Genomic DNA, 139378 nt, shown 5'->3' on the forward strand with positions numbered 1-139378 from the left:
AATGAATGTAATTTTAGTTCCAATTTGCAGTGAAAAATGGTACTGAGAATTATTCAGAACTCAAATGGATGGAAACCTATAACTCTTCACAATTTTTTGTGAAATCTTTCTTTGGCTGTTATTGGGGCTTAATTGTTGTCAGGAAATTTTTTTAAATATAATTGGAATTCAGATAGAGTTGGAAGCTACATGTATGCCAAAAAGCAGGAAATGAAATAGAGCAAGGATAAGTCAAAAGCTGTATATTTCATCAATTGAAGCTTGCAGAAAGTGATGGAAGAATGCATATTCTGATAAGCAGAAAAAAAATCATCATTTTTTTTCCATGTACAATGGATTCACAATGCTTCTAACAGAACATGACATCACGTCCTTGAGGCTTGTGAAAAGTACAAGAATTCCTTTTTTTAAAGTCCCATTTTGGAGCTAATTTTGAGCAAATTGCTGATCTGGTAATCTGTGAAAATGCATACAATTCATATAAAGCTTGCACTGCAGTGTTTAGAAGTTTAATTGGTATCTGATTTCAATTTTGGATTCGGTCAGGGCCTAAATACATGAGGGCTGTTGATGTGAAGGGGTGTCTCCACTTTAATATGGACAAAAGATGGATTTGAAGAGAGCCTGGACAAGTGTTGTGGTCATATTTGATCCACCAAACAAGCATAATGATCAGCAACCTGTGAATCTTTTGGATTTAGTTAATGGACATAAAAAAAATATGTGCTCTTCGAAAATTAATGCCTAAAAATGTATGAACATGTATCATCATGATATATCATAAAAAGTATCAACATGATCATTGATCCACTGGATGTTGATTTGGTACCAACTATGGTATTCTCTAAATTGAAAAGAAGACAATGTGCATTAGGATATTTGATTTTGAAAAGTACTGTGTTTAAAAGCAATCATATAGCTAGATTATTTTGTGTGTCTAGCATAGAAATCATGTTGCTACAACTTAAATCAAGTTGTAGCAACTTGATTGAAGTTGTAGAAACTTGATTGTGCAACTAATATTGTTTAATCATATAAAAAAATGTACAAATCATCAATACAATAGCACTTGTTCCCCCAAACAAGTAATAAGAAATTCTTACAAGGTACTTCCAATGTATTTTAATTGTGTCCGTCCGTGATGTCCGTCCGAGATGTCCGTCCATGATGGAAAATATTTGCAATTTTCTCAAATGTTTGATATTGGTTAAGAATTCAATATGCTGAACATAGAAGCTAACATACCTGAGTGTAAGTTGCATTAACAATTATTGGTCAAAGTTAAGCTATTTAGATAGAAACAATAAAAATGTTCAAAAATTCTGAAAATTTCTATCATGTCCGTCCGTGATATGGCACATTTAGTGGCTACCTATGTTTGTAGGTAACCATGGCAACAAACTTTTTTCATCATTCAGCATACTTTGTCCTACCCTTCACTAGAAAACAAAAAGGCACCATGTTCATCTTATTCCTAATTTGTTACAAGCCTTCAAAGTTTTCAAAATCTATCAAATGTCCGTCCGTGATGAACCGATCACGCTCATTTTCAGGCCTCATTTTACCCCGTAGTGTCCTGGCTGGACATGCATTCACAATTGCATGAACAAGATAAAGTACAATATGCAAATGTAAAATTTCTATAATTTTCATCAAACCTTGACAAAATAAGTTGAAGGTGATACAAATTCAATAGATTGATCTTTGAAAATACGATTTCAAATTTATAGTTCGTATTGAGAATCTGATGTACAGTACCATAGGCCTACGTGTACTGTATTATAGCATAAAACACGGTCACCCGCCGTGTGCAGTTGTAATGTCATGCATGAAAAACCATCATGGTATTTTTATTCTAGGGTTGGTGTGAATACATCCATTGAGACTTTGAAAGAGAATTGAGATTTGGATCCTCCACAACTCCCCTGTTGCACTTGTCCAGAATAATACAGCCTTCCGCTCTGGGATCGGGCGAGATTTCCTCTTCCTGCCAAAAGGCTTTTACAGCATTTTTGCCACAGTATGAAGAAAGTCATCCCATTTTTAGACACACCCACTTTTACATGAAATAGGCATACAGGGCCAATTGAGGTTTCTGCCTGCTATTTTAAAAGGTATATTGATCCCATGTGAATGTTAATAAGGAAAGAAGAATACTCTATGCACAGTACAATGTGTACATGTACATACGTGAATACCTGTAGTTTGCTGGGCAAAATTGAAATAAATTCCCCCCCCCCCCTCTCGTTGTGGCCCAGTAGATTAGTCTTCTGACTATGAAACAGAGGGTCGTGTGTTCGAATCCCAGCAATGGCGTAATTCCCTTCAGCAAGAAATTTATCCACACTGTGCTGCAGTCAACCCAGGTGAGGTGAATGGGGTACCCGGTAGGAAGAAATTCCTTGAATGCTTTGAGCGCGTAGGCAGCCCAGCTAAAGCCGGGGTAATAATAATAGCAGGGCCCGCTGGGAGAACAGTTTTCAGAACTGAAGTGGTTTCCCTGGGTAAATATTATTATTATTCTTATTACATTGCAAGATGTAGCTCACTCTCACTATACAAGAGGAGCGCATCTAGCAGTCTCACCTGCATTATGCGATTCAATAAGTACATCATGTACATGTAGCAGCAGTGCTGACTTTCAAAACTACTATAAAATAATTATTCACAAAAAAAAACATTCATATTTTAGAATGATACAATACTACGTTCATTGACGCTAAATGACATTTGACCTCGATCATGTGACCTAAGACTTGTCAGTGATACTTGATTACCCCTATGTCCACAATTCATAAACTAGATCCATAAACTTTGAAAGTTATGACAGCAATTTAATAATTACCTCCAACACAGCCAAAGTTCATTGACCTTAATGACCTTTGTCATGTGACCTGAAACTCAGGCAGGATATTCAGTAATACTTGATTAACCTTATGTCCAAGTTTCATGAACTAGGTCTATATAATTTCGAAGTTATGCTGTCATTTCAAAAACTTAACCTTCGGTTAAGATTTGATGTTGATGCCGCCGTCGGAAAAGCGGCACCTATAGTCTCACTCTGCTACGCAGGTGAGACAAAAAACTGCAAATCAGATGTAATCCAACAGAAGTGTTATGTATATCACATACAACTATCACATATCTAATCATACAAATTTAGTTTCACTATAAAAATGATGGAGACTATATTATTGCTTTTTCATAATTTTACTGTTTATATTTGAACATTGTTGTACTTGTATACATGTATACATGTACATGTATGTATATAAACAACACTACATGTACATTTATAATATGTTGCTGTGTAGCTTTCTTGTTACATTACATGTCCACAGACCTACTCTTTACACTGTAGTTCATGTTGTTATACACTGTGCATTGTATCGAACATGTAAAATTTGTAAAAGAATGTATGACCAGGGAAGTGTCTATAACACTTCCCTGGTATGACTATGAAATTCACATTGTGACTATTATTTTGACACAGAGTAATTTATGTAAATGGCTGTAACTTTGACTTGACTTTCCAAAATTTGCGCAGAAAGTTCATATTTGTTACATGTGTCTTAGAAATGTAAAAAAAAAATAAAGCCCTGAAAAAAACCCACCTCAAAACCATTGTTTAGTACTTAAAAGGTAACCAGAAACACCATCCCAATTCAGTCAGAATCCCTGGGAGGCGTTTCACAAAGTGTGACTTATACCGTCTTCACATTGGCCTCAAACACCGCTACAGTCCTGGGACTGTCCCCGAGACTGTAGCAGTGTTGCCTTCATCGTGAATTCTCGGACCCGCAATAAGCTTGCCCAGGATAATTTCGCCTCGCTGTAACTCCGCAACAAATTTTTGCTCTCAAACCATAGTAATAGCAGCGTGACAGCCCTGTGATTGTTGCGGTGTACATTCAGTGTGAAGACACACCACTACAACACAAGGATAAACCACTTGTGATTTGTTTATTTTATACTAATGCATTCTACATAATGTCTGCGGAGAAAACTTCCTCTTTACTGACACTTTCTTCTTTTCATTTTCTCACGAAACGAGTCCTGCTCTGTGACATAATAAAAGTAATAAATAACGATATGTTGTCTGCAACTGAAAGATATTGAAAGTAATAGCAAAACTGTAAAGAATAGATAGCTCCATAATTGCAGAAGTATAGATGCAGAGATGCCAACTTTTGGAAATCGGAATTAGGGAGGATTTGCAACCGACACCAAAGTATGTGCGCGTAGCGCGGCCGGGGTCCAGCTCTGGGTTTCTAGATGCTCTCTGATGCAATCTGACCCTTATTTTGGAGCATTTCACATGTTTTTAAAAAAACATTGTTCCCACTTTTTTAACATAAAAATAAAAAAATATCAAATATGCATTTTTACATGTAAAAAAAATGAGGGGACAATAGAAGAAAAGTACCTGTTCAACAATAATAATGAGGAATTATCCTCTTTATTATTATTAAAGCGCGAGTAACGTCTTCCTCCTCGCTGGTCCCTTGCTTGGTGACATAAGTCAACAGGGTACTAGTGGAGCTCGAAGATCTCATCTTCGCAATGTCCGTATGCCGTTTGCTCCCAACTTGCTTCCGAATATCATCACGACCTCCGCGCTCAACTGAAATGTCCACGCTGCAAATTGTGCAAAATGCATGGTAAATTCCTCTTTCCGACTTCCAAATACACGGATACTGGAGACTGTATTCAGTCTTATACTTCTGAGACCATTTCTTGGTCTTCTTTTGTTGATTTTCCGCCATTTCGTGTCAATATCAACCCATCAATACGCCGAAATCACACACCGATATTCCACCGCACGACTCGACAAATCCAGCGGCCGCGAGCGCACACGCCTCGCAAAGCTAGCCGGGCCTACCGGCCTGGTGCACAGTGGATTCCCGTTGGGCATATCACATGCACCAGCTTTTCGCTGCTCCTTATTTGTCTGCCTTTCACACAGAATTTAGTAGCAGCGAACGTAATGGAGTTACTACATGCTAAAGTTAGCAGACGATACATGTACTTCCAATCCAATTTGATCAATGTAAAAAAATCGTAATTTCGGGAGGATAAGGATATTAATCGTAAGGGCGGGAGTTGGGATGAATTTTCGGGAGCCTCCCGATGAAATCGGGAGGGTTGGCATCTCTGTAGATGGGTCATGTGAATAATCAAGAATGGGCAGAGGATTTTAAGCAACCATGCCCTCAAGTATTTCCGGTGTATTTGAGTTTTGTTACGTAGGTCATAAAAATCACCTGCTGCAGTGTGAACAGGTACATGAAATTTATCCCAGGAGGACTGGGACTGTGCCGGGATAACTTTTCTGATGTAATGTGAATGCATTTATAGCGGTGTCACCGTCCCGCGACAGCACCGGGATAAATTTGAAAACCAGCGTGAAGACGGTATTAGAGTCACACTTAAATTTCAAATTGCGTGCGGTATAAAAGGCATGATCACTTGGGTCAAAGATTACTGCGTATTAATCAATAAGATGGCCCGTTACTTATCATTTGGGGGTCAGCATTCAAGCATGGCTCTACAAAGTCATACTTCACTCTTAGTCATACGCCCTCCTGGCATCATAACTGAATAATTATTAAGAAGTACTTCAGTTATCTTGAAAATTATCTGCACAAATTGGACTTTTTTTCTTCAATGTTTTTTTATCCATATCAAATACTTGTACAACAATGCACATAAAAGTTCAGGATGTTTTAAAAAAGACCAAAAGTTAACAAATGTCTCCAATATTCAAAATTAAATAGTAAATTTGGGATACACACATGTATATGACCTCTTATTGACTATCCAAAAAGTGAATGCTGAACTTGAAATGTGAATAACATACTTCCTGCTAAGATTTCCCAACAATAATAATCATAGAAGAACAAGAGTTCAATATATTTCCTGAATTGTACTCTAGACTGGCTTTCTGCCAATCTTCACATTGAATTCTAAGGATCACCACTATTCCACACCAGTGATACATTTATATAATGAGAATTATTTTGTTAGTTCTTTACGGACAAATTAAGATTTACTCTCTTTGTTACTCACTGCTAAACTATCTTTAAATTTATCAAGTTACAAACATGTAGATAGTATGTATTAATTACTTACATTTTTAATCTTTCTATTTTCCTGGTGCTACATGTATCCTTTTGCGATCATCGCATTTCAAATTTTCTTTGTTTACATTTGGGAAGTACTCACATATTCGATGTTGCATATTTATATTGGTTGTTATATTTCCCTACATTAATGTAGCATGTATACCTGATCCAAACACCTGTATAATCTTTGGGATTTGCTTTCTTTTCAAATGACTCAAACCTGTTTAATTGCATTTAATAATTTATATTGTTACTAGCATTCAAATCCAGGTGTTTGGGAGTATGCCTTTTCAATCTTTCCTGTGCTGTTGTGTTTTTTTAACATTGTAAATGTCAATGTGTCTTTCTTTCATGCCTGTGTAAATTTTATTATAAATTAATATTGTCGTTTTTTAATTCATTAACATCTTCAGCTTTGAGCTCTATGTTCTTTTAATAGTCAATAAACCTAATGCATTTAATTGAAATAAATAGAATAGTGCACATGATCAAGGAAAAACAAGTGGGTGTGAGAAATATAAATCATGTGTAAAAGCAAACAACCTAGCAGGCTGAACTGCCGAGAAATAGTTACTTCACTTTCGCACATGCATGTTTTTTCTTGGTTTGACTTTCAATGATGGCCTGATATTACTGCTTTCCTATCCACACATTAAAAGTACTACATGTACTTCAGGGAGTTCTATTAAAGGACAAGTCCATCCAAACAAAAAGTTGATTTGCATAAAAAGAGAAAAATCCAACAAGCATTACACTGAAAATTTTATCAAAATCAGATGTAAAATAAGAAAGCTACTTTAAATTTTGCTTAATTTCACAAAACAGTCAGGCTAAATGCACATCCTGGTCGGTATGCAAATGAGGGGACTGATGACGTCATCCACTATTTCTTTTGTATTTCATTATATGAAATATTCTACATTTTTTAATGTAATTTTCTCCTCATTGTCGAGTGAAACAACAAATAATTCCTCCCTGAACATGTGGAATTTATAGCATTGTTATGTTCAGTCAAGTTGGTCCTTATTGTCATATATATGTAAAAAAAAAAAAAGAAACATTGTATAATTCCAACAATAAAAAACAAAATAGTGAGTGAAGGACATCATCTGCATGTCACTGAATTGTGCATATCACTGTTTTGTGAAAAATAAGTGAAACTTTATTAAAATGTCATATACTTTCTTATTTTATATCCGATTTTGATAACATTTTAAGCATTATGCTCGTTTGATTTTCCTCTATTTATTCAAATCAACATTTTACTGGGGTGGACTTAACCTTTAATATAAGAATCAAGAACTGATGTGAGTTCCTCCTATTTTTTGGACTAGGGTTAGGAATCCAGGCTAGCGCTAGCTACATGATGTATGTTGATACATTATCCAACAGCTCTGGGCCCTAGTCACATCTCTTGGATGGAGGAATTAGACCCAGGAATTACATGTATAGCCTCAGCCTAGAAGTCTGTCCAAGAGAACACATTGGCCCGAATTCACAAAGGTGGTTTTGAAAACCCACGGTTGAGTCCATGGTTTATGCAGATTTCCTATATAAATAACGCTTAATTTACCGCGTATCGGGCGCGTGTATAAAACATGTCCAATGCTGATGCGTGCTTTTGTCACAGTGCGCCAAATTGACGCCTGTTACCATGGTTAGATACGCTATTTTATTCATGAGTCCACTGTTTGAAGAGTGGACTCATGAATAACAAGTGGAATGCCTCTGGCCGTCTCACCTGCATCACGCGATTCAATATAGCAGCAGTGCTGATTTTGAAAACTACTATAACTCGCACAAGATGTTCAGTGATACTTGGTTACTCTTATTTCCACGTTTTATGAACTAGACCCATACACTTATAGAGATATGATGGTAATTCAACAAATACCCCCAACGTGGCCAAAGTTCATTGACCTTACATGACCTTTGACCTTGATCATGTGACCTGAAACTCGCACAGGATGTTCAGTGATACTTGATTACTCTTATGTCCAAGTTTCAAGAGAAAGATCCATCAACTTTCCAAGTTATGATGGTAATTCAACAGATACCCCCATTATGGCCAAAGTTCATTGACCTTTGACCTTGGTCATGTGACCTAAAATGCGCAAAGGATGTTCAGTGATACTTCATTACTCTTATGTCCAAGTTTTATGAACTAGACCAACACACTTTCAAAGTTATGGCGGTAATTCAACAAATACCCCAATTTGACCAAAGTTCATTGACCCTAAATGACCTTTGACCTTGATCATGTGACCTGAAACTTGCACAGGATGTTCAGTAATACTTGATTACTATTATGTCCAAGTTTCATGAATCAGATCCATAAACTTTTAAAGTTATGATGGTAAATCTACAGATACCCCCAATTCGGCCAAAGTTCATTGACTCTAAATGACCATTGACCTTGGTCATGTGACGTGAAACTCATGCAGGATGTTCAGTGATACTTGATTAACCTTATGTATAAGTTTCATGAACTAGGTCCATATATTTTCTAAGTTATGATGACATTTCAAAAACTTAACCTTAGGTTAAGATTTTGATGTTGATTCCCCCATGGACCTATTACGAATGGACATTCAACGAATCCCCTCCTTTGACACAGAGACCGTCGCCGCTAATCCTTTTATAAACAGAGCGCTGACAGCTGACACCCATCAAGCCGGTCGTAAAAAACGCTCTCACCATGCTTTCACTGATGGACAGCGGAAATCAATTGTACGCTGCTCCTACACATTGCGATGTTGTTCGTTCACTTTATCAACAGCAACGCACAGCAGCGAACGTTAGCGCTATGAAAATGATAGCAGAAACAAGAAAACAGGCGTGCATAAACGTATTTTTTACGTACATCGCTAACAACCGGAAATGAAATGCATTGACACCACCTTGCAGATCCGTATATCTATGGCAAAAAAGCACTTGAAATTCGACGAAAAAATCTGCGGAAAAACGTTAAAATTTCATCTTTTTCGGACAGTATTGATGTCGATAGTAGCGCTTACCTTCGGTCAGAAGTTGATTTTCATTTGGGCATAAAATTCCACAGGATTGATGAAATTTAACAGGATTTTTTTTGATGGACAGACGACAATCGCACATTATAGACAGCCTAAAATAATGTACTGAAAAACCGGATATGAATTGCGCATTGCATTCTAGGTAATGTAGGGACTTTCCCTTTTGGCAATCGGGGATAAAACATGACCGCCTTTGGTCGAAAGAGGGCCAGTGATCGATCGGTGACGATCAATGGGCGAAAGGAGCTTGTGTAAACAATCGCCCCGGGCGGTGGTCGTAAAAACCGCGTAAAGAGAAAGTTAAGGGTTAGACAGCGATTTTGACAGCTGGAAACAGGTGGTGGTCATAAAATACTCTCGTTGAATGTCCATTCGTAATAGGTCCATGATTCCCCCAACATGGTCTAAGTTCATTGACCCTAAATGACCATTGACCATGGTCATGTGACATGAAACTCAGGCAGGATGTTCAGTAATACTTGATTAACCTTATGGCCAAGTTTCATGAACTAGGTCCATATACTTTCTAAGTTATGCTGTCTTTCAAAAACTTAACCTCAGGTTAATATTTGGTGTTGACGCCGCCGCCGCCGGAAAAGCGGCGCCTATAGTCTCACTCTGCTATGCAGGTGAGACAAAAACAGTGGACTCGTGAATAAAATAGCGTTGATAACCACGGCAACAGGCGTCAATTTGGTGCACTGTGACAAAAGCGCGCATCAGGATTGGACATTTTTCATACACGCTAAATTATATAGGAAATCTGCATAAACCGTGGACTCAACTGTGGGTTTTCAAAACCACCTTTGTGAATTCGGGCCCTGGTGTCCCCCGTCATAAAAAAAAATTACACATCCATGTGATCCACTACATTAGTGATCAGTTCCAGTCATAAATGAGCTGTAAAAAGTTTGATCTAAATCCCACACACACACAGACATGGAGCAACATCATCACTCAGTGTGTTTTTACTTCTTGACAGACAGACATGTCAGGACATTGTCACGGTTTCTTTTTTTTTTTGGGGGGGGGGCCTTGCTACTTGGTTTAGATTAGAAATTAATTTTTTGCTCCAATTTTAATGCTTCTTTAGTTTTGGCAGTCTGGGATGAGTAGGAACAATAAGGTGCTAATGCAGTTTTGCACCAGCCGACTTCAAGAGCATTACATCACCAGTAATTGTTCGCAAATGTCACAGCATGTTTCTCAATCTCAATCACATTTCAAGGTCAATATCACCCATGGGTTCATTTCATCTCGCGTGCAAGGGAATATCATATGCACGCGAAACACATGACACATGCAAATATATATCATGGGCTTTTGCCCAAATAAAATATAATATCACACAAGTTTGGATTTCACATTCTGCTATGACACTTACCGAACCATTAAGATCCTTTGGTGACTTCTCTTTTAAGTTTCCTTTAAAAAAAAAAAAAATTTCTTGATCTTCAGTGAAGATTTCACGTTGATGCCCTTCGGTCAGCGACGAAATCAATTTTTGGCCTAAAGAGGGTGCGCGATTTATATCCATATCAAAGACACAAGGGAAAGACTAGGCACCTAAACTATTTTACACACAAATCGACGCAAGGCATTACGCGAAGTCCGTGAAGTGTCCAATCTTTTCATTGTATAGACTTTGGTATACCGTATTATTGACGTTAGTTAAAGCTTGTACTGCTGGTTTCGTTCCAGGTACGTATATTTTTTCAATTTTTTTTATTAGTCGTTTTAAATTATTTGCAAAAAAGTGTTATCATCGCCAATAATAATCTTGAATTATGATTTTGAAGGTATTTCATTTATTGGTGCCCATAATTAGTCAAGTAATCATAAGAATTGCGCATTCAAAGAATTTAGACAGTTATAAAATTACCGAGGAGCTGAATCAAGGTTGTGAAATTTATAAGCGCCACCAACGGGCTTCCTTGTATTTCCGTAGAAGAGACATGCGAAGTCACTTTCCAGGCCGAGGTAAGCGAATTTGCTCTTTTTTGTACGATTTTTATTTCCATATTAAATTTTAAATTATGAGTGTATTGCTACTTACCGGAAAGAGCCCCGGTGAGTAGTGAGAAGGAGTTTCGGCAAACATCGCTTCATTGCAGAAGTAATATTCGAAATCGAAATCCAGGGTCGAACGCGGTCCAGTGTACGAGGTTAGTATAGCCTACATACCAGTACTAACCTCGTACTAGTGGGAGTGGGTCAATATATGCCCACCACTTTTCTGAAAATATCTGGAACAGCTGTATTATGGTTGGATCTAGGTCGAATTCTCATTCAGACATCGCTTCCCTTCGCAATGGCCAATAGGCCGAGAGATCTACTTGGCTTTGGTGTTACTGTAGACCCTCTACTACTACTACTACTACTAGTAAGTAGTAGTACTAGTTTCGGAATTTTGATATATGGAATTGAAATGAAGTTACCCTAGACTAGTTTTATCCTGTTATTAGTAACACTAACACTTACATATATACAAATTAAGTCTCCAATATGGGAGAATCTCCCATATTGGCCGTGCGCCTATTACGTTACAATACTAGTGGGGATGTATGTGGTGGACCTTAAAGTTTTGCCAGGAAATTCTCTCAAACTCAAAGACAAAGTCGGCCGGCACCAGTGCGAAAGTCTACTGCAGCTGCAATTAAAGGGGAATCCAACCCAAATAAAAACTTGTTTTTATAATAAAAAGAAAAATCAGCCAAGTTGATAGGTGAAAGTTTGAACAGTATTGGACAAACAACAAGAAAGTTATGAATTTTTAAAAGTTGTAAATATTGGTAATCACTATGCTCATGAAGACTTCAAATTGGCCGCATATGGGATGTCATAGTGATGAAAGGCAAGGACTACTCTTCCATGTACTCCAATACATATTACGGCTAAAATGTCATTGCTGAAGTAATATTTGCCGAAACTCCTTCTCGCTACGCACCGGGGCTCTTTCCGGTAAGTAGCAATACATAAAAAATTATACATATGATTTTGAAATGATTTCATGATAAAAAGAGCAAATTTCGCTTAACTCGGCCTAGCAAGTGACTTCGTTTGTCTCTTCTACGGAAATACAAGGAAGCCCGTTGGTGGCGCTAATAAATTTCACAACCTTGATTCAGCTCCTCTGTAATTTTATACCTGTGTCTAAATTCTTTGAATGTGCAATTCTTATGATTAATTTACTAATTATGGGCACCAATAAATGAAATACCTTAAAAATATAATTCAAGATTACTATTGGCGATGATAACACTTTTTTGCAATTAATTAAAAACGATGACTAATAAAATAAAATTGAAAAAAATACACATGCCTGGAACGAAACCAGCAGTACAAGCTTTAACGAACGTCAATAATACGGTATACCAAAGTCTATACAATGAAAAGATTGGACACTTCACGGACTTCGCGTAATGCCTTGCGTGGATTTGCGTGTAAAATAGTGTAGGTGCCTAGTCTTTCCCTTGTCGTGTCTTTGATATGAATATAAATCGCGCGCCCTCTTTAGGAGAAAATTGATATCCATGCCAACCAATTTTTATCTCCGTGAAATCTTCACTAAAGATCAAGAAAATATACATATTTTTTTAAAGAAACTTCAAGGAGAAGTCACGGAAGGATCTAAATGATTCGGTAAGTGTCATAGCAGAATGTGAAATACCAGATTATGCGTGATATTTTATGTGGGCAAAAGCCCAATCTATTTTCAATGTGTCGTGTGAATATGACTGATATTCCTTCGCACGCGAGACGATATGAACCCATGGGTGGGTGTCTGGAGAAAAAAATTATTTTTCTTATTTCAATAAAATATCACATTTTCTTTGTGAATTTGAAGAGAAATGACCTTCAGACTGACAGAAATGTAACATTTTTGAAAAAAATCAAATTATTGGCTGCAAAAAAGAAGAATTAAATTAGGTCAATTTTCAGCATTTCTCTGCCATAGTCATAGACTGTGTAGTTAAGAAATGGACACACACAAATCCAAATTTTTAGCTTCCGAGAGCTGTTATAAATTTATTTATAATTATAGTATGCCAAAAACTTGTCCATAAAGAGTCCAATAGGATTTTTTATGCTCTATCTGATGGTATGATTTTTATAAAGATTTGGAAACCAGATCACAATGAAAAAATGGCGTCAACGTGAAAAAAATTGTGCAAAACAGAAATTTCATTTTTCCATAGAAAACGCATGGAGAAATGAATCTCAACACACACAAAAATAAGGGTTTGCAATAATGTTGTAACCCGCACCCGTTGCGGTACGGGTTAACCTGCCGGTATGCCCCCGATCGCGGGTTGCGGGCCGGGCCGAGTTTATTCTCAAACCCGCAGACCGTCATGCAAAAAAAAGGGGAGAAGTAACGACGCATAATATTAATAAAAACATTAACAATGAAAATTGAGTTAGGATCATGTGCTTCTTACGTGGCGGATTCTTTTAGAGACGTAGATATTTCCTTTAAAAAAAATGCTGGCGTATTTTTGTCTTGTGAACAGTGGACAGGACTGAGACAGTTCGACATAAATACATCGAGTTGCTCTTTCGAAGAAGGAGCGCGCGCCAGTGCAGCGCAGCACAGTCTAGTAAAAAGCAATCGCATAGGCCAATGAAACTCGATGTTGAGTTTCCCGTCCCATTTTTTCCAGCTCATAATGAGGATTTCATTATTCATTATTTTCCAGAAGATGAAAGTTTGACCTTTTGTAACCTTTGAACGCACTTTTATTCTGTGGAACTGTCTTGAAGCCAGGGAGCAAATCAATCATTTTTTTTCGGGGGTTCCATTTTCATTTTTTTTTAATATTTCAGGGTCTCCATTTCTACCGTTTTGGAGGCTACTTTTTTCATTTCGGGGGCTCTTTTCAAATGCTACGTTTAGGGACAGTGATTTTCCGCGATCGCGGAAAACGGACGGAATTCACGGAAAGGGTGTTTTGAAACGGAAAGTGTCATTTCAAACGGAAAATCACGGAAAACATATTTTCCCTCAAAATACACAGAATAGCAACAGAAATTACTCCAAAATCACAACAAAATGAGAATATTAAATGGCCACAAAACCCCAGAAAACACAATCTCACTTCGCTACTTTCATGACAATTCACACATCGTGACTGCACTCGACATCAGCACACTTGATTGTACCCCGCACCGTACCCGTACCCTGCCGCCGGCGCCGGGTTGGGCTTCACATGCACACACATATCGTTCACTGCACGGTCGTGTGTTGCTGCCCTCTACGTTTGAAGATGTAACAGCACAATATCGTGGTCTTAAAATCCAAGATGGCGGATTGGCAAAAGCCGTTGACTGATGATAACGATGTCCAAAAAACCCCAAAATTATCGATGAAATATCATTTCACCGTGAAATAATGCTAATAATGTGAAAGGTGAGGATGTATGCATGCTAAATAGGGTTGGAAAAATATTTTATGCACCCGCATAGATCCGATTAGAACGGATTCTATTGCGTTGTTGGTACAGTAGCAGATACAAATTTTGACCAGTGCGAGTGTACGGTATTCAATGTGTAAACGGAATTGTCACTTTTCCGTGTGTACAAAGTCTATGGGGGAAACGGAATTTCCGTTTTCTGACATGCTGAAACGGAATTTGAGATTTTCTGAAACGGAAAAGGCAACTTTTTGAAACGGAAAATCACTGTCCCTATACGTTTTTGTATTTTGAGGAATCCCTGTTCACTTATTAAATTAATTATTACTTATTGTTTAATATTGCATGATTTTAAAGTTATTTTTTTCATGCTTAGAATCTTGGATGTGGGTGTGTTTGTGTGGGTGTGACTATGAGTTGAAGTTGGATATAAATGAATTCAATATCTAATTTCTACTCCATCTAATTCCAGTACTTGGCCATGTAATAAAGGCCCACAAACCCTAACTTTTCCTGATGTTCTTTGAAAACGCAGATCTCCACGAAAATTGCATTTCTCTATGGGGGAGTCTAAATTTGGTGAGAATGAACTCATTAATAACTTAAATATACATGACAATGAAGAAATCATCTAACTTTATTGGCAGTTTTGAATAATATTCCCGAAATATAAACTCTGTCTGAAACATAAAATCACCATCATTGAGGCCTTTACAGAGCGAATTGTCCCCCAGAGCTCTGGCAGAGAGACAGAGCTCAGACTGGCTAGCTAGTACAAGCGCCAATGCGTACGTGCGTGAGCCTCCCGTCGGCCTTGTAAAACAGATTGAGTTTTGTTTGATGATTTTTTTGTCTGATATGCCGTATGACAACTCACCAATGCGAGGTTACTAGACTATGGGATTTATTGAGGTAGCTCGACCAAACCCCGAGCGATGTTCGTGCAGGCTCCACTCCACTTCACTACCGCTACATCGGGTAGGTAGAGCGTAGTGTAGCAGAAGTGAAGTTGAGTGGAGCCTGCACGAACATTGCTCGAGGTGTGGTTGAGCATGCAGTGTCATTCCATTCACAAAAAAAAAACAAGAAAAGAATTACAGGTATTTAAATGATATACAAGTAATTGTGACTGAAAAGCTTATATTAATGTTTTATATCAGTTCTGAATCTAGATCTATGTCAAAATAGTAAAGTAATGAATTATTTTCAGAATTTGATTTTTAAACGCGGTCCAAATTTCATAACGCGGGCGGGCGACGGGAAACTGAACATCGAATTTGCTGGGCAGCCTGGGCTACATGTAGCTAGCGCGCGCTGAGCTGCGGCTCCGATCCGAGGAGTTAATTGCGCAATGCTTTCGATTACGAGATCAGAGCCGACCCATTTCGGGTACAAAGTAACCCCAAAAAAATTTTCTCTCCGGAATAAAAGGCGAATTTGCAAATTGTAAGTAAATTCACTCTAGCCTAGGCTAGGTTAGTAGTTGGCATATATTTTCGTGATTTGAGCCTGTATAGTGTGGGGATTGCAGAAATAATTTTCATTTTTCAAAGATAAATTTACTTGCGGGTTAAAACCCGACGGGTCAGCGGGTCCCGCTTGCAAATTATTGGATTATACGGGACGGTACGGTTCGGGTTTTCACTTGCGGGTTACAACATTAGTTTGCAATTTATCTCTAAATCCTTATTTAAAATGATCATATATTATGATATAAACTTGTCCTTACTGTCAAAAGAAACCCCTGAAATTTCCCTTTCCATACATGCCAAACACAAGTTAATAATAAATTAGTAGCCTGAACTTCCCCGAAAAAATGTGCCAAATAACTGCCATATTTTCCCCTAAATCAGCCTGTTTTAATTTTTATGCTGACTTTTCAGTGTGGCTTCGCGCTTCAGACACCCTATTATTATTAAGAGTCGAGCACCGAACAAACTGAAAAATCAACAATAGTCGACTACATTTCATGTAAAAAAGATTAATGTTCGATTTAATAAGTTCAATTTTGGGTGCAAGACATTGCGTAGACAGCTGGCAGCCGTCTGTTTCGAGGAGTTTTTTAACATTTTTTTTTTTATATTCTCCTCGTACACAGACGGCTTGCTAGCGTGCAGCCACCATTAGGGGACTTGCAATGCGAAATCCCCCCGTCGGGGCTCTTCAATTTTTGTCTTTAATGAATAAAAATTTTGAAAATTAACGCGACCAAAATGCAAATTAATATTCCCTCTTGGCATTAATTGCCCAAATACGGAGAAAAATAAAGTTAAAAGGAACAAAAACAGTGACTTACCTCGGCTGTCGCGCAAATTCACTTCCCCGTTTTATCCGATCTTAAGTACATAAACATATGGCCATTGAGTCCCCTGTACAGATCGCGCTAGAACTTCGGTCTCTGTATTTGGTGAGTGAAGCCAACGGAGTTCAGCTGAACAACCAACATAACAGAGACTGAAGCTTTTGGTCTAGACATTGCGCTGCACTGGACCCCCTTCATTCAACACGGACTCGTGGTATTCCTATTGGATATATGCGTCGAAGAATTGCGTGTGCCGGTCATAACAATGGCTTCTTGGCCGAGTCTTTGTGGCGAGGACCTCTACTATCACATAAACACTCATCATGCTAGCTTACCTAATTCAGAATTTACGCCAACGTATGATCTAGGCAACCACAGAATAGCAGAAACAATCATCAAAACACATTTAAACTTGGGAACGGTGTATTTTCAGATCCATCTCGGCATCGTCAACGAAAATCACAAGTTGATGGTGTGATGCTGTGTTGGTCGAAATGATCGAATCCAGCTCTCAGTCTCTTAATTTCACGTACTATCAATATGAAATGTCACGTACTGACTCAATCAGTATACGAAAAATACAACATATGGCTAAAAAGTACGAATTCAATGGGATTTGGTGTGCCCTCTACGAGAAAAAAAAACAGCCCGAAAAAAGGGCGTGATCAATCGAGATTAGTCCAATATTTTGTATTAATTCATATATCTTTTTTTTTACCTTTTTGTTTTGAAATGAATAGACTTCTGACAAACCATTGATTTGAATCTAAATATGATCGCTTTAGTCTGATCAAATGTCAGGTCACCGTGGACACCCGGCAAAAAAGGGGGGGGGGGGTGATGGCCAGGGGTTTGGACTTATTTCGTGGGGCGCCGCGGGCGGAGGGAGGGGGAATCATTACTATAATTATTTCCCAGATATGGGGTGCAGACTGTGAACATTCTGACCCATATTTAGGGGAGTTTCAGTCTTGGAAAGCCATTTCTCGGAAAAGCGGAGATCCATTCACATGAGTCGAATCCCCCGGGGGGGGGGGGGGGCACTCAGTATATAATGCATAGTGGGTATGTGCCGCGGAGGGGACCCCCATTTTTACACTCAAATTTCCGTTCCAAGGCATAGCATTTTTGTCTTATTGAGAAAAAGAACAAAGAAAGCCGCTCCAAAGCATAGCATTTTCTTATCAAGAAAAAAGAAGAAAGAAATCAGCTCCAAAGCTTCGCATATTTTTCGCTACGCCGTTCCGATCGCATTGATCTCAGTGAATTTAGGCATATATTAAGGCCAATTGAAATAATAATCAAGGCACGTAATTCATTTTGGGGATATGCTTACTACCCAATTAAAGTATTCTTTTAATGGGCTCATGCATCCATTGCCATGTTTATAGATTTCTTTTTTATTTTTTATTTTTGCTTCTTTTTGTCAAAACCCTTTTTGGGTCACGGTGGTCGCATGTTACCCCCCCCCCCCCCACCGCCCCCCATTTCTGGGTTGCAGTTTCTTGGCGAATATGTGGGTTAGTGTTCGTGTTTGATTTGATATCAATTATTGGGTCCATTTTAAATGAAATGGTGTTTACATTGTTTAACAGCCCTCCTGGGTTGAAAAAAAGGCATAGATAAAAAGTGGAAGTACCAAAATACTGAATTACTCTTTTTGAAGGGTTTGCGCAAGAAAGAATGCAATTCTTTTCTTATTTACCAAAAAACGAGGGTGGGTCAAACAAAGGTGTACTACAGGATAGTAGTGTGTAACATCTATCCTAAAATTTGGGAACATACAATTATGCTGACCAATTATTTCCCTTAACCCCCCTCCCCCGCCCCTCCTGCCCCATCCCACCGGCTCTTAGCCTCTGGATTTGCACCGGCCCGGATGTTTGAATATTACAATTTTCCTATAAAGAAATATGAATGGATTTATTTACGACACAACCATTCAATTGTTTTAGAATCAGCCTTAGTCGTTTTCCTGATGTTTTAAAAAATCAATAGCTTGTAATATTCAAGAAATTACTGACTTTTACTTTTTTCCTTTCAAAAAAAGGAAAACAACAAACAGAAGAATTTGAAGAAAAATCCTACTTGTAAAATAGTCTCACTATTGCCTTTAATCATTTTTAAAGGCAATTAAAGACATTGTGAAAGTTTGAAAAATATACATAAACGTATCATTTTATTCATATATATCGTTATTATCATTATTATTATTGTTGTTGTTATTATTATTATTATCATTATTATTTTATTGTTATTATTATTATTATTATTATTATGTTATCATTACTATTATCATTATCACCATTATCATCATTATCATCATCATCATCATTATCATCAACATCATCCTCATCACCACCATCATTTAAATTCGAGTATTGTTTTAGAGAGTATTATAGCTTCAAGATTATGTTCCGACCTTTGAAGAGAGACAATGTATCAATTTGAAATTGAAATAAATAGTGTATAAATATCAGTTAGGGTCTAAAAATCCACCATCACATTGGGATATAATCTATCGCCCGTTCTACCAGCATATTCTACTCAGGAGAAGCGTGGAGAACTATACCACCAGCCTCATTTGGTAAATTGGATACTAAATGAGTGGTTGGCTATCGATCATTCCAATACTCACTCTCTTCTGTGGAATGTGGTGGACTTATTCGGAAGGATAATAATGAATGTGAACTTGCAAGGGAAAACCGCAGTCGTTGTGGGTAAGATATCTCTTTTCCTTTCACCCATGTATCCTTCGATTTAACTCGAGTTAAAAAACAAAACAACGACAACGTCAAAAAAGAAAACATATTTCGGTCGTGTTATTTCAATTCTTTATATTTGTATTATTTCACATATCAAAATAAGCAGGAATACCTTTTATCAGCCAAAAGGCTCAACAGGATTAAACTAAAGAGAGAATTATATACCTGAATATTTGAATATAGGGAAGGAATCCTTAAAATTCTAGTTATTCCACCCTTTGTAGTGAATAATGTTATATAATTACCTTTTATCAATGGACAATACATGCATTTGTTTCATAAAATTATGTTTTTGGAATACGGTGTGAATTTCTTAATAAAGTGACGATAACAATGTTTACTAGTTTTTGTTCTTTATGATGCCTTTTATTCTGTCTTCTTGTTATGATCAACATGATCAATCAAAGCCGAAATAAATGAAATGGTCTCAAAATAACTCGGCCTATTTAAAAAAAATAATAATGTCTGGCATAACCACTTCAGGAGATTTGCCCATACCGCCCACGAAACGCCACTCCAATCTAAAGAAAAATGACGTTATGCCTATACAAACAAACTACTCTTTGGAATGAAAGAAGAAAAAAAAGTTGGCAAGAGTAGAAAAATAAGTCAATCAGTGTTTTATGCCAAGTGCACTGTTTGGCAAAATCTTTGCGCGAAAAAAAAGTAAAGTCTAATCTTTAATGACAGGGAATTCGTTTGTATGATTTATGTTTTCTAAAGAATCTACCGTTAATCACACTAAATGTTTTCAATAACAAGGACGGTTTCCAAATAAATATGTCATTTATAATTTGTAATTTCTTTTAAATCACAACTTGACTCGATCAGAAATTTTAAATCATGCAAAGCCCATGTTTCACAATTTTTTTTTTATAATTAAACTACTATAATTATGATTATGCTACTGCTCTATACTACTACTACTACTACTACTACTACTACTACTACTACTACTACTACTACTACTACTACTACTACTACTACTACTACTACTACTACTACTACTACTACTACTACTACTACTACTACTACTACTACTACTACTACTACTACTACTACTACTACTACTACTACTACTACTATACTACTGCTACTACCACTACCACCACCACCACCACCACCACTACTACTACTACTACTACTATTACTACTACTACTACTACTACTACTACTATACTACTACTACTACTACCACTAATTACTACCACTTCTCCTATATACCATTACTCTACTACTTCAGTTTTGTATTTACTATCGTGTTAACTCATGTTAGTAAAAAGAAATGATGATACCAATGCACAACCAGCCACCTCCTCCTCTCTTTCCTTCTTTCTTCGTCGCCCCCTCTCTATCTCTAGCTCTTCAACGGTTTTTTTTGGGGGGTGGGGTGGGGGATGAGGGGCAATATAACTGAAAAATAAGGCATATTGGACGATGCCGCTTTCAAGATGAAAGGAGTACTCTCTTATGAAATTAATAGAGTAAAATTCACCGACCAAAATGCTGAAATTTTCACCAAAATCTGAAAACAAAAAACGAAGTTATTGAATTCTAAAGTTTAGCAATATTTTGTGATAAGCATGTCGTCATGGATATTCATCACGTGGACTCAGTAGTGTACGCAGGATTTTTTTAAAGGGGGGGGGGGTTCGAGTTGAATAAAAAATAAATAAAAAAGGTTTTAAAAATCTGAATGGGGGGGGGGGGGCTGAACCCGTGCAGCCCCCCCCCCCCCATGTACGCGAGTGCGTGGATGAATGATGTTACCTCTCCACTTTCCCTTTTTTATGTTTCTTACATGAAATCAGAATAATTTCATATTTTCATGCGTGACTATAAAAATTCTACCCCTCATCTGAGGATAAAATTATTTGCACAAATTAGTATGTAATGCATCAAATCAGTTTTCAATCCAATATTTTCAGTTCTTGGTCGACAAAAAGTCAATAAACTTAATTTCATATAATAAGATACAAAGTATTATTTATTACAAATTGGGGATTTGAACTGTCTCAACGAAATAATACAAATCTTTAATGTCATTACCCTGTTCGGATTTCTTTTCCAATTTTGATCAAATTTTCAGTGTTTTGTTTGCCTGATTTTACTTTATCTTTTCAAACCATACTATTTTCAGCATGGAGTACCCCTTTAAGAAATTAAGAAATTAAGAAATAGGCGATGAAAGGAAAGTTACGATGTTGCTTCCACGGAATACCCTTATCAATATCATTTTATTCATTCTTGACAAGTCAATCGTTCATGGAAATCAATTCTGGTCATTTCAGGCGTAGAGGGCGGCCTAGGTAAAGCGGTGGCCGTTCACTTTGCTTCACATGGATGCTCAGTGGCTGTTCTTGGGAAGAACCAGGAAAAGTTTGATGAAATTACCCGGGAATGTATCAGACATGGACTGGATTCGAAACAGGTTTGATGTACTCTCTTTGGCTATAGAGTCCTTAAAATTATAAATATACAGGCCTAACTTAAGAAAATAAAACAGAAATGAAAAAACCCATCAAATTAAGGCCTTTAGAGGAATTGGTGTAATTAGTCATAGAGTTGAGGGTGCTGAAGTATAACTGACAGAGAAATGGGCATGGTGATAGAAATAGGGTAAATTAAAAACTTGTTGCGAGCAAGGGTGGTTTTTTTTCTTTATAATTAAATCATAAAATATCACAATAAGATATCTTTAAATCAAATTTAGATAAAAAATAAATGGAAAATACCCCCCCCCCCCACCTTGCATGGCCATGTATCAAATGAAAATACGCCTATTATGTTGACATAGGTTTGCATACACTCTAAGACATAAAAGGGGTTAATCACCTTTTAATAAGGATGGAAAACGCCATTACTCCTTTTCCCACCACTTTTTACTTTTGTATTTTCAGAGTGTAGACTCAATTACCACGGTTTGATTAATTATTATACTTTTAGTTTTAATGTAAATACATGTATATATTTGTTAGTTTGTCCTACTGTGAAATAATTAGAAGTTTACATTATTATTTTGAAAGGTAGAGCAATCCTGAATCAATTTTGTTACAGGTCTTGGCAGTCGAGTGTAATCTACAAGTAGACTCCGATGTTGAGAATGCACTTTCTCAGGTTTCGGACAAATTGGGACCACTGCACATACTGGTAAGTTTACTTTTGTTTGGTAGAGAATTAACGTTTAAAGGCCTCATCAGACTTTGATTTTAAGTTTCGGAATGCCAGCTTACCTGTTTTATTACTGTCCAACACGAGTCATTCCATATTGCCCCAAATGGCCCAATCTGCCACAGAACTTCATAGATAGTTATTAATGTTGAAAAATAAATGACCTATAATAATAATAATGCTTCCCTTTTCAAGAACTCAAATAATTTCTCTCTAATCGTATTGCAGTGTAAAAATTTCGACTTCATAATTATGTGTTGCATATAATGTGTTCTTTTGATTGTGTTATGTATATATGTATTGTTCAGGGCCCTGGTTGACAACAGTGTCTTAACAACTGAACAGGCTACCCTGGGTAAAGAAGACAAATAAAATAAAATGAAATAAAATAAATGAATAAATAAATCATCATTTAATTGAAATTATTTATACATGATAGTATATGGTCAGTAAACCTTTTTCATCATAACCTCCTGATGCTGCAGAGTTAAAAAGAAATGGCAAATATAAAATTGTAAATAATTATGGTCAAATAAAAGTATTGCGATTTCTGGGATAAAGGGAAAAAATGGAGAAAAAAATACAGAAATAGCTGACATTTTCTTCGTTTGTACGACTCGACCCGTCCCAATCAATCCGAACTCCAGGTGAACTGTGCAGTTGAAATATCTTATGGACGATTATCTGAGTTGGCGCCCTCCGCGGTCATTGATGCGATGCAAGTCAATACCATGACCACTGCCATGGCAACGAAAGCAGCAGTATCATACTTGGAGAAAACGGAGGGTAAACAAATTATATTGCTGTATAATCTAAATAGATGTGCATTGCTCACGATTTTTTGTAGTCATTAAAATTACGATCACTGTAATTCGCCGTTCTCCTTGTTACCATCTAAAAAGAAAGAAAGAAAAAAAGAATCACGATCCCTCCAATCACTATAATCAGAGTATCACTATCAGCAACACATCATTGGAAAATCTTAATCATCGAAACCACCACCATCACCATCATCATTATCATTATCAGGCATCATCATCGATATCATAATCATAATCATCATCATCATAATCATCATCATCATCTCATCATCATCCTCATCATCATCATCACCACCACCACCACCACCACCACCACCACCACCACCATCATAATCATTATTACCATCACAATCATGATCATTACGACCACCCCCATCACCACCACCGCCGCCGCAGCCGCCACTATCACCATCGACGTCATCATAAATGAGAATTAATATTGGATATACTAAATAATCAATTATATTCATTCTAATCAGATAGATAATTGTGAATTCGTGGAGATTGAATATAGCACAAGTTTACAAACATGGATATAATTTGGAGACTTTCAACTTCAGAATCCGTAATCACCTGATATATAATGCACGGACTCCCTGCTTGAATATTCCACCTCTTTTGTCCAACCGAACCCAATATCATAATTGTTTCCAATACAGGAGTGGTCATCAATATTTCATGCAGTTGTGCACATCGCATGGTAAGTGAAACAGACAGTTTCTTGTACAGAGAGATAAGGCAGGGGTAGAAAAAGAGAAAGAGAGAGAGAGAGGGGGGGGGGGGGGAGTAAAAAGTGACAGAGCGTGAGAGGAACAAGTGGGAGAGTGAAATCAAGGGAGATGGGGGCGGGGGTTGGGTGAATACTTATTTTTGGATCGTTTGATTTTGATTTTTAGATATTTTCTTTTTTAAGTGGCACAATTTATTTTGAGAATAAGTCTGCAAAAAAGATATTTCCCCATGTCTATTTTTTAATAAAACATCAATTATTCACCTGACCACAACATTTCAAAACATAAGAGGGCTATACAGGCGGGGGTGAGTGGTTGACTTGCATACAAGTTGCATAGATTTACGTCATGATAATTAACACTCACTAATTGATTCCTATAAAACAGTCACCGAGTCTAATAGCCTTTGGTATGGCCGTGTCTTCTATTAACTACTTCACACAGTCAACAGCTCTAGGTAAGTATTCAAATTTAAAACAGGGCATGTAGTATTCTAAAGTTTGTATAGCAGTGTTTTAAAGTTTGCAGATCAAAATGTGGCATTCCACAGATGACCCGTTTTTTTGCTTTTACGGAGAGAAGCGGGAGGGGGGGGGGGAGGGTGGATTTGTAAGAACATTGTCATTTTATAAAAAAAAATGACAAATTTGATAAATCTTGATGCTGTGAAGAACCAGAAAATGGGAAAAACATATTTTTATATCAATCAATTAAATTTGTTCATAATCCATATAAAAATAACAAAGTTCGATTTCCTTTTTTCAGGACACTCAAGCTTCTATAAATTTATATATTGCTATTTTTAATCAAATTTTAACTGGTTTCAGCTATGAATTTGATATAAAATTACTTAGGTATAACTTTATTTAACAAATACACTTCTATAAAAATATTATTTTCATTTACAATGAAATATAGATCATAAAAATTTATGGAGTTCTATTGAATTTGTGATAGGTGTATATACTTTATTATGTATATGTGTATAAGAAATGCAGCAAGCGAAGGAAAAAAAAACTTTAAAAAATCAACACTTCTTGTTCCTTGATGGATTTCAACGAACCTTAATTCATTGGTAGTTCCGTGTTCTCTCATGTTCCGATTTCTTCAAAACCATCTTGACGTCAGAATGGACCCCCTTTATCACGTTTATGTACATCCTATTTTTCTTATTTTTATAGAACTTGCTCCGAAGGGAGTACGTGTCAATGCTGTAAGGTAAGTGATATTCTATTTAAAAAAATGTAGATGGAAATAGAATAATGAAGAAAGATAGTGGATTCATGATAAAGACTGCACAGAAAAGGGGGAGAGGGCAGAAAATTGAGAGAGAAAGAGAAGGGGGGGGGGGTGATGGATAGATTGATTGGTTGTAGCGGAAAACTAATATCAGATGAGAACTTTTCATAATCATGAATAAGATAGTATGTACGCAACGTTCTCTTATTAAGCTATAAAAACATTTTCTTTGGCTTGGCATGCATAAAATACATTCTTTGCTTTCTTTTCACGATGCATTGAACGTAATATTTAGTTGCAGTGCATTATTTTAACGTAAACGAAATATCTTTGTGACACATTTTTACTTTTACAGTCCGTCATTTAATGTTTTTGAGAGTCTTTTGGAGCCTCCGCCAAATGAGGTAAGAACTACCGTCTTGTCAATCTATTCTAATTACAAATACATAATATTATGTATAGGCTATAATATACATGGGCGGAAATCCCAGGGGGTCAGGGGGGACGTGTCCCCCCTACTCAAAATAGTAGGGGGGACACAATATCAAATGTCCCCCTACTGTTTTTGGTCTTTTATGATGGTAAGAAATACATCATTCAAAATCGAAATAAAACATGTATTTTTGGACGAGATGGCCTTACTTTTAGGATGATAACCTTTTTTTTTCTTTTTTTACTTGTCAAATTTTCCAGCCCCTTGTCCCCCTACCTTTTGGGAAAGATTTCAGCCCCTGCTAATATAGACAGAATGATAATCATTTTGAAAAAACAACAACGAATCTTGGTGATTTTGTAATTATTATATGTCCATGAAGAAAGTGACAAAAACACACATTAATGAATAAAACGACCACAATTGATTTATTTTTTTTTCTTTAAAAATTTAATAATTCATTTCATTTCTCAACTCTTCTATCTGTTCTATTTCAGTGGTTTTAAACACATCTATTTCTCAAGGAAACGGGGGTAGCATAAATACAAAAATATAACTTACACCCACTATTCAAATATTTGTCCCAAAGTGAAAAACATCATATTTTTCATAGTCCCAAAGTGAATACAGGAAATATTTAATCTGTCAACTGCCATGGCAAAAACGTAAACAATATACATTTTGCCTTACAAAACTGATAGTGCTCAATTTTGCAGAAATCTCTATAGACATAATCTGGAATCATGGGTTTATCATCTTCAACAATTGGAATTGCCATTTCATTGGCAATGAAGCACGAATTAAATAGTAAAAACGCCATTTGATTTTTATTTAAACACAACGTTGTTTACTATTACCTCGGTCACATTTGCTCTACGGCGGCCGTACGGCGAGTCGAAAACAGCCGTTTTATTTTTATTTTTTAATAATAGCTACATATAAGAGGTTCGAATAAAAATGAATAAAACGCCAGGTTTCTACTCGCCGTACGGCCGCTATAGAGCAAATGTGACTGAGGTATGTATGAACCTTTACAGTAGTTATTCAATCAGTTTAAACAAGGGTATGAATGTGTGAGTGTTTAAAATATTAAACAACAAAGTATAATTTTAAATATTCAATTCTCAATAATTCTAAGCACGGTTCTTAAACGGTTAAACAACTATTGTGAGATTCAACAGCATTGCAGAAGCGGGGGGGGGGGCATTTCCAGCCCGTGCGCCACTTTTGATATTCGAATATTCAAACGATTTGATTATAGTATCCGCAACTATTCGAATACATGTTATATGACTATTCGAGTATTATGCCTTATCGATTCTCTTTACTATTCATTTCAACAGATATACGAGGAACCGCGGCAGGCACCACTCAATCACCCTCCCCCTACTATTGATGACGTGCTGAAAACCATCAGCTTTCTCGTATCTGACGAGAGTCGATTCATAACAGGCGAGATTATCTGTGTGGATAATGGTCTTCATACCGCCAAGTTGCCGATCTAGAGATGAATTAAAATTCAGATATCAAGCTAAATTATATTATGAAGCATTAACACCATCAACAAAATATGTTAAAATGATATAGGCACGGTAGCACAAGTTCCATGTTTTGTTGGATCATTGCAGAAACAAATTAAATAGCATTTCCATGTTTAATAATTTGGAAAGTTGTCAATCAGATAAGGAGAAGAAATGAATACAAACTGATTTTTAATTGTTTTTTTTTGTCATGAATATTGGTCAGGTTCCATGAAATATGCTCCGATGGAAAATCTGCACAGAAAGCCAAACATAAAATCTAACATCCAAAATCAAATAAACCATAATCCTTATCTTTACATTATTCTGAACCAAAAAAAAAACTGTATTACAATCCTATCAAACTCTAACCCTGTGCCTTCTGAGATATAAAGACTGGAGCAAACGTTCCAGGAGCAAATATCGTATCACCATTTGACATGGCAACAGTCCATATAAATATAATCATATTATTGTACGACTGGACTTAAACCAGAGTTAACTTATGACAAGACCTACCGATGTGTAGTACAACAAAATGAAATATAAAAGGAAAATATCGTTGAATTTCTATTGTGGAAACCGCCTCTGTAAATTATTGATGGATAGAGAATTTTGAAATAACTTGAATAAAGCTATTGAAATTTGCCAGTTGGGGCACAACATCATCTTAAAATATTTCATTGCATTATTTCATAGATCAAAAGTTTATAAATATATTCTTCCTTCATTTGCACATACAAATATTGCACTCAGACAGAAGAGATCATTACCATATGCACTTTGAAGAATATAAGATATTAAACTAGTTTTCAAGATACGTCAACTATAAATTTCTGTAACTTGCAAATAATATATTTCAGATCAGAATTCGGGAAGAGAATATTCTCAAGAACATGATGAATCACTATATTTAGTTACATTTTATGTTAAATTTCAGAATAAAATCACATAAATAATACTATGTATGGCCTCTTTATTTTCATTTTTTTTAAAGAAAAAAAAAATCGTCTCTGAATACAAGGGTTTTTAACGTTTTAATCTTGTTTTAAATGTTGAGTCACCATGCACAACTCAAGCAGTAGTGCATGCATAAATCATTATCAATATCATTGTTATAATAATATAACTATCATGACTATCTATGAAGAAGCAATTTTAAAAGGATGGCGGAGGCGTACCTGTTTTATCATTAACTTTTATTACAAGGTATATTATTATCATGTTTCTAATCAACTTAGAGAAAATTTAGAATAATCAAATGGTGTTGAATTCAACTGAATAATTTTAGTTAAGTTTACAATTATAGAACCCACCTTTCATAGTTCATACTCACCATCGCTTTGATAAGAACGAAAACAAAATGCAATGATCCCATTACAAAAAGTGCAGCGATTGCTCTTATAGGCCTACAATGAAATTTTACGATGGATTGCATATTTGGCCAATGCAAGCAGTCCCATGATCAATCATTATTATCATTACTTTTATTTATTACTATCATTATGTGGAGCGTTGTGGCCCAGTGGATTAGTCTTCGGACTTTGAAACAGAGGGTCGTGGGTTCGAATCCCAGCCATGGCGTAATTTCCTTCGGCAAGAAATGTATCCACATTGTGCTGCACTCGACCCAGGTGAGGTGAATGGGTACCCGGTAGGATTTATTCCTTGAATGCTTTAGCGCCTATATGGCCGCTCAGCTACAGCCGGGGTAATAATAACATACCAAGTATATTTCAGCGCCTTGAGCACATAATCAATGTGGATTTGGCGCTTTATAAATACTCTATATTATTATTATTATTATTATTCATCTATTTTTATTTATTTATTTTTTTCATTATTATTATTATTATTATTATCATTTTTTTTTTTTTTTTGGGGGGGGGGGCATAGTTATTAGGCCTAGTTCTTCGCTTGATGCACCAATTTTTTTTTTTAGCTGTTAACCCCATAATTTTGGGTTGTATGGTGGAGGCATTTCCCAACGCTGGTTGGGATTCGAATCTAAGCAAGGAGCCATCTCCAGACTCATGGTACCCTTATTATCTGTTGAAGCTATACTAAGACATTTTCCATGAAGACCGTGGGATATTTGCTTCGTCTGTTGGTCAAAGAAAAATGAAGAGAGAAATAAATAAGCACCAACAATGAAGATGATCGAAATGATGGCGATGGTAATGATTATGGTTGTTGGTGATGATATTATGTTTGTTGGTGGTGATGATGATGATGATGATAGTGATAGTGAAGATGATGGTGATGATAATGATGATGACGGTTTGTGATGATGATGATGATGATAGTGAAGATGATGGTGATGATAATGATGATGATGATGGTTTGTGATGATGATGATGATAGTGAAGATGATGGTGATGATAATGATGATGACAATGATGATAATGGTTTGTGATGATGATGATGATGACAATGATGGTTTGTGATGATAATGATGATGACAATGATGATAATGGTTTGTGATGATGATGGTGATGATGATATTGATATGGTGATGGTGAATGATAGTGGTAATGTTAATGATGATGATATTAATGGAGATGATGATGGTGGTAATTATGGCGATGTTGGTGGAAGTGATGATGATGATGGTAGTGGTGGTGATGGCGGTATAATGATGATGTGGTGGTATTAGAATAATAATGATAACGATCAGAAAACAGCAATAATAATGATAATAACGAAATTGATCATATAATCACAATAAATATGATAAATGTGTATGTTGTTCACCTTTTCTATGAGTGTTTGAAAATAAATAAATCATATACAAATCTACTTCTGTAGATTTGTCTGTATATTCAAGTAATCCCATTTCCAATGTTCAACATGCAGGTCAATGATCAATTACAACATATACTTGGTAAGAGTGAAGTATCCCAAACCAACAAAATCAAATTAGAGGATCAACGTTTGGAGTAATAACACATTTTTGGTCTATGAAATGAAATTGAGAAATAAATAAAACAGAGACGTAAAATATGAGAGGATTGTTAAGCTCCATTATAAAGCGAGCATCTGGCTTGAATGGGACTACCTTGTTTGCTTTATAAAAAAAAACGTATGGATAAATATATTTATATATTAAATAAATGAAAAAAATACATAAATATATCTACATAGGCCAACATATTTTTGAATAAATAAAAAAAAAATGGATTGATAAATAAATGAATAAATAAATAAACAAATAAACAAAAACTCAATTAATTTATAAACAAATAAATAGATGAATATATATTCTAAATGAATCCGAAAATATATAAATGAATATGAAAATGAATTCATGAGGAAATAAAAAAATATATACATATATCAAATTAAAGAAATAAGAATGAATAAATAGCTAAAGAGATATATAGATAGATAGATAGGTAGGTAGATAGATAGATAGATAGAAAGAAATATATAGAGAGAAAATACATAATTAAACTAATTAATACAATGAAAAAAGGAAAATGAAAATCAATAACACATTAAATAGATAAAAAAGAAAAATGCAGACAACTTACCGAATTGTTCCAGTTCCATAATTGATTACCCAGTCCTCTGTGACAGCCATATAAAGATAATTCACCCTCTCCCGTAAGGTCGAGGCACTGTACATCTTGTCTTATCTCATTCAACGTTGTGTACTCCCATAGCTGTGACAGAAATGAACAAAATTTCTAAATCCAATTTCATATTTTGGAATGAATAACTCGCAAAATACACAGACTTATAGGCAATGAAATGAATTACAGATAGACATGCAGAAATAATGATTACATTGAAAATTAGAATGGTAGTAGTGATTATTGTAACTGCATTTATTACCATGCGTGCACCCCAATAAAACAACAACAACAACTACTACTACTACTACTACTACTACTACTACTACTACTACTACTATTACTACTACTACTACTACCACTACTACTATATGCCTTCCACAACAAATGCAAAAATAAACAACTACTTAATACTACTAATGATAATACGAGAATTGAAAACAATATTTTTTGAAGACGGACAGTCAACCTGCCCGAAACATCGAGTAACCTCTCTTCACTTCATCCTGCTACTACTCAAACCATCGCTACTCAAGCCATATTCAGCTCATCTCATCTGGCTTACAGTCCTTTTCAAGACTTCGCTCACTTTCAAGAAAAGAATACCTCTAATATCCTCTTTTCATCCTTTCTCGTCTTTCCATTTCAATTGTTCTGCCTGTATTTCCTTTCCCTTCGTCATATTAGACATGATGAACTGTAAACCTTCTCCACGATAATATTTTTTAGGTTAAAATGATCAGATGTCATGATGAAAATCACAGTGATCAATAAATACAAAATAATAAATTGATTCAAATGAGTAAAAAAAAAACGGTTACCGAGTTGACATTGCAGTATAAAAACAAAACACTTCTATACCCATTATGTAGATTTGAAAAGGGTGTTCTTTCAATGGTGATGACAATGGTTAGGATAGTGATGACGACGACGATTGTGATAATAATCATAATAATCGTGATTAGTAATAATAATGACACTAACAGTAATAAGAGTGATGAAAGAGATGGTGATAATAAAAATAACATTATCTATTTTCATGCTTCTGAACATTCCTTTTCAAACAAAAGAAAGTGGTAACGGAATTTTGCTACCTACCCGCATCTGATTAATTTGTCCACATGGTTTTCCTACCACTTTCTTATGTTGGCGTTTAAGACAAACTTTATGGTCAGGATTCCTTATCTGTAAATATAGAAACAATAACATAAGACTGGCGATAATATGCAATGTTTAATTGTTGGACTGACAAAGTTAAATAAGCCAATTATAAAATTTGCACAAAACCTTAAAAAAGAAGAAATTATCATGAATAACAATAACAACAGATTAATGATTTTTTTTCATTCCAAACTGAGAAAGAGAGAAAAAATTTAAATGAATTAAAATCATTTACGGTAGAAATACAAGAGAAACATCAAATTGAAGAATAGATAGGTGACAGCCAAGTTGTACTTTCGTATCTTTTGCCAATCAGACAAATTGTTTGTAAATTTTGTGATTTGATATTGATTTCATAATTATATAAAAAATATGATAAATTAACCGTTTTTTAATTTCATTTAAAAAAGGATGTTGCAAGGAATTATTGTAATTCCGTAATACATTACTAAAGAACCGTGACGTCGGACAATAATGTATCTTAAGTTCATCATAAAATACACCTTTGAAATCCGTTATTTTTTATATCCAATTTCAATAAAACCCTAATTTGCTTAATTTCCTCTTCTCTATATGCAATCCATATCAAACTAAATCAATTTGAAGTTAAACTACTGCTTTATGAAACAGTCACATCACCGAAACGGACTCAAGGCCGATCAAAGTTATTTCGAATGACAGATCATCTGTCGGTTTGGAGTCGGTTTTGTTGGTGTGACTGTGTTATAGCATGTACTTACAAAGCCAAATATACTGCCCTCTCTCGGCCACGGTGACTCAGGGAAGACATTGTCAAGGTACCACTGAAACGATTTGCATTCCAATTTCTTGCGGAGATCGATCTGCTCCCGAATGTCCCCAGCGTCCACGTTCGCCACGCCTGGATTCAATTTGTAAAAAAAGGGCCGTGCCCCGTCCAGCCAGACTTCAACGATGCGCTTGGTGTTGCGATTTAAATGACCCGAGGCGTGGGTGTAAGGGGCAAACTTCCGGAAGATATGACCCACGTGTGAACAGGTCATGGTGTATAAGGACCCACCACACATCCACGTCTGTGTTTATACAACAATATAATGATGAAATTAGTTCAGTGTATAAAGGCATTAAAATACGACACCAATATGCTTTATGAAAGACGAAATGAACTCTGATTTTCGCTAAAGATATAATATAATGAACCCGATCTAAAGTAGATGTCAAATGACTATAATACAGGCAGGCGTAAAGATGGGACGAATGTTTGATTTCAATCCTTTTTTATGCAAGAACTAGAATTTTCATGTAATGCCAACAATATGCATACTTTGACATTGTCCTGCCCAAAAGTTTTATTAAATGTTCATCTAAAAGGTACACTCTTCGAATTTGATTATGCCAACATTATTACACTGTAAATTTCCATAAGTGATTCTGCCCCTCCCAATGGCGTACCTGGCATATTTCGTCAGGGGGGCAAGCGACAAGAATGAGAAAGGGGGGGGGGGGGGGTAGTAGGCATGGAAGTATATAGACACAATTTTTTTCAAGGGGGGGTTGATAATAATTGCCCAAATATCAACTTCACAGTTTTTAATTTTTCGAGCGAGCGAAGCGAGCGAACATTTATTTCAATTATTATTTAGCCTTCTTACATTATGTGAAACGTGCCGAAATTATACATTCGGTCATAAAATTACCAATACACGATGATATTTGGGCACCTCGCAGTCCTCGTTGCCCTGCATTTTGCAGCCCACCCCCATACACGTTTGGATGTGTAGGTCTAGCAGTGGCACTGAAGGTGGGAAAGGTTACACAGGGGGTGCCCAATAAAACAGTTGGGATCTTGCTCCTATTAATATTTGCTATCGGGCGATTGCACTTTATTGTCGAAATTAATTCTTTTTTTTGTATATCATTCCAGAAATGAAATGTATTGGATCGTGATCGATATATTTCTAATCAAGTGGTAATTGCAATGTTTATATTAACATACTTCTTTTATTCCTCTTTGAAGGTGTTTACATTATGTTCCCCATTCTGCCGATTTGGAGACGTTATAAAAAAAGTATTTGACATTGAAATCAGTTAAAAATAATAATATAAAAACAATACTTGCGAGCGCGAAGGGCAAGCTGATTCTTTTCTAAAAATTTTGACCTAAAACGATACAATTTGCGCACTTAATTATGAATACGATGGGTATCTTCCTTAATAAATTATTGGAGCGCGAAGCGCGAGCTAAAAATTTTGATATTCCTAACTGGACACTTAACATTCTAAGCAGTTTTACAGGATGAGTATCTAAACAGTCGTGCGGGCGCGAAGCGCGAGCTAAAACTTTTGATATTCCAACTTAAGAACTTGATATTCTAAGCACTTTTAATAACCATGAACAAATTGGTTTCTAACTGAATAATTAATTGATGCGAGCGCGAAGAGCGAGCTGAAAATTTGAGATATTCCCCCCTGAATAATGGACATTCTAAGCACCTTTTTTTAAAACTATGAACAAGATGGTAGTAAAAAACAATCAATTGGTGTGAGCGCGAAGCGCGAGCTGAAAATTTTTGATATTTCGACCTGAAAACTTTACATTCTGAGCACTTCATTTAATTATGAACAGGATGGAATTTCATGCGTGTGCGAAGCTCGAGCTGAAAATGTTGATATTCCGACCTAAGAACTTGATATTCTAAGCAATTTTTGTAACCGTGAACAAATTGGTTTCTAATGATATATTTTTGATTTTTTATATTCCGACCTGAAAACCGGACATTCTAACACTTCATTTAACTATGAACAGGATGGATATACCTAAACAGTTATGTGAGCACGAAGTGCGAGCTGAAATTTTTGATATTCCGGCCTAAGAACTGGATATTATAAGCACTTTTTGTAACCGTGAACAAATTGGTTTCTAACTAATCAATTGACGCGAGCGCGAAGTGCGAGCTGAATTTTTTTGATATTTTAACCTAAAAACTAGACATTTATTTTAGGTATTTTTAGGGGGGGGGGGGTTGGGGGCGTCAGTCCCCATTTCATCAGTACAAGTGTACAAAACATAGCCAATACCAAGTTGTTTTTATATTTTGTATGGTCAGCTCTCCCGCTACACTTCCAAAACCGTTCTATAGTCACACAGTGATCGCAGTCTTTTCATATCTAACGTAGATTGGGCAAATTTTTGCATCTAGAGAAAAGAGGAAGTCCTCCCCCAAATATCATATCTTATGTCTTATTGTTTGAATCATCATCCTTACCATCTTCATCATCATCATCATCATCATCACCGTCGTCGTCATTATCATCATCATGATCATTATTATTACTAGTACCATTATTATTCCTCTGACCTGGATCAAATCCATATTATTTCCTTCAGTTACCTTGCTCGAACACAAAGCACCAAGTAAATTTCAAGTGCAACCAAAAACTTTATTTGACTTTCTTATTATTAATATCATCAACATTATTCGTATTATTACTATCATTATTTCATTCGGCAAATATTCTACAAACAAACAAACAAACGCTTCATATTTTATTATGTCGAGTTGCAATTAAGTAACACTAATTCTAAATGCTACTTGCATCGTCATTGATCAGTGGTTCTGAGATGTAAGAACGATAGCGATCGGAGAACAAGAACCTTAAAAGATCATTCTTGCCTTACCAACATTCATAAATTAAGTTCATCATCTAGAGTCTAGATGTTTTAAGAGAAAATAAAATTACCTTGAAAGAAAGTTCTATGTTCTCGGCTCCCCATGTCTGCAGCCCAGGATCATACATGCCTATATCCATGAAGTATCCCTTATCAATCGAAAACAGTCCTCCCGCCATTGTCGGCGTTCTGATGGGCAAAGTTGGGTCTTGCTTCGCTTGTTCTAAATCCATTTTTTGTATCGGAGTCCATCGAAAGTACATCGACCAATCGAAACTGCCGACCTTGATATAAAATGAAAGAGAGTATACAACGTTTTAATAGATACCTGACTTGTAAAGGAATGAAATCGTTTGAGAACTTGGCTGCAAACAGTGAAGAATATAAGAATGAGGAAACTGTAAAAAGAGGGAATATGGGGTAGAGGATAACAGATAGAGAGAGGGACTAAAAGAATTTGCAATGAAAAAAAAAACATTACAACACGAAAATAGTAAAGCAGGAGTCAGAGGGAAAGAAAAACAACAGATACGAGGAACTGGAGAGATAGAAAGAGAGAGAGGGGGGGGGGGAGAAAGTGAGATAAATAGAGGGGAAGAGAGGTAGATAGTGAAAAGGTGTGACATTACTGAGAGAGGGGGAGGAGATGGGGGTGGCTAGGAAGAGAGGTGGCCAGAGAGGGGGATAGAGAGAGAGAGAGAGAGGGGGGGGGAGGGGGGTGTAGATAAGGCAGACAGACCAAAAGAAGCCTGGTGTGGGTGTTTCATAAACCCTTTTTTGTAAAGTTACGCAGAAAGGCTATATGCTAGTTTACTTTATACATGAATCTAAGTGAAAAAAAGAATATCTTACATGAGGAAGATTGTCATTTCCTTGAAATGAAAAGTCCTTGTCGTCTATAACGTCTATTGTAGGGGTTACAACGTTTCTCCTAAGAACAACATGGATAATAAAAGATCTTTTTATTTTCAATGTACATGGTGGTCGTAAGTCGTGATCGGGAACATGAATATTGAAAACAGAACAAAGTATAGAAACAAATTCTTTTTGATGTTTCTGTTTGCTAAGTAGCTGTAACTACTATTATTACATATTCACGGAGATACACTCAATATGCAAATCTCTCGCATGTAAAGAAGACGAGTGATCAACATTCAAAGTAGTAAACTAATATTGAACATAGAAGACTTAATTGCCTTTAATGAAAAAACCTAGCATTAATTTGCTTCACTTAACCCGAAGGAAATCATCACAAAGATAACTGACTAGTGAATGATAAAGATTCATAGCACTTTGGAAACAACAATTTTCATTGCAATGTAATGTAAATGTTTGAATATTTGAATAATCCCTTTTGGGTCAGGCCTAAAACATATATCAAAATGCAGTTGAAAACAAAACAAACCTGTCTTTAGCAATTACAGCTAGAAGAGGTTCCAGCCATCCCTCCGTAGTTTCACAATGAGAGTCGAGAAAAGTCAACACATCACCAGTGGCAGCCAATGCACCGTGTATACGCGCCCTTATTAACCCCGAGCGTACCGGTAATCGTTCCAAACGTACCAGAGCAGACGATCGAAAATGGCGCGAAAGGTAATCATCAAGTTTCCTTTTTAAATGATCTGCAAATAAGGATGAATAAAGTATGCTCATTTTACTTTCAGACCCCATTTTTTCGTACATGTGTGCAAAAACTACTTAACATCTGATTGTGATTTCTGCAGCCCCTTTACTTTTGTATCAGCTTCCCCTTTTCAAAACGGTACAACGGCCCCTTAAAAAAATTATTCGTTACAATATAATTATAAAGCTCATCTCATGTATTGTTGTTGTTAGGAATAGGACTGATATAAAAAAATAACACTATGGAAACGTAATATTTTTTTGTACCAGAGTCAATGAAATGAAAGACTCTTACAATCTATAATTAAAAAAAGAATAAATATTTTAATATTTTTCGATCACCTGTGTACATTTTTCTCCAAAATATATTGCGCAGGGCCACGTGCACTTTTTTGTTTGTGTTCGCGAGATTTTTGTTTTTGCAGTTAAAAACAAATAAATGACAAAAGTTTGCGTTTGCTCATGAAAGGCACTGCACATTTGGCAATCGATGAAAAATCATTGAAAGGGACAGCGAACAGTTGCCGACCTACGATGTTACAGGACATTAGAGCTTCGAACACTTAGGATTCATGTGTTCTACTATTTGACCAGCTGGTTAACAGATGCAGGTTTATTTGAGCTCATAACTCAACCCCAGCTTCAAACATGAAGTCAATTATTGAATGTAGATTTGCTCACATTCTACGAAAATATTCTATGCACTTGCACTGCATCATCATGATCTGTCTACAGAACCAACAGGCATTATTTCCTTTGAAACAATGTTTTGAAAACAAAGAACAGGAGCGCGGTGGCGTTCTTCGACAGGATTGGTTAATATTTTCATTGCTCCCTTAACAGCTCTCAGTGAGATTTCACACTCTTAACTAAGAGATCCCAGCCACGTTTTGTTAACAGAAGCAACGTTATTATGTGTCCATCAATCCTACTATTACGATTACAACCCTTATATTCAGAGCGGGTCCTGATTTCTTATAACTTGTCACTAAATAAATGGTGGCGTTCTTCGACAGGATTGGTTAATATTTTCATTGCTCCCTTAATAGCTCTCGAGGAGATTGCATACTCTTAACTAAGAGATCCCAGCCACGTTTTGTTAACAGAAGCAACGTTATTATGTGTCCATCAATCCTACTATTACGATTACAACCCTTATATTCAGAGCGGGTCCTGATTTCTTATAACTTGTCACTGAATAAAAAATTGAAAACAGGTCAAAAATAGCCTTGGAGACTTTTTTTTCATAAGTTTTCATAACAAGGCGGCCCTGATGTCTACCGTTAGATAATTCTATCAAATAAGACAATGAAAATGTGCTGGTGTCATTTTTTAAGATATACATCTTGAAATATCTTTTGCGGATGAAAAAGGTCTGGACTTGGCCTTTTAATCCTTTCAAAACCTCGACGGAAGAAAAAGAGGACAGGAGGATAAGATAAAATCTCTGTGCGCATGCTTAACCCTATTAGATTTAGGTTCGGGCAAGCGCAGATCGACATTTATCTGAACCTTCCGTCCTCTCTGTCTCTCATCGTGTTTTTTAAGAACTTATTACCCTGAGTGCTGGCATCATCGACCAGAATGACCTCCTTGAGAAGATGCCTTGGTGACCTGTTGATAACGCTGTGAACTGTCCGGAGTAACGCACTGAATGCTTCGTTATGGAAGATGATGATTACACTGGTCGTCGGTAGCGCATCGGGGAACACAACAGATTTGCATCTGAAAAAAAATACATGGAAAAAAAAAAGAATACTCTAATGAGTATCTACCCTATTTTTAATACAAAAATATAAAGACCCATCTGGGCAACTCATAATAGGAAGTTTTCGCGTCCACGAGACACGACGGATTCAAGAACATAGAAAATGTATTGCAAAATGCCCCTCATGACAAAGCACAACCAAGAAGTCTTTGTCGAGAATTGGTGAATCAAAAACAGCAGTTTCGTCCAGGGGGGCGTTTCATCAATATTTTCGTCCGACAAGTTGTCAGATCTGACAACTTTCCTGGATTATGATTGGTTGAGAAGCACTGTTACTTTCATGAAACGCTTCCCAGGACTCCGGACAAGCGATTATAATTGCACTTTTTTCGTAAGATCAGAAACCTGGGACGTAACCGGTGTTCCGGTTCACCAACTTTCGACAAAGACCTCCCAGCTGTTTTTTGTCGTTTGGCGGGCATTTTCAATACATTTAGGCCCTACTGTTTTCTTGAATCCGCCCCCGTTGCAGTTTCGAAAACACCCTGATGCCCGCGGACATAATTCCAATGTTTCGCCCCTGTTATCACTCCATTCAACCATTATCGATGGCAAGGATCGGCGATATCATTAACATTTTCTGCTTTCTATATTTCGTGATTCATTTCATGTTTAGCTCAATTTACTTAAAAGTTGAATATATATTTTGAAATGAATGAATAGAAGAATACATGGGTGAATAAATTGTGAATATATTTTATTGGTGGTTGGGTTTTCACCTTTGAAAAATGTCGTTGGTGTCACATTGGAAAAGGTTCTTTTTATTTGCATTCGTCTGCAATCATCTTGTCATGTCACCTTCAGACAGAATCAATACAATAAACAGATGGTTTAAATATTTGATCTATAACAATTTACTCTAAATATTACAGGAAACTTGTTAATCGATTAAATACTCTTTTCTGGTCTTATTTGCACCACAGAGTACTGTACTCTCATTCTCCTCCTCCTTCTTCTTCTCCTCCTTCTTTTTCTTTCTTTCTTTCTTTTTTTTTCTTCTTCTTCTTCTCTATATATTCTCTCTCAATACATTTTATTTTTGTAATTCTTATTTCCATGTTTTTGTTTTTACTGTTTTAATTCATATAATTTTCATTTGTTAAACGCTACATATTTTATCTTTTATTCATTTCTTCATCCATTTCAATTTCTACTTTTACCCATTTTCATTATTTTATCCACTTAATTTCTAAAATTGGATGAAGGCGAACCCTTTATACAATAACGGTGACCGCATAAAACGTATTTGTTGTGCACCCCTTATTGCAACCTCAAGTAAAAAATCGTTGAAATCAAATCCAATTCCCATTCAAACTTACTGTGTAGGTCTGACGTCAGGCAGCGACCTGTTGAATGCAATTCTATCACTGGCTAACAGATTGAATGCATTACGAGGGTATAGGACATCAGCTAGTTTCTTCATCTCTCCTTCAAACACGACAGGTTTACCCATCTCACCCAGCGGGTTGGCGGGATCAAACATTCTCTCTGGACGATCTGTTTTGGGGCGAAAAATAACTTTACATGAGTTTAATAAAAGGGAATTATTTATATTATTATCTTTTAGAATGAATTTATTCAGGTCTCGCCTGGATGATTGGCGGAATCAAAGCTCTCTATAGACGGTCTGTTTTGGGGCGAAAAAAAAAACATTACATGAGTTTAAAAAAAGAATTATTTATACCATTATCTTTTAGAATGAATTTATTCAGGTCTCGCCTGGAGGATTGGCGGAATCAAAGCTCTCTCTAGACGATCCGCTTGGGGCCAAAAGCAATATTACAGGAGTTAAAAAAAATATTGATATCATCCTTTAGAATGAATACTCAGGTCCGGCTCAGGTCTCGACTGGAGGATTGGCGGGATCAAAGCTCTCTCTAGACGATCTGTTTTTGGTTCAAACATTGTTATATGAGTTCATTATTCTTTATTGAATGGTTAATCAGTGGAAGACGAATACCACACATATTTGTTTATCCTCAAAAAATGATTTTCCGATATTTTTTCCTCAAAAAATGGAAAGGTGAAAAGACAGTTTCGCCAGAAATATTTGCATTATCTTTCATTTATATATATAAAAAAAATCATTATTCAGACATTTTAAAACATGGGGAACTGATCGAATAAACAGTCGAAAGAAATGTTTGTACAGCACTAAACAGAGAAGCAATGAACTTTACAAAATAAATATCAAATCTCTCGAAAACTTTGTGCCACGAATTATCGACTTCGTTGATATAAACCCTATATGGACAGGTTGGACAACAATATACACATCGATGCAGACGGGTAATATGATATTTTCTATCACTACGAACTTCAGACAACTGGCATGAAAATACATGTCAGTACTATGAGTAAAATATCTTGAACTGAGTATGGCCTCGAACATGTCGAAAGAATATATTTCTATGGATTGGGCGTTGCAACGCGTTAAGGCGTCGGCCTGTCAGTAATACAAGCTATGAGGGGAAGTTACAAATTGATGCAGAGGTTCGAGCCCTTGTCATGTCTTTCGGATAGTGACGTTAAAGGTCGGCCCCTGACGTAAAAATCACATCTGACTGATCTGGAAAACTCAATTACACACAGACACCCACACACACTATCAACAGTCCTCTTTACAAACTTGATTTCAATGATAATTTTTCGTTATTAAGTTGTTTATTTATAATGTTGGGATGATCATGTTATTTTAAGATGCCGCCATCCACTCAAGCCTTCCGATCACGATGGCTGTCTTCCGTGTTCTATGTACATGCATGGCCAATTGAGAAAATGATTAGACTAGAATGTATCATATCACATTTATTTAACTGTCAGTTTTTACAAAGGTTACTGCTTTTTAATGTTTGAAATATGTAATGAGTCTTTTTATTGTTTGTACTTTGTATACTACCAATTCAGCCATTTGGCTGCGACTCATGTTTTTACTAAACCTTAAATTGAATTGTTACTGCCAAAAATATGTTATTCAGATCATAATATTTGCGTTGTGTATAAATAAAAATAAAAAATTGAAATATTAGCCATTTGGGGGGTTTAGTTTAGATAATATTTACTTGTTCGTTTTATCGCCAAAACTACTTTCATGTATACAAAGTAATAGTGTCGGCTAGCCTTTTAGTGCTTTATGATTTCCTCGAACCTGTTGCTAACAATGGCCTAATGTCCATTATTCACGTATTGCCATGGTAACCAAATAAAGCCACTATGATTAATTATGTATACATGGTATAGGGAATATCTAGTTGCATTGAGGCACTCCTATAGAGCTACAGTTTAACAATAGAGAATAAACCATTGCTGTGCAGGGTCGCCTTAGTTGCGTTCGTTCTTATAAAAGACAGAGGCCCGTATTCTGAAGTCGGGTTTAACTTAAACTCAGGTTTAAAGTTGTGGTTTAAGTATGGAAAAGCCAAAAGTATCAAATTTTTTATTAAGTTGTACGTTTCTTATGTTTACTCTGCTCTTTCCTGATTCATTGATGGTGAAGACAATCATCGATTTATACTTCCTAGATAATTATGAATGATTTAAGAGCCAAATTAGCTGAAATATGATTTCTCTACTGTTATTGATTTATGTAACAAGTGGCCATCCATACTTAAACCACAACTTTAAACCTGAGTTTAACTTAAACCCGACTTCAGAATACGGGCCAGAGAATTAATTCTGGCTCTGCTGTAGCTCCATGTGAATAAGGTGATAACTGTGAAACGCGCAGATCAAAAGATCGCGGAGAAAAGAGGATATTAAGATATTTGAGATCCTTTCTATATTTTTCTATTGTTTCTATATAGAAATATTATTTAAATTCGAGTTTACTTCTACCCCATTGTGATCAAAGAAATTAATGCATCCCTTCTATAGATGAGTTTTTTTTTCTTCACCCGTTCAGTTCAATGTTATTTTGTCGTGAATCCTATTTCTTTACAATCTGTCTTCCCCATAGTGGATAATGTTCACTAAATTATTACATTTAAAATCAATACATTAATATTTCGCATAACATGGGCGGATAAATTATAGAATAGTATAAGGGGATGGGGGCAAGGTGAACTAAATGTGGCAGCTCGTTTTTTCTTCAATTAAAAAAAATAGGGGTTATGTGTAAAAAGTAGCGTGATGAGCCAAAAATTTTGATGGGGCCAGACATGGCGAATGGGGCAACATTATTTAAAAGCCGCGAGCGAGCCAAAATTCCAATCATTTTAATTAAAAAACCCTTTAATTTTATGATAGATATTGGCATACAAATCATAAAGTTATGTCATAATTCACCCTTTTCTCTTTACCCCCCCCCTTCTTAGTTGGTCTTGAAACTTGGGAGGAGGGGCATGGCCCCATCTTTATGTCACTGTGTATATAGTTACACATCATCATACTTCTCTCATCACCTTTTTCTTTTTTCGCCTATATTATCTTTTCCGTTTCGATTACTTAAAAATCACGGCGGGGGGATCCATCATTGCACATAAGAAAAATATTTTTACGTCGAGGTACAAAATCAAATATAACTTTGCAAAATAATCAATGGGAAACTTTAAAAGAAATGTGATGGTTAGCCCCCCCCCCCATTTCTTCCTTTTTCGATCCCTGAAAAAAAAACATCAACGAGTATGGTATTTTTTGTTTGTGTTATCTGCCTTTTACCTATTTCAGATTTAAACTTATCGGGATCAACCTCTATAATAACAATCTCTGTTGAGTCTTTCCCATTCTGATCCTGAGCTGATATATTCTTTCCTGGAGGTTTGAGAAGGTCTGGAGCTAGATGCTTGCGAAGACTTTTCTTCTCCGCATCCTTAACATTGGTGATGTTCGAACGGACGACATCACCTGGTCGATTGTCAGGTGATTGTGGATCGACACCAGACTTTGCTTTTTCCTCATCTCTCACTAATTCATCATTTTTAGCAGGTTTTGGTGGATTGTTAAGTAGCAAGAACTGTTCATCAATCAAGGGGTCGTCAATCCCCCCTTCCTTGGCTTTCATATCGTCTTTGATAGCACGCATCTCGTGAAGTCGGCCCATGTGTTCGTCCAGCACGTTCGGCTTCATTTCTAGGTCCTCCGCATCGTGGCGAGGTGCCTTGTTTACGAGTCGCTCGTCGTTGCCATGGTTACCGAGCAGCGTGTCTTGTCTTCTGAAGTCGTCGAGCTCATGCTCCAAACCCATGTCAGCATTCCCATCACCAACGCCACCCCTCCATAGCATCTCTCTTCCAACGGTATAAAGCGATACTACGAATATGATGAATATTACAAACACACCGTAGTTAAAAAATTTCCGCAGGCGAAGCTTCCTCATTATCATTCTGTTATATATAAAATCCAATTCGATACAAGAGGTCTATCCTCCGCAGCGCTTATCACGATAAAGACAAGTCACAATATAATAAAAACGTATTCGTATTACCACACATAGGCTAACCCTTCCTGGTTTGCTTTGAAAATGCTATACATTTATTACACACTATTATCTTTCACTAATTTGTTCGTATCTCCACCTGTTAAATTCACAACGGATCGATTGACGAGTATACGCGAAGTGTTTTTCATCATAAATTGCCGCCAAACCGAACCCAACGCACAAGCAAGCATGCAGCCCGTACGTTAGATGCCTATATGTATGTATCATGCTTTTGAGTGAGCTCATTATCATATTATCTCAACGCCAAATCACTATCAGATGACATGTGATTGATGGGTAGACTTGAACATGGTATTTGTCTGGTTTTTTTTCACTAAAAACCCCACTTATGTTAATAATGTTAATGACGATGTATTATGCTTGTGCAATGAAAGTGAAGAAAACATTTTGAGGGGTCAGACATGCAGCGAGAGAGCCAAAAAATACGTTATATACAAAATAAATCTATTCATTTATAAATTTTGACATATTAACATAGTATCAATTTTTTTACACTTTTCCTTTCCTTTCCTTTTCTTTTTTTTTTCTTCGTCGTGACGTGATTTATATATTTTTTCTATTATTATTATTATTACCATTTTTTTTTTTTGGGGGGGGGGGGTGGTAATCGTCCATGGAACCTAGGCCCCCGCCCCCGTCTGAACGCCAGTGCATATAGTTCTATTAGCGGTTTATAGTGGGATCGATATTGTTATCTTCAATTTGGTTGACGCACTGCAGATGCATGGGGGAATATTTATATTAATCATGATAATGACAAATAAACATGAACAGTTGGGATAGTTGTATATTGTGGGGCGTATATGGGCATGATGGGGGTTAGGAGGGGGAGGGGTGAACTGGTTGGCACTTAGAAAGGAGCAACACCCATTAAAAAAAAATACTTGTAAAAACCCGATATTCCCCCCCAAAAAAAATATTGACAGATTCCACTCCCGTCATAGCACGTGCATAGATTGATATTGAATTGTTTTGTGATCTTTGCGGACACTATCTCATTATCACAACAAACATGACAAAGGAAGGTACACCGAGCCTAATAACAACAAGAAGGCAAAAAAAAAAACCAGGATTCAGGCGATGAATAAATTTTGTCAAGAGATATTTCCACATATTACATGTTAAAATATTTCCCAAAAATATATCCTTTTATGGTCAGATATGCAATGTCAGATTCATGTTCGCTGACATTTATAGTCCACCTTATAATTCAATTCTTATTTCATTGAAATTTTGTTCATTATTATCTTGAACACACGAGTCTAAGGGAAATATTCATAGGTGTGACATCATCGACGTAAAACGGTGAGTAAAGTTCATGTCTCCCTCTGTTGACAGTTGTAAAAAGAAGCAGGGGAAGGAATCACGCGCGTAAAACATTTCCCATAGGTAGGCACTTATGAACCAAGTTTGAAAGGAGACTCGTAAAATTACGTCACTCTCGCCGATGAATATTCATTAGATCGTGGTCATGCGTGTTCAATACACACTGAGTACAGCTGGCATGCAGAAAGTTATATGCGAGGAACTTTGGCTCCAGAGACAAGTTGTCAAATAACGTGTGTGTGTGTGTACCATCGGCTGGTAGTATTCCATGCTGTACTACAAACCGCGTCGGAGAGAGTGCATGGCAATTCGGTAAAACGAAGTTTCCGATATAAAGAGATAATAACACTATGTACAGTGCGTTGAGAGGCAAATGTCAGATCAGGGGAGGCAGGAGTACAATGGTTTTTTTTTAAGGGAAGAATAATGTAGAATAAAAGGTATTATATATAGCCAATTGATCTAGGTGAGGGATTAAGCTTATAGCGAACAATGATGTTTAAAAAAGAGAATGAATATACCTTACCTGAATATTATAATGGTGAAGCCAATTTAAAAGGAGGTGAGGCAAGTTTCAATGGAGGTTTTTAAAAAGAATAAACTGTACTACAAATTTAAAAGGAGGCGAGGCAAGTTTCAATGGAAGCTTTTAAAAAGAATAAACTGTATTATGGTGAAGCCATGCAATTTAAAAGGAGGTGAGGCAAGTTTCAATGGAGGTTTTTAAAAAGAATAAACTGTACTACAAATTATGGTGAAGCCAATTTAAAAGGAGGTGAGGCAAGTTTCAATGGAGGCTTTTAAAAAGCATAAACTGTACTACAAATTTAAAAGGAGGCGAGGCAAGTTTCAATGGAGGTTTTTTAAAAGAATAAACAGTATTATGGTGAAGCCAATTTAAAAGGAGGTGAGGCAAGTTTCTATGGAGGCTTTTAAAAAGCATAAACTGTACTACAAATTTAAAAGGAGGAGAGGCAAGTTTCAATGGAGGTTTTTATAAACTGTACTACAAATTATGGTGAAGCCAATTTAAAAGGAGGTGAGGCAAGTTTCAATGGAGGTTTTTTTTTAAGAATAAACTGTATTATGGTGAAGCCAATTTAAAAGGAGGCGAGGCAAGTTTCAATGGAGGTTTTTAAAGAGAATAAACTGTACTACAAATTTAAATGGAGGTGAGGCAAGTTTCAATGGAGGTTTTTAAAAAGAATAAACTGTACTACAAATTATGGTGAAGCGAATTTAAAAGGAGGTGAGGCAAGTTTCAATGGAGGTTTTTAAAAAGAATAAACTGTACTACAAATTATGGGGAAGCGAATTTAAAAGGAGGTGAGGCAAGTTTCAATGGAGGTTTTTTAAAAGAATAAACTGTACTACAAATTTAAAAGGAGGTGAAACAAGTTTCAATGGAGGTTTTTAAAAAAAATAGACTGCATTATATGGTGAAGCGAATTTAAAAGGAGGTGAGGCAAGTTTCAATGGAGGTTTTTTTAAAAGAATAAACCCTACTACAAATTTAAAAGGAGGCGAGGCAAGTTTCAATGCAGGTTTTTAAAAAGAATAAACAGTATTATGGTGAAGCCAATTTAAAAGGAGGTGAGGCAAGTTTCTATGGAGGCTTTTAAAAAGCATAAACTGTACTACAAATTTAAAAGGAGGAGAGGCAAGTTTCAATGGAGGTTTTTATAAACTGTACTACAAATTATGGTGAAGCCAATTTAAAAGGAGGTGAGGCAAGTTTCAATGGAGGTTTTTAAAAAGAATAAACTGTACTACAAATTATGGTGAAGCGAATTTAAAAGGAGGTGAGGCAAGTTTCAATGGAGGTTTTTTAAAAGAATAAACTGTACTGCAAATTTAAAAGGAGGTGAAACAAGTTTCAATGGAGGTTTTTAAAAAGAATAGACTGCATTATGGTGAAGCGAATTTAAAAGGAGGTGAGGCAAGTTTCAATGGAGGTTTTTTTTAAGAATAAACTGTACTACAAATTATGGTGAAGCGAATTTAAAAGGAGGTGAGGCAAGTTTCAATGGAGGTTTTTTTAAAGAATAAACCCTACTACAAATTTAAAAGGAGGCGAGGCAAGTTTCAATGGAGGTTTTTAAAAAGAATAAACTGTACTACAAATTATGGTGAAGCCAACTTGAGAGGTGAGGCAAGTGTAAAATGATGTTTTAACAAATAATGGATATTATGTAGAAGCAAACTTGAAAGGAGGTGAGGCAAGTGTACAATGATGTTTTAACGAAAAGGGTATTGTAAAGCCAACTTGAGAGGAGGTGAGGCAAGTGTAAAATGATGTTTTAACAAAGAATGAATATTATGGTAAAGCCAACTTGAGAGGAGGTGAGGCAAGTCTACAATGATTTTTTTTTAAAGAATGATAAGTGTAGAATATAATTCAAATGATGAAGCCAACTTGAGAGGAGGTGCATGAGGCAAGTCTACAATGAGGTTTCTAAAAACAATGAATAGTGAAGAAATAGATTGCAATTGCTTGTAATAATCCACAAAATTGTGTAGTTACTTATTTCATGCAAATTGATATTAATTGATTATGCTCATTTGTGCATAATTAGTATACTATACCTATTCCTCTAACTCCCCAAATAAAGCTCCAAATGGTCTAATTTTTGGTTTAGAAACTCTTTGTGGTGTTTTTTTTAATAATTCTTGGGTTTTGTACTTTTGTATTGCATTGTTTTTTTTTCAACGAACTTTGCTGGGACTCTCGTAACAGCATAAAATAAATCAGTTTAGTTCAACAAAACTAAAAACAATTAGGCATTTATGAATTTTGGTTGAAAACGCATATTCCATTGACGTGGTATACACAAATATCACAATTTTGAGTCATTTTTGTCTGATATGTACCTTCAAATTGTTTGGTAATTTTCAGAACCCAGTACCCGGGCTTCGCAAAACATGCAAAATACTTTTTTTTTAAATCACAGAGCTCAGAGCCCCCCCCCCCCTGCGTAATTAGGTTAAGTATGCATTAATTTTGAACATTTCTATTCCCCAAATATGTAATATCCCCTCCCCAAAAATGCAATTATCACTGAAATGGAATATACATAATATATTTTTTGATAAGCCAGGTTATGCAAAATAATCATCACGTCGTCATCCTTTGTCAACAAGAAATCTGAACATGTCCTCTGGAAAAAAAATAATACCTCGGCCGCCTATTAAATTCTAAGTTTTCATTTTGTAAGTATTTTACTTAGCAATTTGGCTGGCTTAACAAAATGCTTAAACTTGATGCAGATCAGATCTCAGAATTTACCTTATCCAAATTGAAGTAAATACTAATACCCATTGTGATGTTATAAATTTTGAGCCAAATAGTGCCAAATATGTGAATGTATTTCTGTGCGTATCATTTTTGTATATGTAGACTTAAGACTAGTAGATGGCTGACTTACATTTAAGCAAAATATTTAGCCAAAAAAAAATGCAATTGAATACCAAAGATGGATAAGTACTTTACTTTTGCAAAATACTGAGTAAAATATACTTAGAATTGTGGCTTTAAGAGTAGCATTGAATACCGGCCATGTTCCTCATCATCATTATCATCCCACTACCACACCAGTTTCTGCAGCACAAACTTTAACTTTCATAGGTTGAGTCCATTTCAAAGCCAACACTGTCACTTTAACTTTCTTTTTTCTCTTATAACATGACGTCCACACACTGCCAATCACATCATTACAACACCAACTGTCAGAGGACAACAGAACTGCAGTTACCATAGCATTACCCCCAAAACACCACTCAATTTTGAATTGATCCAAATGAAATATGACTGTGTTGCACAAAGAAAAGCTATGTAGTCATAGTAGATTTTATTGACTTGTACATTTATAAGGCTATATATTTTGAGTAATTGTCGTGTTGTCTTTAGTGATAGTTAGTACCCACTGTGCTTATGGCCAACTTTGGTAAAGGCATACATTGAATAAACTTTTATGTACTGAAAATGATGACAGAATATATTCTAAAAAATAACATTAGAAATGCATGACAGGTAATGCAACATATTTCAACATGAACTATTTCACAATTTGCCAACATGAATAAATACTAACCTTAAAAAAATAGTAGAAGCTGATGTTGGATGGAAAAGAATATCTATGTCATACAGCTTGAAATACATTACATATGTATGCACTTAATGGTATCTACATGATCATTAAGTTCTTCTACACAGCTTGATATAATGTTGATATATCCAGTTTGGCAAGTACTGTTGTGGTTGAGGCAAGGTTAATGGTTTTTCTGAATACTGAACCCCATTTTGTGTAACGAAATTAAATCTATCAGAGTTACATGACAAAGTACAACAGAAGAAAATACCAACAGCTAGGCAAGCTTTTTTACATAAATATTTTTTTCATATACTCTTTGATATTTTTTCTCAACAAAACAAAATGTGGCCAGCCACCCAAATATCAACAATAAGTTGCCAGGGAAGGTTCGTAAAAAATAACCAAAATAGTAATTCAGTTTTCCAAACGCATATTTAGAATATTGGTTTATCCGAAAAAAAAATTCTTCATACTGTCAAAATGTGAGGTTGTAAAAGTTGAAGACAAAATACAAGACTTTGATATCCGTGTTTTGCTCACTGCTAAGTAGTTGAACTACATATTACACATCGCATGCTTAAGTGAACCCCAAATCTTGTTCTCTTATTTGTTGAAACTCTCCCCAAACTTATTCGCATTCAATCAAGTACTAGCGAGGGATATTATTGATCAATATTAACAAGATAAATAATTTTACAGCTTAGGATGTGATTGTTCAAGATCAATGAGAATCTTTAAATCAATGTATTTATTGTTGGTATTGGGGTGGCTGGACACATATAGCAATATATTCTCGCTGTTAGAAAAAAAACAAGTGACAATTACATTAGTTAACAGCAAGTATTATAAAACCAGGACATGATCATGGAAAGCAACTGCATTTTGAGTAAATAAAAATATACGCTATAATACAGTTTAAAATACGTTTATTTTCAGTACTGGCAGGCCTAGGATCATGATAAAAGATACTAAAAGTTGGCAAGTACTGTGTGATAACGGCATGCATTCTTATCAAGTTTTTGCACAAACATCTACAAAGACTGTTGAGTGGGCAGCAAAAATGGTCGCAAATTATGTTCAAAATGCTATGAGACATTCTAAATATACTGAATAAAACAAAAAGGTCATGTAATCTTGCATCAAATAGTTATCAAAGAAATTGATCAGCCTCAATGCCGATTAATGCTAACAAACAATGTATCATTATTTACACAGGTGATTCTTCCATGATTTAACATTAGCAAGTATCGTAAGAAACCCTAAGTTGAATCAACCGCGTAGCCAGGATTTCATTTTGGAGGGGGCGGTAAATGCACGCGAAGCGTGCCAACGGTGCCAACACTTACAGAGCGCGCGAAGCGCGCTCCCTAGGGAGTGGGTGCAGGGAGGGGGGGTTTCCCCCTCCCGCGCGAAGCGCGAAGCTTTCGGTGTTTCATAAATTAAAATGAAAAGGGGCCGTCTCTCTTGTCTCTAGTACCTATATCAGCTCCAATTCAGTTGACTATATTGTGATTTTGAACCTTGTTTTCAAAAGTGTTTGTAAACGCACAAAAAGGGATAAATGGAGGAAATTATAATAATAATTACCCCGCGCGAAGCGCGGAAGCTAAAGCGTTTTATCATTTTTTTTGGCAAAGAAAAGAATCCCGAGAAAAGGGTATTCTCTAAGTCATATTGAATGCTTTCCTTGGAAAGATCAGGTTTGATTACAAATAATTTAGTAACAGTGCATATTTAATTAAGTCGCAAAACAGAGGAGAAGAAGGGTTTATGCCGGGATCGAGGAAGATATTCCTCGCCGTGCAGAGCAATTCGAAACTCTGAAATTTCAAAGGGCGGACGTTTCATCAAATGCAGATATCTCTAATACCCCATCGGCTCTAATTCAATTGATTTTCTAAAATTATTGAACTTCATTACAAGGAAAATGCCGCTCAAAAAGTTGAAATATCTGTGATTTATTGAAATTATATAAAAAAGGATGATATATAATTTCTTTGCCTAATCCTGAAGCACTTCATTTTGAATGATAAAGAAATTAACCTAACTGTCATTCAAAATTTCAAACTGAGGGCGCAAAAGACGACAAAAGATGAATGTGCAGAGAAATGACATGAAATTAAATAAAATTTGATTTAAAAAATATTGTACTTTTTTATTTAATATGACACGAATTTTATATCTTCCTCTTTTTAAATTAGAAACCTGTTTGCCCCCAAATTATGGTTGTTTAGTAATGAGCTGAAAGTCGGGAGAAGTTGCCTACATGGAGGTGTTGGCAGAAATTGATATAAAGATTTGACCAGCCCGGAGCCGACCCGTCTAGAAGTTGCGCGATCAATTTGAAGAAAAAAAATAACTTCATACACTTCGGCCTAACCTTACTCTAATTCCATGCCTTCATGTATACATTTGAACTTGAACTGGCAAGAAACACGTATAGCTGAGGTGGAAAAACAGGGTTAAAGAAAAGGTGAGGGAAACAAAGAATTGTTGTCATTTAATCGCGCGCAGCGCGGAAGCAAAATTCATATATATAAATTGAGAGCAAGAGTGAATGAGTTTCTCTTTTTAGAAAAAAAAATAAAGAAGAAGAAAAACCCACAAAGCTACCTTTCTACCCTTTCCTCCCTTCGCTTTTCCTTTTCTCCTCTCTTTTTTCCCTTCTTTTTTTTTCTTTTTGGGGACGTTTTTTTTTTTTTGGGGGGGGGGGCGACCGCCCCCACCGCCCCCCCTGGCTACGCGCCTGAGTTGAATGGATACAATTAGCCGTTGATGTTTTATGACTAACTAGATGGATTCTCAACTACATGCAGTCAAAATTTATGGCACTGCCTTTGCTAGACCAAGAATATATTATATATTTCCATTTTTAACATGACCTTGCTGACAATAGAAATTTGACTAAAAATCTTCACTCACACAAGAGGTAATTTTCAAATTGATCCTTTCAAAGAATTCATGAGATTAAAAACTTATCAGTCAGAGTGCAGGTCCCTATGCTAATGAGCAAATTGGCCAGATTCATCATATTCCTCTCGTGGCTTGTGTTTTGGTCTTCATCAAGCTCATAAATATGCAAAATCTCTGTAGTCACAAATATCACTTGGGTGAAAGAATATGCTTTTTGAGGACATGACTGTTATACCATGCACTTTGACCTCATGGGCTAACATTTCACCAGTCATAAGCCATATTGGAAGTAGACCCTCAAATGATTATGTACGACATGCGAATAGGAAATATTTTGGGTATACATGTATACTGATGTCTGTGACCTAACCTCCATTGAAACTTGCCTCACCTCCTATTGGCTAATTCACCATAACACAGTTTATTCTTTTAAAAAACCTCCATTGAAACTTGCCTCGCCTCCTTTTTAATTTGTAATACAGTTTATTCGTTTAAAAAACCTCCATTGAAACTTGCCTCACCTCCTTTTAAATTGGCTTCACCATAATACAGTTTATTCTTTTAAAAAACCTCCATTAAAACTTGCCTCACCTCCTTTTAAATTGGCTTCACCATAATTTGTAGTACAGTTTATTCTTTTTAAAAACCTCCATTGAAACTTGCCTCACCTCCTTTTAAATTTGTAGAACAGTTTATTCTTTTAAAAAACCTCCATTGAAACTTGCCTCACCTCCTTTTAAATTGGCTTCACCATAATTTGTAGAACAGTAATTTATTCTTTTTAAAAACCTCCATTGAAACTTGCCTCGCCTCCTTTTAAATTTGTAGAACAGTTTATTCTTTTTAAAAACCTCCATTGAAACTTGCCTCACCTCCTTTTAAATTGGCTTCACCATATAATTTGTAGAACAGTTTATTCTTTTTAAAAACCTCCATTGAAACTTGCCTCACCTCCTTTTAAATTGGCCTCAACATAATTTGTAGTACAGTTTATTCTTTTTAAAAACCTCCATTGAAACTTGCCTCACCTCCTTTTGAATTGGCTTCACCATATAATACAGTTTATTCTTTTTAAAAACCTCCATTAATTGAAACTTGATTTATTCTTTTAAAAAAAACCTCCATTGAAACTTGCCTCACCTCCTTTTAAATTGGCTTTGTAGTACAGTTTATTCTTTTTAAAAACCTCCATTGAAACTTGCCTCACCTCCTTTTAAATTGGCTTCACCATATAATACAGTTTATTCTTTTTAAAAACCTCCATTGAAACTTGCCTCACCTCCTTTTAAATTGGCTTCACCATAATTTGTAGAACAGTTTATTCTTTTTAAAAACCTCCATTGAAACTTGCCTCACCTCCTTTTAAATTTGTAGAACAGTTTATTCTTTTAAAAAACCTCCATTGAAACTTGCCTCACCTCCTTTTAAATTGGCTTCACCATAATTTGTAGAACAGTACTCTTTTTAAAAACCTCCATTGAAACTTGCCTCGCCTCCTTTTAAATTTGTAGAACAGTTTATTCTTTTTAAAAACCTCCATTGAAACTTGCCTCACCTCCTTTTAAATTGGCTTCACCATATAATTTGTAGAACAGTTTATTCTTTTTAAAAACCTCCATTGAAACTTGCCTCACCTCCTTTTAAATTGGCTTCACCATAATTTGTAGTACAGTTTATTCTTTTTAAAAACCTCCATTGAAACTTGCCTCACCTCCTTTTGAATTGGCTTCACCATATAATACAGTTTATTCTTTTTAAAAACCTCCATTAATTGAAACTTGACTCGCCTCCTTTTAAATTTGTAGAACAGTTTATTCTTTTAAAAAAAACCTCCATTGAAACTTGCCTCACCTCCTTTTAAATTGGCTTTGTAGTACAGTTTATTCTTTTTAAAAACCTCCATTGAAACTTGGCTCACCTCCTTTTAAATTGGCTTCACCATATAATACAGTTTATTCTTTTTAAAAACTTTTATTGAAACTTGCCTCGCCTCCTTTTAAATTTGTAGAACAGTTTATTCTTTTAAAAAACCTCCATTGTTGAAACTTGCCTCACCTCCTTTTAAATTGGCTTCACCATAATACAGTTTATTCTTTTAAAAAACCTCCATTAAAACTTGCCTCACCTCCTTTTAAATTGGCTTCACCATAATTTGTAGTACAGTTTATTCTTTTTAAAAACCTCCATTGAAACTTGCCTCACCTCCTTTTAAATTGCATGGCTTCACCATATAATACAGTTTATTATTCTTTTTAAAAACTTCCATTGAAACTTGCCTCGCCTCCTTTTAAATTTGTAGTACAGTTTATTCTTTTTAAAAACCTCCATTGAAACTTGCCTCACCTCCTTTTAAATTGGCTTCACCATTATAATATTCAGGTAAGGTATATTCATTCTCTTTTTTAAACATCATTGTTCACTATAAGCTTAATCCCTCACCTAGATCAATTGGCTATATATAATACCTTTTATTCTACATTATTCTTCCCTTAAAAAAAAAACCCATTGTACTCCTGCCTCCCCTGATCTGACATTTGCCTCTCAACGTACTGTACATAGTGTTATTATCTCTTTATATCGGAAACTTCGTTTTACCGAATTGCCATGCACTCTCTCCGACGCGGTTTGTAGTACAGCATGGAATACTACCAGCCGATGGTACACACACACACACACACGTTATTTGACAACTTGTCTCTGGAGCCAAAGTTCCTCGCATATAACTTTCTGCATGCCAGCTGTACTCAGTGTGTATTGAACACGCACGACCACGATCTAATGAATATTCATCGGCGAGAGTGACGTAATTTTACGAGTCTCCTTTCAAACTTGGTTCATAAGTGCCTACCTTCCCATAGACTCGTGTTAAAATGGCACTGTTAAAACATTTATAAAAATAAAGATGAAAGTAGAGGGTCGACTTTTTATTACCAGTGGATAGGACATAATATCTGACATTCCATATCTGACCAGAAAGGGTACCTCGACCAGCTCATTTTAAAAATAAATCTGCATTTATGAAGACATCTTGACGGGATCAAATTAATCCCCTGAAACAGTAAAGTAGCCCTATATGTCTTCCGCAAGCCAAAAATAGTTCCAAAGTCAGCAATAGGCCTATGTCTTCCCAAATTGGCCAAAAGATGTTCAGTAGTTGCCTTCCCTATAAGCAGTGTTAGATGGCCAATCATAATTAGTCTTACACTCTTGTCAACCAGCAATATCAAATTGGCACCGGAAATATGTTACTTTTTTTTAAAACAAGTGCACACCTAGTTACCAAAATGCATACAGCATTTCCATTTATTTGAAAGCAGGATAAAAGAGCATTGTAGATTAAATGCCTTGCTCATGGGCATAGGTGCCGCGGCCGGGGATCGAACCCCGGACTTTCCATGTATAACCAGGCGCCTTAGACCACTCGGCCACGACACCTCTACCTTTTGTTAAGGCCCTAATGGCGCCACTTCAAGTCCTAAACTACAAGTAATCACCTTATCCCCAGTATGATGGAGCTTTCTGAGCTATGTAGTATTATAGGCCCACATGAATGATTTACATTAATTCACTTCTCAATATTTTCATACCACACCAATTATCATGTTACCAGGGGGGTGTTTCACAAAGATTTAAGTATGACTTAAATGTCTAGTTGCGCGCAGTATAAAAGGCATGACAGCATTGGTCAGATCATGCCAAGAGGACGCGCACTATTGCGCATTGATCAATAAGATTGCGCGTTGCATATCATGTACGCGTTGACGTTTAAGTGCGACCTATGTCATACTTAAATCTTTGTGAAACACCCCCCAGATTAGCAAAACCAGTTCTTTCCTTACAAAAGCATTCAAGTTTTCTTGTATGAATAAAAATATAGACTAATTCATTCTATCTATTACTGATGTTTATCTTAAAAAAGTATCTTAACCCTATGGGCTATTTCAGACCAGGATATATGAGGGGTCACTTTGACCCCCTTTAGATCTCGGCCGCTGATTGCGCGATCGCCGCAAAAATTTGCACGCCCGTAGAGCCGGATGTAAACTAGAAGACTAAAATTGTCAAAAAACTTAATTGTTTATATTTTTTATTAATTAATTATGCAAATATTTAATTTCCTATGTATTTTATTGTTTCTTTAATTCTTATGCATTTCTATGGTTTTTTTTCGAACGTTGTGTTCTATTGTTTTTTCGATGAACTTTGTCGGGAACACTTTTGCGATCATAATTAGCATAAAATAAATAAATTTAAGCCAATAAAAGTATGAATAATCATACATTTATGATTTTTTTGTGTGGTAAAAACACAATTTGCATTGACCTTGTACACGGAATCACGTTTTTAAGCAACTTTGCTTCTGACATGCACTTACAAAATGTACACGGGCGCCGCAAATTTGGTCTCAAAAGATGCTTAAGACTGGAAAGTAAAATATCACCGAGCGTTGCAGTCGAAAATTTCGTGTGTCGGCGTATAGGGGGGGGGGGGCAAATTGACCCCCCAGTTGAGTAAGGGTTAAAGACTAATTACTCATAACATAGTCAATGGTAGACCACATAAAGTGTTGGTTATTTCACTCCCCCTTCAAGATAGAGCCTTTTGAAAGACGAATTAGTATACAAATAAGCAGCGGAAAACGTGCAATAATTAGATAAATAGATAGATGGTTTTATCAATAAAAAAAAATACACACAGATACGGTAGTTTATAAAACTAAATTTAGCCATGAATTTATGAGGCGCCGATTGTACCAATATTATATAGAACAATTATTTGTTATATAATCATTATTTATTAAATGATAACTATTATTTATATATAATTTACATTTTATTTGTAAATAATTACTATTATATAAAATAACATTTCTAATTATTTATATATAATTCCAAGTAATACTTAATTATTTGAAAATAATAATAGTTCGACATTCCATTATTTATAAATAATGATTATTTGTTTTTCATTATTTATAAATAATGATTATTTGATTTTCATTATTTATAAATAGTGATTATTTGTTTTTCATTATTTATAAATAATGATTATTTGTTTTTCATTATTTATAAAAAATGATTACTTGTTTTTCATTATTTATAAATAATCATTATTTGTTTTTCATTATCTATAAATAATGATTATTTGTTTTTCATTATTTATATAAAATGATTATTTGTTTTTCATTATTCATAAATAATCATTATTTGTTTTTCATTATTTATAAATAATGATTATTTGTTTTGCATTATCTATAAATGATGATTATTATTTTTCTATTATTTATAAATGATGACACTACATACTTCATTATTTATAAATAATTGCAATTCGTTTTTCCATTATTTATAAATAAGTTTGTCAAGTTTTCTATTATTTATAAATAATAATTATTTATCAACAATGCCAGTGCACATTTCTTTATTTATAAATAATTTGTTGAGTTTCCCATTATTTATAAATAATGGTTATTTGTATATAAATAATGATTATTGTATATAATGGTAAACTGTAAAAATTGTTTATAAATAATGATTATTTATAAATAATGGGATATTGAAACAAACTTGTTATTTATAAGTAATGAAACACGATTAATTTTCATTATTTATATATAATGAGGTAGATATTTCATTATTTAACAAATAATCTTTATTTATAAATAATGGAAAACCCGAACATTAAATAATGATTATTTATAAATAATGAGAATAATGGCGCACCCGAAAAAAAAATATATGAATAATGAAGTAGACGTTTTCATTATTTAACAAATAATCATTATTTATAAATAATGGGAAACTCAACAAATTATTTATAAATAAAGATATGTGCACTGGCATTGTTAATAAATAATTATTATTTATAAATAAGAGAAAACTTGACAAACTTATTTATAAATAATGGAAAAACGAACTTATTTACAAATAATGGAAAAACGAATTGCAATTATTTATAAATAATGAAGTATGTAGTGTCATTATTTATAAATAATGAAAAACAAAAATCATTATTTGTAAATAATGCAAAACAAATAATCATTATTTATAAATAATGAAAAACAAATAATGATTATTTATAAATAATGAAAAACAAATAATCATTATTTATAAATAATGCAAAACAAATAATTATTATTTATAAATAATGAAAAACAAATAATCATTATTTATAAATAATGAAAAACAAATAATCATTATTTATAAATAATGGAAAGTCGAACTATTATTATTTACAAATAATGAAGTATTACTTGGAATTATATATAAACAATTGGAAATGTTATTTTATATAATAGTAATTATTTACAAATAAAATGTAAATTATATAAAAATAATAGTTATTTAATAAATAATGATTATATAATAAATAATTGTTCTATATAATATTGGTACAATCGGCGCCTCATATGAATTTACAATAAAGGTATACACTGTATATTATTTGATGTAATATTAATTATCAGAAAATTGATTTAAAAAATACAAAAAACATTCACAAGGACATACAATTAAACATTCATACCCAAGCATACGCACACCCTCACACACACACACATCCCACTCACCCCGCATCCAGACACACCCACACACACATACAATCAAATGTGCATACTCAAATTTACATGCATAAAACCAATTACTAGAACGGGATTAAATGGAATAATTGTCAAAATATTAATTATGCTACAAGTAACCATATACATTATGTACCATGATGACAGCCCTCCAAATTATGAATATCATAACAATTTGGAAGTAGTTAATTTTGGTCGGTATAGTCATATTTTCTTATACACTACACTTAAACCAGAAAGTTATGTAAAGTAAATAATTACTGTATATACAATGTTTGTAATGTCATAACCTAAATGTCACTTTGGTATTTTGAAAGACTCTATATGCATACATAACCTTCAACCAACAAGCTATGCTTTTACTTTTGGCTCCTTGTCTCCTTCATTATATCCACATTTCTCATTTTCCCTTTTTGTCATTGTTTTAAAATATATTACAACAGTTCTTTCGTAATCTATTTTTTGTTTCTTTAATTTTGTATGTATTTCGTAATTTTGAAGGATAGGCTAATTTGTTTTGTTTTGTTTGTTTACACTCGTCTATGAAATGTTATCATTTATGGATATATATATAAAAGTGTGAAATATAGATATGAATAAAACCTTACAACCAAGAAAACTATGAAATAATTTCTATTCAATTCAAGTATCATCACTTTTATTCATCATTTGATCAATATCGTAGTAGCAAAAAGACATTGGGCCTTTCTAATTCGTTGCCACATTAAACTAATTCATCTCTCTTTTTCTCCATCTTGACCATATAGGGTTACCTTAAAAATATTTCACTTAAGGTCAAGTAGTCCCTCTGATGTGACATTTACTTAGGTACTTCATATGCAAGGGTGAAGCAATGAACTTTGCTACAGACTGCCCTACATAAGGGTCTCGTCTTACAATGGATGCGAAAAACCTCGACTGTTATGGAAATCCACCAATGTCATAATTATTTCTACAGGAAATTCGTACAATGTCCTTTGTTAACATTAAGCATACAGAATGTTTAAGAAAACAATGAATGTAACAATAAAATAAAATTAAACATAATAAAACATAATAAAATACTCTGAACGAACATATATTTTATAAGCCTGACGCTACTGCATGGCTACTGGCTTTTCATAGTTGTGGTTGATCTGATCAATCGGAAATCAAGATGGGGTACAGGTTTGATAATAATTCCAGTGGGTGTAGAAAGACAAGAAAAAAAAAGAACATCAATTAGATAATCAAACATTGGTTGGTAGTTAGTCAATGAGGTATTATGTAAACAACCGAATCGTATCGCCACAAGCTGGACTTTGATATCGATACAGTCACACGTAAGAAATCGATTCCAAACAGCCAGATTCTATTCGATTTTTTTTTTTTGGGGGGGGGGGGCTTTAAAATCAGATTTTATTTCTTCCTCATTATAGAAAACATGTGAAAATGATAAATAGCACGAAATCAATAACATAATTCAATCAGAACTCATACATAAACAATTTAAATTGATTTTGTGGTATTTTCCAAAGTAAACTTAGAATCAGTCGCTACATTTCTTTATTAATTTATGATTATAAGTGGAATAGTAATACTGAATAAAAAATCCTACATGGTCTAGAAATCTTTATGAATATAATTATAAAATATAAACGTACTTAAAATCTATAGATAAATCTCAAGTTAAATATGATAATTTTCCCTTTACAATACCATTAAATCAAAATAATTTGAAGAAATTATAAATATATATATATCAATTGATGAAAATGTGTCCAAAATGTCTTGTATTTTATATTTTTTTTACTGAATTTTGTTTCCTTTTTTGATATTTGTCCAAAATAATCTAAATTCACACCTCTGATAACATTGAAGTCACCACCAAGCGCTAATGGGTTTCCTTCTAAATTATTCCAATATAACAATAATTGACTTAGATCACTTACGAATTGTATTTGGTCGCTTTCGTTATTTCCCGTAGGAAAAATAAAAATTCCCAAGTAATAATTTCTGTCCTTGAATGTAGCATTTAATTAATACATATCTTCCATTCCCGTCTAAAAGGGCAAATAGTGTAATAGATTTTATCGATCTGTGCCAACTTCATTTTGTATGACTGTGGCAGCATGTGTAACACAACTCGCCACTGAAACAAGGTCTTCCGAGGTGTGTGGTTTTTTAAGGTTCTATTTTCAATTGACGATACGAACGACGGGACAGGAGGGCGATACATCTACACGTAAGTTAACAATATAAGGGCAATTCCATAAAGTAATCAACTTTTTTGTACATCCGACCCCCAGTTTTTTCTCAAGTTTTACTTCACTTCATGAATTGACCAAGTCATGGTCCTTTGAGAACATTACAGACTGTCAAAAGAATAAGAAATCAGAGACAGACAATTTTATGAAGGTCTCACCGATAAGGGGGTCGGAAGTACATATTTTATGGAATTGCCAAATATTATTACTCGATTAGATAAAGATAAATTAGAGTTTAAATTTTAAGTGAATAATATTGTATTGCCATGGAATTCATCGAATGTGATGTAAGTGATACCAGAAAGATTCCACGAGCTTCAAAGTATCATTGTTTTTTTAAATATTTATGGTGCTGTTTACTATGTACTATTCACTAAGTTGTTTAACATCTTAAACAGCGGAGTTTAGTTTTAAAGATTTAATCTTCAGTTACTTAAGCATGGTTGTTTCAAATGTTAAACACTTGTTTAAACTGTTTAACTATATACTGTAAAGTTCGTGTAGTAAAACAGCGTTGCATAACGAATTCAAACAGTGTTTTTACTGTGTTGAGAATGGTCCACATATCGTGCAATATTGGCACTAAAGAGTAGAATGTTTCGTCTATTCCATGAAAAAAATCCATCTTCTTATATAATTTTAATTATATTTAATGATCATTAATAAGCCCGTGTAACACGGCACGATAATGCACATAAAGATTTTTTTTAATAAATTCGTTAAATTTCGGCGCATCGTGAAATAAACTCTGCCATTGTACAGACAAGTCATCATCAATACGCGTGTTTTTTTCTAATTATGATAGCTTAAAGCCCTACATTAATTACACTACAGTTTATATTTGTGTATGAAAGAAGTGTCCTTTAGAATTTCCCTCGTGAATATAGTTCTTCATGTAAATATACTTGACCGTGAGATTTGATAATAAATTCAATATAAATTCAAATATACACACGTAGGCCTATAACAAGGAGTGTATTATAAATTGATTCTTAGCGGAAATAGTTTGTAAAACAAATATTAAGGGGGAAGTTAACCTTTATGACAAAAAAATTATTGTTAAAAAGCTGAAAAAATAATAAAGAGTATTGGTGAAGGTTTGAGGAAAATCCATTAAATATTGAGAAAGTTATTAGAATTTCAAGTTTTTGATTTGTGACGTCATAAACGAGCAGTTGCTCCATTTGTGGGACGGAGGACCGTCGAAAATTCGAGTGAACAATAAAAACTTTATTGGCAATCAAAGCAATATCGTCAGCATTATTTTGTTACCTTACCGAAGCCAATACGTAAAACTTTAAGATATATGATATATATATATATATATATATATTATATATGAAATTAGGATATACAAATGTCTAACAGAAGGCAAGTAATGGCATCAGCATATCGTTGGCTGTAATCAATTAAAAGCTCAAAATATATATTTATTTTTTCTGCTATTTTTACGTTCAAACCTTTCGTCAGGGTGAACTTTCCCTTTAATTAAAAAAAAGCAAAATGTCATATGTAAATTTTAGAGAAGAAATTAAGGGACAAAATGAGAACATATATGTATTGTAACACCAAACTTTACTTATATTAATAAAACTCACAGGTATTTTACTACTTTGCTGTTTTCCAGTTTAACAAATTTAAATTTCTTTCTAAATGAAATACCTTTTTTAATTATCTATTCGAGTATTAACGGTTTTTGTGTTCAGATTTAGAAAATTTAGAATAATACTCCAATAATCAAACCGCTTGAAAAACATGCCCAAGTTTAAAGGTGTGATATTGAGAATAACGCTATGTATGTTGATACTCCAATAATCAAACCGCTTGAAACACATGCCCAAGTTGAAAGGTGTGATATTCTTATCAAGCACTTGGGGAATAACAACATATGTCACTTCAAACACTGACTACACCGTGTAGACACAATAATGTATAGTGAGGTGTCATAGTGAAGCGCCACCCAACAATAGGCAGCTTTCGCAATTGCAACGGGGACAGATCATTATTTATTATTATTTTATTTTGCAGTTAAAAAACATAGAGAATACAAACAGATCAGAGAGAAGATCAATCACAATTTTACATGATAGAGAAAATAAGACCTGGATGAGAGTTGGAGAGGCTGCCTAGGATATAAGACGATAAGAATATAGACAAGTGGAATGCCTCTGGCGGTCTCACCTGCATCACGCGATTCAATATAGCAGCAGTGCTGACTTTGAAACCTACTATAACTCGCACAAGATGTTCAGTGATACTTGGTTACTCTTATGTCCACGTTTTATGAACTAGACCAATCCACTTACAGAGATATGATGGTAATTCAACAAATACCCCCAATTTGGCCAAAGTTCATTGACCTTATATGACCTTTGACCTTGATCATGTGACCTGAAACTCGCACAGGATGTGTAGTGATACTTGATTACTCTTATGTCCAAGTTTCATGAATCAGATCCATAAACTTTGAAAGTTATGATGGTAATTCAACAGATACCCCCATTCGGCCAAAGTTCATTGACATTTGACCTTGGTCATGTGACCTGAAATGCGCACAGGATGTTCAGTGATACTTGATTACTCTTATGTCCAAGTTTAATGAACTAGACCAATATACTTTCAAAGTTATGATGGTAATTCAACAAATACCCCCAATTTGGCCAAAGTTCATTGACCCTAAATGACCTTTGACCTTAATCATGTGACCTGAAACTTGCACAGGATGTTCAGTGATACTTGATTACTATTATGTCCAAGTTTTATGAATCAGATCAATAAACATTCAAAGTTATGATGGTAATTCAACAGATACCCCCAATTCGGCCAAAGTTCATTGACCCTAAATGACCTTTGACCTTGGTCATGTGACGTGAAACTCATGCAGGATGTTCAGTGATACTTGATTCACCTTATGTCCAAGTTTCATGAACTAGGTCTATACATTTTCTAAGTTATGATGACATTTCAAAAACTTAACCTTTGGTTAAGATTTTGATGTTGATTCCCCCAACATGGTCTAAGTTCATTGACCCTAAATGACCTTTGACCTTGATCATGTGACATGAATTTCAGGCAGGATGTTCAGTAATACTTGATTAACCTTATGGCCGAGTTTCATGAACTAGGTCCATATACTTTCTAAGTTATGCTGTCATTTCAAAAACTTAACCTTAGGTTAAGATTTGATGTTGACGCCGCCGCCACCGCCGGAAAAGCGGCGCCTATAGTCTCACTCTGCTATGCAGGTGAGACAAAAACCATGTAAGAGTGATCAAATGACATAATATTGAGGTTGAAATATATAAGCCGGATTAGATTTAGTGTATAAATTATGTATAAACTTGCTATTCAGTCGAAATTGGTCCATGAGAAAATAATAAATTTAGCAACAAAGAATGAAATATCATTATAAATCAGATAAATCAGACATCTAATAATTAAAAAAACAGAAAGAATTTCACGACGAAGGAGGTTCAGAACTTTCGAGATGTTTCCAGATATAATTTCATGTTTAATATGTGAGGGCATACTTTCCCATATAATCGGAAATCTGTGCAGTGTATTGCAGTTTGGTGCAAACGTTCGCGGTTGAAGAACACAGACTTAGGCCTAAATGTATTGAAAATGCCAATCATACAACAATGAACAGCAGGTAGGTCTTTGTCGAAAATTGGTGAACCGGAACATCAGATCGTCCTAGGATTCGGAGCCAGTGACGAAAAGTTGCAAATATGTCGTTTGTCCATGCAGAGTCCAGGACGAAAGTGCTGTTTTGATTCAGCAATTTTTGACAAAGACTTCTTGGTTGCTCTTTGTCATGAAGGGAATTTGGTAATGCATTTTCTTTGTCCTTGAAAGCATCCTGCTTTGCGGTGTGAACACTCCCTAATTTGATTACGTTATGACGCCAATTTTATAAGTATGCCGAGGCACAATAAGTATGAGTTACCAGTATCGTTGACGCGAATATCCATTTCAGGACTAGAATGATAAGTGCATGTAAGAAAGAAAAACGTTATGGAATTTCATGTAATGAACTTCTAAGGTACACATTTTTTTTAAGTCGCCCACATTGTAACTTTAATTGGCCTTAATTGGTCACTGTCATGATTCGTATCCAAGTATCACGTTGTTTTGTGCATAATTATCACCTCTGTCACGTTGAAAATGCAATATCTTTGATTTAAATGAGTAAAATATTATACAAATAATGCATGCAGCCGAGTGCGTTAGTGGAAATGCAGAGCACGCGAGGTTTCTTTAGATAGGTGCCGCACTGTGCACGAGCCGCTTGCGGCGAGTGCCCAGTGTGCTCCATCTGAAGAAACCGAGCTTTCTCTGCATTTACTTTTACGCACGACAGAGCAAGTGCATTATTTGTTTTATAAAATAGCAACACACAAACAATGTTTTTAAAGTTACAGTACAGTTTTGTTGGACTTCTACCGCACTGGTTTGCTTGAGCGTGCAATGTCAATTTTCGTTGCACACCTTTTGCACTACCGTGCAGTGCACAAAAAAAGTTGGATGTCATGTGACGCGTATTGACCAATCGCGATGCTTGAAATAATGCTGCTATTTTATAAAATAATTACTTTTACAAAAGTGTAAGTTGAATCAAAGCCAGTGTGAGAGAGAGAAAGAGAGAGAGAGATAGAGGGAGAGAGAGAACTTGCTAATATTATGAAAGAACTACTTATTTTCTAATCCAAAGGCAGAAGAGTTAGCCTGTCACATCAGTGTAAACTTAACATTTTTTCAAGCCTGTGAAACTCAAGCCATCGGTAAGCGAATGAAACTTTTGTAATTCAGCTACTATACTGTATAATTAAGTTATTTTCAAATGCTTTAAAGACATGGCTGAACTTGTGTTAAACCAGGATAGAATATTGTATTTGATTTGTAACAATTCGAACTTGAAATTTATTAAGCAAATACTTCTTATAATGTTAAAGACAAGGCATGCAAGTAATTGTTAACTGAATATGAAGTTATGTATCTCATTTATATTCTCCACATGTATAAAATAAATGAATACATACTAGAGAATATGTTATGTGCATTTTCAAAATGTAGATGGCACATGATCTTGGGACTTAGGACGAAATACATAATCTGGACGACTGAGTTGGCGGTTTGAACTACATCGAAGTCAAGTCATCCGCACGGCAGTTCTAAACCTTCGATTTAGAGTCCGACTATCATCAATCGTTGAACTGGTGAGCTGTATCAAAGCGAGATAATGCTTGAAATGAAACTGTTATACAGAGAAAAGATGTCAGTCTTATGAAGAAAACCTGAACTGAGACGTTATAACTCTGTTTCGATTGTCAGATAAGACATGTGTTTTCGTCAATGTTTTCATTGTTGAAGGGCGAGTGGCCCAGCAGGCCTATGTATTCGAGTTCGTGCACTGAACAAATTGTAGAAGTTGATTGTAAGAGTTAAAACTCGACACAGTTCTGGTGTCCGTTTCAACTCACTATGTTTATTAACTGGTGTAGAGAGCTTATGATATTCAAATTGAGAGTTGACTGACAGTATAGGATGGTATGAGAAATATTTAGTATTAAAGTGATATCTAAACATTCCAATAGGTACAAGAGTTATATGCCAAATGGTGAAGGATAGATAGGCTAATTCAGGGCCTAATCCCATCATTGTTGGAGTGAGGTATATGTATGGATAGTGAGACGATATGTTCACTTAATGCTAATTGTGCTAAATAAACACTGATTGTTCTTTATGGTAAATGGCATGTGTTAAATCTTTATCATTTGAGTCTCCATGTGACAACCTCCAAGTGTACAATTATGCCGAATAAAGTTGAATAGATTTATTTATGTCTTTATTTAATCATTCATTCATTTATATCTGATATTTTGTCAGGGTAGCCCATTCATCAATAATGAGTGTTCTTCCATTCGGCCCTGAATAATAATGATAAACATATGTGCGCCAAAAATGCATGTACAGAACGGCTCAAATAAAAAATTCACTGTAAAATTAAAAAGTACAAATAAAGCAATACTAGACTTAGCACAAACGAAACAAAAACGAGTAATCGTTTGACAGATATGAAGATATCAGTATGCTAATTCATTCTCTGAATTACTAATAATGATCTCAAGACTTGACATTTATAACACATGGTCATTGGCAGACAACACAAACTAATATACGTGGTAGGGTTATTTTCGCCAAATAATCGGTGGTGTTCGTCCGTATGACCTTTACAAGCATAAACGGTCACTTATCCAAGGAAATACAGCACTATCCTAACCATAGATCATACGGCGCTCACAATCATACGTTTATTTTGGGCTGCATCGAGATATTCTGGGAACAAAATGAAAATCAAAGTGGAGCACCCTGCCAAATATTATGGCAGAATAATAAAAATATATATGATAAAAATCTAATTTCGGGGGCTCGCTAGCCCACTTTCCCCATTCGCAAAGATGTCATATAGGAATACACGGTCTCCTATATACACTCAGACTTTTAAAATTCTTGCCACTACAGATGGTGCGACGTAGCCTCTCTGGGTATATAGGCTGGATAACTTTGCCAGGATTCCAAAGAATACCCAGCACTGGACTTACGTGGTTGCGAAATATCAAGATGAGAAGAACATCCATCCAAGCAGGAGTAAGTATAATCAGAACATGTTGTACCTGCGTGTAATGGGGCGTCGTGGTCTAGCGGTTATGACTCTCGTCTTTCAATCTGGGGGACGTGGGTTCGATTCCTTTCAGCAAGAAATTTACCCACATTGTATTGCATTCCACCCAGGTGAGGTGAATGGGTACCCGATAGGAGGAAAATTGTCGAATGCCAGAGCAGCGCTTTGTATCCTCGAATACAGTAATGGCTTTGATAGATCGGATCAATTGCAACGCTTTGTAAGACGGGCCCAGGGCCTCCTCTTACAAAGATTTACAATCGATCAGATCAACCTTAACTACATGGAAATCCGTCAATGCCACATTTTCAATGTCCTTTGTAAAGAAAGAGAAGCACACTGCATGCATGCATCAAGCATGACTTTAAGTCACACTTAAGTCTTTGTGAAACACCCCTATGTCAATTAAACTCGTGTACTCCCAGCGAAAGCCAATTGTAGAAGTAGTTACAATCAAACGCGATTAAACCCCTCACCCCTCCCAACCAAACGCCACTCCATTGTGACCAATTAGAAGCGTGCCTATGGGACTTGATCAGTTGGACACTTTTTTTAGACGAGTTCAAATGCATTGCAACACTTCACGGGCCTGGAGCAACTCAGTTTCATAAAGACTGGTAGCTATCTTTGGCGTTATTATAACCTAAACTGGAGAGCCTGATTGTGATTGGCTGCTGAGCCCCGTTACCATGGTAGCTGTCATAATGAAACAGTTACAATAGTTAACTCTTTATGAAAAAGGACCCCTGATGAATCATGATTATTTCGAAATATTCGAATGTCAGTACCTAGATGATCACATATTAAAAAAAAGAAAAGCCAAGAAGAAACATCATGCTCTCCCATTAAGGTTATAAGGAAATAAACTTCATTATTCCTGCTGGCAAACTCATTATAAGGGAAGTTCACCCTGAAGAAAAGTTTTCTGTGTACCCCCGAGTAATGAAATACAATGACGACGTTTAGGGGGAAATCCATCAAATATTAAGAAAGTCAATAGAATCTTTAAAGGTGTTGATTTGTTCCGTCATTATACGAGTAGCTGTCCCATATTATGTTGGCCCTAAAATAAAATGCATAAGTTAAATTTTTAATGATGACTAAACGTCTTTTCTATCAGGAGCGGGTGAGAAATAATTTGTCTATTGATATACTGAAGATACAATAAAAACCATTTTCCATTTTTTGTGAAAATTATATTTCATTGATTTTTTTACTACACAATATAATGGGGAAGCTGCTCGCATATTACGTCACAAAAAATATAAAATTCTAATCAATTTCTTAATCATTGGTGGATTTTCCGCAAACCTTCATCAATATTGGGCGCGTCGTGGTCTCGTGGTTCTGACTCTTGCCTTTCAAACAGAGGGTCGTGGGTTCGAATCCTAGCCATGGCGTGTTTCCCTTCGGCAAGAAATTTTTCCACACTGTGCTGCACTCGACCCAGGTGAGGTGAATGGGTACCTGGAAGGATTAATTCATTGAATGCTTGGGCGCCTAGGCAGCCCAGCTAAAGCCGGGGTAATTATAGCAGGGCCCACTGGGAGAACAGTTTTCAGAACTGAAGTGGCTACACCCTCGGTAAATATACCGCTATTATTATTATTATTATTATTTTTGTATTATTTTGTTATCTGCTATTTTTACAATAGACGTATTGCCAGAGTAAAATTCCCCTTTAAAACCAGACAGGTCTGAAAGAAAAATAATTCTTCTCGACCATCAGTAGATCACGTCGTTATGGATCGAGACAATGGCATTTGACAGAAAATCAAATCAGATACCAGGTTCCCGTTTCATAAAACTTGTCAAAATAATAAATTTGCAATAACAATTTCAAGCTACTGAAAGCATTTGCTTTGATTGGCTGATGATAAACTTGATATAGAAATTGTGCATTAGTTACTATAACAAGTCTTTATGAAACGGGGCCTATGAGATGTAAAACCTGATTTCAGACAAGAAAAATCCCTTTTAAGGAAGAAAGAGCATATAAACTTTTGAATTGTTCAAATATCATTTTGTCTCAGTAATCAATTTTGTTATCGACTTCTGGAAGATTGATGAAGAATATTATTGCATAGCATTTTCAGGTATACATGACATGTACTACCTACGAAAAAAATGTATTCTCTTTCATAGTATTCTCTCAATCTTACATCAACCATGCAAAAGAACCAGCTGGAGGCCGTTTCATAAAGCTGTTCGTAAGTTAAGAGCGACTTTAAGAACGACTGGTGATCCTCTCTTACGCGCTAAACCATCGCCTATGGTGTATACCATTTACCAAAAGAAAGGATCACCAGTCGTTCTTAAAGTCGTTCTTATCTTACGAACAGCTTTATGAAACACCCACCTTGCATAATCAAGGGTACAGTCATACGATTCCAAACCGATCAAAGATATTGCGTGGTTTCGAATGGCATAATCTTCGATCGATTTGGAATTTGGTACATCGGTGTGGCTGCGTCAACCTGATAGAGCCTTCCTAGCAACATGTAGGACAAGGTAAATATGCGTTGCTTCAATACGGTTCGAAACATTGACTAGCTTTACATGACTTTGTTTGTTTTGCCCTTGATATCTTGTTCACATGCAGATAAATGTCGTTCTTGTGGTAATCCTGGCTGCGGCAAGTTTTTACTTGGGATGGCATTCATCAGGTATATGCTTTTATTTGTTCTTTTGTTCCGACTAGACAAACATTTTGCCCCTAGATTTTGACCTTGATCATTTGACCTAAAACTCACATAGCATGTTCAGTGATCCCTAATTGTTCTAATAAATTCAAGTTTCTTAAATTAGATCCATAAACTTCAAAATTTATCGCATTTCAACAAATACCCCAACATGGCCAAGGTCGTTGACCCTAAATAACCTTTGACCTTGATCAAGTGACCTGAAACTCAGGCAGAATGTATAGTCATACACCTTACCCTTAAGTCCAATTTTCATGAGCTAGATCCATAAACCTTTATAGTTATGACATTTCAAAAACGTAACCTTGGTTAAAATATCGACGTTGATTCCCCAACACGCATGGCCTAAGTTCATTGACAGTAAATGACCTTTGGCCTTGGTCATGTGACCTGAAACTCGGGCAAGATGTTCAGTAATACTCGAATTTTCTTATATCCACGTTTCATGAACTTAAGTTATGATTTAAGCGGAAAAGCAGTGCCTATAGTCTCGTTCTGCTATGCAGGCGAGACCAAAAACCCCGCAGAATTGATGAATTTCATATTTCATTTTGGCAAGATGACAGAAAAAAATGGGATATTGTACGTCGAGCGAATTCTTTTTCATGCAAACATGTTTAGTTTTATATAAGTTAAGGTTCCCTTTTCCCCATATTTTCACTGCCAATGGGAGTGGGACTTTGCCCCTCCTGGATCCACCTATGCATAACAATGTCGTCTTCTTTTTATCACAAATGAGTAGCCTCATCCATATACAGAAGTCTATTTTTTCTACAAACATCTAGATGTAAATACATGTAAAATAAAATACCATCCACATTATAAACAAAGGAAGTTAGCAGACTGTTTTTGAGACTCAAATTTCCTGCGACCATTAAAAAAACCCACTCACCCCACCGGCTAGCCCCGATCCCCCCCCCCCCCCCGATGCCCTGCCACATCGAGCTCACCGGCCAAATAATCCTTAATACATAGCAGACATGAACGCCATCGTGCGGAGGTTGTCCTAATGATCGTCCATACTGGGTAGGCAGCGATTAACGGCCGGATATCTGATACTAATCCCCGATTAATCCTACGGTGCTCGTGCGATATCCGAACGATGAACTGGAGATGGTAAATTTTTGTTAGAGTATCCTACGGACATCGTACGATTCCAGGGCGATTTTCGGCCGGTGTACTTTTCCACTTTTTTCGCACATTGACGCATATACCGGTCGCGAAATTATTTTTCCAACCTCAGTTCCCGACGCTAATATGAATATTCATGACTTGTCATTAATGGAAATTTGATTAGTGTTTACGAATTGGATTTACATATAGATCAAAGCCTGGGGCTTATCATGTATGTACATGATGTAAGGGTATACCGGTAATTTGAGGGTGCTGACTCATTCGTGGCAACGTTAACGTGAACGGCGGCCACAATTAATTGTGTAAAGATGAGGTCCACGCGCATGCGTACTCTTATTCAGAAGACGCAAGTCATGAATATTCATATTGGCGTCAGGAACTGAGGTGGGAAAAATAATTTCGCATACCGGTCGGACATCGTAAGGTTAGTGACTAATTTCTGGACAGACATCGATCGATATTAGGCAGATGTCTGTCTGATATCTGCTCTCAAGGACTTGACTCCCGATGCTAGGGACACCGGCTGATTCACGGCCGGACATCGGACGGTACAAGAACGATGTGTCAAGGATGGGTGTGCGAATAGAAAGATAGGTGGAGACATCGGACAATTGTAACTGAGTTTTCTTTGTCTGATCACCCCTCCGATGGTACTATATAGCTGAGAGCCCCGGCCATTGGACGATGACCACGGGCGTCCGGCCGGCAACCAGTCCAAAATGGCTAAAAACACATTGCAAGTACTTCGTAAACCGGACTGGACTGCACAAACAACTTTGAAGCTACATGAAAAGTACTCCATGATACTACAGTAGCCTATATAGAGGCACACCAACACGTAAGAAACAACATGAACAATTGTGCGCGCTCGACCTTTTGGAGTACTTTTAAGTGTTTCCGTTTCTCTATGATAAAACTGTTATCATTTATTCATTAATTTTTTTCTTATTTTTTATCTGTTGCTTTTATAAAGGTGCTGTCTCGAAGAGAAAGGTACCAAACCTGCGCTACGTAAGCCAACCTTCAACCAGACCGACAACAGCACTTCTGATCAAATCACCACGGCAGAATAGTACGTCTAAAGAGCACTTGCAAACGGTGAAGCCCACTTCATTTCAATCTAGGGATACACCAAGACCTTGGGTGATACTAGCAACCACTAATCAAGCCTTCTTGGATTTCACGGAGAACTGGCTCGAGAGTTTGAAACGAAGCAAAATCACTGACCATGTGACTATAGTAGCTGAAGACAATGCAACGCGCCAAGCCCTTGCCAAGCGGAAGGATATCAAACTTGAAATATTGCTGACGGATACTGCGAATCTCCCTTCCAAATTCCTATCCTTCGGGTCTCGAGATTACATCCGACTGGTTAACAAAAGACCAAGCTACATCCTGTCTTACCTAGAAAAAGGCGTAGATGTCCTCTTTTCTGATGTAGATACAGTTTGGCTCAAGAATCCTTTGCCATTCTTCACGGGCGACTACGATTTGTATATCGGAAGGGATATCTACGGAAACCCAAAGGCACCAGACCTGGCGTGCGCAGGGTTCGTATACTATTCCGCCAGGAACGCTACCATTGATCTGCTATTGAAATGGATTCGTAGCATTCACGATAGGCCAGGGGTACCTGACCAAGAGCTCCTGAATCAATTGTTACGTAACAATGTCATTCGCCAGAAGCTCAATGTCAAGTATCTGGATCAAAGACAGTTCCCAAACGGAAATGATTATTTCAACGCGAAATGGAGGATGAAAAACGCCGACGTCGAACCGATCGTGGTTCATAACAATTGGATTAAAGGACATGATGTCAAGATAGAACGGTTCAAGAATGTTAGCTTATGGTATTTATGATTTATGAAGAAATTGAGGCTTCGAAACAGCATCGTGTATTCATGGAATATTCAAGGAAAATGTAGTATTGGTGTAATTTATTTATTCAATTGGAAGAAGAGTTTAGAAGACAAATGATGAAGGCATGATGGGATGTGGTAAATAAACTCAATATTGTCAAAAAGAGAATCACGCCAAAAACGCAAACAGGGACTTATCTAGGATTTTATAGAAGTGGGGCGGTTTGAGGCAAAATAATGCACCTGCCAAGTAGGAGGGAGAGGGTGGAGCAGGGGTGAGTTGAGGGGGTAGAGGACAGGAGAGCTGTAAACAACAGGGTGATATCAGAGAGTGCTTCGTTTTTACTACGGAGCCGCTGTCTACAACGCACCAATTCCTTTGAAAATGCAAGTCAAATCACAATGGAGAGCAGACAGGCTTTTGTGCAAAGTTAATGGACCGTGGACAGCAGCGTAGTGTCAAAGGCTCTGCACAACGACATACATGCAATTGTTCGTCCGGTCCAAATATTCGGATGATCTGCTATCCCGGTCAACCAACTTTCGACAAAATTAGCCTTTTCCATTGTGATTTGACTTGCATTTTCAAAGGTATTGGTGCATTGTAGAGAGTAGCAGGGTATAGAAAATGCGAAAACTCTCTACTTATGTTCGAATTAGGGTCACTTGCAGTAGGGCACGTGTCATGTGTGTGGTCCGAGATCTGCACATGACACACATTAATATTTTATAAAGGCCTCTCACGTACCTCTTCACTTTTTCCTCAAGTCATCTCATTAGTATTTTATTGCCGAGATATCTAAGGCCCCGTTGTCCATATTTAAGGAACTCGGACCTATAAATATATATTTCATAATCATCATCGTCATCATTATCACCATCGTCGTCGTCACCCTCGTCATCATCATTATCATCCACCATCATACCATTTCATCAGAAAAAATTAATAAAAAAAACACTGTATATCCATTTTGTATAATACACTGTTTATTTATCACCCTTGTTCGGAGCTGTCATATTTGACTTCAAACATATTTATAAATGATATTTATAACGGTATTCGTTTTTGTTGTTGTTGCTGTTGTTGGTTTTGTATGTAGTGCGTTGGATAGTCGAACGAACCGTGATTATTTTAGACTGTTTATTCGATTTTACACTTTTGGTTGCAATTTTTGAAAATTACGTTCAACATCTGTTAATACTATAATCTATTATTGTAGTATATAATTAATATATTTTAAATATTTATGAAAATTAAAAAAATACTATAAGAACATAATACAACACAAAAGAAGAGAATGCGAAGAGAGAACTTGAAGAAAATATAACGAAAAATGGAGACAATATTTAGACCATAAAAAGGACATATTACAGAGCACTTTAAAAAAATCAATTTGTAAATAAATAAAACAAATAATAATGAAAGCTCGATGTCCGAGCTGAAATATGTTTTGCATAATGACTTCAAAACTTGATATTTTAAGCTCCATATGAATCTCATCGAACAGACAATGACCGCGGCACGTACGTAGCATACATACTCAGTAGCCCCCCCCCCCCCGGGTATTCGATATGAATGCGATGAATCCATCTGGGGACTGATCGGAGTTCCTTTGGAAGTAAAAAAAGTAAGAAGAATTAGACGTTCAACAGGGATAGATATATATATATATATATATATAATATCATCACAAAAGGTTTAGTAAATGCCGTGGAAAAAAGATATATAATATATAATATATATATTTATTTATTTATTTATTCATTTATTTTGTTTTATTTATTTTATACTGCAGGGTAGGCCTGTTCAGTTCTTAAAACTGCTTTACAAAGGCGCCCTGCAGTTTAAAATACATGTCAAGATAACTATGAACAACAACAACAAACAACATCAAAAATACAAAATACAAAATATCTAACATCAGAAACAATTAACACCAAAATATAGAGTGGGAAGTGACAATTTAAACATACATAGCATTGTAAATCAAAGGAATATCATTTCGCTCTTTATCAATTCGTATGAAAGGCTTTGCATAATTTTTTAAAAACTAACAAGGAGGTACAAACTTGTAAATTTGAAGGAAGTGCATTAAATAATTTGGGTCCGACATATGCGAAAGATTTTCTTTTATGTTCAATTCTAGCTTTGGGAAGCTGAAGGGGGCATCGTAAAGAATACCGTGTCCTGTATTTCACGGGCCGTTTACATACTAAAGGTTTTAAATAATTTGGAACTAAATCATTCATTATTTTATATACAAGAACACAATACTGATATTTTATACGCTGATCTACTGATTGCCACTTCAGTGACTGCAACAAAGAAATTTGTGATGTATTATAATCTTTTTTCAAAAGCATTCTGGCATATTTATTTTGAAGTTTTTGTATCTTATCTAAATGTATTTTTGCACTGCTTCCCCAAGATGTAATACAGTAATCAATGTAAGGTAAAACCATAGAAAAGTACAGCTTCTTCATAATATCAAAGGACAGTAAGTGCTTAATCCGCCTTACACAACCTATTGCCCGAGATATTTTACAAACGATATTAGTAATATGTTCGCACCAAGTCAAGCCCGGATCGAGCATGACACCTAAGTATTTAATCTTTTTTACATTTTCTAATTGTATGTTCCTGAATTTCACTGACAAATGAGCACCCCTCAACTTTTTCTTTTGACCAAATACCATGGCTTTTGTTTTTTGCGGGTGTAAATGCATATTATTTAAGTCTAGCCATTTACTTATTGAATCAAAATCATCTTGCAAATACTTTTGTACCTCCTTAATTGATTCACCGTGCCATTGTGGATGGCGTAATTATATACTTGAGGGTCGAATGGGTCATAAATTCAGATCTATAATTCGTAACAAAATTGTGGGTCCCCATTCTTTCTGAAGAGCTATAGGCATAATTTTCCCGAATATGATTTATGTGACCTTTAGTTGGAGCTCCCAAGAGCGCGTGCTGCAAACTTTGATGGACGCTCTTTCCCTTTGAAATGGTCGTAGAAAGCTGAACGAGGTCTCAAGCTGCTCAGGAGAATATGCACCCATGTTCTAAAAAAGAGGAAACGGTGATTCTATATTGCGTTTTTTTTAAAGTTACCTGAAACAAAATGGTTTGTCACTGCATGGGTGACTTTGAGCACATAATTTTATTGACATTTTGACACGCGCGTCTTGACCTTTGCATGACCTTTGATGACATGACGTAATATGATTCTTGACCTACATTTTATGTGATGTGATTGATTTTTGATCGGTATGGCTAATTTTTCATTCCCCGCTATGAAGATATATATTAAACAGTGGTTCACGCCTGCATGACGTCGATCATGACCTGGTGCATAACCCTAAAACTTAGTTGCGTTCGTCAGACTCCATATACGACAAAAAAAATTGACTGATCAGATTTTGAGATACCAGTTCGCAAAATAAATTGAGGGAAAACGAATAAATAGAAAATTCTGACGAAATTGAGAGGTGAACTGTCACACTGCCAATAAGTCAAGAGAATTAAAGCTTCCACTGTTGTCATTTTTATCGAGACTTTTGCACTTCTTGTCTTTTGGAGATACATTCTCTTCTGCTGTAGGGCATGGTCGATTGATTAAACGATTGGGAATCGGTAGGGGATCGCTCGAATTGGAATGATCTTGAAGGAGTTGTCTTCTCTCGTCACTATTTCCTAAACTCCGACCAATCTCGCTTTCCGCAGCACGTCTAGCATGCATGATCCACGTAATGGTAGAGAGCAGTACGAGCATCCCGAACGAACATGCGATAGAAACGACAAGCATAGGCATCTTTTTAGGGTGCATCTCGAGCTTGTTGATCTCAATTTCTCCTCTCTCCTCACCAGAGCCATATCGTACATCAAATACATTGCACCACTTTTGACCGATGGGTCGGTACAGTCCATGATCAAAGAATCACCGTTGGTCCGGGAATAAGGTCCAGTTCGCTCACCATGTTCCGTTAAAGTTGCCACGGTATCATTCTTTGATTTCACTACCCACTTACAATCTATTCCTGGGCAAGGAATTTCGTGTAATTTCCTACCCTTTAATACCAGTGATGATGTATCTTGTGAGCATTGCTTTTTAAGGTGTGACCATTGGTCATTCGTGTCATTTGCCGCGTCTGACAATGAGAGACCCTTATTCGGTTCTGGACCATGGCATTTTCCAGAGATCTGGGGAGTGTTTCATCAACATTTTCATCCGAGAAGTTGTCAGATCTGACATCTTTCTCTGATGTTGATTGGCTGAGAGGTACTGTTACTATGGTAACTGTCGGATAAAATGGGACTTGTCGGATAAAACGTCCGACAAGTCCTTTCATGAAACGCCCCCCTGATGCCCATATTTTTTCCCAATGATACACCCAAGCCATAATGCATACGACAGTCACAGAGAAGAGGGTTGTTCGTCTAGTCAATCGTCAAGTGAGTAAATTTCGTTACGGTTCCAGGTTCCAACATAATTTTCATCTTGTAATTATCTCGGAGATCTATCGTTTTCAGGTCTGATGAGGAAGAAAATGCATCCCGTCCTACGTATCTTACTTTATTTCCAGTCAAATGAGTATAACTATCCTTGTCAAGTGCCTCAAGATCATTGTGAGAAAGATTAAGAAAAGTGACATTTCCTAATCCCTCAAAAACTTCTCTCGGAAGAACAGCGATACTGTTATTTGACAATGTGAGACTATCAAGCTTCTGTAAATTGCCGAATGCCTTGCTCTCCACTTTTCTTATTTTGGTTTCATCTCTTCTAATGATAAGATTTTCCAACTTATCGAGATATTTGAATATGTCACTTTTTTAAATAATTATAGAAAATGTTTTCAATAATCAAAACGCGAAGATCCCCAAGGCCATATAGAATCTTCCCGGTTCAATGTATTGCAAATCCGAGACTCAGTGAGGGATTTGACCGTATTAGGCAACCAACACTTATACGGCTGTGGAATAAATATTGCGGAATACCTTCTCGTCGTTCAAATCTACAGTGAATATCAACATTTTCTTCAGAAAGGCCATTTCTGCGTTCATAATTACATTGTATCCCCTCGAAAGAGAGAGAGAGAAAAAAAATAAATCAACAAACCATTATACAGTGCGTAACAAAAAAAAGTTTACACTTAGAAAAATCCTGTAAAATTGTACATTTGTAATATCCTGAAGATTTTTCCACATTTTAACATTAGTACAGATCCATTTAAGCAAATGACGATATAACTGTCGAAAAATATTTCCGCTTGAGTGAGCACCACTTACTTTTGAAAAGTTAGTGAAAAATGATTTGCGCAGAACTTTGAAATAGTTATGCAAATAAAAGTAACCTTAATCATGAAGATCTCGGGGAGTTTAGCTAGTAAAATTGATTGGAATATATCTTTTACCTTTTTTAACTTGTTTCCTTGCCCAAAACACTTCGAAGAGTGCATTGCACCCCATCCCACTCCCCCACACACCAAGGCCATCGTGACGATATTTGCTTTACACTGAGCTGTGATTTACATGAAATGGCTAAGGCTTGATTTTCATTTTGTTAATCATCGTCAAGCTTGGAAAAAGTGTGGAGAAACAAGTATTAAATGAAAAATGAAATGTAAACCCATTTTAAATGATAAAAACTTAGTGATAAAATGCTGGAGATGTCAGATATAAGTTTTTGTTCAGATTCAGTTAAGTCCTCAGATCCAGCTGGCACAAAAAGGGTAAAGGTTGTGCTTGCTAAGTGTTGAAATTTCAATTTGGGTGGCAAAATTGTTACAAAATGCTTGAATGTATCCGTTTTATTTCAATTGACTAAAAGTGCAAGGGAATTTTATGAGAAATGTTTCGCAGGGTAAGTTTGATTTCGCCCTTTCCCCTTGACACAGCGTGAAAACCAGCATTTCTGCGCAAACAGATTTCTGCGAGCTTTACAAAAATGGACAATGCTCACTCTTGTGTAACATTCTGTCAAAACTTTTACTCTCATTGGATAGATGAGACCCAACCCAAGATTATATGTGAAAAAATTACCCACATGTTGTATATTTCTTAATTCCCAGGGCTTTGTCAAAGTGTAAACTTTTTTTGATACGCACTGTACAGCAGCAAAATACTGGATCAATGTGATGTTACAGTTGATAAACAAACAAAGACCGATCCCATTCACAGATCATTTACCGAGACAAGTATGCATAAAACCTGGTGATGTTTAGGCCTACTGTAATGATGGAAAATGAAGTACATGTACTTTTAGTTTATATGTACATATACTATAGGCCTGTACCACCTTGACTGCGTATATATCTCATGAAACGCTCCTAAGTTGTTTTCAAGTAACATACCCTCACCTTTTAAACCCTTGAAAAACAAGAACACCCACACAAAGTGAGAATAATAACATGGGGAATATCCTTGAGGAAATCCCGAATTTGTGAACTTTCTGAAATCAAAATGAGGCTTTAACATGGCACATGACAAACTTTTCCATAGCTTTTTTTTTTACAAAAAAAAAGAGGAACTAATTGGCATTAGGTTTGGTGACAAAAGACTGTGAAAATAAAAGTTTGATAATTTTGTTATAAAAATGAAGGTTTTTTAAGAATTGTATCTTACGTATCCCGATCAATGACAAAATGAAATGTTCACGTTTATAATACAGTTCCATTTTGCTAAGATCGCTTCACTCACTCACATTTTCATGTTTTTCTTCAAATTTCTTATTTTATTTCTTTTACATGTGTACCATGTCTCTGCCCCATTCAAAGCTTCAGCTCATTATGTATGTGACCAGAACAAGTGCTTTCAGATGCCCCGCTCCCCTCCATGATGATCAGATGACAAGATCTTGGATCTTGTTATGTCTACATCCCACTTGTGAGATGATCAGATGACATGATCTTCAGATTTCATCATGTCTACATCCCATGGGAGGTGATCAAGTGACATGATCTGGTATCTAGCCATGTCTTCATCTTTTAGAAGGGATGATCAGATGACATGATCATAGATCCAACGCCAGTATGTTGTATTATGATGATTCGATGTTGCAACCGCAAATTGTAAGCGCGCCATCTAGTGTTGGTCTCTTGGCCATGGTCATTAAAGACAGTCACACGTAACCTCAAAATTGTCTAGTTTATTTACTTAAGTCTTATCTTATTAACCCTTGGCGCAAGATCATGTCATCAGTGGCCCGTAACACAAAGCTTTATACCAATGATCGTAGAGCATTTTCTACGATTGATTCCATTGACTACAATGTACAATCAATTGTAAAAATCAAGCGTACGATTAATTGCTAGCCTTTGTGTTACGGGACCCTGATCATCTTTACCAGAAGGATGTAGACATGACAGGATTCGAGATCTCATCCTCTGGTCATCTCTCCAAAATGATGTAGACATGACTTTTCCTCTTTAAAAGGGATGTAGACATAACACGATGATAATTATCTGAACATCTGGATGTCACTTTTAAGCTTCTATACAAAACTTTCCATCTGTTACTCAACTAAACTTGAGATACCGATGCAATGGACGGATCTTCAGTTTATGGTGCAATATAGGATGTCATCTAAAACTAAAGATCATTTAAAGTCATGCTCGAGTTTATCTGAGAAATATGACTTCCTCTGCCGAGATCTGCACAATTAACCAGAGGATTATGAAACGAGCCTGACAGAGCCCTTGTTTTTACTTTTGTCACTTTCGCCTTTTCAAGCATTCTTCCTTGATTCCTTATGCTGTATTCCCTTTCTATTCTTTCTTTGTTTTCTTTTCACCTAATTCTCTTCTTTCTCTCTTTACCCTCTCCGCTTTTATTTGTGTTTTTTCTGATTCTCCATCCTTTTCTTCTCTACTCTTTTCCCTCCACCCCATTCTTGTTTAATCCCTTTTCTCTCTCTCTTCTTTTTACACAGCTGGGCTTCATACTTTCATCATTAGAGTGTTACTTTATATGCTTTGTACATTAAACTACTATTATGCAATTGATTATAAATTCATTATTTCAAGATGAACTCCAATAGTATGGGCAATTTTCTTTTGTGTGTCACATATGGGGTTTTTCTTATGATTTTGTCATATATTTATGAATTGTATTTGTAAGGAAAATTACAGTAGTTGTTGTTTTTTCTCTTGAGGATACTCATTGAATATGATCAAAGAATATTCCAGACTGTCTCCAAGCTTTGCTATTTATTCAATGAGGCAGATTTATTTAAGATATTTTGAAGAGTACAATGACCTTGTATTGACTCCAGTAGAAAATATGGATTGCTGGCAAGGAAAAAAGGACATTAGGATTAGGTATGTTGTTTTCATTGTTAAATTCACTGTCATTCAACAGTCTTCTAGAACATGGAGAATTGGACTGAAGCAGAAAGAAGCAGAATGTTATTTTTAAAGACAAAATTAGAAGCTTCCAGTGTATTGGAAAAAAAAGACAGGCAGTTTCTTCAAGGATATCAGAACTCAGAGTTTCAAGCCAGAGTTTATGTCAGTGCATAGTTTACCTCTACGTGGACTACAACATTAACTTCTGTGGAATTATTTTCACATCATCAATGAACTGTATGCATTGTTTTATGAGAGGAATTCTCAGTTTTCACCAAGACCATCAACTTGTTCTTGAGAACATTTTTCAACCCATTCACAGACATTTTAACTCACTACAGCTCTAGATTGTAATCATCTACTAATTTTCAACATCACTTTTGTCATCGCAAACATTGTGGACTTTAATTTAAGGAGTTTCCACAGTCCCATTTCGATAATGATATGCAGTATCTGTGGAATATAACAGAAATGACTCTTCAAGATATGTAAGATAATTTATTATTTTGTTTACTTTGTCCTCTTTTCCATTGTTGTGATTCTTTTTGTACAGTAACAATTTCAACTGCAACTGACACAATCATGACAAATATTATCAATCAGTCTTGGGACAACAGAAATGTGCTTGAATTAGGATACATATGATCCATGTTACACACGGTTTGCTTAATCTAGTATTACTTCGACTTTGGTGAATATTTAACTTTGGAACGTTGACTCATACAAGTTACCGTTTATATGTATATCCAATAAAAAAGGTATAAGAGAAGTGTAGCAAAAATAATGAAATTGAATGAAGACAAGTGACTCATACATTACATTCAAAGAACTCAATCCAAATCAAATGAGGAAAGGTAATAAACAAAAATGTAACAAAATAATTTTATTAAAAGATTGGTGGGCTCCACTCCCCTACCTGTACCAAAGTAATAGCTCACGGTCTAAATCCATCGCCTCACTCACAGCTTTGCTTGCTTGTCATCTCTTAGCTATCCCTCCGAGTATGATGTGTGCTTGCTAATTTTTCTTGGAAAGCCTGAAGAGACCAATCCTCAATATACATTTTATTTCAAGCAGATGGGGCAGATGAAGTAATCTGTCAAGTCGTTTGTGTTCATTTTTGACAGTTTTCTGGCTGCCCGCAGCTCATCACTTTGACCAAAAAGTTCAGTCTCTGACGGCAGCATCAGTTGTTCCGCTGATTTACTGGGGATGGTGGTCAAATGTCAGGAATTTTTTTAGCAAATCCCCAGAAAAAAAATGTTATTCCTGTCTTATCATCACTATGCTTCTTTCTTTGAGTTTGAAACGCACTTCTGATCTCCATTTCTTTCTATCCTTGGCACAGTCACAGTCCATGACTCTTTGTCAAATCTGGCATTGCTTCAACTCGATATGAGGCTGTCCTTCAAACATTTTTTGTTAATAATCTCCGACAGGATAACACCCGTTGACAGCCTGTGCTCAGTTCCTCATTCCAAAATTCAAGGAGATGTATTTATGGATACGGCATCATGAGCATCCTAAGAACCAGTGATGATGGCATGGCGGTTGTGTCATTGTCCGGCAAGCATTAAATGGCAGGTTTTACATCCTGCTGGTTCCAAGATTTTTCCCGACTTATTTTCAGATCGTAGATGCCATTTCATTTACTGGGTGCAAGCCAGGTTGCTGTTTCATAACGCCTTGCTATAGTAACAAATGCAGAAAATTTCTATAACAAATTTACCATCAGCCAATCAGACAGAGAGATTTCAGTAGCTTCTAACTGTTATTGCAAATTCGTTCTTATAACAATTTTATGAAATGGATCCCAGAAATGTATTTAGATCATCAACCTCAGGTTGTTGCTTCACTTTCAGATGTGACGGCCCAGGAGAGTCACATGACCGTTGACAAAGAGAATCCATCATGTGGAGTCTAGTCAGTCCTCCTAAAAAGCAGGGCGCATCTACACATTCACATGTGTGGTAGTATGGTGGAAGTGATTCATCACCCGACTTCTAAGAAATTGTGAGTCCTCGTAAGCGAGCCACCAGAGGAACAATGGTTTAAGGTCCTCTCCGAGGGACCTGGAATGAGGATAAACACCTTGCCAATGGCTCTAGTGCACCATGTGGAAATCTAAGTGGATTGCAATACGTACCAAGCCCATCTTCTGACTGAGATAAACATGCCTCCTCTTTCACGGGCAAGCATGAAGACAAGATGAGTTGGCATATTGAAACCGAATATCAATATCGATTCCAAGGTGCTGACAAATAAAGATCTGCTATGAAGTTTTGAAGTCCTTCGTCTCCGGCCGTAAGAATCGCATTTCGAGTATCTCTCTCTGCACTCCTGCAAAAGAATTTGGTGCAGAAAAAATTAAATCAATTTCACTTAAAATATAAATTGATTTCATTTTCATTTCATACGGACAAATGAAAATATTTCCCCCAATTTTCTCTCACTTTAATAATATGAGTCATATCTGCCCAAATAATTTTGTTCCCCCCCTATTTGTTATTTTATTTGTATCTTGGTAAACTCTCTTCTTAATAACAACAAAATTCTTAATACAGAACCCTCAAATAAATCAATCTGTGAGGTCATCACTGTTCTTTCCCGTTTATGAAAAAATGTCTATGAAGAAATTAATAAACTCAAAATAATTAATTGAGTTGAAAGGTGTGCATGAGTGGCTATCAATAAATCAAAATAATTCAAAGGAAGGCTGATTTCACAGATTCTATTGTGAGTCAAGCAGTGACCATGTTTTCTATATTTTTTTCAGAAGAACTTTACTAAAAAAAAAAAATAAATAACAGTTCACGTAAGGGCTTCTAACATGGTGCACCTGCAAAGAACTTCACCCAATTTTAATAAAATGATATAATTCAACTTAGTCTTTAATAATACTACTAATTATAACACAGTTATTGTATAGCGCATATCACATTATGAATAACGTCTCTATGCACTTCCAAAGGACTTGGATATTATTACCCTGGCTTTAGCCCAGCAGCCATTTACAGCACGTGGCATTTCAAGGAATAAATTCCTGCCAAGTATCCATTCATCTCACCTGGGTTGAGTGCAGCACAATGTGGATGAATTTCTTGCTGATGGAAATTACGCCATGGCTGGGATTTGAACCTACAACCCTATGTTTCAGAGACAGAAGACTAATCCACTGGGCCACAACGCTTTTGTAATAAACAGGTATGGTTAACAGTGAAATGAAAATCACGCTTTGCTCTTACCCTGCCTGATAACTTTAGCAGATTCTATCTCAAATTCTCCCTTCTCCTTTACAAACTCTTCAAACTGCCTCGTTCCACCTCCTACACCAAAGTAATGCGTCTTAGCAGCAAGATATCTGTGGCTTCAGTTAAGGCAAAACTAACACAGTTGCAGCAAATGAGTTCATGTGAAAGTCTTTGAAACAAATGTTAATTTTCATCATATCACTGTGCTCTCTGTCACCTGTTGGGGCTTGTACACTATAGACTCTGTGATTATTTTTTCATTAAATATTAAACTTGTCATCATCATCATCATCACCATCATTGTCATCATCAATATCATTGTCATCATCAATGTTATCATCATCATCATCATCACCATCATTTTCACCATCATCATGATCATCATCATCACCACCATCATCATCTTCATCATCATCACTATAATCTTTGTATTCTTCCTCCGCTTTTATCGGAGATCAACAGCAGGCTGTTGCATAAAGAGTGTCAATGAACTGTTAATGGTTACAGAGAGGAAAGAGATGTAATATGGCTAATATGGAGTTTATAGAGGAAAGTCATCATTTAGTTGGGAGGTGAGGTAAAGAGAGCATGGGAGTAACACCGCCGTTGTGAATGCATTTCCTTTGGATGTATAATAGAGGGAGTAGATTTCATCTGGCAGGCATTTACTTCTAAGCTTAATTATTGCAGGATTCTTGTCACCATCATCATTATTGCCATCATCATCATCATCATCATCATCACCACCATCATCAATAATCAAACCTTATTAAATACATGCGCTGTGTAAAAAAGTAATTCTAAGGATAATGACGAATAAATATAACTAATCTATTTAAAGGATACACTTTGCCTTTTGGTTTGAGTACGCTTCTGATAATGTTGTAAAGCCTGGGTTGTGAGTCTAAGCTGTATATGGTCTCTGAAGTCAGAATAACATCATACCTATAAAGGTGTGTAAAGATTAGAATACAAACTGTGGCATATAATTAATGAGAATTAAAGCAATCAATTAGGTTTGGCCAAACCTTGATCTTTGGAATAGCAATGGCCAGTATTTGGAAAAAACATACTGAACCTGGTAAGCACAGTTTGTTAATGAAGGTTCCCTTATTCAAATTTAGGCTATACAGATCTGGGCCCCATCTTACAAAGAGTTATGATTGATCCAATCAATCGTAACTCTATGGAAATCCATCAGTGTCATAATTTTTTCTACAGGAAATTTGCACAATGTCCTTTGCACACAAAGATAAGCACAGTGAATTATCCAGAAAACAATGAATGTATGAATATACATCGTAGTTAGAAAATATTCTGAACAAACATGAATAATAGATGTTGACATTGCTGGCCATCCATAGTTGTGATTGATCAGATCAATCTCATCTCTTTGTAAGACAGGGCCCTGGGACCCATTTCATATAACTTGTTACAAATTTGCAATAACAGTTAAAAGCTACTGAAATCCTTCAATCTGATTGGCTGATGGTAAATTTGTTATAGAAATTGTGCATATGTTACCTGGTGGCTCTCTTCAATAATAGATCTTGCACTAAACTCCAATCCCCAGATAAGAAATGACATCTTTTATTGTAGACCTCTGGTTTGGTATTCAGCTGGACGTTCGGAATGGTCAAGAGTTCCAAGACCTCTTCATTCTATGAGTAAGAAACCAAAGTAAATACTAAAATCCCTGAACTTTGGGGCTGAAATGTAAAGAAAATTACAATATCATTTTTTTTCACTCATTCCTTTCTTGCAATTCCTAATGAAGAGAATAAGTGGAAAAGCTTCAGCATGTCGAGTCCAAACTCTTCGTTTTTTTGGTTAAGAATTTTGTGATACCAAAATTTGAATCATTTATACAAATGCCAGCTTTCATTAATCCTTTTAAATCTCATGTATTAGCAATCAATAAAGATTGATAAAATATTTGTTCATAAGTTAGAAATGTGTCAATCCGCATGGAAAAACAGTGGTTTTAATGTTTCAACCATGTTGCTAATTGAAAAAGAAAATTGATAATTATTTTTATTTAGATACTGGTATTGTTTTCAAGGCATTGAACAAAAGATTTTATAATTCTATTTTGTTTATGCTGAAATAATAGTGTCAATGAGTGTTATTACAAGTACAAGGTGAAAAAATGCTCATGAACAAAAGCATGTAAAAAGGCTAGTTTTTCAAGACCAGGCAATGTACGCACATGAAATTGCTAAAATCAGAAAAGTATACTCTCTAACCCTCTCACAATAGTGAAATATTAGAAGCATTATTTAGGACAGGGAGAGCATGACAAAATATTTGTTTCAAGGTACTCTATGGAAGGATGACTACTTGTTTCAAGTCCATTTTAAAAGCCCCTGTACAATCATGTCTCCACTTTGTAATAACAGAGACTGATGATGGAGAGTTCCATGTATATAAAAATGTATATTTAATAATCTAATAATCATACATAGTCTTGAAAATGGACAGTAGCTCCTTTCTGTAGAGAGTAGATCCCTGGTAGACCTGCTCCACATCCAAGCTCCAAGATGTTTTGACCAGAGAAAGATGCTGGGTCCAGGTCCTGCAAATACTGGACCAAGTCTACGGAACATTCCCAGACTTTCAGTCCACCTGTTTGTCAAAAAAAAAGTCTAAAAGTCAACTTTTCACATAGTTATAAAATATAGCAAAATCTACAATTAAATTCTGCATATCAATTAAGTTCATTGTATAATAGCCTCAAAATATTGTCTATTCCAAATAGTTGTGCATACATAAAAAATACTAAGCAGACCTCTTGGCCATTTTCATTTTGTGCACAAAACTATTGAACTCACAATCGCGAATACAGACATATATAAGAGTTCCCTCTTGGAGCTCTTAAGGTTAAATGGCGCGAAAAGGTTAAATGTGCAGAAAGGCTTGGGTAATTTTTTTTTTGCCAAGGTAAAATGGATGTTTAATTCTGGGTGACAAGCCTTGTGTAGATCTTTTGGTGTACAGCAAGACAATTACATTACAGCACTAAACTTAAAAATGAAGACAGTCCAGTGGCAAATCTCACTAACTCATTAGCTATCATTAATATAATTTCCATCAATGTTGTAAACTCAGATGAGATATTTTGGCTAGGAAATGCAAGCCAAATTGTGCTTTTGACATCAAAGCCAGCACCATCAGAATATTTGAATTCACCCAATACACCCGTTCAAATATAGACTAAAATTCTATGGAAATCACTGTAGTTATTAAAGTGTCTTTGCCTATAAGTAGCTATTAAGACCACAACAATTTATTCCACTTTATAGGACAAATTTGACTTAGACGACATGTTTTGCATAATCTGGTGTAGTCTAGACTTTTGAAGATTGACTGCAAGTTTCATGTTTAATGAGATGATCTTGAACAGATGCATGAATTGTAGCAGGCCTATATAGTAATCAATTTTAGATCAAAATGAAACTGGATGTGAACATTTAGGTTGAATTCTCCCCCCCCCCCAAACAAAAAACAACAGACAAACAAAAAAACAACAAACAAACTGAAAGTGGTTTTCTGACAACTTACCTTCATAAATGCATGGCAGTAGATCCGAATGAGTTGTAATGGCTTCCTTGATTTCACTCTTTTCATCAATCATTCCTTCAACGTCTTGAGGACACAGGTAAGATAGGATGACATCACCAAATGAAACTTGCAGTATTCTCTTATCCTAAAGGTCAAAGGTTAAAGGATCAAAGGTCAAGCTAATCGATATGAAATGATTTATCATATATCATTAAAATGGGAGAGATCAGCAACACCATACAACCATGGGCCTACTGAGTACTATCTTTCACTATTTAGTTAAGTCTACCACCATGGTCTTATAATAGAGGTCAACAAAATGGATAAAAAATCATCATAGCCCAAAATGGGGATAAAGTTCAGTTACATTAAACAAAACTCATCCTCCTAATGATAGTCAAAGGTCAACCACATTTGACACATCAAATTGGGTCAAGGAAAAGGTCAAACTGATTAATATGCACACAAAATTGACTTCAATAGTAATCTCTTAATCCAAAGGTCAACAGTTGCACTCAGTAAATTTACTTATTCTAGAAAGGTGAACACAGTCACATGACATGATACCATCAGTAGGCCTTTCTTGCACCTTATGGGGGGGGGGGGTATTCTTCATATCATTATTGATCTCAACATTCAAATGCTCATTACTTTCTTATTATTTGTTCAATTTTTCTGAAACTTTCACTGACTTGTTTCCTTGACTCATGTTCTGTCATCACACAAGCTTACTCGTTCCATGAACTGAGTTTACATTTGAAAAAGTGGAAATCACATCAACTGATCTTTAGAGACTGATTAGACTTGATTGGACTAAATGGAAATTAGACTAAGGGCATATCAGACAAAATGTAGACCAAATGGAAAATAGACAAAATTTCTAAAAAACCAAATGGGTTTAGTCCATGTGGTATGAGACTATGTCACAAGTAGACCATGTTAGTCTGTTGACTACTGAATTCTTTGATTCTCATAGACTTTGAACAGGGACCACCCGGTTCCAGTACAAAAGGGGTTAATATAAACCCCTCTGGATCCACCAGGACCAGCGAGCAAATCTATAACCTCTCACAGGACTTCATCCAATAATATGTCAATCATTTACCTTAAATTTAATCTGATCATAAGGAATGCAGATCTCTCTTGCTGGTCGAAGGGTCACACGTACATCATTCTTTTCTCCAGATTCTTCAGCTGGAAGAGAAGCAAAAGAAAAATTTAAAAGAAAAAAAATGTAACAGACGTATTGATGTACAATGCCTTCCTTTAAGTTTAAAGGGGTACTCCAGGCTAAAAAATGATACGATTTCAACAGATAAAGCAAAATCAGACATAAAAACACTGAAAATTTTCATCAAAAAATCATATTGGGATTAATAAGGTCCAAAAATAGAAAATATTAGATGTAGATCTATAACATATTTTAAGTGTATGAAGAATATTTTGTGCAACTTACTGTGTTTCAAGGCAGACATATTTCCTGACAAAATTCACATTAAAAAAAAAAAAAATCGAGTCTTCAAAGCCAAAGACGGTAGTAGTAGATCTCTAGTAGTACTAACGTTAGTAATCTAATGAAAATCTTATTACAGGCTCATTTTCCCAAGACTTCTTGTGTCCAAATTTTGGTATAGTAGGACTGTCGGATCACTCTAGGCGACACCCCAATACTTACCCGTGCTAATAAACTGGGACTCCACTCACGCGCGTTTGGGCCTCCCTAGCTTAGAACTAAGCACTAATATCACCTTAAAAACTAAATCTACAAGGTATGTATAATCTATTTATAACTTTAATAATGTTTAATCGGTACTCACCGGTTCTTTTGTTGCATTTTCAGACCATTTCTCACAATTCTTCGTAAATATTTGCGGCAAATTTTGTCGCCATAGACAGCTTAGCGTCCATCTTTATTGATAAATGGAGCGCCCTTTACGATAGTTGTTAATGCCGCGGATAAATCGTTAGGCATTTTGGCCTGTGTTCAAGGCGTTCTTTCTGTTTTATTTTTTATATTGAAGATTGTGCATTTGTTGAATAGCGCCGTCTACGTCAGGTATGAGATCGAGTGTATAAATACACTCTTCCAAAATAATTATGATTCCGACCTGGCGCTGTTTAACTTCAATCTCTTTCACCTAAATTAGCGATGAATGCTAGCATTATAAAATATATATTATTAACGTCTGACGAAAAGAATAACCAACCGATCAGCTGACGAGAACGCGAATCACGTGATCTTCATATCAGCTTCGATCGCGAGTCAGAAGAGAAGAGCAGCTGCCCAGAAAATCAGGAAAAAGCCGTGAAAATGTAAGTTCCCCTTCATTTCTTTCATTTTTTGTTGTTGCTAACGATGCATTTACACTATAAAATTATAATTTAAATAAGAGAAAGGAATAGAGCTTGTACTTGTGATATAATTGCCTAAATATCCTGTTCTCAGAGATTTCTAACCAAAAATACTACTGATGTCGCCTATGAGGTCCATACATGTAATGTTGGATCTCATTGGTACTAGGAGTGTGTCGGATCAAGGAAAGAATGCAAATGTTGTAGGCCTATGGGAGAGTCAACAAAATCAATACACTATCTGTCATGAGGACGGTGTTCATCTACGGGCCCGTGCTGGTATTACCGGACAGTATCATGATTTCGGACGCACATATTAGTATTACTGCGTACAAAAACAATTTTGTACCGAAAGACTTCCGCAGTTCAGAGCAATACATAGAAGATTGCAAAAACAAGGTGAAAATATCCAACTTTTACCTTAGAAAATGCTTACAATATCATATAACATAGTTTTGCATTAACAACTGATATATTTTCTGATGGAAATATGGGCCTGATTTGCCGAATTTCAATCTTGTCTGCTCCTTCGATCGAATGTTGAGGTGTGGTGTATTGTGGGTGATCGTCGACGGCTCATTAATTATCAAGGTGTGCAAGGTTTACCATGATTAGAGCCGTCGATGATCGACAGCGCATCGATAGAACTTGAGGAGCGTCACGATACGAACGAGCATAATATTAGAAAGTGCCATAAGGGCATGAAACATATGCAGTTAAAAAAAAATTAAATCTGCTCAGATTCAATATAAAAAAAGCAAACAAAAACTTAGAATTTACTCATTAATGAAGAAAAATGCACACCAATTCTTTCTTACATCATTATAATCAATAATACCTTTACCCATCCGGCATCATGATGTAATTTGTCACGCAAGAAAATGATTGTTTTTCGTTGAGGGGTAGGTATGCGGCAAGCACTCATTCAATGAACAAGCAAGTGCGATGCAACGAAAACGGTTGGTAAAAAATATAAAATAATTTTATTAATATTATATTCATAATTTCATATTTGGAATAGCAAGTGCAAATTTTTCTTGATTGTATTTCCTCTAGATGTCACTTTTAAAGCACTGAAATAAAGGTGTCCGGCAATATGATACACTGCCATACAATAATCTTCAGAATTGGAGGAGGCAGTGCTGCTTTTACAGTTGGCATTCCATACAATCAGTACCAAAATTAAAAATTACAATTTTTACAGGATGTTTTTAACTTTCTCCAAGTCCAAGAAGCATCCATAAAAATGACATTTTATTAAATCAAGAAAAATGCATGTCTCTTATTATTAGAAATAGGCAGTGATAAGCTATCATCACTCAAAGAATAAAGACTATTTCTAGCATCGTTTGCTATGCTGATTGCCTGTGTCCCATGTACTACTTTTTGCGTTAGTAGATCTAGCCGCCTAGCACTCATTCGATGAACAAGGTATGGCTAGTAACAGTACAACATATGATTTATAAAAAATTATATGACTCCTACCACCAGATTCAGGTTCAACATCGGCACCTTCTGCATCTAATTCAAAACTAAATTTGAAATCCCCCATATTTAAGCCATAAAGAGGGCTAATTATGCTTTATGCACGTAACTCTCTCGAAGTTCCTCGTGAACCGTCCCAGCAGCCGTCAGCATAATGCTATGAAGTGCCGCCGATTCCAAATTATATAAACTAGAAATTCACGCGGATATCTAGCGAGCTGCGAGTCAGAGACAGTGTTTTCCATATAGACCTACCCGTGGGCCCATGGGTGTCGATAGTTAATAAAATAACAATAATAATAATAAATTGATAATAATAATATTAATAATAGTTATAATAATAATATTAATGATAGTAGTAATAATAATAATAATAGTATTATGATCATACTTGCCATGATTCATTATATTAAAATATGATGTTCAACCTTAAATTATTGGGGGGGGGGGGGGGGATGATAACACAGGCCATCCCTCCCCATAATATTGGAGGGGATATACCCCCCAATCCCCAGGGATCGACATCCATGGATCTACCTTTAAAATTCTAAGGATCAACATCATGCTTTCTGGTCCAATCATGTTTTCATTTTGGAACAGAAGTAAGAACCGGGGTAAGAACCTACCTTTATTCTTGTGTTCATGCACCTAACGTAACGGTAATTCCAGTTATTCAATTCAATTCAAATTTATTCAACAGTCATCATAAAACATCACCAAATTATACAAGTATTACATAACATGAGATAAATATAAGAAATAGAATGACAAAACACAAGGTATAAACATAATGAGTGTCAGGAGTAGCAGAAAGGAGGAGATTCCTTTTATAATTGCTACCCCAACTGAATCCTAAACTTTAAAGTTGTAGATGCACATACAAACATAAACATAATCATGGTGCCGAGACTATTTACATTTTCAATTAATGATGTACTTGTTCAATAGGAATTGTTTTAAAAAAAACTTGGAAGAGATTTGCTTGCCTTAATAGGTATATTTTGCCATTTTGCAGGGGTCACATGAAGATTTGGGTTAATCTTTTATGTCGAAGCCTCGGCCTGCTGGGGAAGTCAGATTTTTTTTCTTCAGCTTGTACTCAGTAAAAGAAGATTGCAAAGATGAACAATTTCACACAGATACACCCCGTCTCCCCCTACTCTCTCTCTCTCTGTCTGCCTCTATAATTTTCTCATCTGTGTTCCCCCCTCTCTAGCACCTGCCTCTCACACTCCCTTCTGCATTCATCCCCTTCAAGTTCAGTCATTTTTTTTCTTCAAGGGGGGGGGGGTCACAATAGGGCATAATTTGTAGCCTTACAATAACACTGTCAAAATTCATTTTTGCTACCCAAATGGATCAATATTTATTCAAAAAGATTTGTCTGAATCTACAATATCTTTTAACAGCTGTCTTGTTTGTTCATTTGTTTCCCAATTTGTCCCCATTAACAAAATGACATAAAGAGAGTGAATCACTGAACCTAGCGTAGCACTCAGTAACATCAGATGTGGGTTGACAAACATAACACTAAATCACAATGCTGATAGCTTGACAACTTGACATCAGCACCACCTTCATTGAAGTATGGTGTTTAATCCGGTGTACAAATTGGCCAAACACCAACACCAGAAAGCTGGACACTGAATTTGAAATGACCTTCAGTGTCGAAAATACCATACGTATAACAAGGATATATTACTTCAAGGTTATAAGTAAACATTTGTTTATATACATTTTTGGTTTCTAATTTCACACTCACCTAATACCAATACTGAATTATTTTAGAGTGTTGAACACTTTTAGCTACCATGGGAGCTGATGAGACAAAATATCAAGAGTGGTACATGCAAGTTGCATTGATCAAAGTTCTCATAAATTCTTTTGAATAGAATTATTACAACATTTGAGAATGGAAAGGCCAATTCCACACTGAACGGATGTTGATATACTAGTACTTTGTCACATACCTGAAACAATGAAAAAAGTTCTTACATGAGCTTCAAAAAATATGAAAATGAATGTGTTTGATGAAATACTTGTGAAATCATGACAAAATATGAATGTCAACGAGATCTACACTTGGATGCAATTATCAATGCACAAGAAAAAGCAAAACCTATGTCTTGTTTCTTATTTGCAAAGGAAAAACCCATCACATAATGTATTTGAATCATAATGATCATTCTGTCTACATAAATGGTGAACATGGCTATATGGGAATAACCTGATGATCGATGCCATAAGCCCACGGAAGACTTCTATATTTTATAATTTGAAATTACATTACAATTTTTTCTAAAAATGTATGAATTGACTCTGAATGGAATGTGGAAGATCTTGATTCTACAGGTAATTCATTTTTTCATAAGTATGAGATTGTCAACACCCATCTTTACTACACAAAGAATGAATTAATTTCATGTAATATAATACAAATGTAAGAAGGGTCCCAATTCCATCATTTCCTCACTCATTCGCATACAATTGTAAAACATTCCTGTATGATAAAACGTTTTGCTACAAATGCTGTTACTTTTCTCTTATTAATGTTTTGTTCCCTTTTTTCTCTCTATTAATTTGCCTTAACCAGTGATATGATTGGAATTGTCTTCACATCACAGATCAACAATAGACAAAGTATAAACACTTATCATAATATATATTAACGAGAACAAGTATAGACACAAATATGAAGAATTTTAAAATAGAAGAATTACTTCATCACACACAACAGTTCAAGATAAATGGTCAATATAGCGTAAACAAGTAATATGAAAAAAAAAAACACGTCAGGTGCGGCTGATCACATAAATATCTGAGAGGCTGGCAGATGTATTGCAAGACATAAATGTATGAGAGAATTTATCCTAAAAAGGGAAGAACCAAAAACGGGTATTACATTTATCGAAAGAATATGATAGCAAAGAATTTTGAAAGCACACTTCATCTAATACGGGTCATTGTTGGGTCAGATGCCGACATAGGCGAGCAAGAGACACCCAGACAAGACAGACTTGTGTCCGGCCAAGACTAAGATGAGGCTAGAGCAGGCAAAATCTAACTCTTATATTTTCTGGCGCTCCTTTCTACTTTCTTTTACCTAAATATGCAACATTGGATGAGGTACAACAATGCAGTGCATAGGTTTTTTTTTTTTTTTTTTTTTTTTTTGAGGGCTCTTTTGAACATTTCGGGGGCAAAATTTCCCCGAGCTTCCATGTGATTTTTTTCCCTGGACTGAAGACACATTTATGACACCCCAAAACTGACAGAATGAACTAAATGAAGGCATTGAGATTAGCTCATCATAATTGAGTTCTTCTTTTCAGTGTCTTGGTGCTCTCTCAACTACAGAGCCATTTCTTCCCTTTGAGACAGACATAGAAACTAGAACATCAACGTCCGAGTCCAAGAAAAGAAACGAGATTTACAATCACTGTCCCATAACATGTCCCAAGACTACCAAAACTGATACTGGTAAAACAATACAATGATGGAAATACAATAGAGAACAATTTATAATACATAATGTATATGAAATTGTAGTTCAACAAAGACATTTACTATGTCTGATAGGCTATAAAACACAATAGCTTTGTATGCTCTGAATAAAGGGCTATATAAGTCCAATTATTATTATCATTATATGTAATTAACAAACAACTTGATTATGCATTTTAGTTCCATATTATGGAATGGTAGAACATATGTGACTTATATAAAGATAAAGGAGAAATAAGCAATACAAATAATGAAAAATTACACACACTTTTAAAGTGAGAAAAATCACTTTTAAAGAGAAAATAAAGAATAGCTGATGATGCATTGCCATGCCCTAACAAACTTACAAATTGCAATCATGAAAGCTCTACGTCAACTTCTCACTGATCACACAACCACACTAAAAGCATCAAGTAGTTTTGACCAATTATCAACACAATAATTGTCAAACTATAGTTTTATGTCACCCCCTCCCCCCCACCTTGAATTTTGTACAGCATCCTATAGGAGTGGGTCAGGTAATCCCCCACCCCTGTCTTAATGAAAAATATCTTGACATCCCTGAGCATGGTCTTCACATTATGAATATCCTCTCCAATAATTATAGGGTATTAATAGGACATTTCCATTTAGTGATAGACAAGTGTTGCATATAACTCACCTTGTTGGTAAAAAAACAAAATTTGATTACTTTACCTTACTCATTTATCACTTTCATTCATTTGTCCGTTTGCTAGAGTGACCTATTTTGACAAAGGCTGTGTTTCAACAAAGTGAAAATCAGGGAATAATTTTCCTGGTATCGCAGCGTAATTTGCTCCACATTTTTGAAAGACTGCTATGCATAAAGTCTTTTGTATAGCATATTTTTACATAGGACTGTACATTGCTTAGTTGAGAGCTTTTCTCTTATGACCAAATATGCTATTCATATTTGTACAGCAAAATTATTCCCTGAAAATCGATCAAAAATTGTGAAACATATAAGAATATATCATACTTACAATTTGCATCCTTTAATAACGATTTTTTTTCTCTCTTTCAGAGAAATATCATTGCTCATGTGATAGATCAAAATAATCACTACTCAGTACTATGCATACAGTAATCATTTTATGAAACACAAATATATCCAATCTAGAGTACATAAACTAAACAAACTCCAATTAGTACAAATTCAAGAACTTCAAACCCTTTAAACAAGGTCTGGTCTGCTATCATGTCTATTTTGCTTTTTTTTTTTAATGACAATTGCCATTAAATTGAGATTTTTATTTCAACTCTTTGATCAATCTATGGTTACACAATCTTGGTGTTCATACCTCTGTTGGAAAATGTAATTATACGGCAAGATGAATTATGTCCATAACAACAAGATCAAAGAAATAGATACTAGTATACACCATACAGAGACTATTCAACTCTACAATTGTTGTCATCACATTTCTTCCATCTTGATTCATTTGATTTCTTTTTTAAATCTAACAATGATAACAATATTGAATTATTGTTTAGTGCACATACCCACAACACAGTATGCCCATGGCACTCGCTCCATTGAAGCCTACTTGTTTCACAACACAAATGAAAGGTATTTGGAATTGAGAACCCTGTTGTGGCAGTGGATATATGAAAGAGCAAGTCTGTGCCTTCCAATCTAATGGGTGATTTCAAGTATGGTGTTGGGAGAAAGTTTTAGAGCCAAGAGCGTGAAGAAGCCTTAAATGAGCCCCAAAAATGACTTTTGGGCATAAAATATAAACAAGCCACAATACAGAGAGCTCAACATTTGATAGTGTTAATCTCAGCATGAGCCTCGCATCAGGTTTGGTGTTGGGACTGGTGTTTATTTTGCCCAACACTAAAATCAGAATTCAACACCTCATTTGAAATCTCCCAATGCTTTATTGTCAGTAAGCTGTTGGGGGTTGTGATTAGTGTTGAAAGCATGAATAGGGGTGCTGAGTTGAACACCTAAACTGACTTTAAATTTGAAAACATTACTGATTTACTTTAATCCTCACACCGGGCTTACTGTAATTCAGGTGTTTTGGCCAGTGTTTATTTGGCACCAACACAGACACCTCTATAACACCAGTATTCGACAAATCAACAACATATTGAAACCACCCATGAAGCTGATACACTTCCCTGTCAGTGATTTGAGAGAAGCACATGTTCAACATGACATTTTAATTGGAGGTATTCATGGTGAAAGTCGCTCATAGACCCAGCCATTCTCTCCCTGGTGAACCAGCTTTCCGTCTACGATTTCTCCCTTTCTTGGCTTACGGAACACGATCCTGTCGTGAAGTCGATTGCTCTGTCCCTGCCAGAATTCAATCATCTCAGGAATCACTTTGAAACCACCCCTGCAATCAATGAAAAAATGAGTGTAAAGATGGTTATCACTTTGAAACCAGCCATGCCATCAAAGATACATGGGTGCAATAACTGGGACCTGTCTTACAAAGAATTACAATTGATCCCACAACTATGGAAAGCCAGCAACACCTAAAATACATGATTGTTCAAAATATTTTTTTCAATATGATGTATATTCATACATTCATAGTTTTCTTTAAACTTCAGTGTGCTTCTCCTTTGTTTTCAAAGGACATTGTGCACATTTCCTGAAGAGAAAAATGTGACATTGAAGGAATTCCATATACTTGAGGATGGACGGATCAACTGGAACTCTTTGTAATATAGGGCCCAGTTACCACTTTGGTGCCATCCATGCAATGAATGAAAATCAGTATAAAGAGTGTTATCACTTTGAAACCATACAGGCAATCAATGAGAAAATATCACAATACAAACAAAATATACTTGAACACTGAATAAGATTGACTTGTATCTACCCCTATGACCAACGAGAAGTGAGTATGAACATTATACAACTTCAAAACCACCCCTGCTATCACAGAGACAGCAGTGTAAAGATAGATATCACTTTGAAACCATCCGTACTATCAAAGAAAAATAACCTCAGAGACAAAACTGAAACAAAATGCAAGTCACCACTTTGAAATCATTACTGTAATAAAAGATAGCTGATCATAAAAAAATACTAGCCATTTAATTCAGCCTCTGCTAATGAGTATAAAGATGGTTGTCGCTTTTAAATCACAAAGTGATATCAACCAAAGTCCATTCTTGAACATACAGCCGAAATAAACATATGTTATATGTAATTATGTTATAAATTTTCATTCAGACACCCTAAACGAAATACACATGTAATCTTCGGCTTTGACAAATAAAAACTAGTGTGACATTCTAAAAATCACTATTCCAATAGTCAGGCCTAGGAATGACAGCAGACCCATCTTTATAGATGTTCTTTCAGTTCAGTATCTTTCTCAGTTTAGTATCTAGCCAAAATTAACATGTCATTTTGATATAATATTCTACACCCTGATTCCCTGAACCAAACAAACATGTATCCTGTGGCAAATAATAATGTAGCTTTCTAAAATGCTTATATAACATACCAATAGTCGGGCCTAGGAATAACAGTAGACTCGTCTTTATATTGCTCTTTCAGCTCAGCATCTTTGTTAGTCAGGATCTGTCCGAAAGAGGGAAAAGTGGAAAACAAAAATAAAACATAATTCCCCTTTTCATCATGACTAAAACGGATAATTTTAACCATTACCATTTCAAAATTTTCCAAATCAATCACGAAAAGTGGAAGCTGGCTAGTTGGTAAAGAGTCCGATGATCAACTCCACTGAGAGTGAGATTGTTGAAAGGAGCTGCATATTCACCTTAACTGCAACATTTTTTTCCGCACAGGGAATATAAAATGAATATTTATGTAGACAGTATTTTTTTCTACTTCTCTCCATTTACATTCGTTTGTATAACACCTGATTACAAGCTTAAAAATCCAAACATAGAAAAAATAAAAAAAGGGGGAAAAAAAGCTGCTATTAAAAAGATAATCTAGTGTTTTCTCTGCTAATACTCTGCCCCAGTTGACCTGATTGCAAATTGTGCTGCAGGTTGATCTTTGATAATACTTCATTCCCACTGTCTTGCAATCTATCATAATTGGCCTTTTGAGCTGATTGTGAAAATTTCCAACCATCCAAAATTTTGTTTAAGATACAAGGATCTGTTGAGATCTGATACGATCACTGCGATTACTCAACAATTAAGACAACGGTTTCTGTTTCTGTTGGGGTAACTCCCGAAGGAACTCGGCCAAGCAGCTTTCTGCTGCATCAATGCCAAGCTGGCTTATAACCAATTACATATGAAACATTCTATGTCTTTATGTCAGTTATCATAGTGGCTGAACATTAAAGAGGACACAAATTACTCTCGGGCCTTTTTGGTTAAAGTGGAGATAATGTCAGAGGTGGGATTTGAACTCACAACCTTTCAATTATGAGTCTGATGCTCTTAACCACTACACCACACGACTCTCAGTCATGGCATGATTCAAGACAATGGAAACTAGGCACTACTAAACAAACATTGAATGAGCTTTGCTACTTACATTTCTATCTTCTATGGGTCTACTCTGATTGCTGACAACAGCACCGATCTGACTGGTCTTCGGACGGGAATGGAAGTACTCGGTTGATTCTTCGGCGGTCAGCTTCACAACAGGCCCTTCAATACGAATCTAGCAGCGACAAAAAAGTGAATGTGTTAACATTTGATGCAAAAGTCCAGCTATAACAATCACAATAATGATGAACATGATGATGATTATGATGATGATGATGATGATGAAGATGATGTTGAAGGTCATGATTATGGTGATGATACAGATGATAGTGGTAATGGAGATAGAGATGGTAATGATGCCAATGGTGATGGCAGTGGTGGTGATGATGGTTAAGATGATGATGATCATGATGATGATGATGATGGTGAAGATGATGATGATTATGATGATAATGATGATGATGGTAGTGATGTTGATGATGATGATAATGGTAGTGATGATGACAGAGCTGATGATGATCACAGTTTAACACCTCTTCATCACAAAATTATTGAAAATTAAAATATTTGAATGTTGCATACAACAGAAAAGTGTCTCACATCATCTCCATCATTTGCACACAACATGCAATATGCATTTAACTGTTTAATGAAAATAATACCTTAAATAAATACCTTAAAAATGTTCCTACCTGTTCTTTTTATATAATTCTGATGGAATTGTCAGTGTTATGCTTTATTCATTCAAATCACCTTGTTGTTGGGATTAATGCAAAAAGAGAAAACTTAACATTCATCCATGCCAAGTAAAAAGAACATTAACCAATTGAATACCGAAATCTGTCCTGCCCATAAGATTGTGTACAGGTACCACCCGATTTCAGCAGGCAATGGGCTTTACTTGATACTCACTGATCTACTTTGAAAATCCCAGTAGAACACCAAAGCTGCAAAGGGATTCTCAGCCTAGGAAAAAAAAACATACAAAACATGAATAACTCATAACTGCTATAGTTCTACTCATTCATGAGATTTCCATGGTGATACATTGTTTTGCGGAAAAAATTATGAATATGCACGAGTCTGAAATGAATTCTAGATCACTCATGCATGTACAATGCAGAATGTTTTAAGGAGCAGGAAGGTTGCAAAATGTGCACACAGTCAGACGGCAGGTCCCAAGAAAGTGGCTTCTTTCATCCAAGTGATATTCATGACTTGAGATGTTTTGCATATTTAATGAGCTTGATGCGGACCAAAACACCTCTTTTCATTCGGTCATTGCTGCTCTAATTGTGCATCGAATTTCATAAATTTGGTATCATTGTAAAGAGGAAGAATCATTTTTTCAGCTCATGTGTTTTAATTTGTTCAAAGATTTTGTAATATAGGTTAAAATTTTGATCTAAAATATGCTACAAAATAATTATTTTCACCTGACAAAAGCTGCTATTTTCACACTTTATTTTTGTTTGAGCCCAAATGATTTTTAGATCATGATAAAACTGAATATGTATGCTTTAAAATGATATAGGTTTCAAAATAAGAATTGGTTTAATCGGGTCAAGATCACACTTTTCATTTGCCAAGTACATAAAGCAGCTTGAAAACAAGAATACTGCACTCTGATTGGTCAAACAGATCACACACTGGCAAATTCCAACGGTTCCAGAGCCTGGGCTCATGGGAAGGTCACACTTCCCATGTGGTAATCTCCTCAAATACCCCGCGCCTGTTGTTCTGTGAACCTTATCCAGCCAATCAGAACTCTGGATTGCATGCAAGTACAAAATTTCAGAAATCTCGTCTTGTACCTTGGTGGGAAAAGTGTGATCTTGACCCGATTAAAAGGTGCCGCATATCAAGAGTGGCATTGTGAGAAAGTACAGAAGTTCAGCTTTATGTTGATATAGATATCATTGAGGCTCAAAATAAAAAGTTTTGCACAATTTGCAAAAGAAAACAGAGGGAGAAAATTCAGTTTTGAGGCACATTTTCAGGCCAGAAATTTACTTATTTAACAAAATATTGTATACAAAAGAAATGACCAATATCAAAGAGTAACATTTACTCTATCTGATGGTGCAATAATATTTCATTTAACTTGAGGTTAAAACAGGTAAATTCTTAGAGAAAGAAAATCTCACGAATCACGAGATTTTGCAAGGAGGATGATTCAGCCACGAGATGATTTGGATGAATCTGGCCTTTTTGCTCATTAGCATAGGGACCTGCGGTCTGACTGCACAGGTAGATTTCATGGAGAAGAAAATTTTGAAAATAAATTTCTCACAATCTTGGTGATATGAGTAAAACTTACAATCTATAGTGGATAGCACTTCTTCAGTGACTAAAGCTTACTAATTTTTCCTCAACAAGGTTGAGATCCGATATTTCAGTCATGGGGGGGGGGGGGACACAATATTGATTTGATAGGCAATGAGCTATTTGCTCCAATAAGAGAGCTACATACATAATTTCTTCTCCACTTTAAAAATGAGAAAGGGGGCACAATAAGGGCACTATATTCCACAAGGTAATATCTGTGTAGAAATTTGGGACACAGGGAGCCATGTGTCCCGTGTCTGCTCTCAGCAAAACAGTTACAATTATTTTGGTGCCTAATAGTGTCCAATTGTTCATGTAAGTCACAGACAAAATGTTTCATGAAGGTACCAAAACGTTTGGTCTACAAGTCAAGCAGATCTATGGTCTAATTCTCAAATCGTATAACACCATAATGACTAAACCCACTTGGTCAAATATTCAGTTGGGCTAACTGTCATTTAGTTTCATGCCAAAAGTAGTCCAATTCCACTTTGTCTACTTACTTTTTCACACTTTTACATATCATCTAATCACATAGAATAGGTGGTATGATATCCCTTACTGAAAATTTGTTGCTATTTGATTGGTCAAGAGTCCTTCATGTGACTAATCATACTTTCACCAGAAAAAATGAAATTCATCGGAGATCAAAATAGTTCGTGACGTCAGAGTAGAATAGTTTATTTACTATTTTGCGTCCGACTGAAAACCACACAATTACTCGGGCACAACACTCACAACCGGTAAGTGGAATTATTAGAAGATCGATCTCACTAGTACAGCTGCCACGCTGCGCAACACCAAACCACCCTGAGTGATGCTTGGGAGCTGCACACAGTCTAATCAGAGCTAAGCCAATTTATATTTTGTCCAGATCATGGAGATGGGCCGATTAGGACAAGCTTACAAATATTTTTCGTTCAAACCTTAATATGGAAGTAATATAAGACAAATATACTGGTCGTTTCTTTCGAAAGTGTAGTGGAAATATTTTATCCTTGGTTGGTAATTATAGTAATTGCCGACCCAACCTCGGATAAAAATATTTCCACTATACTTTCTCTAACCCGGTATATTTGTATAATAGACAGAATGGGTATAGTCTTGCTGGAACTTAGATATAAAGGGTCCACATGGTAAGTACATGTAGACGAACTGGTTGTAGATAAACTGATTAGTCCATGTGAGATGAGATCAAAGAAAAAGTAGACAAAGTAGGTGTAGACCAAGTGGCAATCAACCTAACAATCAGCATCATATCTTGTTCCTGTTTCAAGGGTGAAAAATACTCACCAATTCTTTGCCTTTTCTGCTTTCATAGTTGGTGAAAAATCTGAATCCTGTTTTATCATATCCCTTCAATAGTACCATTCTCGCTGATGGCCGACCATCTCTGGAAAAATATAATATGAATGAAAATACATAATTGGTGGCATATTGGATGCCTACATTTTTCAGTTAGAATATACGTTACTGCATTGATCTTTAGATTGTGAACATAGGCATTCATTTGTGTAAGCAAAATTATGTCAGAAACAGCTAAAATATGTAAAATACAAACATTGAGTCTTGAACGTGGGTTTCACAAAGCCATTAGAGTGAGGAACCTATGTCGGAAATTTTAGTTCATGCATGCATATTCTATAAAGGAAGTTCCCACAGAAACCATAAAAGCATTGCTTAGACAGTGACAGTTGATATGTGCAATATAATAATTTTACCACATTTTACCAAGTCACCAAATTATGTGAGTTGAATGTCAAATGAGTGCATGGCAAACTCACTTGGTAGCTGTAGCAATTGTCATGGCATTTGCTTCTGTCTTGGAATTTTCGGTTGCTTCACACGCCTCCTTGAACCACTTTGTAAACTGAGTCATCGGATCCCGAGAGCTCAGATCATCTTTAACAAATGCTTGGTGTCCAGCCTGAACATAGATTTATTGAGAAAATAAATACAATAATGGCCATTACAAAGACTTGAATGATATTTGAAAACCCCAAATAAATCTTTAAGAAGAAAATGTATTTCATGATGTACAGACAATCAGGTTTTCACACTATGATTCAAGTTGTATACCTTTCTTTAGAAAAATCTCACATACCTGGGAAGGATAATGAAAATGTATTTTGAACGGGAGTAAGAGACAATAATAAAATGGCTGTTGAGACTCATTGGCGGCGGAAGCCAAAACATTTATTTAGGGGGAGAACACAAAAATTTAAGGGGGGGACGTAGGAAACAAAATTGATAAGCAAAAAAAAAAAAAAAAGTTGTCAACAACAACAAATTTAGGGGGGGGGGGGACAGGACCCCCCCCCCCCCGCCTATGTTGAGACTTTAATTGGACTTTGACATGTATGGATCTACATGTACATACAATATTCCATTTAGTCAGCTTAACCCTAATTCTCCCGGGGGGGGGGGGCCATTATGGCCCCCCCCTCGACAATTTTCGTGATATATCTGCTGCGCAAAATTTTTTGACCTCGCCGCTCACTGACTTTTTACTTTCAAGTCTCGCGCAAATTTTGAGCCCAAATCTGTGACGCCCGAGTACACGGTTACGACATTACGCAACATTATGTAAGTGCATGTCAGACCCAAAATTGCTCATAAACGTGATTTCATTTACAAATCCAATGCAAATTGTGTATTTAGCCAAAATTCATAAATGTATCATTATTTCTACTTCTACTGATTAAACTTAATTAATTTTGCCTTGTTTATGATCAGAATTAAGTCTGGAACAATTTCCATTGAAAAAACAATAAAAAACAAAAAGTAAAAAAACAAAGAAATACATAAGAAATTCATAAAACAATAAAATACATAAGAAATTAATTTCCAAACTGAAGTTTTTTTTAATTGCAATTGTTAAGAATGCTACAAAGAATATTTTTACCAAAAATTAGCATTCTAGAAGCTTTATTTAGTGAATTAGAGCAAAAAGTATGATTTATGCATAAATTAGCATAATTAATTCATATAAAATAAAATCTCATTATTTTGGAAAATTTTACCATACAGCCTTGTAGATTACATCGCACACTACCAGCGTGCAAATTTTTGCGTCGCTCGCGCGATCGGCGGCCGAGATCTTAAGGGGGGCCATAATGGCCCCCCCCCCCCCCCCGGGAAGGACAAGAATCAAAATACCCCGGGAGAGTTAGGGTTAACTTATTAACAATTAGATTAAATGTCATCCATAAGGAATGAAGATGTAGGCCTGTAACACGATTTCATGATTTGATTTTTTTGGGGGGCCTGAATCTAGATATTTGATTGCATTTGATTATTGTCTACAGCCGGCAATCAACGGTACTTCATCATGTTCTTTCCTTGTGGCAACCTTCATATGCATTGGTTTACGCCTTTTTTCGACAAGTCCCTCAGTGGTGTTGGATGTTTTGGACAACCAGCTTTTATTGGACCACTGGACTGCTCCTCTTGCTAGCCATTCTCTCAAGTTCGACTGCTGCCCGGTGAGTCTGTTCCATGTTTCCATTCATAGTAATCAATATCTTGGTATGAAATTCGTATTACGACAAGCAAATTTTAAATCTGGCTTGTCTTTGCTATTGATGTTAGCTGGAGATATCAATCCAAATCCTGGACCTGCTTTAGATTCTGGTCCAAAGGATACTGGCATGAAAAACAAATCAAAATACAAGACTAAATATCCTTGTCAAATATGCAATAAAGCTGCCAAATGGGGCCAAGATTGTATTCAATGTGATTCTTGTAATGGTTGGTTTCATAAAGTCTGTTTGGGCATGAGTCAGGAGGTTTTTGATGCCCTTGCTAAACATGACTCTTATTCTTGGATTTGTTGTGACTGTGGAGCACCAAACTTTCATTCTTCCTTATTTATGGATGTGAGTGATATTCAAACTGATAATAGCTTTGAGATACTGAATGATTGTGATCTTGTATTGTCAAACAACGATTTACATATTGGACAACCTATCCAAACATCTAGTCCTAAATGTAAAAAAGTAAAATTTGAATTAAATGAACAGGTTAAAGCTAAACCTAAATCTAAACCAAAACCAAAGACTCGTAACCTTAAGATCCTAAATGTGAACTGTCAAAGTGTACGAGCCAAGTTAGCAGGATTCCAGTGCCTCATTAATGATGAGGATGCTGATATCATTGTGGGAACTGAGTCGTGGCTCCATTCTGGTATTGTCTCTGGTGAAATTTTCCCATCATATTACAATGTTTTTCGTAATGATAGAGATAGTGATAACCATGGTGGTGGTGTCTTTATTGCTACCAAATCTGAACTTATTGCACAGGAAGAACCTAGCCTTGATCAGCCAAACTGTGAACTTAAATGGATCAGCATACATGCGAGTGGTTCACCCCCAGTGTTTGTTGGTGCCTTTTATAGATCACAAACCACAGATTCCGAATACATTAAATTGCTTGATAATTCCTTGGTAAAAATCCCAAGACAATCATCCATATGGTTGTTGGGGGATTTTAATCTGCCAGACGTGGACTGGGAATTAAACACCTTAAAGCCCAGTGGTCGATACCCAGGTCCAAGTAATGCCATGATTGACACTGCTCAGGATCACAATTTACAGCAAATGGTGAAGTCACCTACTAGAAACAATGCTATATTGGATCTCTGTTTTACTAACATCCCATCCTTTCTTGAAAAGGTTGATATTAAACCAGGCATAAGTGACCATGATGTGGTCATTATTCACGCTGCTATTAAACCAAAGATGGTCAAACTTCCAAAACGAAAAGTGTATCTCTATAAGAGAGCTGAATTTACTAAGATAAATGAAGATTTGAATAAGTTATATAATCACCTCTCTGATGAAATTGTTCAGAACTCAACTGTCAACGATCTTTGGGAAAGATTTTCAAACACCTTAAAATCATCTATGAATGTAAACATTCCATCCAAGAAAACTTCTTCCAAACCAAATGTTCCTTGGATAAACTCAACCATGAAACGTAATATCAAGAAGAAACACAAGCTCTATAAAAGGGCCAGAAACTCAAATAATCCAGAACTTTGGAATTTGTACAAGCAATTAAGACGTAAAAATGATAGAGACATGAGAAAACTACGACAAGAGCATATTCGAAAAATTGGCGATTGCCTCAAGAGTGACAATTCAAAACCCTTCTGGAATTATATTAAGACTCTACGAAGAGATGTATTTGGTGTATCTTCTCTAAAGACCGAAGGACGTGTACATTCCGATGCAAAATCCAAAGCTCAAGCACTGAATGATCAGTTCTGTTCTGTTTTCACGCAGGAGGATCTCTCTTTTATGCCAAAATTAGACAATAGTTCTGTACCAGATATGCCAGATATTACAGTTACTGTTAAGGGTGTTGAAAAACTTCTGAAAAATCTGAAAGTTAATAAAGCTTCAGGTCCAGATAATATTCCATCTAGAGTTCTCAAGGAATGTGCTTCAAGCGTAGCACCTATCCTACAGATAATCTATCAAAAATCAATTGTAACTGGGGACTTACCCAAAGAGTGGCTTAATGCCAATGTCTCCCCTATATTCAAAAAGGGTGACAGGACACTTCCACAAAATTACAGACCTGTCTCTTTGACTTGTATTTTATGCAAACAACTCGAACACATAATTTATACTAATATTATGCAACATTTTGATAAACACTCAATACTCTGTGAAAATCAACATGGATTTAGAAGAGGTAGGTCTTGTGAAACTCAATTAGCTGGATTAGTAAATGACCTAGCACAGACACTCAATGATCGTGGCCGAACTGATGTCTGTATTATGGACTTCAGTAAGGCGTTCGATACTGTACCGCACAAGAGACTCTTATTGAAAATCGATAACCTTGGTATTAGAGGGAAAACCAAAGCCTGGATTGATACTTTTCTTACTAATCGAAACCAGAGAGTTATACTGGATGGTCAAACCTCCATTGATGCTTTGGTGACCTCTGGGGTCCCGCAGGGCACAGTCCTCGGCCCTCTCCTGTTTCTTGCATATATAAACGATCTACCAGACCAAATTAATGCCAGGGTAAGGATGTTTGCCGACGATGTTATATTGTACAGAAATATTTCCTCAACTGAAGACTGTGATCTTCTTCAAAGTGACATTAACAAATTGTGTGAATGGCAAAATATCTGGCAAATGCAATTTAACACATCAAAGTGTTTTATTATGCATGTTACACACAAGAAGAAAATCACTCCCTATAAATACCATCTAGGGAACTCTGAACTGGGCATCGTTGACAGCTATCCTTATCTAGGTGTTCATTTGTCAAATAATTTGTCTTGGACTAATCATATTAATACAACCGTAAACAAAGCAAACAGTATACTTGGATTGTTGAAACGTAATCTATGGAATTGTTCAACTCAAACTAAAGATATCGCCTACAAGACTCTTGTGCGGCCTAGGCTGGAATATTGTAGCTCTGTGTGGGATCCCCACCAGAAAAATCTTCAAGATAAACTTGAAAAAACTCAAAGAAGAGCAGCACGATTTGTATCTAACAAATATCAACGCACAAGTAGTGTTACTGAAATGATGAGTATTCTAAAATGGGATACTCTCCAAGACAGGAGAACAAGTAGCCGGCTCATATTTTTGTTTAAAGAAATACACAATATAACTCCATGTAATATAAATCAAATCACTTCAAAAGCATCCTCCAGGCCAACAACTAGAATAACCAGACAGTCTCATGACTTAAACTTCAATATAATCAGAGCAAATAAGGATTGCTACAAATATTCCCTCTACCCTCGTACAATTGTAGAGTGGAATTTACTTTCTCCCACCACTAAAAATGCACCTGATCTAGCTGCATTTAAGAAACAGCTAAGCAAAAACATGTTAAAGCTAACTAAAAGAAGTATATAGCGGCAGCGATTGCATGAATGGCCTGCACGTTTATAGCCTCTTGAGGCGTTCAAGTGCAGTATTTACAAGACAAGACAAGACAAGAGTACGAGTCAGGTGTATGATCAATTAAAGCTTCATGTAACCAGAACCACAAGCTTCAAATGACTATATTTTACAATAAGGAAATAATTATTGTTCAATTTCCATGCCTAAAAAACATTACAATATGAAGGATTGCAATGTTACAATGTACATCTTCATATCAACAATACAATGAATCATGTCACAAATGTTTGTAATATCAACTGTTAGGTATGTATTAGAAATGAAAGGCGTTCCTGACATGGTTGTTTTTGAGGAAATGAGCTGACTGAGCAATAAGTACAACTTTAGACAGAAGGTCACCTAGAATAAGTTGAATGACACAATTACAGAGATGGTAAGGGAAAAAAAGGATCTAGGAGTTTACAAAAGAAATTACAGGCCATAACCAAAATACACACTCAAAAGCACTAATCAATGACAAAAGGTCTTGCACCAAATATTGTAAAATAAATCACGATGCTTCCTGATACTGGCCCCTGGACTGACCTTGTAGGATTTCCTCATAGCTCCGACGTCGATGCCATTACGATCCACGGACATGGTGTCGTCGGATGATGTGCACTGCAAGCGATGAAGAGATCCTAGAACCTTTGAGGTGCAGAGAGGGAATGCTTTGTTGGCTCGTAGAAGAGAGACAAGGCTTCTTGAGCTAGAGATCACCATGAATGTTATCCCTACTCTGCAAAATCAGGTTAGAGGGACAAGAAAATAATAAATCAGAAAAAAATGGAATCATACAGACTTAAGGCTTTAGATTATCATCTATAGCTGCCAACCTTGCACAATAAAAAAAAAAGAATTGTAATTATGAATAAGAAGGGAATTCCAAGGAAATAAAAGAATTTCTATACACAACCTTTAAAGTAACCCAGACCTGCCAACCTGCGGGAATGAGTAACTGTATTTTGTGATCCTCAAAACTATTTTTTTGAAATACAGACCGACAAACGACCTATGATCTTTGGTCTAGTTACCCGCAAAAGGCTGCAATTACATTCATCAAACTACCTACATAAACTTATGTACATTTATAAAATAGAGACACAGAGAGACAATTTTTCTAAATAGGATACAGTGTTTACTAGAAAATCATATTTTGTAAAGAAAAAAACGTCAGACTTTGGTTGTAAAACAGTAATAACAAAGAGTTAGGAATAGATCTATACTTATAGGACAAGGAAATAAAGCATACACGAATAACAAATGTTCAATGCAGCAGTCAACATACACTTTGCTTATTACATGACGTTAACCAGACATGGTCATCGCAAGCCAATTTATGAATGAAAATATAGTAAACATGCGCATTGCACAACGTAGCATCCAAACAACTAATTCTCTAACACCTCATACTAAAATCAACATAGAATTTTAATTTTGTATATTTTATTTGAATAATGAAAGGCATTTTCGGACAATCTATTTTCTTACAGATATCCTAGAGGTATTAGCATATTTTGATTACTTCTCACTTTTCCGTCAAAATCATACAGAATAGTGCGAAGTGCCAGTGTCGCATCATGTTCGTCAGAGTTTACAGAATCTACTGCAACATGTATGGAGTGCAGGGTTTCGGAGCACCGCACGAATTAGACCAAAAGCTTCGGTCTCTGTTATATGTTGTTTCTTCCGCTGAACTCCGTTGGCTCCACTCACCAAATACAGAGACCAATGTTCTAGCTCGATCTGTACAGGGACTCAATGGCCATATGTTAGTTCGGATAAAACAGGGAAGTGAAGTTGCGCAACAGCCGAAGTCACTGTTTTTTCCCCTTTTAAGATTATTTTTCCCCGTTTTGGTGTATTTCAGGCCAAAACAGAATAATAATCTTTATTTTGGTACAGTTCTTTTTATATATTTTCATGAAATAAAGACAAAAATCGATGATCGATGCACGATAGCGAGACGTCTGTGTACGAGGAGAAATAAATAAAAAAATGTTTAAAAACTCCTCGAAACAGACGGCTGCCAGCTGTCAGCGCACGAATATGCACAAAATTGCTGAATCTCGATAATTTTGATCGATACTTGAGCAAGTTGAGCCATCTGATTACGAGCCAAGACCATTCTGACTGAGCATAGGAAATGTGACTGGATTATCATTATCAATATATTCGCACACCTTTCTTCGGCCACGTGAGATCTGTGCGGTGAACCAATCAGCAAGTCTCTTAAACTGTGAACAGCAGTCTAGAGCTGTATGGAGCTGTCTGTGTCATGCAGTCAATTGGCAACATTTTGATGAGAGGACAGTAAGCTGACTACTGCATGACTTAGAGTAAACTATACTTGCCACATTTGTACAAATTGTAGTTGTCAAAAAAGAGAACAGAACTTCAGAAGGAAGAAAAAGAAAAGAAAAGACCAGAAGACAGATTGATGTTTTTGGGGAAAAAAGGAAAAAGGGAAAGAAACTTAAAAGCAAGGTGACAAACAAAAACAAATTAGAGTCTAGGGCTAGGCCTAGATGCGTAGTCTTTGTAGACTAAAAGAACTACGATTACATATTACGAGGTAGATCTGAAAATGCATCTGAATCATTCAGAAAAGCCAGTCCACATAGCGCTCCTACTTGGAATCGGCTTTACGTGTACTATCTGTGTTATAGCACACGATTCCATCAACACGGCTACATCAAACATCACATAATATTAATAAACACGGACTGTCGAGTCGGTCACTGCACTGTCACGTCGACAATCTCTAGGCCTATTAGTATTACTAATGTAATGCCAAATGGTAACTAAGTTGAGTTTCATAACAACTTACAAGTCTTTGAGGAAATGCAGATGCCACGGTTTCTTTGGTGGAACTTGGTATCCAAAGGAGAAGGAACAGGGATGGAGATCTCACCGGTGATGTAATAAAATATTATGCAATCCGATAAGGACTGTTCTAATATCAAGAAGGGGGAGAATAAATTTCAGATAATCTTAGATTTTTTAATTTAACCAAGTGGTTTTGAAATTTCATCTCATTTATATGCAATGGAATGCTTTTAAACATTTACGTTATCAGATTATATTAGTAAAACGACATGATCTTTTATTATATCAATATTTTGGGGAAAGGGAAAATATCAATCAAGTTTACCCCTCAACTGAAATCGAGATCAAAAGAGAATGGATTTATCTTATCGTAAATCATCCGGCCGAGAGCTCGAGCTCAACACAATCAGTGGTCGCACTTTTTTGTATACGCGGTTAAAAAAAAAAGTGGGGGCTGAAGGCCCCAGCGCCCCCCCCCCCCCCCCCCCCGGTTCCGCCACTCGATCATTTGATATACTTTAGATATTCTCAATAAAAAAACACAATATTAATTCATTTATGTGTTATAATTATTTGAAAATCAGTTTAGGCTCCTACATGGGCAAAATTACACTGAAAAAATGAAGTGCTAATTTAGCACTTACAGTGCTTGTAGGCCTATAGTGACTGCACTATATGAGCGCTGATTTTCTAGTTCAAATTTGAACTAGAAAATCAGCACTCGTAGTGCAGTCACGTACTATACAAGCACTTTAAGTGCTAAATTAGCACTTCATTTTTTACAGTGTAATTAGTTGTTTTGCAGCTGGGCTCTGTTAAAGAAAATATCTCACCTGCAATATCAACAAAGAAGTTCCCGATACAGCCACTAGGGCAACGGCAGAGTAGGCATATTCATCAATTCTCCTTTAAGTTTGTCCGGTTGCTACTGCCCCCTCCCCCCCCCCCCCCTTCGATTATTTTTGTAAATCCCCGGTCCTCCCAAAAGTTTTATACGAACCATTAATACATGAGTTTCTATGATCGAAATAGCAATTAGAAATCATACCAAATATAAAAAATTTAGATTTCTTGTAATATTATAGCAATTGGGCCAGGAGAACCTATAGGGTGAGCGATATTCCAATTTAGTAGCACTAGCGTACGTATAAATTCAATTTAATTCAATTCAATTGTTTAATTGTCATAAAAACATACATCATAAAACAAAGTAACATAATTCAGGTTAAAATTTTAAAGCAGGAGCGGCGATCGATCTGGAGGGGAGGCACAGGGAGGGGAGGCACTTATAATGCACTGAAAAGGTGCCCTTTTATCAGTGCAAGAAAAATTACCCCTCACGAAAGTGTACTGTGGCCCTTTCACTTGAGGAGGACCCGTTTTAGGTGGTACCGAGTGCCATTTAAGTACCAATATTCAGACAAATATGCCCCTTCTCGAACGTGTTCTGTGCCCTTTCATCTGAGAATGACCTGCTTTATGTGTTAGCGAGTGCCATTTGCATTCTCATATAGTTGCTTGTTCTTCATATTATGATACAGTTGTCCTTAAAAACCACTCTTTTCGTGCCCGATGAGAGCCCGGTTTCTTTATTTAGCGTTCTGCGCTTCTTTCTGCAAATTAGTCCTTTGATCGCAGAATCCCTTTCAAAATAGGCTTATGAATATGATACACCCATTTCGCTACTGCTTCCTATTGTGAGAATGAATTCCATCCCTTTTAGCCTCTAAATGCCCTATTTTGATATGCCCTTATTAATTTTGATAAATGCCTCTTTTCTTTTCTTCTTCTTTTTTTTTTTTTTATTTGTACGTTTTACTAAATCATGCTGAAGTCATAATCAAGTTAAAATCCGGGGGGGGGGGGGGCACTCGTGGTGAATATGTGCCGCGGAGGCCTTTTACCTCCATTTTTACACTCAAATTTCCGTTCCAGGGCATAGCATTTTCATCTTATTGAGAAAAAGAACAAAGAAAGCCGCTCCAAAGCATTGAATTTTTCTTCTTATCGAGAGAAAAGAAGAAAGAAATCTGCTCCAAGGCTTCGCATATTTTTCGTTACGCCGTTCCGGCCGTAATTTTGATGAAAGGTAAGGGTTGAGCACTGGCGTACAGACGGGTGCTTGTGCCACCCCTCCCATATTTTTCTCGACTAAGAAAGAAAAAGAGAAAAGGAAAGAAGAAAGGGTAAATATTATATTATTTTCTGAATATTATGTCAAAATCTGGGAATTAACATGTTGAGATATTTGCTCGCTCGCAACTTTTTACTTTATATACATCATATACATCATGTCTAGCCCCCGCAATTTTTTTTGGCTCATTACGCCACTGGGGTTGAGTCGCGGCCTAGGTTAAGTATTTATTTTTATTATGCCTTAAGTTTCATGAGTCATGTGAGTGCATGGGGTAGGTAAGCAATTTTCCCCTTTGTTTTAAGATCGTGCCCTTTCCGAAAGAAAAGGTGTCCCTTTTTCCCAGTGGCCCCCACTTTCAACTTCGCTCCGCAGCCCCTGTTTTAAAGGATTCAAATTTTATAGAAAAGCGGTATAAATTGAAGGGGGGCGCTTGGGGGATGGCGCCCTTCAATATCTCCAGATTATACGCGCGAAAATTATACAAATTATGAAAATTGGAAAATGTACATTCACATTGGGCGCTATTATCAGATTTCAGTCAATGGGGATTTGCATTCGTTTGACACATTTCTCATGCAGAGTGAAATAAGGGAACACCAATCTATATAATGTCTGGGGGGAGGGCAGGGTATTTTGATAAGATGCTCGACGACATAAGGTGTTTTTTTATTGTTTTCAATTGAATAAAACAGGTAAAATGAAACAACTCAAAATTCCTTTGAAGGTCTTTTATACTGTTTTTATTTTCTTTTCTCTTTCTCATGTTTCCAGTTTATTAGAAAAACATAGGGGCACTTTATTGCCCCTCCCCCATTTCGCCAACCCTGCTATACGCTGTAGGCCTATTAACTTGTGAACGAAAGGTTGTGGATCCGAATATCCAATATATTCCGAATATCCAATATATTCAGGGCCTTCTAAAAGAGGTTCGTGGGACGTTTTTCGACCATTTTGTTCTGTTTGCCCGCGATCATGGGCATAACGGTCGAAGTATTCGCGAGATCTTATGCAATCATAAAGGATTAATGGTAATCACTAATCACGGGGCGAAAATATAATCTGCCATAGGTGCCGGGTTTTATCCTGGTAAGATTGCTATCATCATCCACTTTCTACCTTCCCTATAAAGGCATAACTCCCATTTTCTGTTCTCTTTGATCATGTGTGTGTGAGCTAGGGTGTGAGGGTGTTAGGGTGTGTGTGTGTGTGTGGGGGGGGGGGTTGTAAGTTGTTCATAACACAATAGGACACCTTGGCCTTTGTCGCCTATATCACCGCCATTCCTCATTTAGGCCTCAGTCTTTTTAAACGAAAAAAATAGTTTGATTGCGTTTTCATCCAGGAGTGCTCCTAAATATCTTTAGTCAGCATTTTTTATGCAACTCCTTACTAATGCACCCAGAATTTACACTAATTTATTCAATTTCAGCGAGATAAAAAGTAAAACAAAATACGATCAATCAATTGCACGTTTTATCATTTAACCTTTTGTGCCCGCTATACCAAAAGTTAACATGCGTACAGCAACGCAATAAATTTCAATCTGATGCAGAGATGGAATATAATATAAAGATTATGAATTATTAATTTCTTAAGAGTTTAATTATGGAGCTCAATCGATTTATCATATCATACAGAAAAGACATTGCCAAGTGAAAGAAAACTGACCAGGGATCCGCTCCTGCATGCGTTCACGGTGGGCAATAATGATGAAAGTCTATGATCATGATGCATACCTTAATTATGTATGGACCTATTTATCGTCTCCATCGCTACACTACACTGCATTGTCATGGTTATATCTCGGTGGGGGTATATATTGACTATCATCATGATCATACGAGTCTCCAATAATAATGAACGGACATACGTGATGGATAAAAGAAACTATTCACCGATTATACGATGAATAATTATGACCTTGCCCATCCGAAAACATAACGCGACAGCCACATCAGCACACCCTAATTCATACTACGGTCATGGAGATAATTATAACACGGTACCTCTTTGTTAAGACCTATGACGTTTAAGCATTTTTGCTGCGATTCCGGTATGACTGGGGCTTTGTGCAACCATGGCACAGCTCAAAACACCACCAAACAACGTCGAACATTATTTTCATTTATTCATGACCCAATACCTGTACGTTTGATCGATGTTTCATTACATTTGTCATTATGTGGGGGTTACATTGATAGTTCACTGGGAATATGAAACTATTAAAGAAAGATGAATATATAGCTCTAGAGGAAATAACAAACATGCCGGCAAAATATGTAATTGATCAAACAAAATAATAATCACATTAAAATGAAGTATTGAAAACAAAAATGACTATTACTAAAGGCAAATAACAAATCATGACAAATGTATAAAATATGTTTGCTTGCATATGCAATTTACTTAACGGATTGTTTTATAATTATAACATTAACACTATTATCATAATACATAACGAACATAAACATGATATTTTTCTTAAAAGAAATATTGTGCAAATAATTAACACATGAGACCTTATTAATCAACTTTTCGGGAAACACATACGTTATTTAGATGATCAACTCTATTCCTTTAGGCACATGCATGTATTTTATTTTCTTGTAATTTGCAAAAATTACATGATTAATCGTGACAATTATATACCAATGTATTTACTCAGAAATATAAAGTAAGTGGTGTAATTCTTGTAAAACTCCACATTAATTTATTGGCAAATTATTTGAAGAAATATTGACAGATGAAATATTCACGATTCTCTTAAAATCTTATTTTTAAAGCAGAATAATGTTTGTTCTAAGCGTATCAGATTAATACTCCTAATTACATGTTACAATTATTTTCTTTTTAGTATTTTTTTTTAATTCTAAGCATGGATGTCATATAGATATATAGAGTAAATAATTATATTTCGTTCTAATTATTTGAACATGATTTATTATAGACAATAACAATACATATTGATTCTATATGTTATGCTTCAGAGCCTAGGGGTTTTAAGTTAGAAAGATATTGGTGAAATAATCATCAGGTCACTAATAGGCTTTACTATGAAACTACCAATGCGTCCCTCCTTGTTTATAATAAGTTAGCAAGAATGCATAAACATTTCCATTTATTTGAATGTAGGATGAAAAAAGGCACTGTCTATTAAATGCATTGCTCACTGGCATTATATGTGCCGTTTTGGCGTGGCCGGGGATCGAACCCCGGATGTTCAAGAGTTAGTGTCTCATATAGCGCCTTAGATCACTCTGCCACAGCACCTCCAACTCACGCACATAATGCCCTCTACATTCGCACCCACACCCACTCACCTGCCACCCACAAATCCGCACGCACACACCTCTTTCCTTTTCTTTTAAATCTTTTTTACTGGTAATTCCCACGCAAGATTTTCCCATTGATCGCGAATGCATTCTCAGAAATGTTTAACCAACCTACCGGGTTGGTTTTGAACCTACCAACTGTTGGTTAAGAAAAATCGCCAGTCGTTTGACATGCAATATTCTATTGACCAACATTGGGTAGGTTCGTAGGGTAACCAACCTTATATTTGCTGTGAGAGTGTGGGGCTATCTAACAAAGATTTCCCCACGCACGTACACACAATCATATTAAAGATTCCATGGATATAACAATGAGCACTAATATGATGCTCGTTGACACAACATTGTGCACAATTCACGAAGTGATATCGATACCAGTACCCAGTGGCAACGCCCATCCACGCAGAGCGCCCCCACCCCCGCCAAAACTCCAGCGACCAATCAAAACACAGTATCAATTTGTTCACCTATATTTCTATGTGCTATGGAAACCATATAGATTATATTATTTTTCATTTGCAAGTGCTATAGCAACGCCCGTGCAGCTGTACAGAGAGCCGTGTCACATCCGAACTATCCCCCATCCGTCCGTTGATAGTTGTTACCATCGCACGCCTTGGATAACTTTTTAATTGTAACCATCATCAAAGTTTCATATACTAATCATGGGTGAATGGAAACATGGTACCTTTGGTTGCTTTGATAACCTAGGAATATGTATCATCACATATATTGCACCTTGTTATACGGCTGGTAAGAATGCCGAAGCTAATGGTGAGAGCTGTATCCTCTATGGATGTCTGTCAATGCTGGGGTGTATTGGGTTGTGGTCAATGACTTCCATTCGAGGAAAGACCAGGGAAGCCAAGGGAATCGATGTAAGTATTATTTCAAATTCCTTAATAATTGTAACGACCCATAACAGAAGAAACAGAATCCTCAAAGTGTGAACAATTGAAATCAAATGATCCGCCATTTATACAAGACATGATGACATATCTTAGTAAGATGATGAGCTATTATACCTTGACAAGTTGACTGAAGTCTTAATAGCATAGAAATGTCGATGTACTAAATACATAGGTCGACGTGAATACATAAGGTATCTTGTCGCCCAACAACAAGTTACATGCCATTATTGTGTAGGTTCCCTGCTTAGTCGACATCAAACTTATTACAGTATACTTGACAAGTGTATCCTATCCACATGTCGACTTACACATCGTTGAAAAATCGACATAATTAGGTTTCAAGTTGACTTTAAAAGCTAAAGTACTTCGCTGTCTCATTAAGTAGAATGAGACTTTAAGGGTTTCTGTAAGAACATATCCATGGGCAAATTGAAATGTGACTTTAAGTTTGTGTTTTTTAATTTAAATTCTTCCTCAGCATTCATTATCGTTATTTATTTATTTTTTAACAAGTGCACACCTAGTTACAAATAATTTCCATTTATTTGAATGCAGGATAAAAGAGCATATAGGTGTCGTGGCCGGGGATCGAACCCCCAGACTTTCCATGTATAGCCAGGCGCCTTAGACCACTCGGCCACGGCACCTCCACCTATCATAATAGCCAACGATCAAACTCGTTTCTAAGTTAGATTACTCGTCGTAGGTAATGATCAGTCGCTATCTAATAATTGCATGCTTAATAAATAAAGAATTATAAATATTAGATTGATTTATTGGTCTTTAATTCAGGTTTTAATTATTCATTATTCAAATTATTATTTGAAAGGCAATTTCGATGATAGAAGTTGGATGGATGTTTCTGGCTATGATTTTGGCCACCAATATACTTACACGTATGATCCATCTGACGATTTTATCAATAAATACATTACTATATAATAAGGGAATATCATTGCAAAGGAGCCACATTTCAACCCGTGACTTTATCTTTACACATCTGGCAAAGAATAAAGGTATCGCTTTCCCCATGTTCCCGGACATTACGACAGGAAAGTCACGCCAAAATGTTTGTTCAAATATTGTCAAACGCCTTCCAATGTTCCACAAAGTGGGTTCTGTAAAAGACTTATTCTCCATGGTCTGCTGCGTAACATATTGATTGATAATCAATATTGTACAAATGTACAAATGTACAAATTGACAGAGAGTTGTGACTGATCAGATCAACTACAACTATGGAAAGCCAGAAACGCCTAAATCAATAACATGTATGTGTGTTCAAAATATTTTCCAGATATGATAATTAAACATGTATACTCATGCACTCATAATATTCAGTGTACCCTCTCCCCTTGTTTATAAAGGACATTTTGCAAACTTCAGGAAGGAAAAAAATATGACGATGACGGATTTCCATATATTTGAGACTGATATAGGATCAGTCTAAACTATAAGACGAGATCCTGGTTAATAATGGAAGTCAATTATTATGGGAGTCTTAAACTGGGCCAAAAGTATATATTGGTTCGCAAAAGTATAGTGCATGACTGTGAGCCAATCACCCCTGTCCACATGGAGTAACATGGGCGGAGGATAATGATAAAACAAACCCAGAAAAGCAAAGCGACAACACTATTTTCAATGATAAATAAAATCATTTTTTTCACGTTGGTGTGTTTCTTTGTGTGACTACACTGCCACATTAGGTTGCCCAATTTTTTTTTTACTTTTCAAAATAAAATCATCATTTCCTTTTTACAAACAAAAGCATGGTTACCGGTGCAGATAATAGAAAAAAAAATATTCGAATGGTCTTCCAATGAGCACATTTACTAGTCAGTGCAGCATGAATATAAAATTATGGATGTATAGCTTTAGTTTTTGGCTATTACCTTCATGCAATAAACCTTTTAGTTTTATGGATTTATTTTACAACAATCTGACTGAACCCAATAAAGGTTAATACAAGCAATGCCAAATAGCACACAATCTTTGAGCTTTGTTTGAAATGACTGTTGAGTGAACTTTTTCAAACTATGCATGGGCTTGCACGTATATACATGTGCATGTGTGTGTGCGCGTGAGAGTGTGTTTACAGTTTAAACCTGCATATAAGTCCTATATATCCATATACGTCTGACTATATCTATCTCCTTTCTTTCTTTCTTTCTTTCTTTATGTATCTCTTCTTTCTACATGTATCTCTTTGTTTCTACCTTTCTTTCTTTCTTTCTTTTTCTTTCTTTCTTTCTTTCTTTCTTTCTTTCTTTCTTTCTTTCTTTCTTTCTTTCTTTCTTTCTTTCTTTCTTTCTTTCTTTCTTTCTTTCTACATGTATCACTTTCTTTCTTTCTACCTTTCTTTCTTCTTTACTTTCTTTCTATTTTTTCTTTCTTTCATTTTATCTACTAGCAATCTATCTATTTATATATCAATAGGTCTGTGTGAAGGCCTGCATATTTGCAAATAGATAAATCGATCTAGGCCAATATTTCAACCAAAGTAGGTATAATTATCTTTCAATATCGATATATATATCTATCTATCTATCTGTCTGATTTTCTATCCATCTACTAGGATCACACATTCCCTAATTTCCTGCATGGGCACACATCCATGCAAAAGCATTCTCTCACTTCCCTCGGCAAATATGAAAATAAAAGTACGGACGCACATGAAATGTTGACTTGAGCATCCCTTTTGTGGCAATCTTTATTTTTTATAACAACTGGCAATAATATTGAACCTTATTATTATTTTCATAGGTGTTAATATGTATCGTACATCACTTGGCAACAGTAATAATCTCGCATTAAAAAAATAAAGCACAATGGCGATCTCCTCTCTTATACCATTTCATAGACATGTAGGTCTATAGTATCTTTTCCCCTTCTTGTTGAATGTGTGTTTCTTTACAATCCACTTGATTCTGCCTCCTTGTGCTTTCCTCTTTCTTTCATATATTCGCTTCTAGTTTCGTTTCACTTTCCCATTCAGTATTGATAAAAATCAATATATTCATTTTCCGCTTGACACTTCTCAACTTCTTGTTTTACCTTCTTTGGCTTTATACTGGCAACAAATCAGAATTGACTATTTTTGTCACAACAATTGAAAAGAAAATATTTTAAACAGCTTTTTTTTTCTTTCTCCTTTATTGTTTTATTTTCTTTTCTCTTCCTTTTTTGTGTCGTTTTCCATCTTTTGTTTATGTTTTTTCTTCTTTGTTTCTTTCTGTTTTCTTCTTTCTTTTTTTTTTCTTTTTAGGTTTTTCTCCCCCACTTCCTTTATGATATTTTTTTTCTTGCGTTTGTTTTGCCGTTTTAGTACATTCTCTGTTCTGTTCTGTTGTACGTTTGGCCAGACATGCTCTCCTTAAATCCTATACCAATTGCCATTCCATTCTTGATATTAACAAAATCGTAGATTTGTTAACAACGAAAAATATAAATGATTTTGGATTTTTTTTATATGGAGGATAAGTTCTCTTGTTAACAAATGGCTATCCATGATATCAAGGAATGATGGTATTGACAAAACGGTTCGCCAAAGCGTACGTACGTCGGCACAAGCGGTCAAAACGATCAAGGACCAGGTTAGTGTTTCATAAAGCTGTTCGTAAGTTAAGAGTAACTTTAAGAGCAACCGAGGATTATTTATTGTGGTGAATGATAATCACCATTAAATGTTCATTGGTGATTATGTAGCGCGTAAGAAAGGTTCACCAGTCGTTCTTAAAGTCGCTCTTAGCTTACGAACATCTTTAGAAAACATTCACCAGGGACGTGAAGAAAGACTTGCGTTTAAATGCAACTCAGAAGATCTAGCGCAAAGTCTAAGATACGTGTTTCTGTTTGGTTGGAGTTATGTTTGATTGTATCCCTTATTGCAAGGCCCCCTGGTGTGTTTTCTAGGAGTTTCCGGATGTGACATCAGAGAAGGCGCAACGATAAAAATATTCCAGTCTCAGTACCAGATGTATGACAGACTTACTTTCATGTCAGAGATGTAAAAGATTCTTATTTGTTTTGCTCAGTGTTCATTTTTATATGATATCGTGCTCCGAAGATTGTCAGAGTCAACCCCCCTAAATAAACACAAATTAGCCTCACTGCACCAGTGAACCATGACAATCCATGCAAACATATTAATTTGGGCTCAAACGTCGTCATGATTTATATCATTAGAATTATTTGTATCAGTTCAATTTGATTTGGTCTATTGATCATAACAAAAGGACATGCCGCTCGAAAGAGGAAACTTATTTGAAATAACCGAACGGCATATTCCACTCGAAATTCCCATATATTCAGTACATTTCAGAAAAATCCCAACCAAATCCTTGTTTTGTATAACTCTTTTCATCTCTGTGACAATGACTGTACCTGGGTTTTTTTTTTGGGGGGGGCGTACGTTTATGATCTTGCCATTATTATATTTCCCTTTCTGCTCTTCATTGACTTTTTGCTTTTATCTGTGTAAGTTCTGTTTAGGCCTACCCTTTTTAAGCCTTTTATGTTTGTGAAGTGGAGTTTGTGCGAATGCTCTCCAAAAGAATATATATATCAATAACCGATGATGTTGATGACTATTAATCAACCATAATCTCAATCACATTCGTTACATTGTAGAAACTCTGGTGTTAAAACTGACACAAGTTGATGTTAATAGAGGACCACACCCTAGACATTGAACATAACACCAAAGAATGTAAAAAGGTGTTGTAATACACCTATAGGTGTTAAACTAACACTGTCAATTTAACACCGGTGTAAAATAGCTGGTGTGGTCCTCTATGTACACCGGTTAACACCACAGTTTTTGCTGTGCAATCTTAAATACCAGTGTTTTCGGTCGGACAGAATATTCATCGACGCATTGGTTTGTATTACCAAACCTGTTTAAGACTGTTGACGTGTTTTTGATAAGAGGTGTATCTTGCTGCATTCGCGTACGTTTACAACCAATCATTTCAAATATTCAATTAAATTAAAACAAAAAATGAATGAAATATTTTTATATCTTTCATACAGGGGTCGTATGTCAACGATCTGATGTGCATCTGGTGTTGTACACTTTGTGCCTTAGCCCAAGAAAATATGGTGAGTAAATTCTTCCTGTTTTTAATACATTCTAGCCTACTCATTTTCTTTAATCACATTGAACAACTTCTGCTTAAAATTGAAGATTGTGCCAGTCTGAATAATACTGATATGTCGAATGTTATCAATGGACAATTGATTGTAGGAAGTCTATTGGAATTAATTTACGTGATCAAGTTTCGAACTTACTTCCTACATCTTTATGAAATAAATCCTTTATGCCTTTTTTTAACCTTGGAGGGTTTCATAATGTTTAATTAATGCAAATAAATAATGTGTGGTATTGTTAAATCGAAATACATATTTGGAGTACATTCAAATGAGTAACAATTTGTTATCATTATCTTTATCTGAGAATGTCGTATCACTTATCTTATGTCACTAGAGAATAGATAATGTCTAGACCATGTACAAAAAGAATACAAAAAGTGAATTTGGTTTACACGAACATGGCTAATGTACCAAGATGACGAGATAACAGGGCCATTTCGCACAGGGCCGCGGAATTTATCTGATAAACGCACCAATTCCTTTAAAAATGCAAGGCAAATCACAATGAAGTCTTTGTTGAGGGTCAGTGAATCAAAACAGCAGTTTCGTCCGTAACTCTGGACAAACGACATATTTGCAATTTTTCGTCAGCTCTTGAACGTCGGACGAAAACTGCTGTCCGATTCACCAACCCTTGACAAAGATTACTTGTGATTTGAATTTTTCAAAGGAATTGGTGCGTTTCAGGATTCGTTCCGCGTCGCTGTGCGAAAAGTCTCTGTACAGGAAAGGAAGATGGGAAATCAAGATACTTAGGATAAGTAGATCATGGATCCCTAATTCAAAGTCAATTTTATCGGGGGAAATGATCACAGAATGCAAAATAATTCTGTTCTCTGGTCCTCGTCAAGTCGACTTCGTCAGGACGAGAACTCTCATGAAGTCAAGATGAATTAAAGATCCTCATTCTTGTTAGTACAAATTTTCGGAAAGAGACGACAACGGATATAGAGTATTCCCTGAATCTTGTAAAGATGATAGAGTTGTCAAAATAAATGATGATGATGTTCGTCCTTCGCTAGCGAAGACGACCACAACATAAACAATTCCTGTGGGTTCGAATGTGGCTGAATAGACCAATCTTCGCCCGAAAAAGTCTCTTGCAGTGTGGGCAAGCAAAATGCGACAGCGGGGCAGGCACAACGATGGTGTTTGCTCTGTCTTTTCGACGCTGGCGTTTTTGTTCTTGCTTGTCTACACGTCTAGACTCGTAGCCCGACACTCCAGCCCTAACCGTGGTGCGCCAAGCAGAACAGCTAATTCCTTCCAGGTGTCAGTGTTTATGCCACAACACTTCAGGGAAACTTTTAGAGAGTCTTTTAGAGAGCGGTTCCACTGACCCCCATGAGAGCGCTTGCCTTCCATCAGCTCGCCATAGAGAAGTCTTTTCGGCAACGCTCTTCGGACATCCCGTGGATATGACCTGCCCATCTGAGCTGGGAGCGCTTGAGGATTGCATGAATGCTCTCATTCGAGCTCTCTGCAGACTTTCTGTGTCTGGCACTTTGTCCTGCCATTTAATATGGATTGGGTTTCTGAGGCATCTCAAATGGAAGGAGTTCAAGTGCCTGGCATGCCGGCTTTAGACTGTCCAGGTTTCATTGGCATATAGCAGAGACGGCAGGATGACTGCCAGGTAAACCTTTAGTTTGGTCTGCAGACTGGTTCCTCTTCTCTCCAAGACCCCTTTCCCAAGTCTGCTGAAAGTAGAAATTATGTAGGAGACCTCCTCATCAGAAAGACCGAGACACCATACTGCCAAGGTAAATGAACTTATCTGCCGTCAGGTTCTTCTTTGTGCTAATCGTCAAACCGAAGTCATCACATGCTTTTGCGAATAGGTCCATGCTTTTCTGCTTGTCAGACAGGTTACTAGTATTCAATGCGCAGTCATCAGCAAATAGAAAGCCACGGGCTGTTTCTTCTTGGACTTTGGTCTTAGCTTGTTGTCTCCGTAGGTTGAACAACTTCCCGTTTGAAGTCCTCTCTGATGCCACCTTCACGAAAAGCATCCGTCATCATAGCAGGAAACATCAGACTGTACAGAGCTGGGCAAGCACACAGCCTTGTTTCACGCCGATTGTGACCGGAAAACAGAGGCGTCGATCCTAGGGGGGGGGGGGGCAGGGGGCGATCCCCCCCACCAATGAAAATATTGGGGGGCAAACATATCGTTTTGCCCCCTAACAATTCCGCATGTGCAAAAAATAAAATTAGATTGTATTGTTACACAGAAATCAGCTAGCGAGATTGAGATACACAACTCGTTCTTTATTTAAAATCGTGCTCAAAATGTCCGCTTTTTAGATTGAAATATAAAAAAATTTCAGCTCGCGCTTTGCGCTTGCATCATTTTTGAAGCAAAAACCCATACTTTTCATTTTTAAATAGGTGAAAAGAATGTCCCGTTTTCAGTTCTAAACCTCAAAAGAAGTCCCGCTTCGATTTGCAATAATCTTTTGTTGGATATATATCTTGTTCTTTATTAAAAACGTCCATTAAACTCATTTTTTTTTCGCGCTCACATCTATTGTTTTTTTTAGATACCCAAAATGCTTAGAATATCAAGCTTTCAGGTCAGAATATAAAGAAATTTCAGCTCGCTCTCGGCACTCGCATTATCTGTGTAGTGAGATATGTATCCTTCTCATGAGTTACTACAAATAGACAGGCACCTTTTTCCTGTTATCAGGTCAGTATAATACTAAAAAATTCCACATATATATATATATATATATATATATATAGGCATATGTGTGTGAAAGTTTGTTTGTTTTGTGTGATCGAGCGTCTTTGGAAAGTTGATTCATGATTTTGCCCCCCCCCCCATCTGAAAAATGGATCGACGCCCCTGCCGGAAAAGGTTCTGAGTGACACCTTGGGCCTGGACACAAGCTTTGCATGCTATCATGGAATTGTCCGATGAACTTGGTAGGGAAGCCAAACGTAGCCATGATTATCCAGAATCCTTCTCTGCAGACAGTATCGATTGCCTTAGTTAGGTCAAAAAAGTGGTATAGAGTTCATCATTCTGCTCCTGGAGTTGCCGTGCTGCAAAGATCATGTCTACTGTGCTGCGAGCTTGTCTGAATATACATAATAAGACCATGTTGTTCATGCATCTCATCAACTTAACTTAACGGGGACGAGAAGACAACAAATCAATCATGAAATTATGGACCCCGGACATTCTGAAAGGAGACGTGATCGGGGCCAATATTCAATATCGTGAATCTTTTCAAGTCGATTTAATTATATTCAGGAGATAGCAGAATGAGCTATCGTCTCCTTGAATTCGTCAAGCCTTTTTTGTCGAGGATGACACAGTCATGAAACAGGTCAAGTCAACTGTATGAATACAAGAAAGTAATCAGAAAAGGTGAAACTGTTCCCTTAGCCTCGATGTGGACCTCGCCCTGAGAAGTCCTGTTCTTTGATCTCATCAAGGCGATTTAATGAGGACAAGAAAACTGTGAAGTAAAGGCCAAAATATCAGTATCTTGACCTCGTAAAATCAAGCATGAAAGTTCTCAAGAAGACAAGATCCAGGAGCATTATTGTCTGGCCGACCTCATGAAATTAAAAAGCAAATAGGAAAATAATTTCATCATTGGCCCTTGATTGTCAAGTCATCTTAATGGGGACGAGTAGTCAAGAAGACAATTCTTGGTTTTATCAAATTGACTTAAGAACAATAGTAAGACAACAGAACAAGCTTGCCTCTTGGTCACTGAAATTCGTCACATTGACTTCGTCCCGCCCGGTAGTCAAGGGAGAAAGAGAAATATATTGGACCTATTCTAAAAGGGGTTTAAGCAGGGGATGAGAAGTTGAGAACAGCAGAAGATGAAATCGGTCCCTTGACCTCGTAAATCGACTTATTTGGGGCACATAGACCGATAAGAGGATACAACCGTGGACCTTATCAAGTTGACTGAATGACAGTAAGGCAATGACACAAAATATGCCCCTTTAAATTAATCTTTAAAATTCGTCAGGATCCAGGCGAAAGGCACTTGATCCCGGGGACAATCCTTATGAAACATTTAAAGACATTTCACGTCAAGAAGAGTAGTCACAGTGCCCACACCTGGATCTCGTCAAGATTGATCAGGACATTAGGACCCTGAAGACATATGGGACGAGGAGACAAGAAGCATGCGGCCAAGAACATACCCCTTTCTCCAGCTTCTCCGACGAAGTCGTCTTGCCGAAATTCAGGACCTTGTCTTTCTGTCTTCTCTCTTCATAATAATGTTTGTACCCGTGAATTATCTCACATCTTGGTGCACTTTGACTTGTTTTTGTTTCGTATATGTTCTTCACCGCCGATATTAGTCTTCTAAAACCGTTTTGCACTTGTCTCCCATCTCTTTTCTTCCTATCACTCTCCGTTTTTTTCTTCTCTCTCTCTCTGTCAAAATTTCTCCATTTTATCTTCTCCTCCATCCCTTATTTTCATCTGTCTTAATTTTAATCACAGGAATGGGCGGATGGTGGACAGGCGATGGCACGTGAATAGACTACCACCCTTCCTAGCTGGTCTCCTCAATCTCATATCAACATGATTAAGATCCAACCTTATCTGCATCAACACTGGACCAACCAGCCTAAGGTGGTGGCAAAAAGCAAAAAATAATGAAAACTTCCATTTATCACCTCAAACTATTATATCACCTGGGGAGCATTTCATCAATATTTCGTTGTCCAAGTTGTCAGATCTGACAACTTTCCTTGCTTTTGATTGGCTGAAAAGCACGGCTACTATGGTAACTGTCTGATAAAACGGGACTTGTCGGATAAAACATCCCACAGATTCATTCATGATACACGCCCCTAAGGTCCTGCACCACAAAACTTGGGGATTGATCATACGGATTTGTTTGCAATTGATTTCGTCTTTCGTCATAATTATACAATAAACTGTACAAAATTAACTATACGATCAATCACTAAGCTTTTTGCTGGAGAGGCCCTGGCTTAGGCAGTGATGAAAGGGAAAATTATGTAATCTGTAATGACTTCTATAGAGATACCGATTAAACGATTTACTAACATTCCAAATCCATGATCATAATCTTTTCAACTTTGTCAGTAAAAGCTGTCCATAAGTATACTTTGCATAAAAAATTAAACGCATATGAGTCAACGACTTGAATTATTTTGTTGCGGTATTAAATTTTTTTAACGCTGAAATTAAATTAGGGGCTGAGACTCTTGTGGGAACGTGCCCGCCGGTTAAGAGGCTTCGATATGCATATTATGATGCACATTGAACTATACTGTCTTTCAGAATTATATTACGAGATTGTTATCATAAAAAATGTGACGTAATCATTGTGCATGTGGTTACTATTTACTTTCTGATATAGCATTTCAAACTCATTGAAATTAAAATCTATGTTCAGGAACTTCTCCTTATAATTAAAATATCAATTAATATGCAAGTAAGTGTCAACATATTTTGGTCTTTGTATATCCTTATACATTGTAACATAAAAAAAAGAATTTAAGCATTACATTAAATAGAAACATTAGATTACTATTATGGCTGCAAAACCTATACATTTATAATGAATTACTAGCAACCCGAATGCAAAGTGAAGCATTGGAGGCCCCATACAGGTGGGTCCTGTATTTTCCATTTAACATTATACTGTTCAAGTGTTGAATAATGAGCATTATAGGCAATATGCCTATACTGTGAAAGTATATGTTCATAATGCTGCGGGTTGTCTTGAGTTTACTGTCGCTGTACGTACTCAGACTGACCCGATAAGGAGTCAGTTCGTGGGTAATACTCTGCTCTAGGTCAGAAAAGTCTTAGTGGTGTATATACGGCGGATAAAACAACAGTGTAAACTGTTGTCAAGAGTCATTGGCGAAAATCATTGAATAGTGGAACAGCAGTTCCGTCCTAGATTCAATGCGAACGCTACATTTGCAATTTATCGTACGCACAGGATCTAGGACGGCACTACCGTTCCAGTTCATTTTCGATAAACACTTATTCGAGCGTCCATGTCATTGACGGGCAATGATACAAAATTATTCTCTTTGAGAATCTTCCGTGCATCGCTTGAATTATAGCGCGAAAACGCTTATTACCAAACTATATAAGGTCTGGACTATGCATATTCTGATTAATGTAATAACCATCACGACCACATTCAGGGTTATTTCCCCAAGTATAAATGCATGGAGATGGACTTGGTAAAAAAAATTCTTTCACTGTCTCTTTTGTAAATACGCAACTTTTTCACGGTTATTTACACAAATAGAGGAAATGTCAATTTAATATCAAATGAAAAACCGATGAATAGCGGATGCATGTAATATTGATTTTATTCCCCCAAAATGACAACCCAGTATCACTCAGAGGAATTATTGATGATTAAATCTTGTATAAAGTTTTGTATGCTTCAATCATGTACAGTTCAGGTTTTAGTGTTCTTTTATAATCTGTGTAAATCTGTAAATGTTTTCCGTTGTTTCTGCGAGGTTTTTCTTTTAAACTGAAATTTGTATTATAGACTTAATTGTAGACGCCCTTTTTCGCCGGAAACTTGAGAGTAATTTGGTTTGTTTATATTGGTATTTCATAAAGTTGTTTATATCGTAATATCCGTTTGATAATCAATGTTCTCCATTTAGATACCCTGGATTTGTAAAAATAGATCATATTAATCCCTGGAGTCCCACTATAGACAAATCCAAAAATAATATAATAAAATAATCAGGTTGTTTCCCACTTTTTCTTTCTTATTTTGAGTTTGTTGAAATCATAATCAAACACGTCTAACATGTCTAATGCATACAAAATGACACGACCTGTCTTTCTCCGGTTCTTTACGATTTACAAGTAATTAAACATATTCGAAATTTCAAATAATAATTGTTTTGCAAATGTTGCAAGTTTTCCGTTAATGTTTAATAATCTCTCGAATTCTTAAAGTACTATTTTGATAATACCCGGGAAATGAAATAAAGGTTAGATGTATCAAATAGTATTGTGGTTTTTCTTTTGGCGCCTTTTTTCTATGATTATACAGCGCGTCCCCAAAAAATGTCCCTCTGACATAGGGCTGAATTAATTCTAAAATGTGGTAGTATTCTCAAATTAATGTTCATGAGTAGAAAGCTCATTTCATGACCTTACTTCTATGAAAATTTAATTGGTTGCGCTTCAGCGGTTTTGAATACACATTCTGTTACGTAAAAGTGGTGCATTTTAGCCCATTCCAAGTTTGCAGCATTGATGCCTATCTGCATTGTCTGGCATATGAACCCCTATTTTTACATCCAGGATCTGAGCAGATACATTTCCCTAATCATATCCAGGCTCAACAAATCATAAACTTGGGCATGTTCAGAAGGACAAGAAACATAAAAATTTAGTTTGTTTGATAATTGATAAGGGAAATCAGTGCACCAACCTGCAAAGAAAATGTGAATGATGGATGAGAAAAATAAAGGAGAATCCAAAATTTAATTACCCTTTGTGAAAAGGAACTTTACCAGAGAAAAATTTGACTGTTTTCTGTTGATGTTGTCCTAATCATTGTGCATATCCTGTTATCAAACGTGAAATTAACTGTCAAATATTGTGTTTGCCCTTCTGAACACGCTCAAGGTTGTAATTTGATGAGCCTGGTTAGGTCATGGATATTTCCCTGGTCAGATCAGGGAATTCCTTGGTCAGAATGTTCAAAGGGGGTTGATATGCTAGCAAGTGCAGAACACACAGCAGTGCTGCATGCATGCAAACTTGGAATGAGCTGAAAAGCACCACTGTTACATAATAGACTGTGTATTCAAAACCACTGAAGCGAGACAAATGAATTTTTTATAGAAATTAGAACATGATATGAGCTTCCTAGTTCCATACATTTTATTGAGAATAATTTTTTTTTAAAGTAATTTAGCCGCATATCAGAGGGACATTTTTTGGGGGACGCGCTGTATATCCTGTACTGTTGTGGAACCATGGTCAGATTTTGTTTTATATTATGATGCAAAAAAATAAACACTTTGTGATTGCTGAAATGATAATGTAGTTAATGAATTTATTTTTTGGTCTTTATTTCATTGCCTTTGTCAGTTGTCCCAAAAATGCAGAGGATGAGTGAACTTTAAGTACATGTTCATTGCTTTCAAAAAGCCCTTTTTTACTTTACAAACTGCAACATTCCACTTCTTTTTGCTGGAACACCCTATATAATCAAATTGTGGTCTTAACGAATCAGAATCCTTCTGACTGCAGTGCGAAGAATAAGATAACACAAAGAAGCTGCCAACCCAATAATTTGAATAGCCCTCTTTGTGAAAGCGGGTAAGTTGCTGGAATCCATCTTCAGGGTTCCCACGACATGATTCTGACAAAATTGCGTTGGTTCTTCGAACAAAATGAACAGACAAAATCCTTTTGTATCTGACCTACAGGGGATATTATGCATAATTAATAGTAATATATAATTAATGCCAATATTTCATGGGGTCTGCAATGCTTGATTGTTTCTATTGTGCTCAGAAGATTCGTTGTCGTTGAGATTCCGACCCTTATTCGTAAATTCATTACTAAAGTGTCGTAATGTTCATTGAGCGACGATATCAAAATAATTATCCACAAAACATACACCAAAGAGGGAATCTTGCCCACTGGTCCTACATTGCAAAAACTCCGGCGTTGATTAAACACCTGCCCGGAATCTATATATGTCCACACCAGAGAAGTATTGAAACAACGCCAGTTTGGAATCAAACCGATGCTGTTTTAATACTAATTGGTGTTGTATAAACACTTATCTGGTGTTAGACCAAAAGGAAACTGGTGTTGTTTAACACTTTGTCTTCTCTGGTGTGGAGGTATATATATACCGGGCTGGTGTTAAATCAACACCAGAGTTTATACAGTGTATTACTATATTAACAGCTAATATACAGATCAGTGATCTTGCCTCCTCAGAAAAAGAGCATGCTCTTTGCGTGCGTGGGTAGGGGTGCGAGTGCTTTTGTGCGTGTGGGTAAGTTGGCGACGGGGTTATGCTATGCCGTTTATTTTGTTTTTCTTTCGATGTTGACACCACACTAAAAAAGCCCAACTTCCTTAATTCATTTTTGCAGAAGAAGTCAATATAAAAAATATAGAGAAAATAATTGAAAAATATTCTGAATCCTCTTTTGATGAAAATAGTTTTAACATCCGCCTATTTTGTACCAGGTTCTAGGCTTGTTAAGAAAAAAATACAATAAATTCCGCAATTAAAATGTAAATAAATGTATTATGGCAAACCGTAGTCAATCTCTTCACTGTCACCCCATACTTTGGACGAAATTGTCGTCAATTAAAATAGACCTTCAGTAAATTTGGTCGGTGTCAAACTTGGATCTTTAGTGCCATTTTAAATAATCATAATTATAAGGCCTACTCAGGCATGAGGTAGGGGAGGAGGGTTCTACTATATTTTGATGAAAATATGTCATTTTCAAAATATCTCTTTTATTAATCGTCAAAACTAAGGTCCCCAATAATGGAATAATGATTTATGCGGAATTTTCCCTCCAAATTAATCCTGGATTCACCTGGGGTACTAACTCCGAATGAAGATATTACAAACAATATAGGTCATAAAGCCGTGTATTGTAAGCCTATTTCAGTTTCAATATAGTCATGAAAAAAATAAATTATCACAACCATGACAAATATAGAAATTACCAAAATGGTTGAATGGCAATTGAAACTGAATACAATTCACAAGCCTGTCAGTATAATCTAAACCCAATGATGGCCGAGAAACTTGTTTATGAAAGGTGGTTGGTAGTTTAGTCTGTAATCAGATCATTGCCAACTTGAGCTGTGTGCCATCGAATGAAACGGACTGTATACAATAGCAGCAAAAATGATTGAATAGCCTAGCCTTAAATATGATGCATATTATTCATTACAGAGGAATGAAACCATGACGATAAAATTGGTTTTAATAAAAGCAGAAAAATTAAAGCGAGAACAGTTATCATTATCATTAACTCACCTATTCGTTGGTGGATTTCCACCAAACCTTTAGCAGTATATCTTCTAATTTCAATTCTTTTGTTACAACCAACTCATGATGAAATCCACTGGAAAGAACAAAGTGTCCCACAGCGTGTGCCACAGTGTGTTCACAGGTAGGAACACAATGTGAAAATACTCATCCACACTGTTAAATTTGATCAATTCAACAGTGTGAATCATATATTCACATAGTCGACTATGGGAATACGCTGTGAACAGTCACACTGTCGAGGTGTCCACAGTGTGAATATCTTCACACTGTTGAATTTAAGCATTTCAACAGTGTGAATAATATTTTCACATAGTCCATAATGTGAACACACTGTATCACACTGGGTTCTTTCTAGCAGGGAACTTCCCCTTTAAGACGACAGGAATATACCTGTCCTATTTATAAAAATATAGGCCTACACCATAAAAAATTCATCCATGAAACGTGTTCTCGAGATAAAAATGTAAACATGGGCGCTATCAAAGTCCTGTTTCTAAACAAGGAATGAGAAGAGTAACTTATACATTGGGTAGCTCGCAGACACATTTTTCGCTCTTAAAACTGGAATAGAATATATATAAGACATTAAGACTGACGTTTGAGTATGACGTTAGAAATATGAACAAACATGATAAAACCAGAAGATTGTTATACATCATAAATCAAACGAATTGAGAGTTTAATTATACAGGGCGCCATGTGCTCGTTTGTTGTTTTGAACTGCAAACTCATATATCTTTTTCGATGCAATTCAATAAAATATATAGGATATAATATCCTTTCACGAATGCTGAGTAAGGGGAAACACAGTATTCCATAGATATTTGTAGGCCTACTCAAAATTATAGCACTCAAAATAAATATAAATATTAATAACAATAATGATAATAATAATAACTCTTATTTACACAGGGTAGCCACTCTCAGCTGTAAGATGTTCTTCCAGCGGGCCCTGCATAACATAACATGTTATTATTACCCTTCTCCATTCTCATACGTCAACAAGAAGGTGAAGGTCCCAGTTTTAAAGTCTTTGGTATGACTCGGCCGGGGATCGAACCCACGACCTCTCAGTGGTAGAGGCATGCGCTCTACCACTTATCCGCCATGTCCATATCCACCATGAGAATACCATCCACATGTCTAAAATCAATTGATATGTTTAATATAGGCCTGCACTAGGTATGAACTCTAAAATGGAAAAAACCCGACCCCCCCAAAAAAAAACCCAGGCCTATTCATGAGAGGATTTAAAAACATTACCTTTTTTATTTTATGAAAATTTGGCATCATTAAGAGACACCTCGAGCTCGAATGTGAGCCTCACACTTTTGTGCAAAAAACTCCACACTGCATGCACCGTACACATAGTAGGCTTATACTTGCTCTCGGGGTTTGATCTCATATACAGAGCCACATCCTGAGCTTGGATAGAAATCAATGGAAATTGACAATGCAAGGGTAACCAACAATATCATAATTGAATAAAAAAGATATCAAGCACGCCTACCCCAGTTGTCCTTGGCATTGTTTGTATTGGCAACCACTTTGCTTCTCGAGCAACAGTTGCTAGGAGATAGCGTTCCCATTCTTAAATGAATGGGATATTTACCATCATGATTTCATATCAACAAACCCGCTTTCCATACCGACCTCACGTTTGCGTTTTAATACACCACTAATAGGTATAAGCATATAGAGCTAAATAGCTCTATGGTATAGGTGATCGGTCAGAGCAACACCGCATACATTCGTAATTCCGAAGCTTCGTTATTCCGAAGGTTCGGTTATTCCGAAGGTTCGTAATTCCGAAGGTTCGTTAATCCGAAAACGAAATAAGGTTCGTAAATCCGAAGGTTCGTTAGTCCGAAAACAAAATGAGGTTCGTATTTCCGAAGGTTCGTTAGTCCGAAAACGAAATGATTAACGAACCTTATTTCGTTTTCGGACTAACGAACCTTCGGAACAACGAACCTTATTTCGTTTTCGGATTATCGAACCTTCGGAAAAACGAACCTTCGGAATAACGCCACAAATGTTCGGATTAACGGACCCTTTTACGTTTTCGGATTAACGAACATCGAGGTATAGGCAATTTACGTGTTTCGGAATTACGAACCTTCGGAATAAAGAACCTTCGGAATTACGAAGTGTAACCGAGTAACACAGGGCTGGGGACCAGTATTTTGGCTAATTGTGTTTGAGCGCCCAGGCGCGGTTCTAGCGGGGGTTCTATATAGACTTAAATTTTTGGTGGGGCTTGAGAAATTTTCGAGGTTGGTTTATTCAAAACAATGGAAATTGCCTATGACGAGCAGCATAACTATGTGTACAATGGAGACTAACCTGCTTTGACCAAGCAGCTAGTCTACCGCCCCCCTAGCCCCCAATATGTTTCTAATACACTCCCTCGCAAAAATATCACATATTCAAACTGCTTGAGAATGATTTCATAACCATTTCATCTACATGTATAAATATACCCATTAGGCCCTGATTGATGTTATATAATGTAGATGAGGGCATGTGATTTCACTTCACGATAAGAGGGAAAAAATCAAGAAGGGGCTACTCTTTCCAGGCTTTTCATTTATTAATACGGGAGTGAGCCAAATGAAATAGCGAAAAATACAGAAAACTTTCATCAGTTGGGGATGAGAAATGATGAAACAGGGAAGATTCCTATATACTTTCAAGAGCGATATTTCTTTTTAATTTTCAGAGATAAGACCTTAATACATGTATAAGGTATAATAGAATATGCCAGATGATGGGGTGTTTCATGTCACTGATACCAACCCCCATGTGGTGACCTGGGAGAATTGAACCTATAGCATTTCGAGCATCTTATTATAAACTTCCAAACAAATGTAATGATCTACAACATGCAGATAGGCTGCAAAAGAACATAACCAATGATCTTAAAATATTAGTATACACAATAGACTACAGCAGAGAATAGAGTCAAATTACTCTAACCTGAGGCCTCGTTCAAGGGAGGGGGGGGGGCAGGGGCGAACATATCGATTTGCTCCCCAATAATTTTGACAGTAGTATTCAATGCAAAAAAAAAAGCATCGGAAAGCACTATAAAAACTTTTATACTTTACATTAAAATACTATTATACATCGAAAATTATTGTCAAGTTTTCGGAGCTCTTAATTCATGTACAAAATTCTGATCACATTTGGCGCGCAGAGTTTGGATATTTTTTTTTCACCACACCCCCAATCCGAAATATGGATCGACAACCCTAACTCTAAACTAAATGTTTTGAATAACTTTAATCTCGGTCAGGGAGAAAAGAAGGACTGAACCATTTCTTCAAACCACCAAGAAAATATATCATAAAAAATGCCAAAATTCTGATCGCGTTTGACAAAAAAACAAACAAATCTAGAGTTTAAACTTAAATTTTACAGCATTCGAATTCGTGTTGGGTAAATTAGGGAGGTCTATTTCAAAACAAAATGCTAAGCATAGTATTGCAGGTGATCATGGACTTACTGTACTCTCTAAGAGAGCATTAACGCATTCTTTATTTAGATCTTATTTTGCGAGGGAGCGTGTAGCGAGAAAATTTTCGAATTTGTATAGAAAAAGCTTTGATTTAGAGCACAAGAACACCATCTGATACATACAAGACAGAGAGATTAAGAATAAAAAGTAGAGAGAGAGACACAAGAGAGAGAGAGAGGGGGGGAAGGGGGAATAAAGCGAGAGAAGGTGGTGCTTAAAAATGGGCAACTGCACTTTGAATGAACCTGCACCTGTATGCTGCTTGCTGCCATTACATTAATTGGAAGAAAAAACAACGAAATGAAATATGTATTCAATATCATTTAAACCGATAGACCGTGTGTGTGTCGAATGAACATTAATCGATCCTGACACATGGAGCGTAAAGGCCAATAGAGGAATGTTTCATGAAACTGTTCGGAAGTTACGCACAACTCTGCAAACAATTATTGGAGACCATTATACTCAATTTTCCCTTTTCAACATCATGAAAACAGTGGACGCAATTTTTTGTATTTTCTGTAACATTTATTTTTAATGACATTTTGTAGGTGTATACGAGAGCCAAAGCGAGCAAGAAAAAAAATCCATGGCGTCATAGTAGATGAAGTGATGATGAAATAATTAAAATACACAATGGAACATAATGAGTATTTATTTAGATGTAACCTCAATATATGGATTCGTTTATTCATGCGTACGAGGGTAGCGAGCGAGGAAAATTATAAGCATCTTTGTGGCAGAAGTACTCTAATTCTTTGACGGATTTTCATCAAATCTTCACCAACATTTTGCTTTGTTATCTATCTTTTTATCAAAACGGATCCGTGACATTTGCTCCGGCGACAATTGCTCCGCTGTAAAATCCACACACTAATGGAAATACCAACTTCAACCCTGGATTTAACATTATACTCAATCCTAAACCCAACATAAAACCCT

General features: G+C 36.0%; 6 protein-coding genes and 1 long non-coding RNA gene across 10 annotated transcripts in view; 3 read left to right on the forward strand and 4 right to left on the reverse strand.

Moving 5' to 3' along the window:
* Window positions 1-5017, reverse strand: part of LOC129274608 (uncharacterized) — a 19983-nt gene extending 14966 nt beyond the window's left edge. The window contains exon 1 of the long non-coding RNA XR_010295470.1: window positions 4427-5017. This is a non-coding gene — a long non-coding RNA (uncharacterized LOC129274608). The remainder of the gene's footprint in view (window positions 1-4426) is intronic.
* A 14444-nt stretch (window positions 5018-19461) lies between these two features.
* Window positions 19462-28514, forward strand: LOC129274611 (3-oxoacyl-[acyl-carrier-protein] reductase FabG-like). The gene is made up of 9 exons (XM_054911391.2): window positions 19462-19593; window positions 21930-22069; window positions 22696-22788; window positions 23457-23595; window positions 24290-24330; window positions 24749-24818; window positions 25543-25579; window positions 25956-26004; window positions 27377-28514. The coding sequence occupies exons 1-9, from the start codon at window positions 19554-19556 to the stop codon at window positions 27536-27538; spliced, it is 771 nt and encodes a 256-aa protein (XP_054767366.2). The 5' UTR covers window positions 19462-19553; the 3' UTR covers window positions 27539-28514.
* Window positions 28515-29434: 920 nt separating this feature from the next.
* LOC129274612 (polypeptide N-acetylgalactosaminyltransferase 1-like) lies at window positions 29435-44936 on the reverse strand. Its single transcript, XM_054911392.2, has 10 exons — window positions 43986-44936; window positions 40649-40826; window positions 39120-39286; window positions 37344-37560; window positions 36791-36869; window positions 36010-36222; window positions 33030-33341; window positions 32227-32313; window positions 31087-31218; window positions 29435-29657 (listed from the first exon to the last, which is right to left on the reverse strand). Exons 1-10 carry the CDS (start codon window positions 44647-44649, stop codon window positions 29499-29501), a joined length of 2208 nt encoding a protein of 735 aa, XP_054767367.2. The 5' UTR covers window positions 44650-44936; the 3' UTR covers window positions 29435-29498.
* Window positions 44937-61798: 16862 nt separating this feature from the next.
* LOC129274613 (uncharacterized) lies at window positions 61799-75357 on the forward strand. 3 transcript variants are annotated; one of them, XM_064108779.1, is made up of 5 exons: window positions 61855-61897; window positions 66996-67138; window positions 68445-68570; window positions 71207-71270; window positions 73414-75356. In XM_064108779.1, the coding sequence occupies exons 3-5, from the start codon at window positions 68445-68447 to the stop codon at window positions 74298-74300; spliced, it is 1077 nt and encodes a 358-aa protein (XP_063964849.1). In that variant the 5' UTR covers window positions 61855-61897; window positions 66996-67138; the 3' UTR covers window positions 74301-75356. The 3 variants fall into 3 exon arrangements, with proteins under 3 accessions (XP_063964848.1, XP_063964849.1, XP_063964846.1); XM_064108778.1 differs by lacking the exon at window positions 66996-67138 and having other exon boundaries at window positions 61799-61897; window positions 73414-75357; XM_064108776.1 differs by lacking the exons at window positions 61855-61897; window positions 66996-67138 and adding an exon at window positions 67247-67323.
* Window positions 75358-82905: 7548 nt separating this feature from the next.
* Window positions 82906-93548, reverse strand: LOC129274614 (histidine protein methyltransferase 1 homolog). Of its 2 annotated transcripts, none has more exons than XM_054911393.2 (8): window positions 93295-93548; window positions 90563-90651; window positions 89458-89602; window positions 88358-88521; window positions 87421-87557; window positions 86743-86841; window positions 85891-86006; window positions 82906-84985 (listed from the first exon to the last, which is right to left on the reverse strand). In XM_054911393.2, exons 1-8 carry the CDS (start codon window positions 93359-93361, stop codon window positions 84918-84920), a joined length of 885 nt encoding a protein of 294 aa, XP_054767368.2. In that variant the 5' UTR covers window positions 93362-93548; the 3' UTR covers window positions 82906-84917. The 2 variants fall into 2 exon arrangements, with proteins under 2 accessions (XP_054767368.2, XP_063964525.1); XM_064108455.1 differs by lacking the exon at window positions 93295-93548 and adding an exon at window positions 92648-92965.
* Window positions 93549-94630: 1082 nt separating this feature from the next.
* Window positions 94631-113708, reverse strand: LOC129274615 (pyridoxine-5'-phosphate oxidase-like). Its single transcript, XM_064108415.1, has 8 exons — window positions 113338-113708; window positions 111054-111246; window positions 105375-105517; window positions 104884-104983; window positions 102175-102228; window positions 101309-101437; window positions 100296-100372; window positions 94631-99170 (listed from the first exon to the last, which is right to left on the reverse strand). Exons 2-8 carry the CDS (start codon window positions 111228-111230, stop codon window positions 99005-99007), a joined length of 846 nt encoding a protein of 281 aa, XP_063964485.1. The 5' UTR covers window positions 111231-111246; window positions 113338-113708; the 3' UTR covers window positions 94631-99004.
* A 5432-nt stretch (window positions 113709-119140) lies between these two features.
* LOC129274616 (uncharacterized) lies at window positions 119141-132916 on the forward strand. Its single transcript, XM_054911395.2, has 3 exons — window positions 119141-119683; window positions 124751-124819; window positions 129354-132916. The coding sequence occupies exons 1-3, from the start codon at window positions 119471-119473 to the stop codon at window positions 129390-129392; spliced, it is 321 nt and encodes a 106-aa protein (XP_054767370.1). The 5' UTR covers window positions 119141-119470; the 3' UTR covers window positions 129393-132916.
* The last annotated feature ends 6462 nt before the right edge of the window (window positions 132917-139378 follow it).

The sequence above is a fragment of the Lytechinus pictus genome, chromosome 13 (assembly GCF_037042905.1).
Source record: "Lytechinus pictus isolate F3 Inbred chromosome 13, Lp3.0, whole genome shotgun sequence".
Taxonomy (NCBI): Eukaryota; Metazoa; Echinodermata; class Echinoidea; order Temnopleuroida; family Toxopneustidae; genus Lytechinus; species Lytechinus pictus.

Excerpts from the sequence above, each read along its gene's own strand:
- LOC129274615 (XM_064108415.1), bottom strand. The coding sequence starts at position 111,230 with ATGGTGATCTCTAGCTCAAGAAGCCTTGTCTCTCTTCTACGAGCCAAC. Across the intron at positions 100,373-101,308 it reads GACCCATAGAAGATAGAAAT|ATCCTGACTAACAAAGATGC; the intron begins GTAAGTAGCAAA and ends TCTTTCGGACAG. Across the intron at positions 99,171-100,295 it reads ATTCCTAGGCCCGACTATTG|GGGTGGTTTCAAAGTGATTC; the intron begins GTATGTTATATA and ends CATTGATTGCAG.
- LOC129274616 (XM_054911395.2), top strand. The coding sequence starts at position 119,471 with ATGGGTGAATGGAAACATGGTACCTTTGGTTGCTTTGATAACCTAGGA. Across the intron at positions 119,684-124,750 it reads GGGAAGCCAAGGGAATCGAT|GGGTCGTATGTCAACGATCT; the intron begins GTAAGTATTATT and ends TCTTTCATACAG. Across the intron at positions 124,820-129,353 it reads CCTTAGCCCAAGAAAATATG|GAATGGGCGGATGGTGGACA; the intron begins GTGAGTAAATTC and ends TTTTAATCACAG.
- LOC129274614 (XM_054911393.2), bottom strand. The coding sequence starts at position 93,361 with ATGGGGGATTTCAAATTTAGTTTTGAATTAGATGCAGAAGGTGCCGAT. Across the intron at positions 90,652-93,294 it reads TGTTGAACCTGAATCTGGTG|CTGAAGAATCTGGAGAAAAG; the intron begins GTAGGAGTCATA and ends CTTCTCTTCCAG. Across the intron at positions 87,558-88,357 it reads CTGTCCATTTTCAAGACTAT|AATGAAGAGGTCTTGGAACT; the intron begins GTATGATTATTA and ends TCTTACTCATAG.
- LOC129274611 (XM_054911391.2), top strand. The coding sequence starts at position 19,554 with ATGAATGTGAACTTGCAAGGGAAAACCGCAGTCGTTGTGG. Across the intron at positions 22,070-22,695 it reads ATGGACTGGATTCGAAACAG|GTCTTGGCAGTCGAGTGTAA; the intron begins GTTTGATGTACT and ends ATTTTGTTACAG. Across the intron at positions 26,005-27,376 it reads TGGAGCCTCCGCCAAATGAG|ATATACGAGGAACCGCGGCA; the intron begins GTAAGAACTACC and ends TCATTTCAACAG.
- LOC129274613 (XM_064108778.1), top strand. The coding sequence starts at position 68,445 with ATGGTGCGACGTAGCCTCTCTGGGTATATAGGCTGGATAACTTTGCCA. Across the intron at positions 68,571-71,206 it reads GAACATCCATCCAAGCAGGA|ATAAATGTCGTTCTTGTGGT; the intron begins GTAAGTATAATC and ends GTTCACATGCAG. Across the intron at positions 71,271-73,413 it reads CTTGGGATGGCATTCATCAG|GTGCTGTCTCGAAGAGAAAG; the intron begins GTATATGCTTTT and ends GCTTTTATAAAG.
- LOC129274612 (XM_054911392.2), bottom strand. The coding sequence starts at position 44,649 with ATGATAATGAGGAAGCTTCGCCTGCGGAAATTTTTTAACTACGGTGTG. Across the intron at positions 39,287-40,648 it reads CCTGACGTCAGACCTACACA|ATGCAAATCTGTTGTGTTCC; the intron begins GTAAGTTTGAAT and ends ATTTTTTTTCAG. Across the intron at positions 37,561-39,119 it reads CGATGATGCCAGCACTCAGG|ATCATTTAAAAAGGAAACTT; the intron begins GTAATAAGTTCT and ends CCTTATTTGCAG.